Genomic DNA, 144,179 nt, shown 5'->3' with positions numbered 1-144,179 from the left:
TCACTAACCGAACTACAACGCTAATACTCCCGTGCTTGAACTCAGAGGCCCGGGCAGGTCACACAGCCAGAGGCAGAGAGGCCACGTGCACTGCTCATGGATAACCGGTGGCCCTAACATCACCCTATGCTCTATTCTGAAAAGGTTTGTGTGCAAAGGAAAAGTTATTTTCTGTTACGTACTTTATATAGAAAACTTGAATCCTGAATATTCATTTTTTTGCAAAGACTGAGCAAAAGCTATAGGAGTCTCTCTCACTGAGTTAGCTTTTATTTAAGTTTTACAAATCAATATCACTCCCACCATGATATATGTATATACCCCCTTGGTGTATACAATTAAGAAGAGAACACTTGGGACACACTTGCTAATATCTCTTTTCTCTGGGAAGGGTTTCAACACTGTTTAAACATCCAAAGTCATCAAACGGTGAACCGATCACAGCCTTCCCACTGAGCCTGTACAGTACGCACTTTACAAACAGCAACCCTACATCGAAGGCAGGGACTGAGACACTGAAACAGCCGGCGATGAGGACACTCACCTCCTCCTTGTCACTCTGACGGAGATGGTTGCAGCGATCCAGGAAGCAGTGCCCGCCCATGACCCACTCCTTTTGGACGAGGCTCTGGAAACCAGTGCTGGTCCGACAGTGGGGGTCCATCATCACTTGCACCAGGGAGGAGATGAGGCAGCAGAGGTCGGAAGCGTTCTCTTCTGGGAGGGCCCGTGAGCAGTGCCAAGGGGAAGGAGGATATGAGTGTTAAAAACCTACGAAGCACTCACAACTCACAGCTAACAGCAGGGTCACCAGCAGCAAGGGCTGCTATTGACAGTCAGGCTCTAAGCCCCTAGAAACAAGGGCCAACAATAAAAAGGTCACGTTTTCAGACAGAGAGACAAACTCCTTCTAGCCTGCCTGGCAGGGTTCCAGCACACACCGGCACTAAGTACGGATTTGCTCACTGAAGGAATAAATGCAGCACTGAAAACCCACTGTCAGCACGTGGGCGTCCAGACATACCACACAGTGAGGGTGGATCACTGCATAATGGTGACCTGCTGGGCACCGCAGACCAAGGTCAAAACCCTTCGGGCTAGTGTGTCGAAGTCTCCATCCCTGAACTCACTGTTACGAGGCTCAGCTGCCTTGCGGACTCCTCTCAGAACTCTCCCTCCACTCCCTCTGCTCTGGAGAAAGTTAAGTATTTCTGGACTGCACCTAAATGCACCTATTCTCAGCTCCATGACTCTTTCTGTTTCCGTCTAAGGAGCAGAAGGGCCTGCTGCTCGTTGCCTGGCTGAGAGGAAAAGCCCGCTGAGGCCTATTTCCACGTGCCCACCCCGGAGTGCACTGCACACTCCCATCCGCTGACAGCTCCACTGCCATCCTCGTTTCACATTCGTGACTCATAGCAAATGAAAGCATACATCTCCATCCACGCATTTGGCTTGAGAGTTTGTTTTTGTTTTTGTTTAAATATTTTTTAAATTTATTTTTAGAGAGAGGGGAAGGGAGGAAGAAAGAGAGGGAAAGAAACATCAGTCAGTTGTCTCTCACACGCCCCCAACTGGGGACCTGGCCTGCAACCCAGGCATGTGCCCTGACTGGGAATCAAACCAGCGACCTTTTGGTTCGCAGACCGGTGCCCAATCCACTGAGCCACAGCAGCCAGGGCTGACTTTAGAGTTTTAAGATCCTAAAAGTCAGGGTCTAACATCCCCAGAGTTTCCTCTTTACAAAAGGAAGACGTGCGGTTCGAGTTGCTACTTTCAAACGTCCATGAGGATGATGGTGCTGGTACTATTGGGTCAGAGAAACTGAGACTGGCTTGTAAGCAGGGAGGTGTCTACACCGTTCAAACTCTCACTCTGGCCTCAGACCATGAAGCGCTACAGGGCCAGGCTTTTGCTTGTGCTTCTTTTTCTCCTCCGGGAAGCAAGCCTGAACTACCGAGCTTTCATTTTTGACGTTCTAGTGCTATCAGTTTTCAAAATAAGTTTCACCTTTTAAGGGACTCTGCTTTCTTGCCTGTAAAGGATGTTGATAGCACACCCATGGAAATGAGGAAGAGGGGCTAGAAAATGAGATTTCAGACCAGAGACAACTCAGTAGTCCATCTCAGGGCACGTGACATCTCAGCCACATCGGCCAAAGATTTGCACTTCATTTCATGCAACTGTGCGTGTGAGATCAGTGCAGTCTGGGCCGGGGCCCGCCGCCTCTCAGACCCCAATCTTCATCTCTCCTCCTTTTCACCAGTTAGTTCCCTCTCTGTTGTTGCTGATTAGGCCTTTTTCCGTAACATGTTTAGGCCAGCTCTCACATCAGGCTATAAGCCTCTACAAGGCAGAAGTACAGAGCTCTGCACATGGTAGGTGCTCAATAAATGTACTAAAAGCTAAGCCACAGAGGCCACAGGCAGACAGTTTTTCCAGTCTGCCCATAAAGGCAAAACCTCAGCAGCCACAGAGCGTGTCAGAGAAATGAGAAAAGCTCAAGGGCACGAAGGCATGAGACGCTCTACTAAACCTGAAATGCGGGGCTCTCGGAAACCTGAAATGTCCTGGATGGCAGACCTTAGCTCAGACCTGACCAGTTCCGCGATATCTCCGCTGTGTGGCAGCTACACCTGCTTCCACACACTGTGAATGTCTGTGTCCTGGCTTCATATACAGCAGGTTAGGCCCACTGAGGAACAGGAAGTCACGGACCACAGAGTTTCTATGGCAACTGCCCGAGGTTGTTGAACACAACATATAAAAATAACAATTAAACCACACATTGGTCTCTTTCCATAAAAGGGATTAGCAAAGATTGTAACTTTAACCAAGCTGAGTTAATATAAAACCAAATCCAAAACATTAGGAAATGTGAGCTTTGGTAAAGACACCAAACAGTTCCTTCTTGGGCTGCGAACAGATCTGCCACGTTCCAAGTGAAAGTACTTTAAATCTGTAACACTGAAATCCAACACAAAGGGCTCCGAGGTCAGAGCAAGAGAGACGGGGAAGGATGTCTACACTAGTTCACCCCCAGTTCAAGACAATTCCAATCACACAGAGCTGTATCTGCAGAACTCAGTCTCCAACAAAGGACAACGGAAACCACACTTTGTCCTTATATATTACCTAAAAGAAGAACGTTCATATTTTGTGCTTCTAGACATTCTATAATCTCGATTGCTTTTTTCAGGCAACGTCTATAAATGGAAAAGAGACAAGAAAAAAGGGCATCAGTTCTTGAGCTTGGTATTGAAACAATAAGAAATTCAGAAGATAGTCTGACTTGATCTTCAGTTTTCTACTTTATTTTTGCTAAAAGCCTCCAAAAGAAACAAATTACCATTTATACTATTCAGATACTGCACGACACTCATTTGTCTATTAGAAACTTAAAGTTTTCAGAAAGGAATCCCAAAAATGATGTAAAAATGCTCCTAGATGATTCCCAAACTGGAAATTCTTAGTGAGAACTCAGACCTGAGTCTAGTGGTACGTCCTAGTGAGACCCATAAAGGCCCACACCTGGCGAGTGTGCTGCATGTCCATATTGCTTAACTCAAGGTCACCTTGAATTTGGTCAGTGTGGCCGAAAAGGCCCAATGTGCCCAGAAACCCTTTGCGTGTCTAGAAGCACTGTTCCTTCTGAGCTGCAGCCACTGCTGGCAGCTTTGCCTTACACGAGGGCCTCACACGTGCTGCTCCCTGCCTACGCTGCCGCCTCCCCAGCCCCCAACTCTTCACCTGGTGAAGGGCCTTCAGCCTTCTCTCTGCCTCACAAAAGAAAGGTTCTTCTATGACACTTATCACTGTGTGCAATAATATATCCAGACTATGAGCCCTGCAGCAAGCTCTTTAAAACACATTTATTAGTAAGTGTGGAGGGCTGAGGCTTTTCCCCAACATACGGATGGTATAGCAGAGGAAATGCCAGGCTAGGTACAAGGTAGAATTCCGCACTTTCCTCAAATTTACCCCCAGATCGAAGCTATTCTCTCACCCCAATCATCATTTTGTTCTGTGCCTCCCATCTTTGCCCTCTCCGCTATTTACTGGCAACAGAGAGGAGCTATCCAAAATATGAAGTATGAAAGCGAATATAACTCTGTTCTCTGGGAAACTCAACCTAATTCTAAAACCCTAAATAACAAAATGACATTAATCACGATTTTTAAAAAATTTTAATAGGTAATATACGTAAAAGACACCGAATTCTTCTAAAAAGGTATTGAGTACAAAATCCGTATCCCGCCGCAACGCCGCCCTGATTCCTCCCTGGAGGCCAGCACGGCTGCCTCCTCCGGCAGAGTCCCGGGTTGCCTCGCCCCTTTCCCGTTCCTCTCAATGCCTGATCTAGTCTAGAATAGATCTCCTGGTGCGCAGGTGACTTGTCTGTAAACTCTGAACAAATGTACATACACATAGTAAATAACTAACGTAAAATCATGAGCCTTGAATAGAACATGTGATCTAAGAATGTTTAACTTTGAAATATAAAACACTTAGATTATCTGTCAATTTGCTTTGCCAGTTTGAATTAGAGGAGTATAACATTCACGAGAAAACAATGGCTGGAAATACCTGATTATGTCAAGCCAGCTGCTACTTTCCAACACAGAAAACCATTTTATATCTGTGTCCCAAAATTCGGTACTGTTATCTGAAAAGAAAAAGAAAAAAAGAGTAAAGAAGTCAGGTGGATCGCTCACATGCCTGCTACAAAAGTCCTGTTACTCAATCAGGCTGTCCAAGTGCGAATCCAGACACAAGTCTCCATTTTAAGTAAAGGGTACTTCAAAACATCAGCTGAAATGGTGCTTGAACTGTGAATCCCTGAAAGGCTGTGCAGTTAATAACAGGTTTTTTATTGCTCAAATAAAAAGTGCCTCCAATATGGACAAAGAGCCACAGTCCACCTGGTACAGAGAGCCCTGCATGTTACAGAAGCCTACGACTTCCACATTGCAAATTCAAATCAAAAGCAGATACCCCTGCAGGTCCTGAATGATGAAAGCAAAAGTGGGGAATCACAGCTCTATCTCAACTACTGATATTTCTCACTGACTTTGCCAGGTCCCTACTTTTTACAAATCTATTTTATAACACGCATCACAACGTCTTTTAGTTAGCGGTGCCCACGTCTGTTTCCCTTGGAGTCATATTCATTTTTATTTCCAGTGCCTCACCTAGTTAGTACACATGATGGAACTTCAGCAAATGTCAGCTGAATAAATGAATGAATCCTAAATTAGTTAGGCTTTGCTAGGCCAAAAGGTCCAAGTTTGGAAAAGTTACCTGTAAGTGTGACAAATCTCAGAGGGCAAAGACTCATTCAAGAATGAAAAGAATTAATAGCCAACTGAGCTTGGCAGCTTAGGCAGGGAAGTAGGGGTGGCTGGGATGGACATATTTCATTTCCTACTTTGTACATTTCTGATTAATTGAAAATTTTTACATTGATATAGATATATTACACACACACACACACACACAGAGATACATAAGTGTGTGTATTCAATCAGGAAAAAAAGTAAAATATTTCCACTTGGGTGGGGGCAGCCCATTCAATAAGGCACTAAAGAAGACAAGCAGATGACTCCCTTGGGACATCACTGCAGGCAGGCACTGCACAGGTCCGCAATGTTCACCATGGGCAACGGGTGTGCTAAGGGAAGGAGAGGAGAGGACTGGTGGCTCTGTGTTCACTGCCATGAGAAGGAGCGGAGGGGAAAGCCTGAAGGGCAGTGGAGGGGGAGCCGGCAATGGGCCGGCCCTCGGCTGCCAGCCCTGTACTCCATGACATAGGCCCTCGTGGCCATGAACCTCTACACTCTGCCATAAGGAACCCAGGGAAGGGCACCAGCTTCCACCTGACCCACACGGTACATCCTTCCCCACGTAACAGCAGGTTTTGCTCAGCCTTCTTCTCACCTATCAGAAACAGCTGCTTAAATTTAGAGTATGCCGTCTGGATGTCCTGCAGGGACACGAAGTTGCTTGACAGGTCTTCAGTTCTGACGATTTCATAGGGTGGCCTGTGGATGATCCTGTAAATTCTAGGTATCAAAAAGTAACGAGAGATTAAAGGGCTGGCATGAACGAGAAACAGCTTATTCCTCCTGAGCACTTACTGCACGGCAAGGTCTGTGTGACGGGCTTTGGCAGTGTCCCCCCACTTAGCCCTCACCAACGGGGTAAGCACCACAGGACGGCCAGTGCCAGTCAGCGCGGTGGGAATGGAGGTGTGCTGAGCGCACTTCCTGGCCCACGCTCATGCAAGTTACCCACTGATCGAGCCATGATTTCAACTAAGGCCATGGAACTCCAAAGCCTGTACCTTTTCTGTTTTTAATTCATGTATTTTGAGGCTTTTTAAACTTTTTATTTTGAAAATTTTCAAAAATGCGGAAAAATAGAAAAGAAAGGCACAGTGACATGTACCATGGCCTAGATTTGACAACTGTTAACATTAGAGACACGATGCCACTTCCCCCTCAATGCTTCAGCGTGCATCTCTAAAAACAGTGCAGCAGACATTCTTAGTGACGGTGTCATATTCCTTTTGAAGTAACTGGAAACAATCACTCGAAGTTGCATCCCAAGCACTAAGCTACTAGAGGTGAATAGAAATGGACATACTACCAAGAACTATTCCCTGCTTCTTGAAAATTAAGAACAAGCTGAACAATAACAAAATGTCAACAGTACTGACCCATCCAAGAAGCTCTTTTGGATTTGTAAAACGTTATCATCTTGTTCTTTGGGTAGGGCTGACATTTTCAAAAGGGCACATCCATTGTGGTAGGACCAACACCATATCTGCAGAGAGAAATAAAGGTTTTCCAAATATAACATACACAAGCCAATAGGGAATAGGTAAGTTTAGCATTTAAATTCATACAGGAAAATTTTTTAAGTTCAATATGAAATGGCTAGATATGTTCAACTTCGCTAAGCTGAGGAATAGTTACAATGAAATTAATTTAGTCTTAAAAAACAAAACAGGTCTAGGTAGACACACTCAGACTTGCTTATGGCCCAACATACACCTTTTGGCGCGGCTTTGGTGTCAGAACCCAGATGAAGATAATATTGTCACTGTTATTGGAATAGTGGCTATCACTGGAGTACAGCTTACCATGTCATTTTACACAGATTAACTCATTTAATTCTCACTCTGTGGGAGGCATGATTATCCCCATTAACAACAAGAAACTGAGGCTTAGAGAGACCAAGTAGCTTCCCAAAGTTGCAAAGAGAGCCACAGCAGCCTGACTGTAAAGGGCGCGTTCAACCTGGATGGCAAAAATGGGGTAGCTCCTGTCACTAGAGAAAGTTCACTCTAGAAAGAGTGGGAAGTTGGCCATTCAACATACACTGACAGGAGACTCGTATGTGCAAGGCACTGAATTAGGTTGTGAGAGGCAGTAAAGAGGACTAAGGTCCTGGATCTACCTTCAAGGAGCTTACACTCTAAAAAGGAAAAGAAGTTTGCCAATCAAATGAAGTAGAATTTCAAGGAACAGAGAGAGGTGCAAAAGAGGAAGAAATCATATGAATAGTCATAAGTGACAGTGGGCATTTTCATGTTTGTTTGCTCTGTTTTGCAGACAAAAAGATCAGAACAGACCTTGGGGCAAAGTAACCTGCCCAGGAGAGCCTGGAATGGAGGAGAGGGCGAGGCTGGTTGGGGCAGGTGAGTCCATTTACGGACTTTGTGCCCGGTATACAGGCCTGGCTAAGGGTTTGAGAGTGGCTGAGGTCCAGCCCCCACCCTGCTGACCAAGCCATCGGGGCCCTGGTTCAAAGGTAAACGTACAGGACTTCAGCAGCCCAGAGGGGGCACCTTGTTGCCATTCTGCAATGTATAAACCATACCTTGGACATGTTAGCAGCAGCCGAGGCCGAGAGACTAGAGGTCAGCATGATCCAGGAGATACTGCACTATACTCAGAAAGTCTAATAGAGGAACCAGTCTGGGTTCCAGAGGGAAGTGATATAATCAGCGTTGGGTATGTAGGGTGTCTAGTGCCAGTAGGACATTATGTGACATTATTAAGGAGGCACCTAAGATGAAGGTTCTGAGCCCAGGAATGGAAGGCAGGACTGGAGCTCTGGACACGGGAACTGACTTCCAGCTGACGTGGAAGAGCCGTGAGCCCACCCAGGAAGCAAGGGCAAAGGGACACAAAACTGCGAAAAAGCACTGGGTCCCCTGAGGGGCGAGCAGTACTTTGACTCCTTAAGACTCACAATGAGGCGGAAGTGGTAGAACACTGAGACAATTCAAAGGGCCCTGTGCTCTCCTCCCGCTCCCTTTCCCAGTGCTATGTGAAGCACTGTGCAGAGGCTGCCAGTTTTTAGTTCCCTGCCAAAGGCGGCAATACCCTGAATGCCCAAGCAGTCCTGCACCCCTAATTGGCACAGCTCGTTCTGAAAAAGGGGGAGACACTCCACCATGACTGGATGACAGGTTCTAGGCAACTGAGCAATTTTAATCCTTTTTATCTCCTTTCCTGGAGCAGAAAGGGTGGCCCTTGGTGGTATTCAGCCGTAACTCATTTTTTATTTGAGGCACAACCGTAACTCTCTCAGCTCAGCTGAGGAGCTAAGGGGCAATTCCCTGACTATCCTCCATTTAAAACAAGTAGAAAACATCGAAGTTCTTGGTCAGAGAGAGGTTTCTCACAGGAATTTGGCAAAAAGCACGCGTTCTCTCCTATTGCAATAGGGACTATTTCTGTCTGGGAGAGGGCCACAGGGTTCTTAGTATGAATGACTTGACGAAGGGTAAGAATCATAGTTTGCTAATCCCGTTTATCTAAAACAGGAAGAGGGAAATTATTCATTATTTCATGTATCTTACAGTGTCCCTCCTCTCTTAAAAGAGCCAAAGACAGAGTTTTAGAGGAACATGCACAACTGGGGGCCAGAAAGCAGCGTAAGTAAGGAAAGGAACCATTACGGAGGTAAGAGGACCAAGACAGTGCCGGGCTTCTAAGGCCCAGACAGGACTTCAAAAGGCAAAAGGGGTGTGTCGGTGTCAAAACTGGAGGGCCCTGGCTGCTGTGGCTCAGTGGATTGAGCACTGGCCTGAGAGCCAAGTGTCGCTGGTTCAATTCCCAGTCAGGGCACATGACTAGGTTGCACGTCAGGTCCCCAGTTGGGGGCGCGAGTGAGAGGCAACCACACAGTGATGAAAAAAAAACAAAACTGGAGGGACGGCACAGGGCACCGGGGCCGCGCAGGCTCAGTGCCTCCTGGAGCGCCAGTCGGCAGAATGAGGGCAGCGGGGAGGCAAGGAGAGAAAATGAGTTCAGACTCTTTACATAGGTTTGGCAGCACAAGGAAGGAGAACGAGACAGTAGCTTGACTCCTGAGGAAGGGCTTCTTCGGGTTAGGGGGCAGCTGAGGACGCCTTTAAGGAGGGAGGACTGCGGAAAGGTACACCTATGACAGGAAGACTGCGGAAGCAGGTTCCAGACAGAGCAAGGGCCCTCGCAAGGCATTTGGATTCCAGATGCAGGAAAAAGGAGCACAGAGAAGACCAGGAGGTGGAAAAGGAGGAAGTTGAGGGGCATCCTGTAATTGCTAAAATCCCACTAAAGGAATGGGAAGGATAGTCTCTGAGAGTGAAGAGTTCAGAATAGCATCACAAACTTAAAGAGAATGAGAAATGCTTACAGCAGCCCCAGGGAAGAATGATGCAGGCACCAGGAGTTCCACAACTGGCTAGACAGCTGGGAAGAGCAAGGACCCAGCCAAGGCCAGGCAGCAGTTTCCATAGATTCCATTACGTACGCTGTGCTGTTTGGTGTAAATAATCTACAGCCATGTTAAGAAAGGAAGGAAGGGAGGGAGGGAGGGAGGAAAAAAAGTAAATACTCTGGGTTGGAAAGCCGAAGATTCCAGAAAAGCAGCAAAAGTATGACTGGAATTACAAATGATGGAGGCTTCCCTGAAGAGGAAGCGAAGGCAGAAAAGAAGACGAGGTGAAAAAGCATGGAGATAAGGAATGTTCTGGAACTACTAGTTGCACAAGATTGTGAATATACTAAACCTCACTAGTGGTAAATTTTATGCTATTTGTATTGGAAATTCTGTGTTCCCTGAATAAATGTATAAAGTCTATCTTGTATAATATTTTTCTGCTGTTTATTCACGTAAACTCCACTAATGACTTTCAGGACACAGAGTTAAGGCCAGCGACCTGACACAGTGAGAACACCTTCCTAGTTTCTATCAGTTACGCTGCCTGCCAGCTCCTCACTCAGGGCTGAGAACGTTTTCTGCTTCTCAGCCCAAGGCCTGGTTAGAACACAGAACACCAAGATTCCAGACAATGCCGGACAGAGCAGCAGCCTAGTCCCACGTGCATAGACAACTCATCTTTGTCTCTTCCCACAGAGCACACCCTCTTTTCCTAGATGCACCTACGAAAGGCTGAAGGATGAAGACCCCCAGTTTCATTCTTCTACTACAGTGATTCTCAAAATGCAGTCTGCTGACCCAAGATCCTTTCAGGTGTCCTGAGGAGATTACTGAGATGCAACCTGCCCTTTCCGCTGCGTTGGCATTTGCCCTGCCGGTGGTGGCACGGCCGGCGGTTCAGCACCAGCAAGGCACTGCCACCAAGCGGCACTGCGCACCTGGAGTTCTCCCCCACCACCCACTCACAGAAAACGCACTCGGCTTCACTGGACGATGTCCTTGATGAGGGACTAAGAATTATTAATTTTATTAACCTTGACAATTACATGTATTTTATATTCTGTGTGATGAAATGGAAGGAAAGCACGAAGTACATACAACGTTTGTCTAAAGGAAAAAGAGCTTATGGAACTGAGGTGAGAACTGAGCTCATTGTTTTTCTTCATGGAATTGACAGAATGAGTGATTGATAGACAAATTATGGGTGTTCAGACTTTGGTAACTGGCAGCCATTCTTTAAAAAATAAAAAAGAATGAGTGAACCTATCACTTCAAGAAAAACAACTGACAAATTGTCACCAATGATAAAAATTTAATTTCCAAGTAAAAATTAGAATTTTGGAAAACTAGTCTCTGCCTTTTTGGCTGGATAGCTTTCCAATATTTAAAGATTTTGCTGATGAGACAGTGATATAAATGAATGTGATTTTCACATTACATAAGGAAATGTCAATATCTGGACAATCTGTATTACCTAGTGAACCGGTATTTTCCAGATGATCAATGTATTATGTTATAAAATCATGCATGTTTTAAGATCCAGATAAAGTACAAGATGGATTTTAACTTAGCAGAGAATGAAGTTTGTTGATTGTTTTCAGGTTCCTAACTGCAATTAACCTTTATGAAACTACTACTGATCAATTTTTTGGTGTACCATTAAAGAATAATATTCTCAATTATTGGGAAAGGCTATTATATTAAATAGTCCTTCTTTTCCCAAGTACATAGCTGTTAGGCTGGACTTTTCGCTATGTACTTCGTCCAAAGCCTACCATACCATAGCAGACTAGTGGAAAGAAGCATATAAAAGAATCCAGCTGTCTTCTATTTTCAAAAATGTAAAACAGGGCTAGTCTTCTCTTATTTAAAACTTTGGACAACATAGTTAGTTTTCATAGAAATATGTTATTTACATTATCAGGTTATGAGTTTATCACTAAAATAATTTTTTAATGTTTCAGTTTTAATTTTTAATATGGCAAATATCAATAGATACAACCACATAAACAAAAACTCTTTGGGATCCTCAATCATTTTTAAGAGTGTTCAACGTCCTGAGACCGGGAAGTTTGAGAACTACTACTCTAAATTAAAGGTTACAAACCGGTGGGACATGAGCCAACTTGTGCCCAAAGACATGTTTTTTAAACCTTTGAATCCAATGTACATATTTAGAAATCAAAAAAGCTCACATAAAAGTCTGTATCTGAGGTTGCCCCTGAGAAGCCCGGGCACCTGGCAGGACCAGGCCCATATTCCCACACAGCACACCTGCTGGCCCACAGGAGCAGCCGCCAGGGTTCACTGCCAGGGCCCCGCTCACTACTCACCCAGCCCGCACATGCTCCTGGGCTGGTGACCCCTGTGTTCACATCTCACCTCCTGTACAGGGGTGACCTTCCTGGTGAAACAGTCATGTGCACAGCGTAGCATTTATTTGTAATTCTCATTCCTCACTAAGTTCTTGCAGGCTTGGCAACTCCCAACCACCCATTAGAAACTAGAGTAACTGCCAGAGTCTGGCTTTCTTTGATCAGTGACACACTGAATATGGCTCCCATCCCAGTCTATTCTGTGCAACTAAGTAAGCTCTTTCTGTTGTCTCTGGGGAAAACCATGGCCACACCCGTCGTTTTAATTGTGCAGGCCAAAAAGAATCTTAACCCCTACTAAACTCTCAGAGGGGTCGGCTCAGCCTCAACGTCATTTAAGTGTGAAATCAGGCTGGCTCTCAACACCAGACAGATCTGTAATCTTCTTACAGTTTTTAAAGATGTCTCTGCTGAGAACTCCATTGCATCTGTGAAGTTTAGAACCCTATCCCTGGGAGCCTCGTGTTTAAGAGACTCCTCTAGGGAGTCCCTAAGATATTTTTGGCTCACTCTTGGACTAAGGACAAACTCTTTAGTACCAAAGCCAAGGGCTTAAGTAGAACAATTTGCCAAGATAGGCCGATGAGCAGCTCATGGCTGTTAGGGTTTCCAGATGCACTTACTGGTATGCCATGTCCCTGAAAGCGTGACACGGTCTCTTCAGGAAGAGGGGTGGGGACAACAAAGTATGCTGGCAACCTAGAAAAAAGAGATGTCATCAGTTTTAGTACTAGAGCTAATTCACTAAATATGAAAGCTCAACTTTTATGAACACAGGAAGCTAAGCAGATGGTAGGAAATTGACCACATTTTCCTGTTAAGAACCAGCACAGATGAACTTTCTCCAGCCAAATCAGTTGAGAATCTGAGTTCAAATTCTAGCTCTGCCTCTGATTCTGGTAAGTACAGATAAATTTCTCCACCTCTCTGGGTCAGTTCTCTCATCCATAGAATGAGGGTATTGGAATATGTGATATCTAAAAGTACATGAATTCCAAAACTGGGAGTGATCTTTCTCATCATATATAGTGACAATACAAGCACTTGTGTTGCTGTCAGACTAATATGACTACTGCCCATTTAATCAAGTGTTCTAACAGCACGTGTTTCTATTGAATATATGTCAGATTCTGTTCTCATTACTTAACAAGAACTATTCATTTAATCTTCCCAACATCACTATGCAGCATGTACTATTATAATTTCCATTTGACAGATAAGAAACTGAGACACAGCGTTACTAAGGCCTTTCCCATGTTACGTAACTAGTAGGCATTAGTGAGGCTGGGACCTAATGCCAAGCAGTATGACTTCAGTCTCTACATGAGAAAATTTAGGTTCTAAAAATAAGAAACCTGTTAAGAAGGGACGTGGGAAAGATGGATTTTCAGAGCTGCAGAGATCAGAGGTACACGAGGACACTACCTCCTCCTCTAGTTAGCAGATGCAGGTTTCTTTTAATAAGAAGGTCGCCTAAGTTTTATCGCTGTAGAGCTGGGAAGATGTGTCACTCAAAGAGCCTGAAATAAAGCCTCAGGAGAGATAAGAAGGTTCCTATGGTGTAAAAACTACAATGAAACTAATCAGATGGTGTTTGTATGCTGCATGTGTGAAGTAACCTTCTTAAGTTTAATATTAGGTCATGGGAAAGATTAATTTTCCAAGTTTAAAAGATCCGAATTTGAATGTGATCACGCCACTGGATCAAATCAATTCACAGAAGATGCAGCAACACTTTAAACATCACCATGGGGGTGTGCTCATCAAAATCCAGACTGTGGGAAACTCTCAGACAAATGGCCTGGTTTCTTCAAACAAATTATAAGAAAATGATGGTGAATGAACCTATAGATTGAGACATCAAAAACCTACCAATTGCAAAACAGCAATCTCACTGAATCCTGATTAATGATAAAACAAATAAAAAGATGAAAGATAAACTTTTAAAATTTATAAAACAATGGGGAAAATTTGAATACTGCGTATGAATGATATTAAGGAGCTAATATTAAATTTGAAAGTTTTGATAATGGTTTTATGGTTGTGCTTATAAAAGAGTCCTTGCCCCAACCAGTGTGGCTCAGTTGGTTGGATATTGTCCCGCAAAGCAAAAGGTCACCAGCTCAATTCCAGGTCAGGGCACATGCCTGGATTGCGGGTTAGGTCCCCTGTTGGGATGCATATGAGAGGCAGCAGATCAATGTTTCTCTCTCACATTGATGCTTCTCTTGCTCTCTTTCTCCCTCCATTCCCCTCTCGCTAAAAACTAAATAAAATCTTAAAAATAAATAAGTAAAGTCATTAATTCTCAGAGATGTATAATGAAATATTTATGAATGAAATGTGATGAGTTCTGGGTTTTATTGAAAAGCAATCCAGGGAGGCATATAGCAAACAGAATGAGCCATCAGTTAGTAACTGTTGAAGCTAAGAGATGGAGAAAAGGGAATTCATCATATTCACTTTTCTTTTACGCTGCTTGCAATTTTCCATGAGAAATACCTTAAAGGTAATTAAAAAGAAAAAAGCTCCCATTATATTGTGATGTAAAACTAGGTTTGGGAACCACTGGTCAAGGCTAAGATACCTCAGACCTTCAAAACGCAGAAGTAGTATTTGGCGTTTAGGTTTTGAAGTGCTTAGGGTATTTCCTCCTGAGTGCGTGGGCGGTAAGACATCCCTCAGATGTCGCTATCACTGAAGTAAGAACTTCTTCACACATCAATGGCTGTCAAACTCAGGCTGCCCAATATCACAGCGTAAGATGAAAAATCCTTCATGTCCAGGCTCCATCCCAGAACTATTATCTATCAGAAGCTTCAAAGTTCTCCAGATATGCAATCAAGATGAAAGCTGTCATTCTAGAAGATCCTGCCACTCAAAGTATGCAACGGCATTACCTTGATGCTTATAAGGAAAGCAATTCTCAAGCTCAAGCCCAGACCTACAGAATCAGGGTCTGCATTTTAATAGGCTCGCAGGAGACTTAGCTGGACAAGACACTGTGAGAAGAAGCAGTGCTCTAGATGGCCGCCTACAGACAGATCACTGTCTCTCCACTTTACAGGAGAGGCGCCCATGGGGTTTGTTTAAACCAGATTTCTAGCTCCTTCAGAGGCTCGTTCAACCAAACCAGGGTGGGGCCTTATTGCTTTAAAGTATCCTCATGTCTTATAGTGTGGGTTAACTAGTTAATTTATATCTTTCACTGAAGGGAGGAAGAAACTGTCAGGATCAAGTAGATTAGCATATATACCAGTCACTCAAGAAAGAAGGTTGGGAGCATTTTTTCAATCCGTTGATATTTTGCTTTCCGGCGATTGTTGTCAGTTTGGCTCAAATAAACTCATACAAATTTTTTTAAAGAAAGGAAGGAAGGAAGGAAGGAAGGAAGGAAGGAAGGAAGGATGGAAGGAAGGAAGGAACGAATGAACGAACGAAGGAAGGAAGGCAGGCATGCAGCCCAGAGATGGACAGCTCTGCACCAGTGAAGGGGCTGGAGATGTCCTGTCCTATCCCACTGAACTACAGGAGCCTCTATGGAGTCTCTGCGATGAGACTCCCAATGCCAACAAGCAAGTAACCCTCCCTCCTGGGACAGCAGTCCTTTTAGTTATTAGGGTGAGTTTAGAATAGAAATTAAACAGCTCCTTCAAATACAGGATGACTTGATTCAAGGGAAGTGGTATGATCTGCTCAGGCACAGCCTTAGTTAGGGTGAGGGAACCCCCAGAGCAACAAGAGCAGAGTAGCAACGCCTTCCTATGACAGCATCAGTCTACTGATAGGTTCCTCTGTTATACATATCCTACAGAGTTAAGGCCTGCTGATACCTTCCTAGGGAGGTAGGACAAGTGAAAAGTGTTCCAGGAGAAGGAATAGACTGTGGGACTGGAATAGCCAGCTCTCACCTTAGAGGAAGGTGACATAGACACTCTTATCCAAACTGATTGGAGTCCCCTCTAACTATGGATGGGCTTTCATTAATTTATTCATTCTGTCTCCTATTTCTTGAGTCCCTCATAAATCAGGCACTACACTTGGTTCTGAGGATAGAGGGTGGTGCAAAAATAGGTTTACAATTGTGAGTATACAAAATAAGTTATTCTTGTATTAATATTTATTATTATATTATTTTTCATACAAATAACTGTAAACCTACTTTTAGCACACCCTGTAATGATGAAAAAAAACCATGTCCTTGATTCCCCAGAGCTACCTTCTCTACCAAGTATATTTCTGATGTGTGACATCTATGCAAATACCAGTGAATTTAACAGTAACAGGCAGGGTTTTTCCTGAACGGTTCTGGGAATGGGAGTGCCTTCTCTCAGTTCCAGCATCACATTACCAACAATCACCTCCTAGAGGCAGGGGTTTCCAACCTCCTTCTGAGTAAGAGATAGCTTTCCCTTTTCAAGCTTTGTGACTGTAAATGGGAGAAGGAGCTGGATAGAAGCTGGGGTGGGGGGTGGCAGGCATGAGATACAACACTCACCCTGCAGGCCCCTCCCACTGTCACCCCAGTTCCCACTGTGACAGGTAGGATAATTTTATTGGATGCCTGAAACCATGGGTAGTACTGGATACTATGTACGCTATGTTTTTTCCTATACGTACATATCTATGACAAAGTTTCATTTATAAATTAGGCGCAGTAAGAGATTAGCAACAATAACTAGTAATAAAATAGAACAGTTATAACAAAATATTATAATAAAAGTTATGTGAATGTGGTTTTTCTCTCTCTCTCTCAAAATATCTTATTGTGTGATACTCACTTTTTCTCTTAAAGGAAGCCCTTCCCAGCTTCTCTCTGGCATATCTGAATGCCGCGTCACTACTCCTGCACTTGAAGGCCATTTCTGAGTAAAAGAAGAGCTCCTCGAACACAGCACTGGGAACCATGACAGCCAATGTGATAACCCAGATGGCTGCCTAGTGGGTGGGTAGCGTCTGCAGCAGGGACACGCTGGACAGAGGGTGGGATGATCCCCATCCCAGGTGGGATGCAGTGAAACAGCGTAAGATTTCATCACGCTACTCAAACAGCACCCAATTTACGAACTGTTTATTTCTGGAATTTTCCATTTAATATCTTAGGACCACAGTTGGCCACAGGTAACTAAAACCACGGAAAGTAAAACCATGGATAAGGGAAGACTCCTGTACAAATTTTATGAAACTGTTAGCAGAGTGCTGGGGCGTTATGTTCCAAAATGGTAAGGTTCAAGTTTCTAAAGGAGAATTATGCAGAGTCAACTTTTAAAATGTAGGTCAGAACACATCACACTTCTGTTCAGACTCCTTATCACTGAACTATAAATGCTTCTGAAAGCCTCCCAACCGGTCACCATCCAGCCCGCACTCCTCTCCCTGACCTTACCCGCTCTGTCCCTTGCTCGCTCCTCTCCAGCCCCGGGGCTCCTCGTTGTCCTTCACAAAGCCAGACAAGAGTCCACCTCAGGCCCCTTGCTCCTACGGTCCCTCTGCCTGGCCAGCCCTCCCCGCCAGCAGCTCTGGCATTCCCTAACGCCCCCTGCCGATCTATTTTACGCAGCACTTACAACCTCTCAATATACTATAAATGTTTATCTCTTCTATCACCGTTCCCCTCCATTGGAATGACAGCTCAGGAGGGCAGGGGTTTTTAAGACACTGTTTACTGCTGTATCTTTAGTAGCTAGAACACTGTCTAGCACATAGTAGGCCCTCAAATGTTTACTGAATGAATAAATGAAGTGTTTAATAAGAGGAAAGCAAATACACAATATAAATTCTGCTGTGGAAAAGTTTGGCAGTTCCTCAAAAACTTAAATGCATAGTTACTGTATGGCCTAGCAATTCCACTCCTAGGTAGTTAGCCAAGAGAAATGAAAATACATGTCCACACAAAACCCTGCACTCAAATGTTCAGTGCAGCATTAGCCGTAATAGCCAAAAAGTGAAAGCAACCCAAACATCCAGCAACTGATGGATGGATAAATAAAACACGGTGTATACATATATCCATGCCATGGAATGTTATTCAGTGATAGAAAAGAATGACATTCTGATACAGGCTACAACATGGATGAACCTTAATACTGTAACATCATGCTGAGTGAAAGAAGCCAGGCATAAAGACCACATGTTATATGATTCCATTTATATGAAATGTCGAGCACAGGCACATCTACAGAGCTAGAAAGTAGGTAAGTGGTTGCCTAGCACTGGGGTGTTGTGAGAACATGGGAAGAGACTACTAATGAGTATGAAGTTTCTTTTGGGGATGATGAAAATGTTCTAAAATTGACTATAGTAAGAGTTGTGCGACTATGTGAATATATTTTAAAACACAGTATATTTCAAATGGGTGAAATGTATGGCATGCGAACTGCATCTCAATAAAGCTATTTTACAAAGCACCGCACCGAAAGCTCACCTCTCACAGACTCTGTAGCCTTCGTTGACACTCACTGCCTTGTACTTCATGTTGCCTTTGGTCCGCTCCAGTTCCCAGCACCAGTCCTCGAGGGTGTCAAACATTACAGTATGGTTCTTGGGGTTGGTGGCTAGCAAAATAAATTTAAAAAGACAATAAAATTTTGTCACAAAGTGCTGGTATGTGATGATGTGAAAGTGACTCCGCAGGCCCCAATTTCCTTTACTACACTTCTCTCTCTCTCTCAAAATATCTTGTTGTGCGATACTCACTTTTTCTCTTAAAGGAAGCACTTCCCAGCTTCTCTCTGGCATATCTGAATGCCGCGTCACCACTCCTGCACTTGAAGGCCATTTTTGAGTAAAAGAAGGGCTCTTTGAACACAGCACTGGGAACCACGACAGCCAATGTGATAACCCAGATGGCTGCCAAGTGGGTGGGTAGTGTCTGCAGCAGGGACACGCTGGACAGAGGGTGGGATGATCCCCATCCCAGGTGGGATGCAGTGAAACAGCGTAAGATTTCATCACGCTACTCAAACAGCACCCAATTTACGAACTGTTTATTTCTGGAATTTTCCATTTAATATCTTAGGACCAGAGAATGAATTCACCACTTAATCCTAATCTTGTTACTCTTTTTTGTCATTAATCCAAAATTATGACTGAGGCTTTGTTGGTTTATACTAGAGGAAAGGGGCTGTTCTACTTCCATTCCTTGCAAAAGTAATTATAGCTTCATTTTCAGTCATCTGACCATGAGATAATTTATATAACATAAAAAGATCCTGAGAGGCACTAAAAGACAGGCTTAGTACAAATGCTAAAATAATATTTATAGCCCTACCAGTATGTGCACAGGATGGCAAACTCATCTGAGTGTAAATCCTCCTTCAATCTGAAGATACACGGCCAACAAGAGGATTTCCCAGTGTGCCACCTGGCTCCTGAAGGCCACAAGCAAGTCAGAGCCATGGGGAGGGTCAGGGCCTGCTAGCCAACAGCTGCATCACAGTGACAATACCTTTGCCCCTATCCCTGTCCTGCCACTAACTGCTGGAAGGAAATGCCCAGGAGCACTGCTCTGCCCCACTGGCATGTCCCTGGCCTTCTCCCAAGAAGCAGCACTGCTTGCTAGGGGGGGTGACAGGCCCCACAACAGTTTTGGGCATTTACACAGGTTAGTTAGTTGAAGCCTTTGCACATCTAAAAAAACAAGCATTCTGGGAAAAATAAAGTGTTTGATAGAACTCCCACCTGCTCTTTTTAATAAAATCAGATCACTGTACAAAGGATGATAAGAATAATGATTTTTTAAGAAAGTAGGTAAGCTTATATACGCTTATAGCACTTAATATGTGCTAGGCACTGTTCTGAGCATATTCCACTATGAACTTCATCCTTATAACCCTACAGGTTAGGTGATATTATTTCCTCAATTTTACAGATGTTGCACAGAAATGTCAAATAATTTGCCTGAGACCAGAGCTAGGCAATGGCAGAACTGGAATGCAAACCTAGGCAGCTATAAAGAAGATTTCCATAAAGTAATAAATGCAGGCATAAGCATTTAGGATCTTTCAGCCAAAGCACATTTATGAATTATTAAGCCTGAGAATAATTAAAGATGTTCACATTGCAAAGCAACCACCCCCACAAACCCCTTCTCAGTGAAAAAGCTAATTGGTCAATTCAGATTTGTCTATTATAACCTTTACTTATCAAAAATCGGGGATTAAAGAGAAAAGAAGGGTGGAATTAAAACAGAACAAAAGAGGCTTCGTGTCCTGGGTATTGTGGCACAAAAAGCCACCACAAGGTAATGAAATTGCCAGGTCAGCCAAGGCAAGGGTTTCAGCACACAGCTGATATGTTAGGCAGCTGAGAAACTGTCCTGTGCTGGGTCTGGATCAAGAATCAGAATACAAGGAAGAAGCAGAACTCCTGAAAAAAAAAAAAAAGGATGGCTTTTCAAATGTAATCCCAATACCTGTTTATATAAATTGTAGTAGTCAGCCCTGGATGGTGTGGCTCAGTGGATTCAGTGAATTGTGTGCCAACCTGTGAACCCACCGGTCGCCAGTTCGATTCCCAGTAAGGGCACATGCCTGGGTTTCCGACCAGGTCCCCAGGTGGGGGTGTGCGAGAGGCAACCGATTGATGTATTTCTGGCACACTGATATTTCTCACCCTTCCTTTCTCCCTCCCTTCCCCTCTCTTTAAAAATAAACACAAATTTTAAAAAAAGAAAGAAAGCCTTCTCAAAGGAGACATTTTTTTTTTTAAATAGTAGTCAACAAAAGCTCTTATTGCAATAAGCTGCTGTAAGCCAGCACCGTTAATCGGCACTTATACATTTACCTACAGTGAAAAGATCTGTCATTCACAAAAAGGAACTTACGGAATTAAGAAACAATTTTATGTGCAGCCTAATAGTAGCGCTAACTATACCTTACGTCTGCATAATTCTCTGAACATAACACATCCTGAATGATATGCATTTACTCTCAATTAACCTTCATTTAATGACTGCATCCCTCTGTGTCATACATTTAATAATTTATAATCTTCAAAACACTTCAAAGGAAGTATTAACACTATTGTTTTTTAAAACAAGAAAACAAAGGCCCCAAGATCACACAGTTACTAAGCAGCTGAGCAAGGATCTGAACTCAAGCAGGACAGACCTCGAAATTCATACCTTTCTCTACTAAATCACCATAGTGCCAAAACTGCAACCTGCTGTCTCAGCTGTCTTCATCTCTGCCTAAAGTACACGCCCTGTGCCTGCCACACATTCCACGGCCTCCAGACCTGTTCGTGCCAGCCTTCGCCCTCTGACAGCCCTCCCGCCCTCCCCCAGGAGGGTCAGGTGCTTCCTCCTCCTGCTCCTGCGGCCCCTTTCAACAGAGGACACGTCACTCAGCTGCTGCTGGTATGATGATCATAGAGGGCAGGGACTTAGTCCTGTTCACATCCATACCCCCAGTGCCTGGCCCACAGCAAGCATTCGACAAGTGTTCGCTGAACGAGCAGCAAGTGACAAAGAACTCCGCACTCCAGGAAACCTGGTATGTGCCATTGAACTAACATGCCACTTCCCAGACGGAGAGCATAGAGCACACAGCGTCACCAAACATTGATTTCCTGTTAAAAGTAATGGGCAGAGCCAGGGAACAGACCAAGGGGAGAGCTCTAGCGAAGGAAGAGGACAGATCTCCGTGGACACACTGCACAATGCTAGGCATTATTAGCAGCTAATTCAGATGACTGAAGTGTCTTAGCTATAACACTGCTCTCTTTTTCAGTGAACTGAATGGAAAATATTTGGAATCGTAAGTTTTCTAACCAAGCTAGTTTTCTGATGTGCTAACTGTAAACCCTTAGGGTTTACTATGGGCCATGTAGTCTTCGAAGTATTTTACATATATTCCCCAATTTAATCTTCCCAATATCCCAGTGAGGTAGATACCATTAATATCTCCATTTTACAGATGAAGAAACTGGGACACAGAAAATTTAAGTAATTTGCTCAATGCCACACAGCTAATAACTGGTAGGCTTGGGATTCAAACCCAGGCATTCTGGCTCCTATGTAGATTCTGCCTCTCAAGCTCCTCCGTAAAACATCTGGTTCTCACCTGATGTGCTCTTTTATGTACAACTATTCCACTTCCACCAAAATATTTGCTATGAAGAATGTTCTGGTTGTTTAAGAACTTTCTAGAATGTTAAAGTGAAAAAAAGAACCTGGGGACAAACAAGGCTATTTTAAACTTGTCTCAATTTTGTTTCTCTATAGTCTCACATTCCTAGTTATAATATATTGCTTTTATCTTTCATAAGAAACGATCTAACCAATAATTTCTCACAATAAGATAAGTAAAAAGCAATAAAGATCTCCGGAAAAAAAATAGAAACCTTTTTTTTAAAGAAACCTGTATGTGTCACCCAAGCAAAGGTGACCAATTGCTAGAGAAGAGGACAAAACACCTCAATGACTGTGTTTTCTCCCACTAGTTTCAGGTCGAAACTGGAAGGTCTGCCTACTTCCACATTAAAACTCAGAAGACACGTACCTGTACTGTTTTGTAAAGCAGCTGCATAGGAAAAGAGAAACAGTCGCTTGAGCCGTTTAGAAGCCAGGGTATGATGGATTATGCCGCTGACAATCTAGGGAAGAGGCAAGCAGTGGATCAGTCACGTCCTGGGCAGTAAGCACTGAGCTGCGCTGTCAGTCACGCTAACAGGCTCCTGGGGCAGCACACAGAAGTGCTCGCTGAGACCTGCGCCTGTGACGGCATCTCTTAGAAAAATGCCCGATACACAACGCTAACCATTTGTCAGGTTTTCTAAGACCTTTGAACTTCTAGGAAAATTTGTAAAGCATAGTCAAATTTCTCAAAAACTAAGTGTTAAAAAACCTCAAGTTTCATATTCAGACACTAAAAATCCGACATTAAACACACACAGCTGATATCAGATAATAACCAAAACACTTAGTTATTCTGATCCATTTGTGGCCTTTAGGACTTTATTCTAGAAAATGAGAAAAAGAAATCAAGCCATTGTGCTTTTTGTTTGAGGTTCCAAACAAAAGTGTGTTTGGATTGATGACTAAAATCATCATTCAAAATGAAGTTTCTGGCTTCTCGGGGAATTTTCCATATCTACATCACTCTTCTGCTCAGAATAGACAGTGAAGTCATGTTTATTATTCTAACTGAACTCCCACCTACCTGACAGAAAATCAAGGACCTGCCTGTCAGTGCGCATAATACACCGTAGCCAAAGACAACAGATGAGCTGGCCTCCCGCCCGGTTTCCCCTGATGTGCTTTATCATGACAGTGGCAAGTCTGAGACCTTCAATACCTCAATAAGAGAGACCTCAGAAGTCACAATGACCACTGTAACCAGTTCACCCAGTTACACATCTTAATTTGCTGTGGCTACCAGAGTAAGTTGTCTAAAGTATCCGAAAGGCTCATTTGGTGACCGGCTTTGCCCGCCTGACCTGGGTACCTCCTCCTCCTCCCACTACTTCTCAAGTATAAGCCCCTTCACCCAGGAGCTGGGGGTCACTGCTACCGCCTTGTGTGGAGAGGCCATCAGGGCCAGGCTAAGAGGGTTACTTCTAGCTGCTCCCTCCTTCCGCCTCCCCGACTACCTCCTGACCCTGGCTTTCTATCTGCCACCCTTTAGTCTCCAGGAATAGAAACTTTCTGGATTGAAGACTTAAAGGTAGCATGAGCCAAGATAACACACAGGCATGCTTTACCAAATTCTCTCCATTCTAATCGAAGTATACGGGATTATAACCAATTTCAACTTTACAGAGTAAAAGGCTCCCCTCAAACCATATGCAATGTAGGCAAAAGTCAGTGGGGAAAACCGGATGGGAAATAAAACCTAAAAACACATGCAACTAGTTACCCTTTTGACTTCCTCTTCTTTTGTGTACCTCAGACAGAAGTGGAACACCCGGAGGTCTTTGCAGTGGATGATGAGCTTCTCAGGGTACTTCTTCAGTTGTCCGAAGAGAGTTTTTTTTTTCTCATCAAACACTGCACACAGGATAAACGATAAAATCAGGACGGGAAATTATGTTATAAGGTAACAAGTTAAGGCTAAAGAAACGGCGTACTATTAACTTCTAAGGAGACTCCCAGAAGTGTGAGGAAAGGTGCTGCCTGCTAAGTAAACCGCCTGCAGGGCCCCGGCTCTCCGCGAACACGCGAGCTCTTCATTCCTCTGGAGGAAGCCAACACTGAAAAAGACTGGCCACTGTTGGAAGAACTGACTCCACTCACCTGCAGAAAACCCAGCTTCAAGAGCCGAGGTTCTAAAAGATGGCCAGGAGACAACTAGGGACAGTCAACTCCTGGGTTTATGGCTGGGGGCCCCTCCTGCCACCTTCCTCCCTGTCCCAGAGGTTAGACCATGCAGCACCTACTGGCATTAGAAACATTATAAACGACTACTGCATGACTTCTGAAAAAGTCCCGTTTGCAAAAATAGAGGCTTGGAGCAGGGAGAGGCTTTGAAAGCAGAAGATACCAAATGCAGTACAACTGACTTTTATCAGATTAGCCTTTAAAGTAAAACTTACACAGCTGACACTAACAGCAAAAAGTATGATCAAAATCTAATCTAAAATGGCACTGTGGAGTATTAGAAAGAACAGGTTCTAAGTTCAAGTCCAAGCCCCTCCAGCAAAGTGACCGCAAACAAGCCACTTCATGTATCAATTTTATCATCCATAAAACTGATGTAAACAAGATAAATATAGGAAGAAATTTTAGTACACATATTTATAAAAGACCATAAATAAATTATCAGCTACACCCTCAAAAGCTGTCAACATCCCAGGGGAAAACAGATACTTACCTCCATAAATCTGATCAACACAGTGGAGGGTAATGTCATTTTCTCCTATAACCTTATTCTTAAATTGGGTTTCCTAAAAGATTCAAAAAAGAACAATTGTGACTCCTTTCTGTGCACTGTCAGACATTTATAGACAGAGCAAATCACCATTCCCCACTTGCACAGTAAGACAAACAGAAATGCAGCCACATGCCTGGGAAAGGGACGGTGAAGGGCTCGAGGAGAGCTGTGACCACTGGTTTGTCTAACCCTGCAGAACATGCCATTCCTGGGCTGCTCCTAGGCAAACATGCCATGCCCCACATGAGCACCTTGAGAGGTGCTGGGAAGTGGCACGCAGGTTATGATTTCTCCACACAAAGGCATGTGGGTGAGTGACAGCCGTGCAGGGAAAAAAACACCAGGAGACTCAAGTTTCTGTAAACGCTGTCTTTCACAGGACTGGGAACCAAGCCACCACGGCAGGCAGCGGCCAGAGGACCCCACTCCGAGGCAGACAGCAAGGGTGCCGCTGTTTCGGAAGCACAGGTGGGCTGCTGGGATGGCGGTGTTTCTGGTAACGGACGGTGCTCTCCGAGCGGTGTGGCCAGGTCTGTCCTCACTGCGCTGCTCACTCTTCATGAGCAGGACAAGTCTTACAAGGGCACCACCACTAGGTGCAGAGTAAACCCAAATTCAAGGACTGCCTTCAGCATCAGTTTCATAACTGAACCTAGCTCCCAAAAGCACGAAAAAGTTTAGTATGGAAAAAACAGAGGGAATCAGTATATTCGGGAAGAGGACTCCATGAGTGAGACACACCGCCATGAAACACAGGAGAAAATAAGAACTGTCAACCTAGGAAGTCAGATGCAAGCCAGAGTTACATGAGGCCTGGACGGGGATTTCTAAAATGGTCCTACACTGGAAGGGACAGAGAGCAGACTAGTCCTTTGTGCTCATGTGTGTTGGGGATGGAGTAACTGGGATGCTGCGGCCTCAACTGCACTGCTCCCCCAAACTCAGCCGAACGCACTCGGACATACATCATTATCCAACGCAGACTCATCACTGCCCAAGAACGCAATCTTGAAGTCTGTGCAGACGAGTTTCCCACAGATGCCACGCTGACAGGAATCTTCCTGGACATACTTCAGAACCGTGCTGGCTTCACAAAGCAGCTGCTCACCTGCGGGAAACCAGAACAAGTGCCCCTTAGAGTCCTCAGGGAGCATAAGCATGCGACCGGCTGGATCCACGTAAAGACCAACGCAAACCAACGCAGCACTCCGTTTGCACTTTCCAACAGAGTGGGGGCCGCGGGCCAGTGAGACAAATGAGTCAGGCACGCCCTCATAAGGAGCATCTCTATCTTCTCACTGAATAACGGAAGTTTCCAGAGGGGCACATGATCTCCGCTACGCGTGCACACATAAGATCCTCGTGCTTTTTTTACTGGGACCCCAGCAGATTTCCCTAGAAGCGATACCCTAAATGGGCAAAGGCAGAAGCCTCGCCAACGAGCTCCGGAACGCAGACCTCAAGCCCACCGCGCGGGGAGAGCAGGTGACCCTCTCGCTCTGGAGCTGCTGAGAGGGCAGAGGGCGCCTCCCCAGCCATGCGGCTTTCAAGCTGCTTCCCCGGATGCAGAGGTTGCCACGTGGTCACACTAATCCTGGCTCCACAGAGAAGGATGGGAGGAAAAGGGAGGTCAGAGGTTTGTGGAGGGGAAAAAACTGCTTCCTCCCTTTCTTAGCTGAGATTATTTCCTCTCGGTGTGTCACCTTTCCTGCTCCATCTGCAGGCACCCAGCCCGTGAAAAGCTGTGCTTCCTGCAGACAGAGCAAGTCTCTCTGCAGACAAAAAGAGCAGGGTTTCGGGAGAGATAAGCATTCTCTGCTCCCGCAGAGAAGCTGCCCCAGGCTGCGTGCCTGGGTAAGGGTCGGGAAAAGGAAGGTTTATGGGAGAAAGGAAACACTAGGTGTAAATACTTGGCAACAACAGAAAAAGCAATTTCTTCTCCAATGGACACCCACTTTCCCCTCAGAAGGATGTCTCCGCCAATGTCTCCCAATTTACTGTTTGACTCAAAATTCAGTCTAAACTTCAGTATGGGAAGAGAAAAGTCACAGACACTAAGACTATCAGGGACACACATTATGGCATATTTTTCACCTCCCAAGGGGTTAGTTACTAAGGAAATACTGAAGGACGGCTCAGTCACTAGGTCAGCCTCTAAAGAGACCACAGAGCCTGCAGAAAACAATGAAGTCGGGGCCGCCTCATGAAGGTTTAAAATAGTCCCAGGAAAAGTGCCTCAGCTAAGTCCAAGGTGGAAGACACGTGGGCAAGGCTTCCTGTGCTTTCAGCTCGTACAGTGAAACAGCTTTTATCAGGGACGCTCTCCGCAAGGCCAGGCAAGCCGTTCCCAGTCTGCGGTCACACAATGGAGATGAGAAGCTGCCATGCGGGGGCCAGTACAGCACCCAGGGGAGGTGGGGCACATGTGCGTGCTGCGCAGGCTTCCATCTGTGTGTGCAGGGTCCTGGCAGCTGGGAAACATCGTAATCTAGTCCAGGAAACCGGGGCCCAGAGCAGTTAGCTGTGAGCTCTCAGCTGCACACCCAGAAGAAGCCATCGGGTCGCCCAAAAGAGGGAGAATGTATGTAACACTAAACTAAAAATAAAGCTATTCTCAGCATCTACAATCCAAGAAAAGGAAAGACAATAGGGTCTATGAATTAAGGTTTAGGCCATTATTAAAGGAAAAAAGCCTTTGAAACTTAAAAAACATTTTAGAAAAGTCAAAACCTTATAGGCCCTGGCCAGTGTGGCTCCGTTGGTTGAAGCATCATCTCATGGACAGAAGGGTCACGGATTCGATTCCCATGCCTGGGCTGTGGGTTCAGCATTTCTCACATCAATGTTTCTCTTCCTCTCTCTCTCTCCCTCCTTCCCCATCTAAGACCAATGAGTGTGTCCTCAGGTGAAGATAAATAAGTAAATAAATACTTACAGGATTCCAATATATTTACCAAATAAGATGGACCAGCCAGAAACTTGTGCATATTCATATCCTCCCAACAAAATGGAATAAAATAAAAGGTACCAGAACAAGCCCCTACTGTTTTGGGAAAATGTACCTTTAAAAACTTATTTTAAAAACTATTTGGGATTGGAAAAAGAAGATGGAAGAAGAATTGAACGCACAGCTCACAGGCTAGCCCCACACGTGAAGAGGACACACCACCGAGCAGTTTGTTTCTGAATTCAGACATGATCCCAGGTTGACTCAAGCTACAGAGTCACTCTCCCTGACCTCAGAAGTGCCAGCCAGTCCAGGCTCCCTGGTGGCCCCGGTAAGGGGCTGGTAAACCCAGCACACCTGGCGCTGGTGCCCAGAGGCACAAGCAGAGGCAAGGGGCAGGAAGCCCAGGGAGCTGTGCTGCTCAGGGCAGCGACACCCAGGCAACAGGAAGGGGGGGGGGGCGGGACTTGGTGGGGGGGCCAGGATTGTCCCAGCTGAGGACCAGAATGCTGGGTGGGGCAAAGTAAGGTAACCTGGAAAGGGTCTGTTTGCTTGTGAAAGAGGTGAGCATTTCCCAGGTTTACTTTCATCTGCTTGGGGAGGGGAAAAGAAGAAAATTCTTTGCAGGTGTTGTAATACTCAGACCCAGGGGTGTAACTGCTGAACGAAAGACCTTGATGTTGGTCCCGCTCATTCCTGTTACATGTTTTCTGGATGAAAACAGAGGCATAAATAGTGACAGTAGGAAGGACATAATTGACACTGGCTTTGAGGTGCACATGATGCTAACATGACTGTTACCTGGCAACAAGTGAAGAGTTACTTCCTTCTCTGTTACTTCCTTTTCCTTTGTGTGAATTTCCTAAAAGAGAAGAGCAAATGGTAATATTTTTCTTTGTTTTAAGGGCTCAAAATGAGTAACTTTAAGCCATGCTTTCGGAATACACACACACAAAAACATAAACCCTCGGGAGTTTTCTATTTGACAAGCTAGTTACTTTTTTTTTTAAGTATTTTTTAACTAAAGGGAGACAGAAAATTCCAAAAAATTAGTTCAATATATTAAAACTAGTTATTTAGGACTGACACTACTCGTTGTCCCAGGCAGAGAAAGGGATTGGCATTCCCTGTCTAAAAGACCAATGTCACACGGCAAAGTAAGGCAGCTCAAGCAGTCAGAAAGAGAAGGGAAGAGTCCACGGAATGGCCCCCCTCTCCCTCCAGTGAGAAGCAAGGGTTAAAAGCAAAAGGCCGTGGGTTGTAGGGAGAAAACAGTCTCATGTAAAGGGCTTACAGGTAAGAACAGGAAAATATGAAAGCATCAAGTCAATACTCTGTAAAAAAAAAAAAAAAAAGTAATAATAAAAAAAATTAAAAAGTCAGTACTGACCCATCTCCTCCATAGCACACCAGGACTCAAAAGCGACAGCCGGGACCACCCTTTGCCCAGGCTGAGTTACCTAAGACCCCATGACACTGCCACGGGATACAATCATTTCTAATAAGGAACTAAGGCCAGGTTCTGTGTCACTGTTTCTCAATGAAAACACCTTCAAATGCCTCCCTGTTAGGTTCAGTGTTTACTGAATATCCAAAGATAATCAGCAACCCTTAACGAACGAATTGGCTGTTAACCTAACAGGGAGAGAGGCATGGTGGGCTTCCAAATGCAATCTAACACTCCTCCCACGAAGTATTCTTGCCAAAATAGCTAACCTCTAGCTGCCCGAGTGTCTATGCCCACCTACCAACTTATGAGAAACCCTGGGACAGAGAAACATGTTAAAGGACACCATGGGGGTGCAACAGGCAAATCTTGACTCTGGGAAGTTCTACAAGACTCAACCAGTTTTGGCAACAAATAAAATTGGGTTTTGTTTGTTTTTTTTTTTTTTTGCAGAAGGCTCTATCTAGGTGGTATGAGTTTTCTGAAGTTGCTGATTCAATCTGAAATACAGCATTAGAGGAAACCTGGGTACAGCTGAGGCAGGGAGAGGCTAGACAGCCCATCTTGAGGCTGAAGAACAAAATCATGGCTGTTTCAGAGAACCCAATTAGAGCAAGGTCTATTTTAGAGATGGCTAGGATTCCATCCCAAGATGGAATCAAGTTGGTCTTGAGAGGCAGTGCTTCTCAAACTTGACATGAGGGTGGTGTCAGATTATCTGGGGAGCTTGTTATCTCTGTAGATACTCAGGTCTTACCACAGGCCTAAGGAATCAGAGTGTTTTGGTAATTTAGAAACTCACTGAGAGCTTTCATCATCTGTCATTGGCTAAGAACTATATTAAAGCACAATTATTTTTGACAGGCCTATCATCTTTCTCTGAGGAGAGAGCAAAGCTGGTCATTAAATTCAATCAGCTGTTAGAAAACTCCAGCAATCATCTTGACAACTGCTTGGAATTCAGTTCAGACACTAAGGCCAGCATGGAGAGGGCTACTCTACTATTACGTCCACAGGGCGACCCTACTGTTGTATCCACAATAGTATATATCACCTTTTTTTCCCCCAAGATTTTATTTATTTTTAGAAAGGAAAAGGGAGGAAGAGAAACATGGATGTGTGAGGGAAACATTGATCTGTTGCCTCTCACACGCCCCCAACTGGGGACCTGGCCCACAACCCAGGCATGTGCCCTGACCAGGAATCAAACAGACAACCTTTAGGTTCGCAAGCCAGCAACTCAGTCCACTGAGCCACACCAGCCAGGGCTCTATCATCTTCTGATGATAAAGAATTTACACTACTCTTTTCTTTCCCCCTAATATGGGACATTGAAAAATTAATCCCTGCCTTTTGTCACCAAGTGATTATGGATTGAATGATACCTTTTAATCCTGTTGCCAAATCTGTTGCCCCCAGAATACAAGGAGGCCAGCCTGTTAAACCAAGCACGCCATGGTCCGGGGACAGCCAACTGACCTGGCGTCTGCAAGATCCTTCCCCATGTGGGAAGGCCACCCTCCCCTCCACACCCCCACTCTTATTAGGGATTTCTGGACCCAAGGGCAGGTAGGACGACAACCATGTCCAGCTTGAAGCAGCTAGAGGAGCACAAGACCTTCGCCCATTGTCCTTTATAAGATTCTAAAGGGTCTTACGTCTGAGAGGGGGAAATTGTTGTTTTTTATTGTTATAAAAAATTAATTATTTTTTAAAAAAGAAGAATATAGGAAAGGGTGAAGCCAAAGAACTTGTATGCATGACCCATGGACATGAACAAAGGGGGGTGGGATTGCTGGGGGAAGGGGGGTACTGGGCGGAGGGGAACAAATGGGGAAAAAAATTGAACTATTGTAACAACATAATCAATAAAATATACCAAAAAATTTTAAATAAATAATTCATTCATTCATTCATTTAAAAGAAAAAAAAAGAATTTATACTACCCAAAACCACTTATATCAATTCTTGAAATGGTTAATGGAATTCTTTCTTTGGCAGTCAGAAAACACCTTTTAGGATTCTGTCCTACCCAGCCAGGGAGATAAACTTTTCTTGAGCCTTACTGCCAAGCATTGTTTAAAGGGCTTTAGACTTACTAATTCATTTAATCCTGACAGCAAGTCTTTGAAGTAGGGTTGTTATACCCACTGTTATCTCATTTTGCAGATGATGAAACCCAGCTAGTATGTGGTGGACGTGGAAGCTGAACCTGGCAGTTGGCTCAGTCCGTGTTCTTACATGACACCATACTACCTCTATATGAATGAACATACATACTATCTCTTATTACCATGAAAATAATGAAGGAAAAAAGGAAAACCAGGACAGAAAGATCGGTGAATATATTAGCTAAACCCTCCAGAAACCGGGTCAAAGCAAACATCACTCCAAGTGCCCAGAGAAAGCTAAAAGAGTGATGTGGAGAGGCGAAAGGAGGCTGAAGGGAAAAGTCAAAAACAAGAAGCACCTGTTCCCCAGGTGTAATGGCTGGCTGTGTGGGGAAGAACTGGAGGGCTCCTTCAACACCAGAGGAAAGAGTTACCTCTTAGGGCCTACTCCACTGGGCCCTCTAAGGCATAAATCTGACACCCCAACCGACTCTCAGGAGTGCAAGGGGAATTCCTGATTCACCACACTACAGGGAAGGCTCCAGCCGGGACCATCCTGTGCGTGCAGTCTGAGGTTCTCTGAAGAGTTCCCCTTTAACATCCCCTCCTCCACCCTCAACATCCAATCTTTCACCAGATTCTACCAATATTGTCTATTAAACATATCTGGAATCCACGGTCCTCTCTTATCTTCTCCAGCAGCACCCTAGATCAAGCGATCATCATCTCCCACCTGGACCACTGCAATAGCTTTCCAACCAGTCCACCTATATCTGTCGTCTTCCTGTTCCCTACCCTAAAGCAGCTGTGATCTTTTCAGGTCACAGGGTGCTTTGGATTACTGACAGGAGAAAGACGATGATTTAACCAGGCCTACGGGGCCCTTCCCAGCCTGCCCCTGCCTATGTCCAATCTGCACGTTGGCCACACCAGCCTCCTTTCACCCTCCCCTCCCTGCCGTGCTCCCTCCCACCCTGAGTTGTTCCCACAGGAAGTTCCTTCTGCTCGGAATGCTTCTCCTTTCTCTTTTAAGAGCTCTTATAACCCCTCCAAAAATAAACAAATAAGATCTTTAAAATAAAATAGATAAATAAATAAATAATACTCCAGCAGGGCCCAGAGAAGCATACGGGAGATCAGGGTACACTAGCAGGGCTTGGCATCGACGTGGATGATGTCACCAAACGCTCATATCATGCCACTGGAGCAAGACTGCATTCCACTAGGGCCTGTCACAAATGTGGTGTCAATCCAGAAAGACGAGCGGTTGTCAAGCCTGTCCAGTAAAAACTGCAGAAGCGCAACAGCCATGGGTGGGCCTGGCACCATCCCAGGTTCTTGCAACCAATTCAGCCAGTGTCCAGGGACAGCTGCCTCTGCTCTCGCCCTGCTCTCTGGGGTGCTGGGAACGTCTCAAACTGGCACCTGGTTTCAGTGAAGGGTCCAGAGTCCCCCTTAACCTTTTGTTCCTTCTATCCCACTGTCCTTCAACTCTGACACTCCTGACCCAGCTGCCTAATCAGCAAATGATGACAATCTTATTTCTAGAAACTATGGATGTGCATAAAGTCCTTACTGACCCAAATTAACTATCATATTCAACGTGCAGGGTAAAAAAGGCAGAAAAGTAGGGTTCCTTAATAATCAAGCAGAACTCGTTATGCTAGTTCCACAGACTTTTTTCTTAAGATGCCTGAAAACTAACTCATTTGAAAGTGATGTAAATTTTCAGCAAATGTGGCCATTAAACATGGCCCATGTGCTTTGTGTGACACCTCTTGCTACTTCACCTGAGTTTGGGCAAAGCTTGCTATTATGGCACAAAATAATAGCATAAACTACAGACACTGGCCAGAGAATGTCCAAGTTTTCAAAACCAGGATGTCCCAGTGGCCTGAGTTCAGTTAAAACAGCAGCATAAACATAAATGGAAAGTTCTGCCAGAGTGGTAGGATCAGGGCTGAGGGTTTTTTATTAGTTCCCTATTTCCATGTTTACCCCAAATGTTATGGATACTCTGTTTGTTTGTTTTAATTTAAAAAGAGGCTAAGGGCACGAATAACAAGTCTTCCAGTTTCCACACATTTTACCCCACAGATAAAAAAGAAGCTAGCTACATCTGTCTGTGCTCCTCCTTCAAATATCAACAGTTCCCAGGGCCCCGCACCTGCCACTGCCCCGACATTACCTTAGAGCCTCACCCAGTGCTGAGCCAAAGCCTGTGCATGCCAAACCAGATGTGAGGACATCACCCCCTCTTCAGCAAGCTTATGGCCAAAGGAGACCCGCCTGCTGGAACCCACTGCATATAGCTGCCCCAATGTTACAAAGGTGTCAACCTGATCTCTCCTCGGGAATATGTTTCAGAGAAGGAGTGGCCCAAAGCACAGGGTCCCAGCAGACCTGAGGAGTGAAACCAGTGCGCAGTGCTCAAGCTGTATGTTCGGTTACTCAAAGCTGCAAGATGACCGATCTCTAATATAAACCAATCATTTCAACAAACTGCTCCCAGCGATCCTAAATACCAAATGCTGAGGACAAAAAGATGAATAAGAATTGACTTCTGCAATCAAAAAGCTCAGACAGACAAATAAAAAATAATAACTGGAACACGGGGTAATCGGGGCAGTAACTACTAGAGCCTGCAAAAGTTTATACCTCTCCCCATCTCACTTACTCCTCGAGACGTTGTTAACTGCCATCCCTGTCCTCGTTTTAGAGATGAGGACAATGAAGCAGACCAACGTTAGGTGAAGTGGGACTTGAGTCCCAGTTTAGCTGACCAGTCATGCTCTTCGGCACAATACAACCTGCTTGTCCCGCTGACCACATCCTCCCTCGGGGGCGCTGTCCCCTGCCCCTTGCCTTCCTCACACTTTCCTGGACTGTTATTTCTTATGCACCTGCTCTAACCCAGCACTGCAAACCCAGGAGTGAACACAACAGAGCCCCACCTTCCCAGAGTGCCGGAAGCAAGCACAGTCCAAGGAACAACAAAGTCACGTGCAAAGTGCTTCACTTGGGAAAGGAGAGGCTATGATGGGAACAGAGCAGAAAAACACCTAACTGCATTCAAAGAGGGACAGAGACCACTGCTGCCCTCAGGAAGTGTCATTTACACTGAGACCTGAAAGTCAGCAGAGATGAGTTCCAGGCCGGAGACCAGCACTCTCTCCAGCTGCTCTTCCTCATGTCTCCAGGGTCCTCCTCCTTCCTCATAAGGCCTGTGCCCCCAGGATGAGCTCTCCCACTTATACCATTGCCAACCATATGTGCTGATGAAAATGGCTCTTCCCTCCAGATCTCTCAGAGTTCTAGACCTGTACTCCCAAACAGCCACCAGGCCACCTGCCCTGGAAAGTCCCTCAGATCCTCCAAATTTGCATTTCAAAATCAGCTCTCATCACTTCCCCCCTGCATCTCACCAAACCAGAATGCCTGCCTCTGGACTCTCACTCAGCAGATGGCCCCACCATCTACCCAGGCCAAACACTCAGGAGTCAGCAGAACTACTCCCTGCCTTTCACATTCTGTCTGCTCTGCTTTCTTAACATCTCCAGAACCCATCCATGTCTGTCCATCCCTGCTGCTGCTCTCTTACTTGTGACGACTGTCATCTCTCAGCTTGCATGCTCTATGATGACAGTTGTACCGCATCTGTCTAACCCCCAGGGCTCCCACCAAGCCCACCCACCCCACCCCCATCCAATTCACCATCTAATCGACAGCCTACTGAGTTCAAGTCCTCTGCAAAGCTTTCTTTGATCCAACTCCCCTCCTGTATTGCAATAATCTCTTATCTCTCCAACCAACGATTCCAACTGGGGGCTCGAGTTGTCTTTATGTATTTTTAGCCTCAACTCTTAATACATAAGTCTTGACAGACAGTAAATTGTCATTAACAGTCTACTGAAAGAATGTATAAATCAAAACATACAAAAAGAAAAATAACTTTTGGTCCTCGTAATAGTCTTCAATCCTTAACAGTTCTTCAGAGATAAAGAAACAACTCTATTAAAAATTACTACCTGAGTCCATGATGAGCTGGCTTCTGAAACACACTCCAGCCTGAGAGGCACACTCAGCACGACTCTAAATCACTGAGGATACAAACTAGAGACTCAATGACCCTGTCACCATCCAGTTCAAGGGAGCTAGAAATCACAACAGAATTTGTTTCCTGGAGCTGATTCCAGGGCTGCTGCTTCCCCACTCCTAACCAGAGGGCTTGCGCCCCTCCCTGCCAGCCTGGGTGGCAGGCTCACTCCCCTCTGAGAGCATGACCACCTCAACTCTGCTAACTCCACAGGGTCCTTGGCAATTACAAGCAACAACTACTCTGACAATAAGAAAACAGTATCTGAAGCCAGGGAAGCAGTCATGCAATAGGAGACAAACTGACCCCCTCCGTCTGAACCCAAGGACCAGACCACAGACAGAGCTATGTGGTTACCTGGTCTTTAAGGACTGTTGTTTATTCAGCATGCAAATCAGCTCCCAGCCCCAGACGTGTTCATTTCACAGGGCTAGTCGGGAGCTCTCAGGAGCATTTCAGACTAAGCATTATCCACAAAAATATATGTCTAACTTAAACACATAAATATATAATTTGCTGGAGGTTTTATTATGTCCACTTTCACATGTTCTATGTCATTTATCTTCACAACAATCCTGTAAGGCATTTCCATCCCCACTTCACAGGTAAGGCCAATGATGCTCCAAGAGATTAAATAATGTGCCTGGGCACCAGAACTCATTCCCAGGCTCAAGTTTAGTATTTGTGAGTCTAACTCTGTTTTTTTTGTTTGTTTGTTTTTTGTTTTTATAATTACACTCTTTTAATGAAGACTAAAAAAATCAAGGAAATATTATAAACAAAAATAAGAACAGATTTAGTTTTGATACTTTATGAGACATAATTAGTTTTTTAAAATTTAGCTGAACTATACAGTAATATTTAAATAAATCCATTTGATTTATACAAAAGAAACACCCTAACATAGTAGTCTCATAATGCCTTGGCAAACACCAGTTTGATGTTTTAGGATTTTAATGTTAAATTTTCAAACTCAAGCAAGTTTGGAAATGTTTTCATATTGAATTCCTTCAACTCTGCGTCCTTTTAAAGGGCCAGTTTCAATGACGATAGTAGCTGAAAAAGTCTTCTCATTGATGGATTCTAAGGTACCTTCATTTCCTCTGTAGCCTCCATTTAAAACGAGAATTCTTTTTCCTGGTGCTGGAATTACTGTTTCTAAATGAGTCTGGTCAAGTTTCAGCTTGTCTCCAGAGTCAATCATCTTTACAACAGCTGTGTATTTGTCAATTACTTCCTTCACAATGCCCTTTCTCTTATGATATTTCTCTCCAACTTTTTTGGTTATAATTTTCACAATAATTTCAGGCTCCATGATTTCATCGAATGCAGATTTCTTTTTCTTTTCTTTTGGCTGAGCTGAGCTCCAGATTCTTTCCGTTTCACTGATGCTGTGGTCTCTATCACCTTCAATGCACTTGGTCCCAAAGAACTTGACTTGGAAGATGTTGCTATTGAACTACATGCGCCTTTATTCAAATTAAATGTCACTTTCTCTTCATCATTTTCTCTGCTTAATTCTGTAAAAACAGGAGTCTCCTGTGCTTTCCCTTCCAGATTTCTCACTTGTTCTTCAATAAATTTGGCAGTTTTTTCTTCATCATCAAGATCCTGCTTCTTCTTTTTCTCTAGTTCCAATTGCCAGCGGATAGTTTCTGGGTCTCTGTCTATATACTGAATATACCAGCCTTTTGATGTCTCATCCACTTTACACAAGCCTTCTCTGCCCAGCCACTTGGTAAAATCAGTCAGAGTCTCCACTGCGTGGCATTCATATGGATGTGCTCTCGGTGGCTGATATACTCATTATAAACAATGTTGTTGTGAACTCTCTTGGTGCCAAAGCGTCTCCTGAGGAGTTCCAGAAAGTCATTTCGGAATTCCTCTGAAAAATAATCCATAAACTGCTGAGGATTTTCTGAAGCCAGCAACAGTTGTCTCTGATGAGACTCGGACATACAATGACACTTAAAGCCATTCTCGTCCCGGCACTGCTTCTGGCACATCTGGCAATACCAAAGCCCCTTTGATTTGATCCTGTTGGCGATGACCTTAGGGGTAAGAAAATCTGACTTCCCCATCACGACCACCGGAGCGAAAACTCTTGGGGTACCCGCACCCTGCCTGCTGGAAACAGAATTGGGTTGGCCAAACACCAGCTACGAGCCAGAAAAGGGTGGGGCCTCGGTAGGCTGGGCCACCTACACTCCAGAGGTTTCCATTCCTTTGGAGTCAGGAAGCGAGACTGAAGAAGAAAGAGGGATTGGGGGGGGGGGGGGGGGGCGGTGAGGAATCTCCTGCACATGCGCCGTGAGGCCGGTCTGACCGACCTTCGGCAGGGGCATTACCACCATGTTTTCTCGGGCGGACGTCGTTAGGGTCTCTGCCTGGGCCGTGCAGCTGCAATGGTATGGCAGCTTGCGGTAGGAACGGGAGGGCTGCAAGGGATGAAAGAGCTCGATTAGAGGCAAGGGGAAGCGGGTGGGAGCTAGTGAGCCAGAACTGGGGTCGCAGGGCAAGCCGGGCCCCAGGTCCTATGGAGGCCCTGGGAGGCCCGGGCTGCAGGAAGCTCCTCTAACTCTGCTTTTGTACATGCTTTACTAAGACATAATTCACCTATGTAAAGTGTACAATTCAACGGTGCTTAGTATATTCCCGGAGTTGTAAAACCATTACCACAATCCGTTTGAGACCATTTCATCATGCCTAAAAGAAACCCTGTACTCATTAGCATTCACCCCTTCATTCTCCCTATCCACCCCATCCCTTCACCCAGCCCTAAGCAACTACCCATCTTAAACTTCTTTCCTATTACAATGCAATACCATCCAATGTCCTTTCAACTGTAGCAAGTCTCCGGAACAGAGAAATAGGCCACACCCTTTGACAGCGCACTACCCAACAGCTGAGCAATACTTACAGGTCCACTCTAAATCCTTTCTTTCACATTCAGATTGCGTGTATCCCCGTATCTCAGACTTTTTTTGTTAAGAAAAGGAAGTTACTGCTAAGACCCAAGCTATAAAACCTTCACTGGTTGGCTTTTTTAAATTTTTTATTTATTTTTAGAGTGAGGGGAAGGGAGGAGGAGAGAGAGGGAGAGAAACATCCATATGAGAGAGAAACATCGATGGGTTGCCTCTGGTACATGCCCTGACTGGGGACCAAACCCGCAACCCAGGCATGAGCCCTGACCAGGAATCAAACTGGCGACCTTTTGCTTCGCGAGACAATACCCAACCAACTGAGCCACACTGGTCAGGGTGACAGCTCAGCTTTTATTAAAGGGCAGTGAAAGTATTACTCAAGCTTCTTAGCAAGAATCACTCTTACCAAGCATTCCAGGGCCTTTAAATAATCCAAACACTTTATCAGACTCTCCCTAGTAAGACACTCAAGCTAAAAAATAACTAAGACCCAAATACCAGTGTAAGCCTCCAAACCCATAAATCTGACCTCACCAAATAGCTGGCTGAATTCCAATAAAAAAGGTTGCTCGCTTGATGGACTATGAAGCTGCCTGAGGAAGCAAAGGAAAGCCAGGGACATGGTTTCAGGCATCCATGCCACGTCACTGGTTTAACAAACTGCAGGAAGGAATATTTTAGGGCAAAGCACCTCATGCCAAAGCTGAGTCTTGGGGTATAAAGATGGAGAGTAGCAGAAGCATGGCAGTGGAGAGCAACAGGGGAAAAACTGGGACAACTGTAATAGAACAATAATAAAAAAAGAAATTAAAAATAAGAGATGGAGCCCTGGCTGGTGTGGCTCAGTCAATTGAGCACTGGCCTGAGAACCAAACGGTTGCCAGTTGGATTCCCAGCAGGGCACATGCCTGGGTTGTGGGCCAAGTCCCAATTTGGGGGCATACACGAGATGCAACCGCACATTGATGTTCCTCTCCCTCTCTTTCCCTCTCTCTAAAAGTAAATAAATAAAATTTTTAAAATAAAAAAGAATGGAAAGTAGAGTCAGCAATCAAACTGAAGGCCTAATACAGTTCTGCACCTCAACTACCCAAATCATTCTGTAAGAGCTGGTTGGGCATCACCCCACAAAGCAAAAAGGTCGCCGGTTTAATTCCTGGTCAGGGCCCATGCCTGGGTTGCAGGTTCAATGCCCAGTCAGGGTACATATAAGAGGCAATCAATTATGTTTCTTTCTCATATCAATGTTTCTCTCCCTCTCTCCCTCCCTCCCCCTCCCTCTAAAAATAAATAACTGAAATCTAAAAACAAAAAACAGACCTCTGAATGATGCTCTTACCAGCTACCTTCCTGAGGTCCCCTCCTGGCATGGTGCGGGATCCACAGTCCTCTCTGAAGCCATCTTGAGCTGCACAAAGCCACCCTGAATGGCACTACAGCCCTACCCCCAAGGAGCCCACAGACATGGGGCAATTATACACCACGGAGTACAGACTGCTCAGCTGCATCACCAAGAACCCAGAGCGACACACAGCCTGTGCGCGGGCAAACACAAAGGGAGAATGTCAGTGAAGGCAGCCTCTTCTGACTGGGGAAGCGGGGCAATGTTGATTAGTAAGGTTTGTTCCTGTACAAGCTATGTTTCTATAAGATATGGTGCCCCACGGATCCTGGAGAGCTAGGAAACTCTGTCCTTTGCCCCTATTTGTGGTTTCTGTTTTTATGGGGTTTTTTTTGTTTTTTTTTTTTTTCAGAAAACGCATACAGTAAAATATTCCTTGCTTGTTGAAAAATAAAAAAGACTTAAGAATGCAAAGAGGCTATGTGACAAGGGCCTTCGAGATTGCCTGGCCAGGTGCTTTTCAAACTATACTCGCATCCTTTCTCTTTTTTCGTTTCTCTCCAGATTTGGGTTTCCTTTATGATATCATACGAAACAGGAGTTCTCAACGGGATGAGAGGATGGGGGAGAGATCATAGTAACTGACAGAAATGCAGAGTCCTACTGCAGGTGTCCTCCCCTACACACACACACACACACACACACACACACACTGACACATACGCTCACACACGCACACACACTCACACATACTCTCACACCCTCACACTCACTCACACACACTCACACTCTCACACACACACCCTTCCCCACCCCTAAGGCATATGCGCCTCTCTAAAGCAGGACTTGGGACAGTGTGCTCTGAAAAAGTTCCTCAAAGAACCTTTTTTTTAAAAAAATAAAAGTTCCTTACACATTTGCCCTGAGTAGTGTGGCTCAGTGGGTTTGATTTCTGGTCAGGGCACATGCCCAGACTGGAACCGATCAATGTTTCTTTCCCTCTCTTTCTCCCTCCCTTCTCTCTCTAAAAATAAATTTTAAAATCTTTTTTTAAAAAAGGTCCCTGAACAAAACAGTTTTACAAACACTCCCCTAATCCAACTCTAGAAATCAGGAAATGAGAGCCACACAGAAAAGAAGTGGCCACAGCCCAGGCCTCCCAAAGCCAAGCTAACACTCTTCGGCCAACCAGCCTGACAGCCTGGCAGATTCAGACCAGTGGAAGCAGCGTGGGGAGTGAAGAAGTCAAAGTAGGAAAGGGGCCCATGGAGGCTGTATCGGGGGCCTGGTCATGGTGTACAGGTGACTCGGGGTGCTGCAGAAGGGGACAGCGGTCAGGGGAGAGACCAGCTCAGCAGCTGTGGTCTACGGTCCCAGGCACAGGATGCTAGCAGAGGGGATGCGAGGGACATGAAGACAGACCACCACAGAGGTCCTCCCTAAGGGCATCCTGGGGACCATGCCTGGTTTGGAGCACAGTGACTGGGGAAGAAGGGGCTGCTGACAGGCCCTCCTGGAAGCCCAGGACAAGGGAAGACACTGTCCCAGGAGGACAGAGAAGGAATCCAGGAAACAGGTCACTGGAAAGAAAACTGTGCAGGAAGGGAGATCCTCCAGGTAGACGGGAAAGGTGCCCGCTGTGAGATGGAATAGTCTCCAAGATGGACCGCACCTTGGCCCCGGAGAGATCCTGAGCGCGCAAGGGAAGAACGATGTTGGAAGGGAATGTAGGTCAAGTCTTGCCACTGTCTGTCCTGCAATGGTAGTCCACAGAACATATGAAAACACCCACACACACCAAGCTACAGCTTCGGGAAGGAGAGTAACAGCCCCCACAATGAACATTTAGTAAGTGTTTACTGTATGCCAGGTACTGTGTTAACAACTTTCCATGGGCTGCCTCACTGAAGACTAACAACAATCTTATGGACCAGATATGGTTATTTTAAATTTCATTTCACCGATCAGGAAACTGATGCTAAGACAGTTAAATAGGCAGCCACATCCCACACAGTGAACAAGTAGCAGAGCTCTAATTCCACCGCATTACACTTAAAGAGGCAGCACTGGAATGTGTTCAAATGCTCGGTGGCATTTATGGGGCTGTCAGAGTCTTATAATTTAAGCTAAGTGATGTGATGAACAGCAGCTGCAGAAACACATGGCGCTGCCTTCGGTGCCTCCCCCACGCCTCCCCCACCAGGACTACTGAATAAACATAAATAATAGGTCAGCTGAATAGCTGGTGAGGAGCTAAAAGCCTTGGAGCAGAAGCTTTTCCAAAGCCTTGGAGCAAGAGAAACCAGGGGAAATGAGAAGCTGCCCACAGGCTCAAGAAGGCCAGAGAAACCGAACGGTGAAGCAGCATCCAGAGAGGAAGAAACGATCCTGGCCACCCTCGTGGCGCCCCAGGGTGGGGGGTGGACTCCTCTCACTTCATCCCCACGCACGTGTCCGGCCACCTGGTCCCAATGTGCCCATCAGTCTTTCAGGCTGCCCCTTTGGCCTGCCAGCTACAGCATCCTGCCCGTCCCCACAGCAGAGCCCACTTTAACGCTGCCCTTTCCGAGGCCTGCAGTCTCTGTGAGAGGCTGGGTGCTGCCGCAGACTCCGCAGCAGCCCTCCTCCGAGCTCGGCGAGAGCCTGCTGGGCCGTCCCCTGGCAAGTGGGCAGTGCCCGCCTCCGTGTGTTCACGCCATCTGTTGACTTGCCATCTCGTCATCAGAATGAGAACAACCTGAGTGCACAGACTGGTTTTTTTGCATTCCTAATTCTAACACGGTGCTTAGCAAATGGTAGGTATACAATCAATAATTCTTCCAATTCAAGTTATTGTTGATAACAGCATCTAGCATTTGCTGAGTATCCGCCTATGTCAGGTCCTGAACTGGGTACACTGAGTACTTCGTCTCATGCTCAAGAAAAGCCTGCGGCCGAGATGGCCATCCAAGGTTACAGGTGAGGAAAGGAAGTCAAAGGGAGCTGAAGTCAAAATAGAAAATGAATCTCAAGGGATTAAAGCAAAACAGGAATTCAGTTTTAAGTCTGGAAAAAAGGAGGAACAATGAGACTTTTCATCCAAAAAACTGGGCTCATTCTCTTCGGTGTTTTCTCAGGAATTTTAAAACCCTCCTAGCAAAAACAAAAGCAAAAACCCATTGTCTGAAACAGGGGTTGTCAATCTGTCACCATTGTGACCAAGCTTTTCTTGTGGCTGAAGCCTCTCCCTTTCCCAAGAGCAAACAACTGAGGACTTAGATGCCACCTCTGAAAGGCTGCCCACCAGCCAGGTCTACAAGGAACAATGAAGGACAGGGGCAGAGAAGGGAAAAGTGATGATGTTATTTTTAGGAAAAGCATTTATATATGAAATCAAAACAGCATGGTCTTGCAACTGCCTGTGAAATGGCTATTACTCCCAGAGGTAATTTGATTTTTCATACTCATATCTTTAGTAAACCATGGAACAGATGTGATAAATGGACAAAATTTGCCCCAGGACAGACAGATCTGTTAGAAATGAGGGAAAAGGGAGCAAAACAAGTACACAGAATGAAACCAGCAAAATGTCAAAGGCCGAATGTGAACAATGAAAAGTCAACTACTAAGTGTTCGCTTTAGTTGGAATTTTAAATATAATCTAATTGTTCTCAAATGTATAAAGGAACAAAGAAAAGAGGAAAAGAAACTTTTAGAGATAGTGAAAACTATTCTGAGAAAGAGTTACCACACAGTGAACTTCCCTGGCATACCATGGCAACCACCACCACAACTAAAAACTCCACCTTCCTGATACATGAGATGGGGAAGATTCCTGTATTCTAAGATTAATGATCAAGCCCTTCCCAGAAGCATCCCAGTGGCTCTGAGCAGCAGCTTCTGAAGAGCAATGATGACAGCCCACATCGACTGATGGCTGCCCGTGTGCCAAGTACTCTGCTCAGGGGTTGGCCTGCATAATCACACTTAACATTCATAAAATATTCACATATACCTTTCAGATGAGAGGTATTATTCTTAGTCCCATTTCTCCCCTAGAAATATAACTGAGACTCACTCACAGCTAGCAAGGGAGAGTGATTGACAAGTGTTTGCTTCCCTGAGAGTCACGGCACTGCAGGTATGCAGAGGGCACTCCAGGAAGGAGGAGGCCCTGCATCCTTCCCTTGGCTTCGCTCTCTCTGGGGACCCCACTCCATTTTTACCTCCCCTCTTCTTCCTCCCAAAGCAACAGAAGATTAGAGGTTATAAGAATTATTCCAGTTCAATCCTACTTCCCATCCTATCTTAAGAAGTTTATTTTAAATGATTCATTAAACTGCAAATCCAGTGTTCTTACATTCTTAAAAAAAGAGCAATCAGAAGTCACAAACATAACGTGATGAGAAACTAAGAGTGTTTCCTCGCTGGAAAAACAACTCAAAGTATAAGTTCTACTGACACAGATCTGTCAAACCTGACAACCACATGTAGGTCATAAAGTTTTACACATATTATGATTGCCCCCATGTAAGATACACACACATGAACAAAGCCTGGACATGCTAAAATATATATATAGAAATAACTGCTTTGGTTAGGGTAGCATAACTAAGGGTGACTTTATTTTTCTAACTTCCGAAGTCTGAAACTTTATTACAATGTCTTTATAGTGGTAAAAAAATTGCGGCTCCTAAAAATAGTTTCCTCTAAAGTACATTGTATAGGATGGTTTAACATGGAAGTAGTCCAAGAACATCAAACATCCTGTTGACGATATTCATAGAAAAATCTAAAACTTTAAATTTTTTCTTTAAGATTTTATTTATTTTTAGAGAAAGGGGAAAGGAGGGAGAAAGAGAGGGAAAGAAACATCCCATCCATGTATGGTTGCCTCTCGCACACCCCCAACTGGGGGCCTAGCCTACAACCCAGGCATGTGCCCTGACTGGGAATCGAACTGGCAACCCTCTGGTTCGCAGGTCGGCACTCAATCCACTGAACCACACCAGCCAGGGCTAAAACTTTAAATTTCTAAGTATTCTGATAACAGTCAGAGATGGAAGTAGGGTACTTAATGTCTGGCCCTAATGTGTTGGCTGTCCATGAGGCAGCTGTTTGATCAGGAAGTGTTGCCTGACATAGATTCATGACATCTTCTGATGCTCCATCTGCAGAGGTTGTGTGGTGCTGGATACAACCCAGGGAGATGCCGCAGGAAGCACATGCAGGAGCGGAAAAGCGGAAGTTTTGGACAGATCATCAGGCTAAAGCCACAGCTAAGAAAGTGATCATTTTAGGAAGAACTTTTAATGTCCTTTAATGACCTGTTAAACCATTACTAATGACCTCGATAAGCACAAGGAAAAAATTCTGCCACTAAAAAATTAGTCTGAAATAGAGAAAAAGTTATAGTCTTACACAGAAAAAACGTAATGGATCTAGATTTTGCTCTTAAAGGTAATTTTTATTGCTAGGACTGGGGAAGTAGGCCCATTTTAGGATAAGCCAATCTCTTCTTGTCACTAATCTATCAAAGTCATTAAAATTAGTGGTCCAATACAGTGGTATTCCACCACAAAATAATCTCAATCATTTCATCTGTTTGTATCCTCAATACCTAGAATAATGCCTGGTACTAGAAGGTGCTGAGTAAACACCTGTGGAATGAATTAACTGTATCTCCATGGGACCCATATCCACTCACAGTTACCTGGTAGATAAACAAAAGCCGAGACAGTGCTATTGAAGAACGCAAGTGAGAAAACACTCTAGTGTGCAAACACCAACCATGACTCTAAGCATGTTTCACTAATAATATGCCCTGTGACCATAAACATAAGGGATAAAAGAACGGCCTTGGAGTAGGACTGCCCTAGTTTAGGTCCTGGCACCACCCTCTGCCAGCTGTGACCCTGAGTACTTAACTCTTTGGGTCTCATTCTCCACATCCAAACACAGAAAAGGGAGGCAACAGTAGTTGGTATCCACTGCCTGAGGCAGTTGAAAGGATAAAATGAGCTAAGTAGAGCTCTAGGACACAGAACTACCTAATAAATATTAGCAATTTTTTAAAAAATTTTATATATACCCACAGTCGTATCACTGGGAAGAATACAGGATCATAGGTTCACCTCTCCCCACCAAAAGAAACAGCCTAAATGAGGACCAGGCAATCGAATGGATTCTTTTTCTTGAGGGATAAATGGGGGAAAAAATCAACTCTTAAATCTGGATTGTTTTTTGGACCCTTCTCAATCTTAATCTCTCTTCTTGCCTTTTCTTCCCATGCCTTCATAAACCTCTCCTGAGCGCCCATAAACCTGGCTTAGCCCCGACCACTGCTGGCTCTCAGGCCACTGTTCCTAACTCTGTTCTGCAATATTGCTGTGGCTGGGGGAGGACATTTAACCCTGAAGGGCCCTGTCATCTAGATCACCTTTGAAGATTTTGTGTACTTTTTTAGAGAGAGGGAGAAGAAGGGAGAAAGAGAGGAAGAGAAAACATCTATGTGCAAGAGAAACATGAACAGGTTGCCTCTCACTGTGCGCCCCAACTGGGAACCGAACCAACAACCCAGGCATGTGCCCTGACCTGGAATGGAATAGGCTACCCTTCACTCACATTGGCACAACGCCCAATCAACTGAGTCAAACCAGTCAGGGTGCACCTAGATTACCTTTAAATTCTCTTCAAAATCTAAGACTCCACAAATAAGAAATTGATAACTATTATTAGTACATTCACGCCAAACACTGACCTAAAATCTAGAAAATACATTTTAACTGTATTTGGAATACCACACAAACAGGGGCACAAGTACAGCAGACTCTGAAAGCTGGACTTTTCCTGGTCTTGGTTTCAGGGAACAACACACAAGTACCCTAAAGTTTTTATTCAACTTCCTTATCACAATGTAACAGACTATTATTAAATCAGGGTTTTCTCTTAGGGCCACTTAATGGTCCTTTACTTACCAACTTCTGGGTACTGGCACTAAGCATTTCTAATCACTATAAATTACCAAACCAGTGCTTATAATTTCAAGGTTACTGAGTTTTGAAGAATCAGAATGGTCACTCAGCACCAGAGAAGGTGACTAACTAGAAAAACATTTAACAATCATACTACTTTCTTTGGTTCTTTCTGCTACCTAACATCTCCCCAAGACACGATATGTCTCTGTTGAGGAAAAGGGTCAAATTAAAATGACAGGTTAACAACTGACATGGAAAGACACTTATGATATACATTTCTGGTGAAAAAGGCAGATTACAAAATAATATAATCAGCAATATTAATCTTATTTTGGTAAAAAAAAAATGTATGTATAGACCTACACACATCCAATAGGTTATACTCCAACTTGTTAATAAGCTTATTAATTTTCTGTAAAATATTTGTTTGCATATCTATATTTTCTTATTTTTCTACAATGAATAATGACACCTCCTGAAATTCAAACAGCTGTTTTAAGTAACAAGAAAAATGGATCTGGCACCCAAACTCTCAACAGATGTCTCCCTGAAGCAGAGCTCCGCTCCAGGGGTCCCCAGACACAGAGGCCCTGGGGCTGAGCCGCAGTGGGGGTGCTGAGATGTTTTAGGTTCCAGCCATCAAGTACCACCAAGATAGGTCCAGACCTCTCCTTCCTCAACTTCCAGAGCCCTCGGCTCCCTGCTTACAAGCTTTACTGATTTATAACCCTCTGGGCAGAGCTTACAAAACTGACCAAAGGTCCTACATTACAGTTCAGGATTTGAACTTTCACATTCGTTGATTTAGGAGGATCAATAACAGAAGAGCCCAAGTTACTCTGGCATAGACCCAATTTTAAAAGTCAGAACTAACTACTATGCCTCATTTTTAGGCTGTCCAATGCCAATCTTTTCTGATCACAAGAATAAAAAATAAGCTATGATGTTTAAAAGCATCATCTTCAATTCAAACACATTTTCCAGTTAAACATTTCTGGTTTTAACACAAAGTGCTGACTCCTTACAGATTCCCTGGCATATCAAAGGCAGCCACCGTTGAACCTCCCAAGATCTGGTCAGCCAAGAACAAGTTCCTCACCAGGCACAGGTATCATTATATCATAAGGCGTAAAGGTTGTTCTGGCAGCTCAGTGACCTACTAGCAAAAAGGTGTGTCGAGAAACTGATTTCCCAGCTAACAAAAGCAAAGTGCTTACAAAGAAGTGATAGGACAACATGCATCAATGGGAATAGAGATGAAGACAATAACACAGGAAAAGAGGAGAAACAGCAGAATGAGAGTCTTCAGAAAAGTCTTCCGAGGAACTCCTCCTTCTGAGCGAGCAGAATGTCACCAGACCCAATGCTCGCAGGGACACAGAAGCTGAGCCTCAAAGCTGCTCTCATGCATTTCCAATAACGTGATATCTCGCAAAAGCTACATACATACTTAAACACCAACTGCCTCCTCACCCCCTATTCACTTATCCTTTAAACACCATCCACAATTCACGTCACAGCCTTGTCCTCGGATTACAACAAAGAAGCATACAGTCTACACGGCACTATTTTCTCGCAAGAAAACAAAACTGCCAACTCTAAGGATCTGAAAAATGTGACCACTTCAGGCCTACTGTGGTTCTAAACCACCCCCCTACCCTAATTATCCCTCAGAAGAGCTGTAACAGGCGCTCCGGGCAAAGAGGGAAAACAAGTCTAATTACAACATGTGTACTTGGTGGATGAAAAATATGAACATTCTTGAACTCTGGCCACATTTCAGAAGACTTTACACTTGCCGTTTACCTTCACTGAAGAGGAACGGTTTAAAGATCAGTTGTACTTCAACCAGGGGCTCTACCAAAAAAAGATACAGAGAGAAATGAACTGACCACAGCATTGCCCATGACACTAAAAGGGAAGCCAGCTGAAAATGCAAAAACGAGCCTGACTTCTTATCAAGCATTTGCAGAGGAAGAGGAAGTGGTTTTTATTTTATTTTAAAATTAGGACGAACAATAAGACCCATTTCAAGAGTACTCGCCACGGGAGGAAACACACATTTTGAATGTGACGATACATACACATAGTCTTACAGACACATTTCCGGATGCAAACCCCTGATCCACAGCCCGCCTGCCTTTTCTTTACAGAGATGGGTGGTTGATGCTTCTGCGCATTGCTGATAAAAGTGCTGGAGAGAGGAGCAGAGAACAACTTCAGGAACCCAACATGAGAATGTGTCTAGAGGCATCTGGATGGGGAACCAGTGCTCAGCAGGCCCTCAGCACGGCCTCCCAGCTGTTACCTCTCCAACCTCCTCTCCCATGACTGTGCCCCTCAGCCCCTGGGCTGGCTTCTCTGAGGCTCCCCCAACACTCCAGACTCTTTCCCCTACCAGTACCACTTGTTCCCTCAGCCCCCAAGCATCCTTCAAGTCTTTGCTCAAATGCCATCCTTGCAAGGAGAAAAAAGTGACACTTTTCCCCGTGAGACTTAGCACCTTCCAATAACACATATAATGCACTTATATCTATTTTATCTATTGTTTACGCCTCTCTCTCTCAAAGAAGCTGCAGGAGAGCAGAGATATTTGTTTTGTTCACTGATGTGTATCCCAAGCGTTTAGAACAGTGCCTGGCACAGAGAGGGAGATCAAAAAATAATCTCTGAATGAATGAATGAACTTGACAGTAAAAATCCAGGAGGAAACCAAGAGGCAGTGGAAAGGGTGGCGGTGAGTGGGTGAAATTAAAGGAGGGGAAAGTGACAAAGGGGAATTCACAAGGGAGAGGCCAAGGCTGGCTGAGGAGGGGCCGACCCAGAGTTTCTCCCCGCAGTGCTAACGGGGAGAGACCGCGCACAGTATCCCGCCGGCGGCATCAAACGGCGCTCTTAGGAACAGGCGGCTGGGACAGGAGCTCTGAAGATTCATGAAAAATTCCCAGGACAGGGCGTCAGACTCCGGGCAGGCCCCACTGGGGTCTGGACCACCCAGCCCCTCCCCTCCCGCACTGCCCAGAACCCCAACTCCTCTACAGTGTACCCAGGGGCGGCCCGGGGCGCCGCGCCTTCCGCGCTCGGGCCCTTTCACCTGGTCGACAGGAGCCGGGCCCTGCGCTCGGGCACCTGCCTGCCCGCGCCAGAGGTCCCCACCCCGACCCACCGGAGGCCCCAGCGCGCCCCTGCGGATCTCACCCTGCCCGGTTCCCCTCCTGCACACTCCCGCCGCCCTCTCCGCAGCAGGGAAAGGGATCCCGGCGCCCGGCGCCCCCCGCCCGGGTCGCTCCAGCCGGACGCCCTGCCCGCGCGGCGTCCCCTCACCTCGGGGCGCACGTACGACACGAAAGAGGGTTTCAGCGCCTTGGTGCCGCCGCCACCGCCGACTACCCCTTTCCCCAGCATGCCACCGTTCTGGGAAGCAGCGACGCGCCGGAATAGAGGTGGCCGTTCAGACTACAGCAGCAGCGGCGGCCACCGACACAGGCGGCTGGGGCTCCGCCCATCCCCAGGGCCGCGACGGCCGCGGCACCGCCCGCATCCGGCTCCGCCGCAGACACCGCTCGCCCCGCCCAGGTCCTCGGGCTCCGCTCACTCCTGAGCGCTGGGAGATCGCGGCCGAAGGCCACGCCCCCTCCACTCGCGACAGGCGAGTCTGACAGGCGGAAATTCTCTGTCTGAGATGGGCTCTATTTCACCCTCCTGCGGCAAAGCCCGCCCCCCTGCATTCTCTGATTGGCCAGAGGTGCTGCCGGGCCGAGCCCCACGCCATGCCCTGTCTTGAATGAACCTGGAAAGATGTTTCCTCTGACCAATCCAGAGAGCGTTTCCTCCGGACTCCTCGGCGATTGGATAGCAAGAATGTCGCCGTCGTCCAATGATCCTGCGGTAACTGGGTTGTGACCAGGGGTTCAAGGCGGTTGTTGTCTTCTTTCCTCGTCGTTTTGGAATAAAACTTCCCGAAAGTATATGTCGAATCTCCCCGTGAGTTCCAAATCCACATTAATGACATTCAGGTTTATTATTTTAAATGTAGAAAAAAATGAGATAAACCAAGAGTTATTATATAGGGCCTTGTCGATCTCATTGTCCAAATTTTTGTTTCTTTGTGTTTCTCTCAATATCAAAAGCCCTTAAGAGACTTCTCTTACCCACTCTCCTAAGTTACAGATAAAACCCTCGTTTTTAGTGAACATTGCAAAGAAAATTCATTTAAGTAACACATTTGGCCCAATCATTATTAGGCACAGATGAATAATACACAACACAGCTTTCAAGAAATTCAGTCTCATGGAAAACACTAATAAGTATTTGCAGTTAATTTATTCTGTGTCAGGAACTAATACTCTTACGCTCTTCATTACCACGTGCCCCCACCCCACTGCTCCTCCCAAGCAACTCCAAATAAACATAAAATCTAAGTGATGAATGATTTTAATTTTGCAAGCACGGTTTCAGGACGTCGTGTAGCCTTGTTACGGGACCTCAAATGCCAGGTTCTTGAGCCTCAATGTCATAGAAATGAGAACTGAACTCAGTACAAGATCAAGCAAACAGAATTTATTGTGGACGGCTTATATAGGGGACTTGAGATGGGTGTACGGCTTAGAAATGAGGATGAGATCAGTTGTCCCTCGATTGTCATCTGGAGGCAGTTGATCCTAAGGTAGTCACAAGCTGTTATCCACAGTCAGCGGACCACTCAAAGGGCCTATAAAAGAATGCTTGTGCAAATGTTCTAGTTACTATTTAATTGACAAAACAACTATGTGGCAGAACATAATGTTAAGAAAGGATGTTATCATCGTATATTCTTTCCTTTAAGGATGTGATTAGGTTCATCTTAACTACGGAATTTTATTGAAAGCAGGGAGTCATAGACCTCTAAGATGGAGTTCTTTGGGTCGAGATGGAGTACCCCTACACTGTCTCAGCTTCATTTCCAACTATTCTGAGCACATGTTTACTTCCTTTTCAAAGGACTCTGAGTTTCCATGATCTTCCACCGCAGTCAGTGTGTTAGTGTGCGTATCTGTGGTCAGGACTGGCTTCTTGGACATGAAAACTAGTTCTGTCACAAAGGGCCCGCACTTAGAAGGGCTTGGTGTTTAATGCTCCATGGTTGCTGCCTTGAAATTCTGAGTCATTTTGTCTCTGAATTCACGAGTTTTTTTCTTTGTTTGTTTGTTTGTTTCATGAATGGCTCTTTTATTTATTTTAATTTTTCTGCCTTTTTTATTGTTGTTCTTTTACAATTGGCCTCATTTTGCCCCATTGCTCTCCTCTGCCCCCTCTCCCACAGTCAATCCCCACCCTGTGGTCCTTGTCCATGGGTCATTTATACATGTTCCTTGACTAGACCCTTCCCCAGAATTTGTGGGTTTTGAGTGAAGTGTTACGGGACAATAGGGCAGACCTGGGGTCTTGGAGCCTCCGCTCCTGAGAAGTGCCACTTCCCGTCCTTTCCCCACCTCCTCGCAGGGGCCCACTACACCCTGGCACCCTGGTCCTCCCCAGCCAAACCAAGACTGCTGCCAGCCTCTGTGAGGGCAGCAGCCAGGCCTCATTGCCCGGGAGGGATGAGGGGGGAACCTCATGTTCTGCTATTGTCATCTGCCCCGCGCCCCGATGGGTGCCTGGATATCGACTAGGAGATGATCAGGGTTAGGTACAGTCCCCCCACTCATTCCTGTATCTCAGAGATAAGCAGCCATGCCTGCCCTAGGCTGGCAGAACCATGGCGACTGACCGGACCCCCTCTCACTCACCCCCACTCAAATACTTAGTGTGGCCAGGTACGAAGGCTCCACTCCCTTGGGTGTCACCCACACCCTGGGAATTGATTTCTCTGCCCTGGGACAGGACCCCACATTTTCATCTTGCACTGGGCCCTGCAAAACTCATAGCTGGCCTTGCCCCACCTTTTGTCTATATCGCTGGGCAAGTTACTTCACCTCTCTGCCCCTCTATATCTATCTGGGATGACAGAAACAGCAACAATAATAATTAGTTGTGGTCAGGGATTTTTTTTTTAATTATTTGTTTATTTTATTTTTAGAGAGAGGGGAAAGGAGAAGAGAGGGAGAGAGATATCACTGTGTGGTTGCCTCTCACTCACACCCCCAACTGGGGACCTGACGTGCAACCTAGTCATGTGCCCTGACTGGGAATTGAACCAGCGACACTTGGTTCTCAGGCAGACGCTCAATCCACTGAGCCACGGCAGCCGGGGATCTTGGAGATTGTTTTAAAGATTAAACGAGGTATCCAGGGGATGCCTGCTGGGCAGCAAGAGCTAGGTAGGTGCTGGCTTTCTTTAGTCCAGTCCCAAGACGCAGGACAGAATTGACTCCTTCTCTCAGACTGCAGAGAGAGAGGCAAAATGACTTCTCCCAATAATCGGCTTTGGGACTTCGTTAAAGAAAGAGGTTTTGTTTGTTTCCTTGTTTTGTTTTTAAATTCTGCCCCAATCCTTGGACTGGAAATAATGGCTTTTATTTCTAATCCATCATACCAAGTTTCCTTCCCTTCAAACCATCCTGCCTTATAATAATGACTTTATCCTGCTCTTCAGCATCCAGTTGTTTTGCAATGTGATGAATCTGGAAACTTGACACTACCACTGCATGTATACAAGCTCAGAAAATTATAGCCAACAAGTGAGGAAATATTTTTCTTTTTAATTTTTATTTATTGATTTGAGAGGGGGGTGGAGAGAAACAATGATTTGTTGTTCCACTTATTTGTGCATTCATTGGTTGATTCTTATATGTGCCCTGACTGGGGATCAAACCTTCAACCTTGGTGTATCAGGATGACGCTCTAACCAATTGAGCTACCTTGCCAGGACAGAGGAAAGTTTTTAAAGATTGAAAGGTCAGCTGCTCCCAGGGGCAGAGTTGACTCAGTCATGAAAACCCATACCTTCTTTAAGAAGCAAGAAGGGAATGAGGACAGAGAATAAGCTAACATTTGTCTCGATCTTGCTGTTAAGGTTCTCCAGCTACCAGCATATTTTTATTTAATATTTAGGGTGTGGGTCAGATCTCCTTGGGAGAGTCTCTTCTGACTGATTGAGGAATTCCTGTCATGCTGAGGTCAAATAATTCTCCATCTATTAATAAACACAGATGTTAGCCCTTAGACTTTGAAATGTTTTAATTTATGCACAATAGTTTAAGGTCACTCTTTTCTCCTAACACTGCCCTAAGCTTTCTTGGAGAACTATAAATAAGAACAAGTCGACTCTTAGCTCTGAGCTCACATAGAATGAGTGCCAGACCAGAGGCAGCGTGTTTCTTCCCACAGCATACTCCCAGATGGGGAGAAACATTCTTCTGACAGACAAGCCTAGCCATTCCCATTTTCTCCCATGTGGAGTCACGTGAATGAAGCAGCCTACTAGTATGTGTTAGTCATCTTTGTCTAACAGGTGCCAGGCACATAATACATAATAGAAATTCAATAAATATTTGCCCCTTGGTGAGCTAAATGGTATCAGATGAAAAGCAGCCTGGGAAGTGATTGATTAGTAAGCAGAGGAAGCAAGAGTTCAAACTCTAGCATCCAGGTTAGAGCCTGAACTTTTAAACCCCTTAAATACAAAGTAGGACCTGATTTTAAAATAAATAAGTAAACAAATAAATGAAATGATATATTATTACATATAACATATTATATACAATAGATTTATATGTGACATATATGACATATGATAGATTTTTATTTGTAATTATAAAGATATTATATAATATATAAATATAAACCTTATATATATTATTTATATATGATATATGTATATAAAATAGTCAAGGCCTAAAAGGCATGTGTTACTTAATGGCCACTTGCCAAACTTCAATTTTAGTCAGTGATCTGGATGTGAAGATTTGCACTCTTCTTTCACGGAAAACAGAAAGTTCCTTAGTCTCTTGCTGCAACCATGGGTCTTTCAACCCTCCTCTGAAGATGATGAGGAATAAACCTGAATTAAGAAGCATTTGGATTGGTGTCAGTCTTGTGGTACCATAATATGAAGACCTGCTGGGGAGATTCACCATTTACAAACAAGGACTTCCTGGTGATTTTCCCCCCACAAAACACAATCTGAGTTGGTCACATGGTACAGGGCTTAATGAGCCTACTCTATATAGTCTGTAGTCTGTCTTCTTCAAGACACAAGTTCGTGGCCTGATAGATTTATTTATTAATAAAGATTTACCGGTGGTCCGTTTGACTCATCTCTCAGCCTCTCTCGGTAAGACTGGAAGTTCTTGAGAGCCAGACGGTCTCCTCTGTGGGTAGGACCTCACCCTGCATTAGCGCTACAATATTAAGTGAGCCCTCAGGGAGGATGGGAGAAACCAGGATTCTTATCATTACCAGGGGAGGGGGGTAAAATAATGGGGCAGAAGGGTGGGCAAAATTATATGAGGAATTTCGCTTCTAAAAATGTATCCTGTAGGTCCATTCATACATGTGAAATGCCATATGTCCAAGCTTACTCACTGCCCAGAGCTTCTCACGGTCACAGGAGGCCCTTCTGTGCTTCTTGATATTCCCCGCAGTAGTGTCCTCGGTGCTTTGAAGAGATGATCAGATGGGTGGTTAAGTCTTCGAACTCGACTGAATCATTGACGCGCCTGAACCCTGGAAGCCTCTGGGATAAGGAAACTGCGCCCTCTGCAGGACTATTGAAGAAATGTTGAGCCAGGAAGGTATTCTCAAGCGCATTTTAGGGAATTCCCTCAACTGGGGTGCGGGACAGAGAAAAATAATGAAAGTGGAGGCTGGGACTGTTCCTTCCTGTCCTTCTTCGCCAGGCCTCTTCTGGGCACACGTTCTGGTCCAACAATGACAAGAAGCACGCCCTAGAAACTTGGCTGGAGTCAGAGGCTGGGCCACCCCTGGAGGCTGTAGAACTACTTCCAGAGCTGGACACAAATTCATTTTGAAGAGCCAGGGAGCAGGGATGTCACGAGGCCCAAGGAAGCAAGACAACTCGTCCAAGATCACACCGCTGGTCAGGTGCAGCCCTGGGACTTATTTCTATGACACAGCCTGATTTCTGAACGTGAATTCTAATGCACAGTGGTCTGACTCAGTGTAGTCATTTCTGAGCTTTGGCTTTGCAACTTCAAGTCTCCTAAGGCAGCCACAGTCCATTTCAGAACTCCCCTCCGTGTGTGTTCCCCTACTCTCTGGACTGGCACAAAGCCGCAGCGGGGCCTGGAGTGGGAGCAAGGTGCCCATGTCCCTGACTTGGTCGCACACCTTGTCCTGTGTGTTCCTGGGCAGGGAAGGGGCCACTTGGGACCTGCAGTCACTCTGTCCTGCCCCTGTGCAGCTGTCTGGTAGTGATTCCTCATCCCTGGACTGGGCTGGGCCGTTTCCTCTGCTGGGCAGCCTCCCAGCAGCACCTTGGCTCCCCCTTCTAATTACTTTCAGGGCTCACTCAGGGGCCGTGGAAAACTGTGGGTCATTTCCAAGCCTCTTGGGAGACACAGAGGCGTCAAGGACCATCTGCAAATCCTGGAAAGACCATGCTGCCGTTTCAAGTACTCTGTGCCTAAGAGTGGGGGCAGGGAGAGTATCGGCAGGGCTCCTGCCCTCCAAAAGTCCTGAAGAGGGTGTCCGACTCAGGCCCACTGGTGCCAGTTCCCACAAGTGACAGGGCAACTGTGAGGCAGGGGCTGATTACAGGGACAGTAGCCGCTTCTCACTTTCCCAGTTCAGCTCTATCCCTAGCTCAGAACCGTGTGTGTGTGTAGTGGGAGGGACAGTGGGAGGGAGCAACCATCGAGCAGAAAAACCTGTTATTTTAGTTAGCTTTCCATGTCAAATTCCTCCTGACTCATTCCAGGATAACAGTAGTCAAGACAGATCTGGCATCTGCTTCAGAGATGATCCCCAGGAGAGAGGATTGAAAAAAGCTGGTTGATGTCTCAAATTATTAAGAGTGACGTAACTTCATGCTTTACATGCCATTCAATCATCTGAAGGCAGAGCATCGCAAAATAAAAACAATGTGTTATTCCTTCTTGAACATTTACTGAGATCAAAGTGTTCAGTTTAAATCTTAGAATTTCTGGCACTGTGGAGCCGCGTGGGGAACAGTTAGGGACCTGGTACCCAGGCTGTTTATTCTCTGATTTGAATGGAAATGGCACTGAGAGAATCTTCTCTTCCTTCTAAGTTTTGCTTGCGGCTGAGTCTGGTTAGGAAATCCCACACAACCGTGGGAGGACGTGTCATTTCCACAGTGTTTGGAGCCGAATGATGATCTGAGGGAGGAAGAAGGAAGCTTTTGCTATCATAAAGGCGGGGAGAACCTTCTCAAATAGAAACAGGCCAAGCATGCCTCCCCACTGGGATATTTGATCTTTGCTCAAAGTGCAGCCAGGCCTGTTTAGAGCTTGGCTAACCCAGTCCCACTCACTGAAAACCTGAAAGGCTCATTGTTCAGGTGGCCGTAAAAGAACAAACACAGAAGTTGTGAAAGGCCCACTGTTTTACGTTTGAAATAGGGGTCTGTCTCAACGTTAAAATGTATTCAAAATTGTTTTTTAAAAATCCTTTCTGTGCAAAGGCAAAAAGAGAATGCAAGGAATGGAAACAGCTGAGTTGCACAGAAACATCTCAGTATTTCATACAGAGCAGCTTTCCCGGAGTGCTGTTAATGACGAGACATTGCTCCGTTTCCCCGTTTCCCTCCAGAACACTGGGGTCTATTCACCATTCATTCACCTGGTCTCCGAAACGGATTCTGAGGGCAGCCAAGTAAAGCACCAAGTCAGTTCATCTCAGACTTTGCAAATATCTTATGCAGGTTTAAGAAGTCTGAAAAGAAGTTTTATGACTCAGCTCAACTGGGGACCCAGAAAAGGGGGGTGGGTGGATCTATTCATTCTCTCACCATGTGTGAGAGAACATCAACTGAAGGGAAAATACTAAGAGAAACTTGTTTCAGAACCACAGCATAAGGTCAGAAAGGTAATGATTATTTTTTAGGAAAAAGTCTCTCTGATTTACTTTTTTCCTAGTCTCCTTGTATGCTACCAGCACTTTCCCCTTTCCCCAAGGAAAGGCTCTGTCTCTTGGTCAGTACAGGTGTATCCCACATAGGCCTATGAGACCGACCTCAGAGCGAGCAGGACATGCACTGGCTGGAGAAGTGAGAGCCAGTGCCTGCTCCCGGGCTTCCACTGCAGGCTCTCGACAGAGAGCGCAGGGTGAGAGGCTGGAAGAACAGGTTAGAACTGCAGTTTATGGGTCCCTGAGTTCCATGCTAAGGACTTTGGAATTTATTCTTAAGGCATGTGGAGATATTGGAAGGTTTCCTTGGCATTTTAAAAAAACTTTCATGTAGTAATTATTAAAGTTATTAGGTAGTTATACATTATTATATGGTGAAAGTTATTATAGAATCAGGATTAGCAAACCTCCTAATGCGGTAGGAATAAAAGCCCCAAACGGAACAAGCCATAATCATACTGCACAGAGGTGACCACTGGAAACATTTTAAAACAAAAAGGGACAATACTTCACACGTGGTTTTACAATCTGGGTTTTTCACCAAACATTTTAAATTTTCATCTATTATTCTACTATATAGTTCTTCTGCTTTTTAAAATTTATTATTAATTTTAGAGAGAGAGACAGAAACATCACTGTGTGGCTGCCTCTCATGTGCCCCCAACTGAGGACATGACGTGCAACCTAGTAATGTACCCTGACTGGGAATTGAACCAGCGACACTCGCAGGCCGACGCTCAATCCATTGAGCCACAGCAGCCAGGGCTTGTGTGTATTTGATTACTAGTAAGGTTGAAAATTTTTCATATGGCTATCGGCCACTTATATTTCTTATAAGAATATATATTTTTTGAGAATTGTCCACCCTTTGTACATTGCTCATTTACCCTTTTTTTTTAATATTTCATTTTATTTATTTTTAGAGAGAGGGGAAGAGAGGAAGAGAGGGAGATAAACATCAATGTGCGAGACACATCAACCAGTCGCCTCTCGTACACCCCCAACTGGGGACCTGGCCTGCAACCTAGGCTTGTGCTCTGACTGGCAACCTTTCGGTTCACAGGCTGGCACTCAATCCACTGAGCCACACCAGCCAGGGCGTCATTTACTCTTTTAAAGGAAGTTTTTCATGCTCTTCCTATATGCAGCTTGAAGTGACCTCTTAAAATGGTTCACTATTCACTTGATTCAGAGAAAACCCCACAAAATTATGTGAGTCAAGAGGTTCAAATCTTCATGTTCACTTTGAGAACACTTGTGAAACTGCCCAGGCCATCAAGGGTATGCATATCAAAATGCCACCAAATGTCTGAAGGATGTCATTTTATAGAAGTGAAGTGTGCCATTCCACTGTTACAATGGCCAGGTCTGCAGGTGTGTCCAGGCCAAACAGTGGGGTTGATGCAGGGTCAGTGGTGCCAAAAGAGAGCTGATTTTTTGCTGCCCAAGTTTAAAAATGCTGACAATAAAGCTGAAGTTACGAGTTTAGATGTGGGTGCTCTGGTCATTGAACACATTCAGGTGAACAAACCTCCCAAGATGCGGCACAGAGTTTAGAGCTCATGGGAGGCTAACCCACACAGGAACTCTCCCTGCCACATGGGTGATCATCCTACTGTAAAAGAGCAGATCGCTCCGAAATCAGGTTTGCACAGAAGAAAAAGATAACCCAGAAGAAGCCGACAAAACAAAAACTGATGGCCCAGGAGTAAATTCAGTATTAAAAAAATGCTAATAGAAGTACAAAAAAAAGGTTTAATCTTATTACCAAAGCATTCCATGTTCATTGTCAAAACATATGAATTAGTTAATAAAGTCATCCAGGATCTCATAACCCAGAGATAACCAATGTCAAGAGTTTTGAGTTAGGATTTTTTCTATGTATGTGTGTATATACGTAGGTGCATGTATTGCAAAAGTGGACTCTTACAGAGATGCTGGTTTTACACACAATGTTTGTGAACAGCTCAGCTTGCTGAAAATACATAGCTACATCAGTATTTGTAATGATCCACTATAAGGATGTCCTATTTTTCTAATTCTGGACCATTTAGATAGTAAATCTTTATGCCTGTGTCCAGTTATTTTCTTAGTAGAATCAGATTCAAATGATTTGAACATCTTTATCCATATCAACTCTGGTATATTATGTTGCAATGACTCCCCCAGTTATTTCTTTAAACTTTCTTTATTCTAGGATATAGTTTTGTATTTTTAGCAGTAAAATTCATATTTTGACTTATTTTCATATATTGAAGCAGTCTTGCATTCCAAAGGTAAAGTCCACTTGGTTGTGGTTTTTCAAAGATTTTTTTTTATTTTTAGAGAGAGGGGAAGGGAGGGAAAAAGAGAGGGAGAGAAACATCAATGTGTGAGAGAAACATCAATTTGTTGCCATTCACTTGCTCCCAACCAGGGACCTGGTTGGTTGTTACGTTTTTATGTAAATTTTTAAAAAATCTATTGATTTTGAGAGGGAGAGATCAATTTGTTGTTCCACTTATTTATGCATTCATTGGTTAATTCTTTTATGTGCCCTGACTGGGGATTGAACCCACAACCTTGGCATATCAGAATGACAATCCAACCGATCAAGTCCCCTTGCCAGGATGGTTGTGGTGTTTTTATCTGGTTTTCATATCAGCATAATGCCCTCATGAAGTAAGTTGGACTTGAGCCCTGGAAAAAATTATTAATTTAAAAACTATGAATAGATAACTTTATGAGGTCACTTACCCTAGCTCTTCCCTCTTCCCAATCTGCCCAGTATGTTCCAGTTCCCCAGGACTCTCCTCTTTCATCCTCTGACCAGGAATCTGGGGCTTTGGTTCCCACACCCTGCCATACTCTTTTATGGTGGTGCTCATGTCCAAGGCTAAGCAAAGTTTACTTCTGGAGGGATAAATATGGCAAACTGTCAAGTCAGTTTGATGATACTTCATTTGTGATCTCCCATCTGCCACTAATCATGTTTCAGAGTCCTCAAACTGGTGCTCTAAGCATTTTATCCAGATTTTAGAGTTGCATTCAGAGGCAGAGAAAGGGAAAAGCGTGCTTACTTCATCTCATCTGGAGCCGAAAATCATAAATTGGGCAATTAATAATTTAGTTGCAGCTCCCTTTCCACTTTACTAAATCCTCTCCTTTTCATCTCTTTTGAGGTACACTAAGATTTCATAAAAATTTTAAAAATCTAAAAAATTATGCAATTAAAAATTTTGCCATCTAGAAAGTCTTATTTTCCTTTTAGGCCATCTTTGTTCTTTTCAGCTCCCATAGCCTTTTCTTCACCTTTCTCTCAGCCCAAAGAGCAGACAGGAACACAAGCAGGCTGCTCCAATGTTACAATGGGATTTTCAGCAGATAGATTTGGGTCTCCACTCAGAAATACAGGATTCCCTTAAGACTGTAACTAGCTTAAATTTCAGGCCTCCGTTCTCTAGAAACAATCAATGAAGGAAGTGCAAGTGTTTCTTTATGACTGTCCTTTACATTCAATGTGGATAACATCAAGCGCGCTAGCGCAGGAAACGTGATCCCGGAACTGAAGAAGTTTGGAACTGAAATTTCAGAATCTCAGCGCCTCAGTTTAACAGACGCACCTGCTCACGAAAACTGGGAGTCCACGGGCAAAACGGCTGGCATCTGAGATGGAACAGAACTAAATGCCCACCGGGCCAGCCTGGTAGGCAAAGTAGGGGACAGAGAAGGCTGCGGTACTGTCCAGAAGACGCTTCGTCTCAAAGTTTATCGTCTACAGGAAGTGGCCACCACGCTTAGCTTTAGCTAATTACCACCACGTAGGAACAAACACATGCCCTGTCAGCAGACCTCCCCATTTTTCAAGAGAAATCAAATTAGGATCTGTGCGACATCTTTAATATTGGCTCAGGGTTTTCAAGTGTTTGGGCCAAATAACACTTAACTATATACCCTGGATATAGTCCATCAGGCATCCATTCTGACTTGTGGCTCCGGTAAAGGTTAACCTCCAAAGGAAATGGGAGTCCCTTTATTTTCCCATCCTTAGTTAACCATTGACCTTAGAAAAAGATATAGCTTTGTAAGTTCTTTATAAAAATAAAGAGCGGTGGAAAAGACTGATGGGTAAAAGCCTTTGGAGTGGGCCAAAACTGGGATACTTAAAATCTACTAACACACCATGTCTTCAGCATTTAAGTTCTATAGAAAGAGGGTTGGGTAAAAACCCATCTATAGGAGGTACATGGCATAAAGATTGAAAACTCAGTCTTTGAAGTCAACAGAACTTCCCAAGCAGGTTCTGATGATCTGATCCTGAACTGTATCATTCTAATGATCTTTTATGACATCAAGTTACTTAACTGCAAACCCTGGTTTGCTCATGTGTAATAAATACCTGCCATGTAGTAATGTTGTGAGGATAAAAAATATATATATAAAATAGTATTTTAGGTTGAGATAAAGGGAGAGAAACATCAATTTGTTGTTCCACTTCTTTATGCATTCATTGCTTGATTTTTGGATGTGCCTTGACTGGGGATTGAACCTGTATCCTTGGGGTATTAGGATGACGCTCTATCTGAACTACCCGGCCAGGGCTATATACTGTTTAACAGGGATGTGGATTTGCTTGAAGATCTTTTGAGTAGCAATAACATGATCAAACAGATGTAGAGGACTAATCTGACTGAATAAATAGTGTAGATACTAGAGGCAGAAAGAAAAAAAAGGAAGACGAGTTTGGATAGTCAGGATTTGGAATAATTTCGACAAAGGGAGTATCTAAAACTTGGAAGATGAATGAGATAATCAATAGTATGTACATATTCAGAAGATATTGATGACAAACCAGGAAAAGTGCTATTTAGAAGCAGCAGCAGCAGAAAAATGTTGCAAGGTAGGAGAAAAAGTCCTTAGTAACTTCAATACCATGGAAAACAAGGGAACAGTTAAAAAGGTATGGCAAAACCAGCACCTATTTTTCCAAAATCTTATTTTGGATGCCATGAAATAATTATCAACTTTGAGGCAATTGGCCATTTGAGTCCTGTTCAAATTACCTCTATTAGGTACATGGACTAATGGTATAATAGCATTTTAAACTTGGAAGATATTGATCATCTCATACACTTTTATACCAAATGCTAGGACCTTAACCAGAATCTTGCACAGGTGGTTATAATTATGAACATGAGCAACAACTTCTTTGCAAATGACCTCCATTTTATTGTTGCAGTTAACATTTTAAAAGCTGTTTCTTCAATTGATATTTTCCCATAAATATTCATATTAGAAGATACAATCTTTTCTCCCACATCATCTTGTCCCTCCTGCTCTGTAGTTCCTACTATACATGATAGGGTTTCAAACAAACTCACTACACTGGTCATGCTCTATTGAGTACCACTTAAAAACTAATGCCCAGAACTGAACACCATACTCCAGATATGGTGTGACCAACGCCAAGTGTAGAACTATATATAGTTCCCCCTTAATCGTGGGGAATATGTTCCACAAGCCCCAGCTGGATGCCCCAAACTGAGGATTTTACCAAACCCTGTACAAATATACCAATATTATAAACTAGGCACCATAAAAAATTAACAATAGAATTACACAGTAATATAGAAGTTATGGGAATGTGATCTCTCCCTGATAACCAATCTAACCTAAATAGCTAGGTGACTAACAAGTGAGTGGTGTATACAATGTGGATATGCTAGGCAAAGGGATGATTCATGCCCTTGGTAAAACAGTGGGATGGCTTGAGATTTCATCATGCTACTCAGAAGAGCACACAATTTAAAACTTACAAACTGTTTCTGGAATTTCCCATTATTTTTGGACTTTGGTCGACTGTGGATAACAAACTAGAAAGTGAAACCTCTGGTAAGGGGCAGTGGAGTCATTTTGGGTATTATTCAGAAAGGACACAAGCAAGCTCACGTTATGAGGGTTCCAGTGCTCTTACTAAAATTAGATGTGATTGCTAAGGTAGGTTTTAGCTTCTCTCCAACCCCCACACTATGCATTAAAAGGCAGGCCTTCTGTTTTTATCTGCATTATATTGCCCACTAAATTGCACTTAAGTACAGTTCACTCTACAGCTCATGGCAGAACTTGAGATAAATTTCCACACCCTTAACTTTTTCTCATCACAAACCTATCATACTGCATTATCACATGTATCTTTAAATATAGGGCCCACATTGATCCAAGCCATAAGTTCCCTATTTTCCCTACTTCTGAATTCTTAAATATTATTTTAAGAGTGATTATTCAATTGAGACCAACTTAATTATCTAGTCTTACTTGGCATTTTATTAAGGTGACTAGAAGGTGAATATAATATGAAACCAGTCTAAGTATTGTTGAAAAATATTATTCAGGCATTAAGTTACAGAATTGTTTCCTATTTTCAGATTTTATTTTACATCTAATAATACACTAAGCTTAATAAAGGAGACTAAAATTGCTCAGAGAATAGGGATTTTATGATTTGTTGAATATGCCAATTAACTTATTGCTACATATATTGTATGGCTGGTAATAAAAAATCTTTATATTAAAAATATTGGTTTGGACTCTACATTATGGTCACTGCTATAAAGTATGTTTATTAGAGCATGATCCAGAACCATCTAGAACTAAAGAAAAAATCTAGCTTGGAATGACCCTAGAGTGCTTGATAAAATCGCAGTTTCCCTATGTGTGCTGATATGGAACAACTGCCAAGATTCCGAGATACAGAAAGTGGAAAAAAGGCAGGGTGCAGAGCAATACGCACAGATCACGTACAGAAGAACACATAAACGGTAACACTGAAGCCTCTGTGAAGCAGCAAGGGGAGACAGGAGAGGTTTTATGCCATATACTCCTTTATACTTTTTGGCTTTTACATGTGTATGAACCATCTATTCCAATAAGTACCTAAGAGAAAGCCACCCTAAAATGAACATTCTCAGGCTTCTTCTGGCTCCCCTCCATCAGAATTTTTGGAAAGTTTTAGAATGTTCTCCAGAGACCCGTTATAAACAATCAAATTTGAGACCTCTGCTATGAACATTGTCTTCCTATAGCAGTATAAAGTTTTCCCTTTCTTGGGAACATTTTTAAAAAATCAGTGCTATCAAATTCAGTATAAAAATGGTGGCTCTGTTAAGTGAACTGTACATAACTTACATTCATTATATTGGGTTGGCCAAATAGTTTAGTTTTTTCCGTAAAATAAGACATTTTTCGTTTTCACCAATAGCTTTATTGATTTGGATATTTTGAATATGTCAGCTACCTGCCATGTCACATAACATTGTTGCTCTCAGTTAATGTCTTGATTTGATCACTTAAAACTTCAACTGGTCTACCCGACCATGAAGCATTGTCCAGCAAGAAATCTCCAGCATGAAACTTCCCAAACCACTTGGACATGTTAGTATTAGTCACAACACCTTCTCCGTACACTGCACAAATCTTTTTTTTTTTTTTTTTTTGCATTTCAGTTGCGTTTTTACCTTCCTTGAAATAATAAAGCACAGGTGCTGAAAATGTTGCACATTTTCTTCCATCTTCAATTATTAAAATGGCTATATAAAAATTTATCAATTTTGATAATTTTTCAAAAATGCACACTGATGACAGCTGTCATAAAATACAATCTAACAAAATTGTTTCTAATGAAGTTAAAAGGCACCTAAGCACTACTATAGCCATCTTACAAAAACAACCCCAAAAACCAGAATAAATTTTTTAGTTAAGCCAATATATATTGAGAATATATAGCATGACCATGCAAGACAAAGGTTTATGCGTTTTGTCAATAAGCAGAAAAATGATTTAAAATATTGTTGACTTAAAAAATCAGGTATGTTTTGCTATGCGTTAATTGAATTTTGCATTTTTAATTTTAGCTCAAAGAAACAGAAAAAACAAGTGGTGAAGACAAAATCCTAATTTGGAATGCATTATGTAATTGACGGTGGGTGAGAGAAATAAATTTGTTTTATTTGCAATCATTAAATTAACATAAGCATGAGCTAGTAACAGGAAAACCAGCCTGAGATGCAGAGAATAACAGGTAAGTAAATTAGTTGCCAAAATAATTGGTTCAAGAATGCATCAGCAGGGTGATAACCAATGCTGCTTTTGACTAAAGTTTAGTTTTCTTTTAAAAATTGTCAAAGCAGCCCTGGCCGGGTGACTCGGTTAGTTGGAGCATAGTCCCGTACATGTATGGGAGGCAACCAATCAGTTTCTCTTTTTCTCTCTCCTTTCCTCTCTAAAATAAATTATAACAGCCCTGCCTGCTGTGGCTCGGTGGACTGAGCACCAGCCTGAGAACCAAGGGGTCACTGATTTGATTCCCAATCCGGGCACATGCCTGGGTTGCAGGCCAGGTCCCAGGCTGGCGGCGTGCAAGAGGCGACCAGTCAATGTATATGTCTCTCACACACTGAAGTTGCCCTCCCTTTCTTCCTCCTTTCCAATCTTTCTAAAAATAAATAAGTAAAATCTTTAAAAAAAGAAAAGAAAAATCAATAAAAACATCCTTGGGTGAGGATTGAAAACATCCTTTTAATTGTAAAAGCAGAAGATACTAAAAAATGTTAATTCATGTTATTTCAGACAAGATGGTTAATGTGGGTCTAGCCATTGAAAGCAATTAAGTCGTTAAATACTAAAATAATTATTTTAGTAAAAATTTTAAGTGGTGCCAGTTGTATATATGGATGAAGACACCTAAACCAAATGCAAAATTCTGAAACACGAGATGAAAACATTTTTGAAACCTAACTGCAAGACGAAGGGAGCAGCTGGCAAAGTGCTGAGCTTAAACACTAAAACCCCAATTTCAACTATGTCACTTAAATTGAAGCGCAATCTTTAAGTTAGCCACACTGGACTTCAATTTCCTCATCTGAAAAATAAGAAATATTAACACCTTCACTTATTGTTATGATTGCTTTAAACGAGAAAATGTGTAAACAGACCAAGCATGGTGTCTGTCATTAGTGTGTGATAAATTTCAGTTCTTTTCTTCTCTGTTAAGTAGAACTGTGAAAAACAGATTTTCAAAATTTTACTGAGTAACTAATTACTCAAAAGAGTAAACCGAGACCCAGAAATACTTGGCAGGAAAGCCGAAGTTTCCTGTTATAAGTTTCCCAATGGTTGTCTCCCACGGTCTCCTTGTCCTCTAAGAGTCTAGGGGAAGATTCTAACCCAAGAAAGAAATTAAACCAATATGGTATTGAAAATTGTAACATTTTCTGTAAATTATATGCTCAGGCAACAAACATTTATCAGGAATAACAAGATGTAAGTACCCAATACTTTTGAATATGGTTTTACTATAGCGTCAGTCAGATCAAAGCAAAAGTAGTTTATGATTCATTTCTAGCATATAATACATTTAAGTCATTAAATGAATTTAAGTTTTTATTTGTGTATTTCACTGTAGTGCTGTGACAACAAAATGATATCTGTGTACCAGAGCATACACACATCAACAGTAAGATGTAACTTTTTTATTACACCACTGCTAGATAGAATATTTAGCTTTTTGTACACATAAAGCATGTAAGATGGCCACACCAAATAATTTTCTGTTTTTTTCCCCTTAGATAATCTTAATTTTTTATCATTAATACTTTATCAACCTCACAATTAATAGAACTGTAAATTATCTGGGTGATAGGGTATGGGACGGGGGGGGGGAGAAATCATTCAACTGTTATACTGTTAACAGTCGTTAAGAGTAATCTCACACACACCAATAAGGAACTGTCATCATAATTAAGGGCTAGTTACTGTTGTTAGTTGCACAATGATAAAGTTCTTTTCAAAATATTGGTTAGCCCACTTATAGTATGAAAAATGCCCTCTCCACATATGCAGAAGAAAAAATATTCAGAAAGTTATTTTTGGCCTTGCTATGTCAAAAAGTCAACTGTACAAAGATCTACGTGTCAAACCTAAAATTATAATTTTAAAAGTCTATTAAAAACAAAAATGTCATGCATTTTTATTAATTATGCAGAGGCTTTAAAACTGCTGTTGCAAGACCATATAGTATATATTAGCTTTTATACTGCTAATGCACAACTAACAGCAAACTTGATTAGATTAACAGAAATCTGTCTTAATTACACCTTTATATATCACACTAAAGAGACAAATGCCACAAGATCTGCAGAAATACTCAATTCTGAGCATTTAAATGGCAGGATAACTTTTTGTGTTATAATCCATCACATATAGAATAATAAAACAAAAGAAAAAATTCTGCAGTCTCACGTTACAAAAAAGAAAAAACTACTGCTGTAAAATATTAAAGGATATCATCTAAAACACAAAGAACTACTGTCAAAAAACAAAACCTCTAAATAAAAATCTCAAAATACACATAGCAACTGAAGCACAAATACTGCATTAAATACAGTAAAGATTTAATAAGACTAGTTAATAAAAGACAAAAATAGGGGGGACTACGGCAACTATTAAGTAAAACCAAAATAATGGGGGGGGGGATATGAACCACTGTTTGCCCCCCAGGTGGAGCACAATTTTGGGGGGGGGGGGTGTCTTTCCATTCATATAATACCTAACACTGCACATGAAGATTTTAGTGTCACAGAAAAACTTGGTTCTCCTATGAAATTCTTGATAAAATTCTTGACATAGACATTATTATGAATGAAAAACAGCCAACAGATGGGCACCTATAGTTTTAACACTGCAAAGTCACAGAAACTTTTTAAAAGTTATCATAATCCTTTTTGTCTTTTTTCCCCTCGGCCTCAAACCCATCCACCCCGTCGCTGTCCCTTCTTCGTTTCCTGTTGCTGTGGATGTTAAAGCGCTGGCTCATTTGGGGTAACGGGTCCATGCCTAGAACTTTGTGTATCTGGCGGAATGCAAGGAGTCTCAACGCAAACTGCAACAAAGAGAGTTAGAATTTAGAGTTAATTAAAAAAAAACAAAAAAAAAACGATTATTATTAGATTTGCAAAAAAGCCTCTGTTTAATGAAAGAAATACCTTGAACAACATTAGTTTCATAGCTGAAATACTCCATATATTCTGATGATTTTATTTTCAGGCTTTTCTATGTGCATGCTAATTTTTTTGTTTGTTTGTTTAAACCTAAGGTAAAAAATAGATCTTCAAACAATCTAGTACTATGTTCATTTAAAAAATCCAACCTGAACAATATATAGAGCAAAGACAAGGGCCTCACTCACTGGGTGAACCCCTCTCTGGGTCACAGTTACCTATCTTCCCGCTGTGATACCCATGTGCACGGGCTCAGCACCAGCAGCATATGCACATGCACACACATGTGTACATACACATACACACGCACTTCCCCAGGTTTACAAAGAGAGGATTACACTTTTTCAACTTGCTGCCTCACGAATGAAAAAGATTCCCACTACCTGGTTATGTATACACAGGACTACGTTAGGCGTCGATGGCACAAGATTCCATGGAATGTTCAAACTATAGAGACTTGAGACATAACTTAATCTATTCCTCAAATTGCTGAAAAATATATCCCTTAAACTAATTTAAGGAGATTTTATAGTCACTTGATTGAATGGCAACTTTAACTATATGGTTATGATCCTCAAAGTAATTGTTTATAGACTACTTTTTGAGATACAGGTTTTTCTGTCTCTGTAGACTTGCCTACTATGGACATTCACATAACAGGAGTTGCATGACTTTTTGTGTCTGGCTTCTTTCACTCAACATTAAGGTTTTCAATGTTCACCCATATTGTAGTTAAGTATTAGTACATTCCTTTCAACAGCTAAATAATATTCTAATGTGTGGATATAGCATATTTGTCCTGCTTGAGACACATACAGTAGTCCCTTCCCATATCATGGTTCACTCATCGCGGCCTCACTATATCATGGGATTTTTAAAAGTATTATATTTAATTATTTATCGCAGATTGTTGCAGTACTGTATACGTATGTTGTTAAAGTTACGTAGGTTTAAGAGTGTAGAATATGTTTAAGAACATAAGTAGTTGTTATAAAAGTGTGGAAAAGGTTAATAAGGGACTGGGAATGGTTTATAAGTGTGTGGGAAGGGTTTAGAAAGCCTTAAAATATATATAAATACTAAAATAAATGTAAGGTTCCTACTTCGCGGATTTTTACCTATCGCGGGGGTGGGGGGGGGGTGTCTAGAACGTAATACCCGTGATAACTGAGGGAATACTGTACTCCTTTTATCCCCATTTTACAGATGAGATGGCAGAGCTGGCAAAGCAAGGACTCTTAACTCCAGAGCGCACACTTTTAATTGCTACATTATACAGCCTTTCCGGGGGCAGGAGAGGCTCAATTATAACAATAATTACCATAAACTGCACAGCACATCACTTCTGTACAACCAGATGATACAGTTTCTCTACTGATCTTGATATAAAACTTAACTCAGATTTAATGCGACACTAAAAATAATGCTTTATTTTTATATTTATATAGTACACTTAATTAGACCCACACAGCTAAAATAAAATTTCAGATTGTATTAGTGAAATCTAGTTTAAATTACAATCTCCTTTAAGACTTACTTATTAAAGCAGAAGAATGAATATTATAGTATATTTCTTCCAAAGAACAACTATAAAAAAGAAAAACCTTATGCAGTGACCCAACAAGACTTTGGAATTAGGAACACACTTTTACCTGTGCACTGGATGTGATGTCCTCACGTTGCTGGTCAGTCATTGTGGCCAAGGTATCAAAGGGATCCTTCTCACAAGGATCCAGAAGTCCAGGACTACCTACAGCCATTACCACAGTGAGAAAAAAACATTAGCTTTTTGTAAAAGAAGAGTTCTTATTCAATTACCAAACACAAACATTAAAAACGCAGTAAAACTTACCTTTTAGAATAATTCCTGAAGAAATGCACTCAAAAACTCTTCTCAGTGCATCCCCAGGGCTCTGAGGGCTAGAAGCACTACTGATTGCTTTCTCTACTAGTAACTCCATAGCCTAAAAAACAAAAACATAAAAAATGTGTTTAACGGTTTCCAGACCAAACACCAGAATGACAAACTACATAATGAAAATTAAAAATTTTAAAGACTGAAAAAGTTACATGGAACCAGAAAATAAAATTGCATGTAATATAAAAACAAAGTTAAATGATAAAACAAGTAATGAAAACAAAACTCATAAAGGCAATATACAATTTAAAAAAGACTTTACAATTTATTCTTAATGAAGAAAAGCAAAATAGATTAAGAGGTTTTTTTGTTTAAATTATTGCTATCCTCTCCTACTAAAATAGGACAGTCATTAAAATTCTTTAGCTATTTAGAGCTCACATACATTTGTTCTGTAATAGCTACAGACTGATGACATATAATAGGGAGAGACAGGGGCCCTCTCTTTTAAGCACAGAAGACTTCCGTTTTGTCTTTACAATGTATATTATATAAGTTTTCATTTAATGCGTAACTGAATTTGTTATCCTGAAGGAAAATACAAATTTTGCTTTCACTGTAAATTATACTTGAGACTCAAAATCTAAACCAATAAATAAAAGACAAAAATAAAAGTACAGATTTGGAAAGTAGCCAATCCAAAGAAGTATTTTGACGGGCCTATTAGGAAATTTTTCATTTAGATTTCTAAAATTGAGATAAACTTTAAAATGAATGTTATCATGGGAATGAACAATTCAGTGGTTTTTAGTATACTTACAAAGTTATTCAACCATAACCACTGTAATTCCAGAACACATTCATCACCCCCAAAAGAAACGCCATACCCATTAGTAGTCATCCTCCATTCTCCCTTTCCTCCACTCCCCTGGCAACGACTAAATCACTTTCCATTTCTATAGATTTCCCTATTCTGGATATTTCATACAAATGAAACCATCTAAAATGTGGTTTTTTGTGTCTGGTTTCCTTCTGTGAGCATGTTTAAAGCACACCTGTGTTTTTACCTTAAATTTTAAACAAGACCACCAATAACATTTCAAAGAAAGTAAATAGACTAGAAATAGAACAAAACTCATAATATAATACTGAAGCTGAAATACCTTCGTGAGATCCCATTTTCAGTTGCTTGCTTAGAAAGCTCAGATTTAATCAGAGGTAAAAACTATCTCAAGCTATTCACTCCACAGCCATTACTCAGATTTTAAAAATAAGAATTCTAAGATGTTTGGACATGTGAAGACTGCTGTTCCAAACAAATTAGGAATCAGTTATAAGAGAGATGGGAATCTAAAAAAACAGTAACAGCAGCAAAAAAAAAAAAAAAAAAGACAGCTGGGGCCCTAGCCAGGTGGCTCAGTTGGTTGGAGCATTGTCCCCATACACCAAGGCTGTGGGTTGATCTCTGGTCACGGCACATACATGAATCAACCAAGAATGCATAAATGGGTAAAACAGCAAATTGATGTTTCTCTCTCTCAAATCATTTTTTAAAGAATATGATGGCAACATGAGATTGGGAAAAAGTTAAAATGTTTATAATGATAAATGTAAATCACAACTAAAAAAAAACAAAAAATCAAGCTGATTCAGTTTATCCAGTTTAAGAATCAAGATATTCAAGACATTTAAAAAGGATTTTCATTCAAAATTTTAGTATGTTAAGGAACTAGCTTCAGTTTTCCAAATCTATGAATGTATAAATATCTCCTTGTCAAACAAATCAAGTACTATTTTAAGATGTCCAACAGACTGTGAAATCCTGAAGGATAAGGTCAATGTCATATATTTTGAAAATTAGACCTAGCATAAATGTCCAGTATACAGAAAATACACAATAAATATTTTAGGAAAAGAATGTGAAAATAATCCTGTTGATAAAAGAAAACAAGGGCAATACACAAATTACTTACTGATGTGCTAAAAATATAAAATTGAAGTCATAAAATATGCAACCTTCCATCAATACCTCAAACTTTTACTAAGTACCTTTAGAGTATGCTAAAGAGAAAAATAAGTATTAAATAATCACCTATAATCTATATGTTAAGATAGAAAATGTGCCAAGTAATTCAAAGTTTTTTCAAAATCTGATTAGTGACCAACCTTAAGAAGTGGGAATTTGTGATTTACATTTGCATAGAAAGGTACATAGAAACTAATTAAGAACCAAGAAAGAAATGAATTATTTATGGAAAACAGTAAGTTAATATATTTAAACACAATGAAACTAAGTCAACTCTCTGAACTTTTGAGATCTTTTGCTGTAAAGCAAGCAATTTAAAAATATTAATTTTCTATAGAACGATTATTTTCTAAGCAGATTATCTACAGTTAGGAAAGCAACAAAAGTAGAATACATGTGGTTTATGAACTCTGAAATAAGTGTATATGCATTCAAAAGTAAAAGAACAATATCAAAGATGAAGAATCAAATTAGGGAAATAATATTTAGGCTGTAATGTAAAGGATTTTTGTGGCTTATGTTATTTAAGAAGAAAAGCTCTCCACATTAAATGATTTGAAAGAAATGACTGCAATATTTATTTTAAAAATGCCATGGAACATATTTTTCCTTCCAATCTCTAATAGTATTTATATTTTAAATTTTTTATTTTTACTTTTATTTTTAGAGAAAGAGGAAGGGAGGGAGAAAGAGAGGGAGAGAAACATCTATATGTGGTTGCCTCTCGCATGCCCCCAACCACGGATGTGGCCCACAACCAGGCATGTGCCCAGACTGGGAACTGAACCGGCAACCCTTTGCTTCACAGGGCGGCACTCAATCCACTGAGCCACACCAGCCAGGGCTCTAGTATTATATTTTTCAATAATTTTTTACTGATTGATCGGGGTGGGGGTGAGGGGTATGATTTGTTATCCCACTCTTGTTTGTGCCCTGATCCAGGATCAAACTCTCAACCTTGGTGTGTATCAAAATGACACATTAATCAACTGAAATACCCAGCCAAGCCCCCATCTCTAGTAGTATTAATAACAATAGCACTTACTAAGTGGCAAACACCATGCCAAGCACTTTAAATTTCATTTAATTACATGACCAGATGCTATTAGACCACTCTTTTAAAGATTAAAAAAAGAAAACTTAGGTTAAATAGCTTATCTAACATCATAAAATTACAAGGTAAAGAGACTAAGATTTTAACCTAGGTCCATCTGACTCAAATCCTGTTTTTCCTAAAGATTTAAATAGGGCTATTATACTTAAATGAAAGCACACACACACAAAATATTCAGCGTAACTGTTTATCTGTAATGACTAGAAACAATAAAAAAATCTAACACTAGAAATTCTGGTTAGGACTTACGGCCAAGATGGAGGCTTAGACGGACACGCTAGGTCTCCCTCTACAACTAGAGAGGAATACAACTACTTCAAAACAAAGGATAACTAGAAATTCCAGAAAATAAAGCTACACGGAAGCCCAACATATGAAGTTATAAACCAGCGGTGCCATTTGGGCAGGTAAGAGTTAAAGAGGGCAAAGCTGTTTGCGGAGCGGCAGGCGGCGAAAAATCCCGGCGGCAGTCAAGCCCCTGGCAGTGCGCCACCCCAGCGCTGGGGAGAGCGGCCGCCGCATCGCCTTGAACAGTGAGGCCCAGGGGGGCGGGAGGACGGATCCCGGTCTCCTAGCTGAATAACTGTGTGAATCCATCTTGGACCCCCGCCCCCAAAGAAAGAAAGCACCACAGGGCTGCGAAATAGGTCGCAGACAGGCGCCGGTCGCTGACTTGTGATGCGTACACAGGCACTGCCCCCGACAGTCGGCCCAAGAAAACAAAACGCATCTGTCAAAATGTGGCAGACAACTATAGAAATCCTGGTGACACAGCTCACCAGGCAGCAGATAGAGAACCTGACAGATGAACAGATAAGAAACCTGTCAGAGGCTCAGTTCTGGGCCATTGTTATCAGGTGGCTTACAGAATTCACAAAAGAGCAGGAAAAAGATAAGAAAGAAGCGAAAAACTTTTATAACGAAAGGAACAAAACCACATACGAGACAGATGGTGAGGAAAAAAAATCCAGAGTTCATTTCAACAAACTGGAATATGGAGAAGGAACAAGCAATCAACCAATGCAGCGAGAGGAAATGGGAAGCAACAATGAGAGGATCAGAAACCTCTGGGACAGCTATAAAAGGCCCAACATAAGAATCATTGGTTTGCCAGAGAATGAGGAAGATGAACTAGAACTTGAAAAATTGAGTGAAAATATAATAAAGGAGAACTTCCCAGACTTGGGGAAGGGAATAGACTTGCAGGTCCAGGAAGCAAGGAGAGTTCCCAAGAGACTGGACCCAGGGAGAACCACTCCAAGACACATTATAATCAAAATGTCAAAAATTAAAGATAAAGAGAGAATCTTAAAAGCAGCAAGAGAGAAGAAAAGAATTATGTACAAAGGGGTCCCAATTAGACTATCAGCTGACTTCTCAAGGGAAACCCTACAGGCAAGAAGGGACTGGCAAGAAATATTCAAAGTAATGAAAATCCAAAACCTAGAACCACGAATACTCTATCCAGCAAAATTGTCATTCAGAATAGAAGGACAGAGAAAGTGTTTCCAGGACAAAATAAAACTGAAAGAGTTCATTAGATCCAAACCACTGTTATATGAGATGTTAAAGGGACTGGTTTAAAAAATAGAAGCTAGGGAGATGAAACAAAGGCAAACAAAACAGGCAACAAGAGTGGAAAAGGAACTGTGGGTACGGGAAGCATATTGGGGGGAGGTCAACAGGGAGGGGGAGTGGGGAGAGGGAGGGAGATGATATAGGAATTGGGGATCATGGTAGGAGGGAATGGAATAGACGGAGAGAGGTTGGGAGGAACTGTATGCACAACTAATGGACATAATCTAAAAGGGGGGGACAACTGGAGGGAGGGGGGCCACCGGGTGGAGGGGAGCAGAGGGAAGGGAAATTGGCACAAATGTAATATTTTAATCAATAAAACACATTAAATCTGAAAAAAAAAAAAAAAAAGAGATTCTGGTTAAATAACAGTAACAGAAGCAGTTGTCCTCTTCATCATTGTAACTTATATACTAAGCACTGTTCTCAGCCTTTACGTACATTATTCAATTTTAATTATCACAATCACTGTTAAGAGACAGATATGACTATTATTCCCATTTTACAAAAAAAGTTTATGCTATTAAAATAGGATTTAATGAATACCACTACAAGCAATTGTATATACAAAAGCCCTTTCTATATTCCAGTTGACACAGGTATATTGACACATGCACGACAAACTCCCATTCCTAAATCTATTTGTAGGATGTTATATTTGTGTATTATGTTTATGCACAGACCTTATTTGATACTCAACAATTCTTATTAAAAACTGCCTAGTCTTGTGAAAAAGAAGTTTACTCACAGCTACTGATGACTTGCGAGTGCATGGGCATTTAAGTAGATGATTTTAATTAAGGAGTAGCTAAGTGTGGTGTTATTATTTTTAAGCTAAAGTGAATGAGATGATAAAGTCCAGATATAACTTGCTGGTTCTTTTGCAAGCTAAGAGAATGCTAGTTAGTTGTCCTATGATGTCAGTATGCTATCACTTAAAAACTCGTCATTGGTTCTAAAAGTGACAGAAACTCTCTTACTATAAGCCACCATCACTAAATTCTAAATTATTTGTGTCTACCTAAAATACTCTTGAGTGGAAGAGGATATACGGGGGGATAAATGGTGATGGAAAATAAAGAAATAAAAAATAATTTAAAAAATAAGATGAAATATTCTTGAAAAACCTATAAAATATGTGGAAATAAATGTTAAATCACATATTTCAACTGCTATTTGAGTAGAAAGTATAATTATATTTCTCTTAGCCCCTTCTCTGGGAACTGTTCATTTACATTTGACAGCTCATTAAAAAGAAGTGTGGTAAAAAAAAACAAAAAGACAAAAAGAAAAGTGAAGTAAAATTCACATAACATATAATTAACTATTTTAAAGTGAATAATTCAGTGGCGTTTAGTACATTCAGTATGTTTTACAACCACCACCTCTAACTAGTTCAAAACATTTCCATCACTTTAAAGTAAAGCTCCTCATCCATTAAGCAGTTTCTCCCCACTCCCTCCTTCCCCAAGTCCATGGCAATCACCAATCTGTATTCTGTCTCCACGGATTTGTCTATTCTAGATATTTCATACAAATGCAATCATATGTGTGATCTTTTTTGTCTAGCTTCATTTGCATTTTGGAGGTTAAGCCATGTTGTGACAGATCATTTTTTTTGTAAAATATTGTTCACCCTAATATATACTGTTTAGAAATATACAACGTTGAAAAATTAGCTATATGCCTTTTGCAAATTATAGCAGGTTTACCATCCTAAAGGATGTTAAGTACTACATAAGAATTCTGATGTCAGACCAACCTGACAACAGAACACTACCTCTTTTTTTTCCCACTTCATCACCATGGATTCAGGAAAAAAGAACTAATTTGAAGGCAAAATACCATTTTTAGTACTCATCATAGTGGTAAAAGAATAAACTAAAAGCAGGCATTTGTTACTTAGGATTTAATCAAATTAAGTAACCTGAGTACTAAAATAAAACTGAAAATAAAGTTCCTAAGAATTTAAAATTTCCTTTATGAAGATCAAGAAGAAAAGTCTCTCTCTGGTTAAGGCAACAGTAAAAAGCCACCCAAGCAAAACTGTTAACAGCTTTAACAAAACAAAAGGCCAGTACAAGAAAATTTCCAAGAAACTGAATAGCTTGGTCAACTCTCTACGTAGCCCCTAACGTGGCTTTCTAGAAAGAAGATGTGTTGTTGGCAGTGGACTGAAAAAAATCCAAAAATATTTTCAAAGAAGTTCCCAACTCAGAGAGGTAAAATAAGTCATGTTGCAGGTGGTCCCAAGAGAATAATTTCCTAAATGTAATCTAGCTCATCAGAAAAAGGGCAAGTAATAGAACTTATCATCCTAAAGAATGTTTGTGGAAGTGAGGAAGGGAAGAGTAGAAGAATCCTAATTATCCACATCTAATTATCTCTAACAATAAATAGACAATTGCCTAAGATGCAGATAAAATAAATAAATAAGGTAGTAGCTACCAAAGGCATAAGAGTTAGGAAAAAAGTTATATACCAAAGATAGCTGTGAACTCTCAACAAAAGTCTCCCAAAATGACTTCATATACCCTCAACCCCCTCTTGACTCAGGGAAGTATAAGTTGTTTCCAAGTTGAAAGCAAATACAAACATAGCAAATTATGCATAGGCAAAGGCTGGTGGAGCCCATGCCAGTTTGAAACCTGAAGCTTAAAGATGGGCCAGTGGAACCCACCTCATACGATAATACAGCGCATTTGATGAAACACAGGAGAAAGCACAACCCACATCTCCAACAAGGCTGCATGCAACCAAACCCTACTTCTTTCCAGGAGCAATCCTCAAAGCAGAACTCACAAGTGAGAAAAAGGAGAGGTATTTAAAAACATGTGCATAGATTCAAAGCAATTCTTGCTGGGATGTCTCAACACAAAAAGCTGACTTCGTAACGGAACTGACAATGCTGAACACTAATGAGATGAAAACAAAACAAGAGGCATTACATCTTTGTATTTGGGTGAAACATGGCATGAAAAATAGATGAAAAATCTACTTTCTATGGACTCTGAGGAATAATGATGTGTTACTATAAGGTCATCACTTGTAACAAATGTATTGCTCCATTGCAGAGTGCTAATGGGGGAGGCTGTATGTGGCAGACTATATGTGGACTCTTTGTACTGTACTTGTTCAATTTTGCTATTAACCAAAGCTGATCTAAAAAATAATGTCAATTAAAAAAAAAAAAAAAATCCACTTGGTCCTCGCTGGATAGGTCAGTTGATTAGAGCATCATCCTGATACGTCAAGGTTGCAGGTTCAATTGCTGGTCAGGGCACATACAAGCAGCAACCAAGGAATACATGAATGGGAGGAACAACAACAAATCAACGTCTGCCTCTCTCTCAAATCAATAAATTAAAAAAAAAAAAAAAAAAAAAAAAAAAAAAAAAAGCCCTCTGGAGAATCTTAATTTAAGGAATATAAAATCTACTAATGTTTTGAATTATAAAAAAACTTGATGAATACAAAAAGCCAATAAAATTAAGAGCACAAGTTGAGATGAAAAGACTACAGAGCTAGTAAAAAACCCTGAAATGCAAAATAGCATTATTACAGAACCAATAAATGAATTATAAATAGCACAGAAGATTAGGACACAGCCAAAAAGACAACCACAAGAGAAAAGAGAACAAAGATCAAAACAATCAAAGAGAAGACAATAGATATGCAGGACAAAGGCAATGCAACATAAGGATAATTGATGTCCCTAAAATAGAGACTCATATTGACAGGACATAATAAACCATTGTCCTCACCCCCATAACTGAAAGAAAAATCAAATCTGCAGGACAAAAAAAAAAAAAAAAAAAACATAGTAAACAACAGATTCCAAGACATAATTTGGCTAAATTACTGAAATTCAAGGATAAACAAGGAATTCTTTCAGAAGCCTGTCGAAAAAGGGCAAAATAATTAGGCTGAACTTGGACTTAGCAATACTCAATGCTGGAAGATAATAGAGCAACACTATAAATGGAGAAGGAAAAACTGATGTAACAAGGTAATGGCAATTGGCAGATTCTCAAACATGAAAGAAATTTAAAAAACAAAAATTTTTTAATAAAAACTATCTATTGATAAAATGTAATCAATCTAGAAGTGGAATGGAGAAACCCCAAGTAAAAAAACCTAGTGGTTGGCACTGGACCATTTAAATATAGAACATTAAATAATCATAGGGAATAAGACTACAGAAGGCAAATATAGTTGTTTCTATACTCTTAAGGTTTAAAAATAGTGCATGCAAATCTACTCCTTTTCTAAATAAAATCAGCATGTATTAGGATAAATTAAAAAATAAATTTAGATATGTTTATTAAAGAAATGAAACAAATGACAGAAGAAAATACAACACAAACCGAAAGGAGAAAAGAGGTAAAAAGAAGTAGTAGGTAATAATTTTGTTTTTATAGATGAGAGGTTGACAGACAACTAAAACTGTTAAATAGATGAATGAGAATACCAAACGAAATTAGAAGGGCAACAATTAGATGTCTAAATAATCAAAAGAAAACACATTCATAAAAAGAACAAGAAAAGGAAAAGATAAGAATTATGGCAAAGGACAGAAGAAAACAAAACAAAAACGAATGAACAAAATCATACCACACAAATGTTTTCCTTTGAAAGCTCGCGTTTTGATATCAACACGTGACTAATTCTTACTAATTCATGGCAGAAAGTGTTAAATGACAGGCCCTTTATAACAGCAAGGTGTTCAGATTCACAACATAATTATCCTAAGTGTTTATGTCCAAAATGATCACTACAACAAAGCAATGAAGCAGAAGCAGTAGGAAATACAATAGAAATAGAAACACAATACAAGTAGCAAATTTTAATTCACTTTATTCAGTCCATGAACAGATGAAGTTAAAAAAAAAAAAAAAAAAAAAAAAAAGAGCCAGGAAAGAATATAGAAGGTACAAACAAAATGACTGATGAAGTTAAACTAAGAGGTATATATTTATTCACTATAAGTTGTTGAGAATATATCTTTTAAGTGTCCAGTTTATAAAAACTGTACATATTAGATCACAAAGAAAAAATTTAAATAAAAAAACTACAAATAGAATACATTTATTAGATTATATTGCTATAAAAACCAGATGTTATTTACAAAAATGAAATCCACCCTCCTTCAATCATGTAGAATTAAAAAATTACCTCCAAACCATTCTTGGCTTAAAGACAATATTAAAACATTTCAGATGGCAAGAAAATAAAGAGAAAAATATTGCAGATATAGTAAAAAATCTGTGTTGGGCTTTGAATTACAGCTTTAAAAGCTCTACATAATTAAAGTATGAGTAAATAAAACAAGTATCCAACTCAAGAAGCTTGTAAAAGAATAACAACAATAAACTCAAGATAAACATAAATCAGAAATTAATGAATTATTCAAGAGGAAAATGGTAGATCTGGCAGGTAAATCCAGAGAACTGATTCTTTGGGGACAAGGGGAAAAAAAAAAAAAGATAAATCACTGCCTAAAAACACACACACACACACACACACACACACACACACACACACACACACACACGAAATAATTTTAAAATGTGCACCCCCTCTTTCCCAGCTCTGCACCTCCAAAGGAGAGAGTGTCCTAAAGTTGATGGCTATCTTTGATAAATAGGAAAAATATGGTGTAGGGCAGGGCAGCACTATCTGCACCTGTTGGACTTCCAGAATCCTCCACCAGTGGCTCAGAAAGAGTGGCCTTGAGACCATCCTTACAAGTACTGAAGCCTGGACTTACAACAACAGAAAAAGCCTCAAGGGCACCTGGAATGAGAGGACTGAAGTTGAAGGAAGCAGGAAGTAGAATGATAATGTATGATGCTTATATTTTAATAAAATTTTAACATTTAAAGTTACAATATTTGTAATTTTTGTATTTAAAATATATTAAGAATTTAGTGAATTCTGATCACAAATAAATACTGAAATACCCATTTGTCATTTTGCTCCTACAAAGCAACTTCCATTACTGGCTATTCTAATCAATCAAACAAGGAATAATTAAAAACAGAAGAAGTAATAATTAATATGCTGCAAGATATTTAAAAAACCGTAAGTTAGCAAAACTCTAATAGAGTTATCTGCCTAATTGACTAATTTTTCTAGGAAAATAAAAGTTAACCCCAGGAGAGAGGAAAATTTGGATTAATTAATCATAATAGAAGAAATTTTTAAAACACTACCCCTTAAAAACGATTGGGCAGTAACGATGTCACGTGAATCTTATAAACTGTAAAGGAACAGATGGTTTTGACACCACTAAAACAGTTTCAGTGTCCAAACTCTAAAGAAAGACCAAAGCTTCCAAATTGTGTTTATAGTTAGTTCATTACTGCTCAAATTCTGACCAAGAGGACAAATATAAAACTACAAGAAATTATTTTGTTACTGCAAAAGTCCTAAATAGGCTATCAGCAAATGGAACTTAACATTAAGATTGTTAAATACTATGAGACTCAACTCTGGAATGCAAATATAGCTAAATATGAAAACACCTATTTGTATAATATATAATATTAATAGATTAAAGGAAAAAAAACTATGCATTTATGTCAATAAACCTTGAATACTTATCTGATAAAGTTCAATTTCCATTCCTAATTCAAAATTACTAAGCAAACTAGATGATACTTCTAACGTGACAAAGCAAATATCTCAAATAAAAGGCCATGTATCGTGCTTAATACACAACACACCAGAAGCGCTTTCAATATAATTAGGAACATAACATGCACAGGAAAGTATTATTTCTTTTATTCCATATTTGTTGTAGAAGTATAACAACAATTAAATTAGAAAAGAAAAATATTGAGAAGGCAAAATACCGCTTATAGATATGATTCTAAGACTAGAAAATCCAAAAGAATCACATGAAAAAAATTATTACAAAGAAAGGAATGCAGTCAGGTGGTGGGATACAAAATTAATATCCAAAGCTAACAGCTTTTATATACATAAATGACCAGAAAATACAATGTGAGAAAAAAATTAGATAAAATACTCAGATACAAAACAAAACAAACAACATGCACACATCCTATTCAAATCGAAACAGGTACATAAAATAGGTATATTAAATTCATTTCAATAAATAGGACATCCCATACTCTTGGCTAAGAAGAGTTAATACTATAAAAGTGATGATATTCCAAATTAATCTATTAATTCAATGCAGTCTTACCTAGAAAATATTACTAAAACTTTGGAGAAAATGAACAAAATGGTTGTCAAGTTCATTTGGAAAAACAAACATATAAGAACAAAAAAAGTTCTTCTGTGCAAAATGGTGTTTATAATGGGAGGCAGAAACGGAGAGGGAGGAATGTGATGAAGAGGACATTCAGCACTTTAAAACACACTCTGAAGCTTTGAAAATTAAGAGTTTAGTACAAGAGAAGAAAATAGACTAAGGAACAAAGACAACTGCAAAAACAGGCCCACAAAAAAGGAACTTTGATTCATGATAGGTTTCTGAACCTCCGTGCTATTGATGACCATTTTTGACACCCAAAGATGTCTCCAGACATTGCCAATGTCCCCTAGAGAGCAAAACTGCTTGCCTCTGGCTGAGAACTACTGGTTTATAATAATGATGACAATTCAAAGTGGGAGTTGGGAGAACAGATAACCATTATCAAATAGTTTAATGGTGCTGGAACAATTGGCAAGTAGTCTGGTGAAACATAGCTGGATCCATCTTTAATTCATTTATAATTTTTAATCTTAAATTTTATAAGCAATAGATGTATATTTTATCCTAGTAAAAACCAAACATCCATTCCTCCCACTCCTCAGAGATGACCACTAGTGAGTTGGAATATATCCTTGTAGGAGCCTTAGCTAGGCATGAAAGTATGTCTATGCACTTGCAGAAAATAGAATCTGACGGGAAAAGATAGCTCTAGAAGAAAGCCTATGTGAACTAATTTATAACCTAAAATACACATGCTTTTGTAAGTAGAATACAAAACTTATAAGTCATAAAAGATTAGTGAGTTAGAATTTGTAAAAATTAAAAAACTTTTATATAGCAAAAATTGCATGAAGTTGAAAAGCAAATAAAAAATCAGAAAAAGTAATTTTCAATACAGATAAGAGCCAACTTCTTATAGAAAGAATATAAATTACGTATTAAGAAAATGATGATTAACAAAGGAAATAGCAGTTAAAGAAAGAAATAATTACAAACACCATCAATCACTCAAAGAAATGTGGATTACAAAACAAGCCCTGGCTGGGTAGCTCAGTTGGTTAGATCATTGTTCCAAGACACCACGGTTGTGGGTTTAATCCCTGGTCAGGGCACATGCAAGAAGCAACCAATGAATGCATAAGTAAGTGGAGCAACAACTCGATTTCTCTCACAAATCAATAAATAATTCTTTTTAAAAAACTCAAAACAAAAACAAGACACGTTTTTTACTTACAATATTGTTAAGAAGTATAAAAATAACCCACCGTTAGTGTGGGTATGAAGGATCACTAAAACAGTTTTTGGACGTTTCATTTAAATGATACTTTCTCTTTTTTTTAAGATTTTATTTTTATTTATTTTTAGAGAGAGGGGAAAGGAGGGAGAAAAAGAGGGAGAGAAACATAGATAAACCTGGCCTGTAGCCCAGGCATGTGCCCGGACTGGGAATCAGAATTGAACCGGTGCGGTGACCTCTCAGTTTTCAGGCTGGTGCTCAAGCCACTGAGCCACAACAGCCAGGGCTAAAGGATCCAACTTTCTGGTGAACAATTAGCACATGTTCTTTGACCTTGGAATTCCAGCCCTCGTAATTTATCACATGTATAATACTCACAAAAGTTGAACAACTATATGAAAATTTAATAGCAAAACACTACATACAACCCAAATGTCCATCAAATAGATAAGTTAAATAAAATATGGCATGTCCATACAAAGGGAATACCATGCAGTAAATGAGGCAGACCTGACTATGCCCCTCTCAAAGAGCTCCAAGACACATTTTGATAAGAATGATGCAAATAATGTAAATAGCATGATCACTCCTGGGCTGAAAGAGGAAAGGAGAGGAGGGGAGGGGAGGGGAGAAGGGGGAATGGGGGTAGAGAGGAAAGGAGGAAGACTTAAGGTAACCCTGACTATACAATACTTACTAACTCAACCCAATTCTGGAATCAAAAGGTTCAATTATAATCCCTTTCTATCTAATTTGCTCTATTCAGGAACCAAAAAGGTTCAAATATCAAAGAAACACGTGTGTGTGTGTTTGTGTGTGTGTGTGTGTGTGTATAAAATAGGAACATATGTGATGTATATGCAAGCCCCTTTCCCATGGAGGAAATCACGAATTGTTAAGATATAATCTGCCTTTGTTTAATTTTATTTTTAGAGAGATGGGAAGGGAGGGAGAAAGAGGGAAACACCGATGTGTGAAAGATGTATCAACTGGCTGCCTCTTGCACCCTCCCAACTGGGAAACCTGGCCAGCAACCCAGGCATGTGCCCTGACTGCGAATTGAACCGGTGCTCCTTTGGCTCTCAAGACTGGTGCTCAATCCACTGAGCCACACCAGCCATGGCTATACTCTGCCCATAAATGATAAAGTTTTTGCTTCTTATTTTGTACCTTTATGCATTATTTGAATCTACTCCTACTATACATTATTTCTGAATTTTTTAAATTCCTAACCTTATCCATCATTTAAAAAAAAAAAGTCAACAGAATCCTGAAATTAAGAGAGATTAATAGCTCTCACTTTTAGTCTTGGTGCCTGCTATGTATGTAAAAGCCAATTAATAACTGCTATTAATTTAAACAGTGAGACCAGCAAAAAAAAAAAAAAAAAGGGAAAATATAAAAAGAAACATCAAGTGCAGTTCTTTAAATACTAAGTTCTCAGAAAATTAAAGACCCTAAGACCCCCAGGATTTCTCACTAGAAGAGGAAAGAAACTATATTTAGGAAATGAAAATAAAGTACAATGTCAGACTATAAAAACTGCAGAAATATTTCCTAAATATTCATTTTTGACACCATCTAGTTACATACTACTTACCCAGCTTGGAAAATCAGACCAAGTTGGAACTCGCTGACAAAGGTCCCGGAGAATGCGTATGATAATCACACAGGACTGCAGACCATTAGCTCTAGCCTTGAGAGCAACACAAAAATCAACTGAATTAATCTTAGAAATATTGAAAATATCCCTTGATGAAAAAAAATTAAAATACCACTGTTCAATGGAAGCTCAGATAAAAATAAAACAAAAATAATCACACTTGAAATTGGATTCAATGAGCTGCCATTTACAGCAATATTTTATGCCAGGGTTAGTATTTAAAAGCTGGTATTTTAGGTCAAAGTAAACAGATTATACAAGAATAATATTTCTTGATACCCTGTGAACCTTGACCTGTAATCATTTAAATCAGTAAACTTTTTTAAAAAATCTGCCTACATTAGAAATAAAAGAAAAAGTAAAGAGCTAAAAAGTTTGTCTAGGGACTGAAAGGTTAAGGAAATCTGTTTGGTTTCCCTTCTGTGCCTTTGCATGACTGCAAAGTCACTAAACCAAACAGCTGCTTCCTCACCTTTCACTCCCTACACTTATTAACTTAGAGAAAGAGGGGGGGAAACCTTAAACTATACACAAAGCTTTAAACACATATTCCATTATTTAAAGCAAAATTAATCTGCAGCCTTATGGAATATAATATATATACACAAACATGTGATGTTCCTAAACAAGTCAACTTTAAATATAGCTACTAAAAATTAAAAAAACAAAACAAAACCCAAACTACAAAATACCCCTAAAACTTCTAAATTCATTGTCAAATTAAATAGTAACTGCAATATGCAGATCTTCAAACCCAGCTTTCTATGTTAACATAGTTTCTGAAATTTAATTTAAAAGTGTTGCTTGGGCAATCTTTTGAAATGTTTAAACACAGTTAAACATGTTGTACTGAACTACTCTCTCATAAGGCTACAATAAAAAAGTAAAATGATGTTCCGAACCTGGAACCACTTAGCGTGGCGTAGAGCAGCCAGAGCGTCAAGGCATTTTTGCCTGTCCAAGACGTCCGGTGGGTCTTTCACCATACCCGAGGTTACATCTAAAATGGATTGAATTGGCAAAATGCAGTGAGGAATGGGTGTTTGACCAGGTGAGCAAGACACTTCCTTAAAGTAGCACCAGTGTCACACGAGCCATTTGAGAGCTTATCAGTACTTTAATGTACCCAGAAAATTATTTTCAACAAATTTACATTATCCAACGGGATGAACAAAAGGAGAATTAAACTCTTAATTTAGAGATATAATAATTTCTGCAAATATAAACCCTACCCACCAAAATAAATTCAAAAGGAAGGATTACTGGACACAGTGCACCAGCACAAAGATGACAAGACAAGAGGGAACACAAAAATCCACCTTAATAAATGAGAATGTACAATAAACTACTGAATCTGTTCAGTATTTTAAGTGGTCATAGGTTATTCTGGGGCTAATATAGCAAAGAATTAATGATAAATATGGAATGACAACACAGTAATAATCATAGAAAAAATAAAAAAGCAAAAATTGGCATTTCTAAGAGTTGAACAAGTTGAACACTTTCTCTTCCACAAAGTTTTTAGCTGAAAGGGAATATGAAATGCCCTTTAGAATCCGAAGTTCCTGTAAAGTGTTCCAAAGAATGACTGGAGAGAAACAATGGGTAACACAGAAAAGGGCAAAAGGAACTAGCGCGGTTAAATAGAGTAAGTATAGAATAGAAATAGGGGAGATGAAGTAAGCGAATGCTTGATAATATGTAGGCTCTAAGGTTATTATAACAATTTTAAGCATATTATTATATTAAAACATAAATGAGCTACATAAAACTTAAGAAAATCTGAACCTAACCAGGACAAGAGGTTAACATATTCATCTAAACATACCTGTAAAACGTGTTTTAAATATAATAGTAAATTTGCTGATCAAACTATTCACAAGTAAATAGTAAGTTAAGTCCATCAAACTCACAACTCTTGGTGATTTTAACAGCATATTTTTCTACATATAAGGAAATTATTCAACGGGCAAGTAATCTATTGAATTTAACAGTCCTCTGGCTAAAGAGCAGCAAAATTATGGGGCATTTATGATTTAATTTAATAAATTATTGAGCGTACCAAATGGATGAGGGAAAAACTGTAAATATATGATGAAAGAAAAAGTTAAAGATGATTTTATTTTAAGAGTACTATTGTAACTCTGTGCAAGTTATTTGATTGTATTTTTTTTTTTATCTTCATCGGAGGACATGCTTATTGACTTTTAGAAAGCGGGGAAGTGGGGAGACAGAGAGAGAGAAACATTGATGCAAAAGGGAAATATTGATTGGTTGTCTCTCTTGGTTGCCTTTCCTATGCGCCAGGACTAGGACCAAACCTGCAACCCAGGCACTCACCCTGACCAGAAATCAAACCTGCAACCCTGAGGTTTACAGGATGACACTACAACCAATTGAGCCACCTGGCCAGAGAAATTGTTTATTTTATATGACCATATAGAAATCTTAAGAGATACATGTCCATATTTTGAGTAGGTAACATATAAAAAAGTGTATTTTAAAGTGATAAAGAATTCCTATCCTCTGTCTGGGACATTCTACTGTATTCTTCTTCCTCAAATAATCAGATGGCATAGATTTTCCAGAAGTTATCTCAGAAGAGAGATTTACAGATAATTAAAGAACACTATGCAGTATTCTGAGAATAAACACTAAGAGGAAAAAGTACTCAAAAGAAACTATCAGACAAAAATATTAGTTATTTTTAAAAAGGAATAAACAATCTTAAAACCTGCAAGACCAACTACTAAATCCAGAAACATACTGAACATAAGAAATGAACTACTCTGAGATTTAAAAAAAAAGAACACAGGAAAGCACAGCCAACTAAGGAAGTAAAAAAGAAAGAAAAAAACAACAACAACAGGAAAAAACCCACTCCCCAAAGCAGGTTTACAGAACATGCTGAAAGACGCTCTTTCCATGGCCCTAATTATTTCCATTTGCTAAAGCTAAGAGTGCAAATAGGTGACACTGTGCAATTTCTTTCTAAAAATGCCTCTCAGTTATTCAGAATGTTATAATTTCCTCCAATATGTAAAATTTTTTTTTGCAAAAAAGCATTCATAACTTTGAAAATTTTAAGTATTAATACAATTTCAAAGATGTCAAGACACCTATTGCAATTTAAAAACAAATTACGAGCTAGAAAATTTCTGTTAAATTTAGAGTGTGGATTTTTGCACCCACTTTATATTTCAAGTGGATTAACCCCTTAGATATACTGTACTAAAATCATACTTATTTCCTAATACCCAGTTAAAACAAAACAAAAATCAGTTAATTTATTTTTTAAGAAGAAAGCAAATTCTTACTCTATATGAATGTATTTCATAAACTTTAAGGGGTTAATCACCAGTTAGAAAACATGCTGTGTCCACACTATTTTATGATTAAACGTTAATGGGAATATATTAATTTAAATTAACATGGTTATGTAAAATATATAATCCACCCAACCATTTAAAAACTAGTGTGAACACTGCTCAATTCTAGAAGAGACAAAGACAAAACAAAACAGCCACACAAAGGACAAATAAATGCCAGGCTCTGCATCCAAAATCCCTTCTTAATCAAATGGCAGGTGTGACACTGAGCTTTTGAAAACCTTGGTCAAAAATCCTTCCGATGTCTTGGCAGCAACCCCTGACAGGAATCAATCCCTTCTGCTAGAAGGCTTTGGACCGGGCCTGATAAGCTACAGGTGGAAAAAAACACATACAATACTTGACTTGCTGCAGAAAACACTCTGTAGCAAGGGTTAGAGCATTTTGAACATTTCAAGCTTCAAGTCAATTAAACGTTTCCTTAATATTTAACTGTCAAACACAGTACCGTAAAATACATCTGTCATGCGTTTAACAGTTATTTGGACAATTTAATCATTTCCTGTAAATCATTTTTGGTATTAAATAGGACTGTTACGCATTAAAGAAGCTACCACACTATGCGCAAGTCTCAAGTCTCATGATTTACAATCACTCTTCCGGCAAAGCCTTCCTTACCCCCTGAACTAACTCCCCAAAGCAAGATATAGGCTTTAAATGATTTTAAGACACAGAGCATTGGGAGCTGCAGTGAGAGAGAATACATACCGTTATTCTGCAGCAAGAAAGAAGCAATCTTCATAATGAAGCTAAAGACATGGTTTACTGCAGTTATCTGCAGCAAGGAATATTCTATCAATGTTTCTATACTTTTTGCACACCCAACTTTCCAGCTCAGTGTCTTGAAGTAAAATCTTTCAAATTTGGACTGATCATTTCTCTCAACATAATATTTATGAAATTCAGAACAATAATTCTATATCAAATCTGGGTCAGACAAAAATATAATTTTGTTTCCTTCAGAAGGGATAGGTTATTAAAACTCTAATACAAATAAGGTACAACTGACTTTAGACTGTTCCAACATAAAAATGACACGACTTGATACTGCACAGATTAAACAGCCTAAATATAAGTGGACAAAATATGCTCTGAAATAAAGTTAACTGGTTATAGAAGTATAAGTTCATCTTAAATATGGCAACTTTTATTTATAATATATCACATTTGAAGGGGTTTTTTTCCCCCCCTGAATCCTAAGAGTCACGTGTTGCATATGAATTGATTCAGGAACTGTTTTTTTCCAGCAATATCCACAGCCAAACCCTGAGTGGAAATTCATGTTCATATAAAAGATCCTTTATACAGAACCCATTTATTTTTCAGACACAAAGCTTATAGAATATACAAGTCCTGATATGGTGTATATACAAAGTATACAAAATTAGACAAGTCTCCCAATGACGTTTTTAATAAAATGTTCTTTTCCTGGGTTGCAGAAAGCCCAGTACCTTAAAAAAATTGCTTTGCTGTAAGAAAACAAGTTTAAAGTGACAATAATTGAGAGCCTACTGATGCTATTTTAGACAAATTTTAACATTCAATATGTATGATTATTGTCTCCTGTATATCACAAACACGTATTAGTGTAGACTATAACTCCAAAATCATCAAGTTAAGATGTACAAAACAACATGAAAGGAAACAAAGTAAATTTTATCTGACCCGTAGAACAACAGAACCAACATATGGCAGACACTGACCATGCTTTCTGGCTTAAGCTTTTGAAGCTTTGAAAATGTTACAGGACAGTCCCTAAAGCAACATTGCTGGCACCAGCAGGATTTCATATTCTACAATTGTAAAGTAAATCCTGAATTGTACTATAACTACACCTACACTATTTATTTTTCAGTATCTCTAGTATAATAGTGGGGTCAAATGCCCAAATCTACGTGCATTAGAATAGTCTGCATTTATGAAAGCGCTCCAAACCAAAGAACCTCAGAGAACTAGAAATATTTTTACCACAGGACAAGCCAAATCCATGATTACATATATAACAATGCCTCTAAAAATATAACTTATGAGTAGTTAACCAATTTTACTTCTGAAACTCTCGTCTTTTTTGTAAGACAAGGCAAAAACAAGAACTTCTTAAAAGAAGTTCAATTTGTGGCCCCTTACTAGCAACATTTAATTTTATGTATCGTGACTATGCCGGTAAGAATGATTTTGAACTTATTTTTTTTTTCCAGAAATCTGAGGTTAGCAAGAAAAGAAAAAAAAATCAAGAAAATCAATAATACAATGAGTGTTTTATATAAAAGTACATTACTAAAAAGAGCATTTACTTTCTGGGAAATGATCTTACGTAAAACTGGTTGCTATGTAAGTCAAATCCATCAAATTCATATGTAATGCCAGCATGTTGCCTTCTAGGGCTTAATGCCATCTTAAAGAATAGGTAAACGAAAAAAAAGTTAATACAAAAGTAAAATGTTTAATGGCTTTCCAACCTCCTTCCCTCATGTTCTCTTCTCGAATAATTGGAGATGTTAGGGTGATAGTGACTTGCATTTTGGGTTCCACACATGAATTCAAAATTATTGCCGCTTCAGACACAGCACACTTTATGTCATACTTCTCAGGACTTATAACCTATGTAATGAAGAGTACAAGAGATTAGCTGGACCTTTCACATTATCAGATAAAGCAGTTTCATTATGGCTCTTTCCTTTACTCACTACCATAACCTTTTTATAAGGACTAGATCATACACTACTCCCTTTTAGAAGCCTTGCAATAAATGTAAATATCATTAAATTCCCTTATACCTGCTTCTGTAAAATGGGGACAATAATTCTATCTTTTAAGATTGTTGGAGGATTAAGTGAATTAACTATATAAAGCAGTTAAAACATAATAAGTGCTATATAAATGTTCATTATTACTGTAATGATGAAGAATTTTATTTATCTTGTTTTCCACTTGTACAGTAAGTACAAGCTAATTAGGAAAGAATATTCTGCTATTAGCTTGTTTAAATGTTAATTATTTAGTTAGGATATAACATTTCTTGTTTTGTGGTTTCATAAAGCACCACAGTTAGGAACAATATGTTTCTTGCAAATTTACATAATTCTTTCAAGGTCTTCAAGGTCCTCAAACCTCTTCTCTCTCCTCATTGCCCTAGCAGCCTCAACAGAGGGGTAAGAAGTAGACAATGCCAATTCTGCTGGCCCTTAATACTTAACTATTTAAGTATCATGCGTAATTGCTAAAATTCGTGTGAGAAATGCCGGCTATTTTGCTGAGAAAGGCAGTTTAAGAAAAATGTCTATAAAAACATTATTATTCATAATAATTTGCTGAAAATCTCACAACATACAGTAAATACACTCTCCCTTTGTAAGCAGTGTTCTTTGACACAATTTAGCAAAAAATTTATTGTATTAAACTTATTTTATTATAACAATTATTTTAGAAAAAATAAATTCTTTCCTTCAATATGGCTTTTGAAGTATATGGCATAATATAAAACATATGATTATACTTTGAAAAAACACATAGCAACATGGATAACAAGCAAGAAGTATGCCAAATATTGCATAAATTTTTGGAAAAAACTTCATAACATACAAAAAAAATGAACACAAACAGCATTCACACTAGAGACATATATTAATAGATATCAACAATGAAAAAGTTTATAAATAAAATGCTAACGCTATACTATGAAGCAATGAAAAAGTCCATTACCAAAAGCTTCCTTATCATGCACACTGCAGTTTTGATAATTATTGCAAATATAAATTAAATTAAAAGGACCATTTAAAATGTAAGTAAAAATTATAACAGAATATGTCAGTATTTGAACAAGTGTAAAAATTAGAAATTTGGATCAACATAAGAAAAAGTTTTATCAATATATAACCTGAGGTACAAAAGAAGAGAACCAAACATAAAATACGAACTATTCCATTGTTATTTACACTTATAGCCATTGAAAAAAGAGTTACTGAGAGCGATGCTGGCACTTTTGGGAAAATTTGACAGGGTCGCTAACAGCGACGACGTTGGCACTCAAAGGGTTAAAGACTCATCCACAATATGAAACTTCACACCTTGAACAATGGTAATACAAAGCAAACAACAGTAAGTGCAGAGCTGTCAGAGCTTCAGTTCAACAATGTACTTCTCGTTTCCTTTATTAGTTGCTCTGCTGTGGTCAGGTACTATTTATTCTGACTTATTACTATGCAATACACATTACCAATAACATGTCAGTCACTGTATTTAAAATTGCCTAATTAAACTGTGAAGTTGGAAGTTTTATACATTAAATTATTCAAGGAATCTTTATTTTAAATATCAGTCTGAGATTCCAACAGGCTAATGTGTAGTAAAACTTTAAAAATTTCAAACAAAAAAAATTGCTTTTGTAGGGCCAAATGGAGATATTGTATTAATTGTGCAATGCCACAATTTGCTAAATGGAGACCAAAGAAGTAATTCCTACCATTGTAACACATAGAAAACTGGGAAAATTTGAATCAGAAAGACTTTATTTTATTAAAAACATGTATTCAACTAAATAGGAAAAGGGTTCATGATTTTTAAAAATTTAAGCTTGCTATACATGGGCTTTGTTGTAAAAAATGTTACTTTCTATTCTGAACTGTCTTCTCTGGAAAAAGGAACAGAAAGAGGACATGTAATTTTACATTTTAAAATAAATTCGTAAGATGGCTTCATGCCAAATACACGCACTATAAAACCTAAAAAGACAAAGTAAAAATGGCCCTTTCAATTCACACAACCACGAATAAAAATAAAATTCGACATGGAAAGTCAAGCCAAAAATTTAAAGGCTGTTTTAAGTTTAAGCTGAAGCACAGGTAGTCCTGCCAAAAATTTCTGAGCCAAACAAGGGGTGAAAATGAACATTTCCATAATACTTACAGCAAGCTGTTTGGGTAGTTTTTCTGCAATACGACTTAATAATGTCTTTGAAGGTTTCTCTGAGCACAGCAAAACAAGGTTGACATTTCTATCTCCTCGGAGAAGTAATCCTTTTGCCAATACTCCCACTCGCAAAACGCCTTTTAAAGCTCTGCAGTAAAATCAAATTATTATATTTCTCTTCTCAACCAGAACCATGATAGTCTCTGAATACACAATAGTAAATTAATAACTCCTATAACTATCAAACTCTTCATCAATTACAGTAAAAAAAGATTCAATATTTTTAGAAGTATTTTTTACTTAGATAAGAAATATAGATAAATAAATAGTTAAGTTCTCATAGGGACAACTGAAAAGCAAAGAACATTAATACTTCTTTGTCACATTTATAAGTTATAAGAAGTCATTTCTAAAATATTTTTAAATAAAGGGAATATGAAAAGTTATAGACCACAATACAAAATGTGATACAAAAGATGCTGCTAAAGCTTGGGCTTATTCACGCTTTACGGTTAATGCATAAAAGAAAAAGATGCTAAAACAAAGACTGAATATAGGACAGATACAATAAATAAAAACAATGGAACAGCAGATGAATGCAATGAGAAAACAAAAATGGTGGCTTTGAAAACAGACTCAAAATAGTTTTATATAGTTAAATAAAATGCATAAATTTACAAGACTGCAGATTGTATGGAATTGTGTTTCACATTTTGCAAAAAGCAGCTGAATACATCAAATGTCTAACCCAAGCATGATGAGACAGACATGTAGACTCAAACCAAAGAATCTCAGTCTTTGTAACTTTTATTTCTATTAAGTTCAAGTAAGGAAAAACAAAACTATACAAAGTAGGTAACTTTAAAAACACACCTGTCTTTACCTCCCTCCTTCTTATCATCTCCCTCCTTGCTCTTGCTCTTCTCATGTTCAGACAAACTGTCTGAAACAAGTTTTAGAGCCCGTTCGGTGATAGAAACAATTTTCTGAACTGCCTGTAATTCCTCTTCAGTTGGGTATATGGTTGCATGCTTTGTCATTACGTAACGGTCATCAGATGAGTCAGGACGACGTAAAGGCTACAGAAAAAAAAAAGTTACTTCATTTAAAAAAATGTTTCCTGAGGAAAAAAGCACTATTATTTTTAATATATACATATTTTTGTCCTACCTTCTCAATAACAAAGTCAAGTATGCAAAATGTCCATTTTAAACTATCTTTTCCTTTTTTACATTTCAGTAAAAGCAAACTATGGAAAGTTAGTCTACCTAGAGTATGTACATATATACATGTTTTGCCTCAAAGTAAGAAAAATTATAAGACACACCATCTAAAGTTATCACATTTTTTTTACTCAACTTAAAAAACCAGTGATTCTGAAACTATTTTTTGTTTTTAATAAAATGTGTTTCAGATGCTTATTCTGTGTAAAGATGAATGAGAAAGAGAATAGGTTAAAAGGGAGGCATTTGCTGTTTTCTTCTAAGTGCTACCTAGAGAACAAACCAAACCAAAGACCCTCTTGTTTTCTGTAGTCTAAACTTCTATGAAATGTTCCTCACACCCAAGGTGTCTCTTCTTTTACCTACCCAGAACAGAAACTCTAAGATGCTGATTTTTCCTACAGTTTTCCTAAGACATCAATCGTGGTGTTAATCTTGAACTATTTATCTACTACCCCTTATCCTGCATTCAATTTAGAAGTAGTAGATTTTAGATGGCCAGGATTTGAAAAAAGATTCTAAATCACTGATAATGGAAAGATAAATCAATTCCTGCTGATCTAATCTAAAAAACAACAAAGGCAAGAAAATCTTTTAAAGTGGCAAAAGAAGCTCTATTCCCATTTAGCTTATAATGAAAGACTCATGGAAACTCTATGAAGTCTTACACATAAAGATAGGTGCTGAGAATCTGTAATAAAAAGAGGAAAAATTTTAAAACAGATGAAAAAATTACATCAAGATTAAAAGACTATTAAGTCTAAGAATTAGGCCCCAAATGTTATCTTCTAATGCTGGACAAGCTCTACACTTTCACCCCCACGTGAACAACATGGACTCACTGCAGGCCCCTGCGGCTGAGGAGGCATGCCTGGTCGGACTCCCAGAAGGCCTAATGGGCCAGGGGGACCATGAGGATAGCCGCCGTCAGGTATTCGGCGGCGATCATCCCAATGATGTTGCTCTTCCTCCATTCTTCTCCAGTACATATCCTCTTCATAACGTCTGAAACACAGAGGGTGACATTAAAAGCCTATAAAAAATACAACCCAAGAACTTACATCAAAAATGATATAAAAACAAAAACCCCAAATCTGCCTTGATATAACATCTTTCTTTTTTCCCTATTGTATCTGATTTCCCTTATTTGCTTTCATTCAAAAGTAAATGGAAGTGAATGCAGGTGAAAAGAGAAGGTAAGAATACAGAGAAAAGCAACACAAAATTTCAGTCTGAAGTCAAAGTTGAAAGAACAAGCATCAGAAACCTCAGTTCCTTCCGACCTCTCCCTCTTTAAGGGAGAGATTGCTAATTTAAATGCCTACCTAAAGTGACCAGATCAATAATGTGTGTGAGTGTAAGATCCAATGCAAACACTCAAGAATTTCTCCCTGCATCCAAAGGAGCTCTTTCCTATCTATTTTCTTAGAGAGAACCTCTTAAGACTACCCTTGATTTTCCCATTTGATGTAACCAGAGACAAAGACATTTCTCTGTGTAAAACAATGATAAGTGACAACTCACATTATGTCCCATTCTTAGGAATATTAAGAATGTGTTCTGGACATCCGGCCAAAATGGAGGCACAGACAGACACGCTGCATCTCCCTCCACAACTAAGAAGGAATATAACTACCTCAAAACTAGAGACAACCAGAAGTTCCAGAAAATCAAGCTGCATGGAAGTCCAACAAACAAAGATATAAAGAAGAAATACTCATCCAGACAGGGAGGAGGGGCAGAGCCGGGGCAGAGAGGATGCAGTGTGGTGGCAGCAATAGTGGCAGCAATAGTGGCAGCAGCAGGCCGGCAGAGAGTGCAACGTTTTAAAAAGTTGAGAGGGACACTGGGGAGCAGTCCCAGCACCAGACCAAACCGCATAGCTCACGGTCCCAGCATCGGGAAAATAAAGCCTCAATGTTTCTGACTACAAACCAGTGGGGATTGGGGCAGAGGCAAAAACTGCTGGTCTCTCAACAGAGTCCACTTGTTTAAAGGGCCCCCACGGTCCTAGAACATCTGCAGACCCACCCATTCTGGGAATGATGACCAGGGCAACAGCTAGAGAGGTGCCAGTCCCATACGGAAGTGGGAGAACTACCTGGAAAAGGGGCGAGTGCCAAGCAAGCAGCATTGTTTCCTCTCAGACCCCTCCCCCACATACAGCGCCACAACATGGTGAAACAGGTCACCCTGTACTGACGAATACCTAAGGCTCCGCCCCTTATAACGTAACAGAAGTGACAGCTGTACCTAAGACACAGAGGCAAACAAACACAGGAGCCTGTCAAGATGAAGAGACAGAGAAGTATGGCTGAAAAGAGGGAACGGATCAAGGTTCCAGTGGGAGAACTAAGCGATGAGAAAATAGCCAACCTAACAAAGGAGGAGATAGCCAACCTAACAGATGCAGAGTTCAAAACACTGGTGATAAAGATGCTCATAGACTTGACAGATATGCTTAAGTATGGCAAACGCGTAAGAAAAGAAGTGAAGGCTATGCTAAATGAAACAAATGAAAATCCACGTAAAACCAATGATGAAGAGAAAAAAACCGGGATTCAAATCAATGATTTGGAATATAAGGAAGAAAAAAACAGTCGACCAGTACAAAATGAGGAAATAAGAATTGAAAATAATGAGGAGAGGATTAGGAACCTCTCGGACAACTTTAAATGTGCCAACATCTGAATCATAGAGGTGCTAGAAGAAGAGGAAGAGCAAGAAATAGAAAGCTTATGTGAAAAAATAATGAAGGAAAACTTCCCAATTTGGCAAAGGAAATAGACATACAAGTCCAGGAAGCACAGAGTCTCAAACAAGCTAGACCCAAAGAGGACCACACCAAGACACATCATGATTAAAATGCCAAAGGTGAAAGATAAACAGATAACCTTAAAAGCAGCAAGAGAAAAGCAGAGAGTTACCTACAAAGCAGTTCCGTAAGACTGTCAGCTGATTTCTCAAAAGAAACTCTGCAGACAAGGGACTGGCAAGAGGTATTCAATGTGATGAAAAGCAAGAACCTTAAACCAAGATTACTCTATCCAGCAAAGCTATCATTTAGAATGGAAGGGCAGATAAAGTGCTTCCCAGATAAGGTAAAGCTAAAGGAGTTCATCATCACCAAGCCATTATTATATGAAATATTAAAGGGACTTATTTAAGAAAAAGAAGATCAACACTATGAACATTAAAATGACAACAAACTCACAACTATCAACAACTGAATCTAAAAAACCAAAACCAAAACAAAAACTAAGCAAACAACCAGAACAGAAACGGAATCATAGGTGTGGGGATCATTTGTAGGGTTATCAGCTCAGAGAGGGAATGGGGAGAAATGGGGAAATGGTGCAGGGATAAGAAGCATAATTGGTTGGTACAAAGTAGACATGGGGAAGTTAATAATAATATAGGAAAGGGTGAAGCTAAAGAACTTATATGCACAACCCATGGACATGAACTAAGGGGGTGGGATTGCTGGGGGGAAAGGGGTTACTGGGAAAAGGGGACCAAAGGAAAAGAAATTGGGACTACTGTAACAACATAATCAATAAAATGTACTTAAAAAAAAAAAAAAAGTGTGTGTTCTGCCTAGAGACAACAGCTATGACTCAGCTCCTATTATTTACTGCCATAAGGTAATACATGCTGTAATTCCAAGGTCACCAGGATTTTGTTTTTAAATGCCTTTGATGTTGGTCTTTAAGTATTGATTCAGATTTAAAAATACCATGTATTCCAAATGAAACACCCATAGGCTGAATTTGGACTGTGGATAGCTAACAGATAGCCTCTACTTTAATTGTCAGCATTTTCAGAATCTAACTTTTTAAATCATCTTGCTCCTCTCTCAGTTCTATCCTCACTGTCCGCTTCAAACTGGGATATCAATAACTCCTAAAGGAAATTATGTCACTAAAGCAAATTTTTGTAACCATAAGCTTTTACTTAGACAAATGTGTTTAAAACAAAACATAAGAAGCTTCTCAAGTAGCACTGCAGAAATGACCAGCTCTGTCAGGCTGAGAGTAAGTAGGACTGTGTAGGTCATCAAACGTAGGACCACACTTGCATGCTATTTACCTTAAGAGAAAATGAATAAAAACAGCTTGAAGACTCTGGGTAACCATGTTTGTGCCAGTTTCAAATAGTTTACTGTTATTACTAAAGATGTTTAAGTTAAATAAGGGCAAGGACCTTTATCCATTGTTTCCTTTTTAAAGAAAAAAATTGTTTTTTTATTTTGTCATTTTTAAAAAAGATTTTATTTATTTTTAGAGGGAGGGGAAGGGAAGAGGAAAAAGAGAGGGAAAGAAACATCGATGCCAGAGAGAAACATCGGGCTGGTTGTCTCCTATATGCACCCTGACCTAGGATCAAACCTGCAACCCAGGCATGTGCCCTTACTGGGAATCGAACCCTTTGCAGGATGACATCCAACCAACTGAGCTACACTGGTCAGGGTTATCCATTGTTTACCAATTCACACTTAATGATTCTGGCATGTGGTAAGTGCTTAATAAATATATATCAGTGAAGAGAAAAGAACTGCATAATCTAGGTATAGAGAAGAATTTCTAATGAAGTACAAAGGCAACAACTTCATAAAGAATGTGAACAGTAGACTTAAATACATTTAAAAAATCAATACATAAATAAGAGCAAAAACTATTTAAAAGATGTTAATGGCTTAATATCTACAACATAAGATGTGTCTATATGAATCAACATGTAAACAATGACAGAAAATTTACCACATAAGAAATATAAGTGGTCAAGCATGAAATAAAAATTCAATTTGCCAGTTTTAAACAATTCAAATTGAACAAAAATGGCTTCCACATTTCACTCTTTCACTGGCAGCAATTTTAGTAAATGATAGCAGCAGTTCTCAAAGTGAGATTCAGGAACCCCAGATGGTCCCTGGAGGTATCTTCAGGGGATCAATGACATCAAAATTACTTTCATAATAATATCAATACTTTATTTGCCTTTCCCATTCTTATTCTTTTGAGTACTCAATGGAGTTATCCAGAGGCAAAATGCTGTAGTATGACATATTGAACATAGAAGCATATATGAGAATTATGCTATTTTCTTTTAAGCTAGACATTAAAGAGATTTGCAAAAATGTAAAACAATGTCATTCTCATGATTCTGGGGAAGAAATACAGTTATTTTATAGTTAATTTTCACCATATTATATTTATTAAATATATTTAATCTAATACTACAAATATAATTGTTGAATATGTTATATTTAACTACATTTTTTAAAGTATAGTTAAAATGTCATTTTAAAATTAAATTAATAAATATTTAAACTTCTCGGTTTCAAACATTTCCATTTCTGAAACTTCATTATTAGCAACTAATCATAATTTATGCAATAGTATAGCCTCAAGGATTGTCAATGTAATTATAAGAGAGAAATACTAGAAACAATCTAAATAACTAGTAATATGGAACTGGTTATAAAGAATATTTTGCTTCTGTACAAGAGAATACTATGCTGCCAGGAGAAGGGGGTTATAGAATATGTGTAACTATGCTTCTGTTCATATTTTTTGAAATATTTTATAACTGGCACACAAATATTCATAGCAGTAGTATTCATGATAGCCCCAAAGTGGAAACAACACAAATGTCCACTAATTGATGAATAAAATGTGGTACAGCCATAAAAAGGAGTAAGAACTGACATAAACGATAACATGCGTGAATCCTGAAAACATTATGCTAAGTGAAAATAGCCAAACGAAAAGGACCACATATTGTATGATTTCGTTTATATGAAATCTCCAGAATAGGCAAATCTACAGAGAAAGAAGTATATTACTGGTTGTCTAGGGGTACAGCAAGGGTTTGGGGAAAAAAATCAAAACTGATTGCAAATAGGTTCTAGTTGGGGACGTGATGAAAATGTTCTAAAATTGATTGTGGGGATGGCTGCATGACTGTGAATGTATGTGAATTGCACCATTAGAGATATAGCAGTTAAATCAATAAAACTGAATATGTATTTAGAAAATGTTTCTAATTTTCCTTCCACACATATATATAATACACACACACACACATTCTAAAGTTTCCTTAATAAGCTTTCTTTTTAAAGAACAATAAGGTGTCTAGACTACCAAATCTTAAATGCAGTATTTTTAGCATGTAAGCAAATGTTCTATTTTGCTGGTTTAAAACTCAGGCATTTATTTCTACTATTAAACTATTTCTTCACATGTTTACTGTAATACATATAAGATACCACTCAACCACATAATTCCTAATACCAAGGCCTTAAGTCAAATATTAGAATAGCCAGTAAGTTAACTTAATGCATTTCTTTTCCAGACCTAGATCTTCCTGAAAAGTGATAATTAAAAGTACATTAAAAAAGTCTGGATTGCTTTGAATGGGAATCACATACTTAGAATAACTAAGGTGTTTTTTTGTTGTTGTTTAAGAAAGGCTGAACTACTTATCATGCTACGAAGTTAAAGATACTACCTCATTTCCATTCTCCAGCGTTCTTCTTCTTCTCGTCTTCGCCAATACTCCTCTTTCTGCATTTGCTTCCTCATTTTCTCTTCTTGAATCTTTCTTGCTCGAATACTGGGCTTTACTTCTACTTGCAAATCTGGATTGACTTTTTTCTGTTAATATAGACAGGATATTTAAAAAACAAGCACCCCTCCCCCAACAATCAACACATTTTAAATTCATACAATCCCACATATTCTTTCATCATAGAGGCTTTTAGTCACAAATATCCTGTTATATAAGGGTAAAATCAGTATATAAATTGAATCAGAAGATTCAGAATACATAAATAAAATCCCAATCCCCAAACTTCTTAATTGTCCATAACTTAGTGCTGACCGATAGAAGAGAGCCTTAGGAAACTAATGGTCTTTTAAGTTTCCTTAATTTTTTTGTAAAAAGGTGATTCTATATGTCTGAGTGTGGGGTTAAAAAGTTCCTTTACATAGAAAAGTAATGCCCTCTAACAGACTATTTTAATTTTTACCACCTATGTTTGTAAGAGAAAACATGGATCTAAGGCATTAGATTAGACCAGCCTAATTAAAAACTTTACATACAATATTTATATTTAATTACCACTTGAAGTGTTTTCAATGAAGAATTCCTCATCTCAAAATTCATTTTAATGGGAATTCTACCAAGATAAAGTAGGTGAATGGAGACCTAACACTTCTTTCAAAACACTTTATAATGTGAAAGAATTACCCTTACATTATTACTTGATCCAAGTAATGTTACAATTTAGCCAGTCACTAAAAATGATGAAATACGGTTATAATCTTCTTACCTAACAAACTAATCAGTAAAAACCAAACATCTGAATCTGAGATATAATATGCTAATCTTAGAGTGGGAGTTCATGGACTGAGTTATGATATTCAGATGCTCTGTTTTACATCTACAATATTCCAAGCTGTTTTAAAAGAGAAAGAAAATAAATAGTTGAGATTTTTACTCACTTTATATTGAAGTCTGTGTCTTCGCCCTTTTAAGTGCATTTCCTTAGCATTGGGATCATTAAAGCTGCACTCGCATAATTTACAATGGAATCGAATTACTTTTCCTTCATCATTTCGTACCTTAATGTGGGAAAAAAAAGATTGATGAATCATAATAGGAATGCTACAGTTGAGGATTTCATTCATATGACCTCCCAGATTCTCTGATAAAGAAATGCTGTGAAAAATTAGAGTTTAAAGTGAGGGAAAAAAGAGGTAATATCTATAACTTTTTAAAAGGATAATCTATAAAAACAAACTAAATATTATAATTTTTAAACTATAGCACTAGCATACAAGATGTTGGCTTTCCTAATTAACTTTTCTCTATATGTAAACATTTAAATGAAATTAGATACATTAAATTGTCTAATAAATAGTTACTGAATACCAGGTACTGTTGGAGATTAAGATAAACATGATTAAAGATATTGTTTTGGTTTACAATTGTCTACGAAGCTCAAGATTTTATAAATGTAACTTTATGAAAAAAAGTCAATGTCAATTTTTTCTAATTGCACAACCAGTTAGGAAGACAAGTAGACTAGAATGTTATTAAGAAGTTTATTATGGATACTACATTCAAATTGTTAGTGCAAACTTAAAAGACTGGCTTTGAATGCAATTATTTGAAGTTTAGGATTACCTAATTAACTATAATCATTGGAGATTATGGTGTTCTGGTGTTACACATTTTTTAAGACTCTTTTAAATTAAAATTATATGTGAACTACTTATAAACTACATAACCCAATTGTCCTTGTAAACAAAGAACCCAACATAACTTGATGGGTAACCTACTATATGCTAGGTACTTTATTTCATTTCATCTTTACAGCTTAGCTGGGGAACAGCCAAATTTTATAGATGTGGACACTGAAGGTCAGAGCACTTACATATGTTCTACAATAATGAGTTAAGAATAGTGCTACATCAATCTGTTAGTCTTTCTACTAACAGCAAATACTGTTATATCAAGGCTCTGATGTTCCCTACTCCTCCATCTACTGAGTTTACTTTCCTATAAAACAGGAATAGTTTTCTAATCAGCTTGAAAAAACAAACAGGATCTTTTTTATAAATGACCCCAATTTTATACATGAAACTGATTGTTCAGAAAAAATATAAATTGGCTCTCTTTGTCAAAATTATTGTTGCTCACATTTAAAAAAATTTTTATATTCAGGACAATTGAAAGATATAAGAATGGTGTTAGCAGGGAAAGAGATAATGAAAATACTGTGATGTCACTTAGGCAAGCTTAAAGAGCATGCTTTTTAAAAAATCCCCACCGCAGGATATATTTATTGATTTTAGAAAAAGAGGAACGGTGGGGGGGGGGAGGAAGGGGAGTAGGAGGGACGTTGAGAGAAGGGGGGGGGGGAGAGAGAGAGAGAGAGAGAGAGAGAGAGAGAGAGAGAGAGAGAGAGAGAGAGAGAGAGAGAGAGAGAGAGAGAGAGAGAGAGAGAGAAATATGAGAATGAGAATGAATCTTGCTTGGCTGCTTTCCATTCGCGCCCCAACTGGGGATTGAACCCACCACCAAGGTATGTCCTCTGACTGGGAATCAAACCCACAACCATTTGGTCCATGGGACCACACTCCAACCAACTGACCCACCTGGCCAGGTCAAGAGCATGCTTTTTAAAAACCCTTAAAAAGATTCGTTTGATACTCCTTCATAACCTAAATCTAAAATATAATTGAATATAATTTATTTTTCCATGTGAAGCATCCCTACAACAAACTGACACACTTTCCCCCTTTATCTAATCTCACAGCAATGGTATTCTCAAATCAATACCTCCTCCACATAATCATGGCCCACTGGCTGCACATCACTCTGCAAAGCAGCAAGAGATGCAGGCGTGACTGGTTCTGACACTGTGTCTGGCTTTACATCTGGAATCTGTACAGAAGTGACAGGAGTGCTTTTAACACATTCAGTTCCTTTCAGGTCTTCTGTTTTATTTCCTGTTGATTGCAGCTTATTACCACCTAGAAAAGCAGGAAAAAATTACAATAATTTAAACTTTTGTGTAAATATATATATAACCTGATACAACAAAAACAGATAAAATTATCTTTTCTACAAAAGTCAGACTCCTGCTCGACATATAGTTGACCAAAAATTTCAAGAACCACATAAACCACCTGGTTTTTTTATCCTATTAATGAAATACATGTCTAGATTTTTCCCTTCTCCACCATCTAACACCCAACAATCCTCTTGATCCCCATCACGGCTTTCATAACATCAAGTACCTAAAAGTGAACAGCAAGAACCTGAAAAGGTAGGGTCTAAGCCTTATTCATGTTTGTATCCCTAGTTCTTTGCCAAGGGAACGGGGCACTGTCCTAAGTTCTGGTAATATATTAAGACGGTGATGGTGTAGTTGCCTTTGAGATGTCAACATGGATGGAAGATACAAGTAGCTATCTTATTATACGATGTAATAAGAGCTGTAATAAGTATGAACAGAGCATTGTGGGAATGTAAAACAAAGGAGCCACTACCCTTTAACCTGGTCCAGTTAGAAAAGGCCTCACCAAGGGTATGACACTTAAGCTGGGCTTTGAAAGAAGAGCAACAAGTATGAACTGGTCAGGCAGAAAGAATGATGTCTAAACAGAAAAAATAGCATGTACAAAACAGCACAACAATACAGTTAAAAAGAAGACAGTAAATTTAAGGAAGACTCAGTAATTCACTATGAATTACTACCAAGGTAGAGATGATGACAAATGAGGCAGGAGCCAGAATCTGAAGGGCCTGGGATAACATAATTAAGGAATATAGTTTTCTCCTACATGCAAGGGGAATGACGCTGAAAACTTTTAATCAGGAATCTAACATAATCTGGCATGTATTTTCAGAAGATGATTTTGACAAGTATTAGAGAGACTGGATGCAACAAAACACAAAGCCCTGAGGAACAGACTTTGAAGGCCTAAAAACAAGGCGGGGGCTATGAAGACATTTTCTTGTGGGGAGGGGGGTAAAAATATTGTAGTTATAGAAACAAAAGGACTAGGTAAACAACTAGAGGCAGCATCAAAGAAGAGATAATGTCAGTTAAGTTTTCCAAGTGAAAAAGCAGCGATTTTATGAGATTACCCCATGGGACTCTTGTGATGAGACAACAGTCAGAACGAGACACTGCTGGCATCTATAAAGCTGCACACATTGTAACCAGGGAATAGCTAAAACATGGCTCTAGACTCAGATGGGGGTTTTAAGTTTGTCCAAAAGATTTTAAAGTCACTGCACACATTAGAATGGATGAGACCACTCATGAACACTGGGTGAGGAGAGTAAGATGAGAACAGAATCAGATTCTTAGGAACACCACCATTTAATGAATATGAAGGCAAGACAACCCATAAAGAGACCTGAGAAAGAGGTGTGGATAGACAGATAATAAAGAGAGAAAGACATATCTTAAGGTTTAAGGTTTAACAGTCAACTGTGTCAAATGTTAAGAGAGGTCAACAGGATGAAACTGAAAACTGGCCACTGAATGTGGCGATGAGGTCTTTGGTGACTCCTGCAAGCAGTTTTAGAAATAGGTCGAATGGAAGCACTGTAACAGATTGGGGACTGGATAGGAAGTACAGAAGTAAGGAAAGTAAGAATGAGGTTAGCAGCTTGAGAGGATAACAGGAATGGGAAAACATTTTAAAATTTAAGACTAGGGAAGACAAAGGTGTATACCTACATGGCTCAAGGGGAGAGGGAAGAAACCATTAGAGGACTGACTAAATATTCAAGGATAAAAATAGAGATATGTGATTCAACAAAGTCACAGAGAAGGGAGGAGATGGGTACAAGAGCTTAAGCAGAAGGGTTAGTCCTAGACTGGAAGAGAAATGTTACTCTGATAGTTAGAAAGAACATAAAGCATCTTTAAGCCCTGGCTGGCATGGTTCAGTGGATTGAGCATGTGGCCTGCAAACCAAAGGGTCACCAGTCCGATTCCCAGTCAGGACACATGCTTGGCTTGCAGGCCACGTCCCCAGTTGGGGGCATGCGAGAGGCAACCTGATATTTTTCTCTCTCTCTTCCCCACTCTCTTCCTCTCCCTCTCTCTCTATATAAATGAATGAATTAATTAATCTTTAGTACTTGCCAACAAAGTTTATTTTGGGTGTAGATGTCTTCTTGGCAGCCATATTTGTAGGCACTGCTGATACTTTAGTGTTTGGTGTGTTATTAAGAGACGAATTTCCTGTAGATGTAAGACCTTTCATTGAGGAAGTTGCAATTGATGAAGTATTCACAGTACAATTGTTTGCTGCGATGCTTGAAGGAGAGGCGGTCGGTTTTGAAACAGACACAGCTGTTGAAGAAGCAGCTTGGCTAACAACATTTGGTTCTGTTGAAGGAATGGGTTTACCAAGTTTTGTGTGTAATTTAACCACCTACAAAATAAAAGCACATTTATTTGTTAGGAAACTCAAAGTTTAGATTTTTTTTAGTCTAAAAACATTATAAAATTAAACAAACTATATTTTTTCTATGTTGTGTTTTTTGTTATATATTTTCATACACAAACTTATTACTTTGAACATAGTATTTGTAAAGTAGATATGGATACATAATATTCCCTCTACTACCAATGAGGAAATTAAGACAGAAAAGGATGAAATAACTTGGCCACATGCACACCAACCTAGACGTAAGCATGACAAAAAGAGGAAAATAAGCATATTCTCCAACCAGCAGAATGAATGATCTAGTTCAATTTAAAGAAAGGTCTCCAGTCTTTCCTTCTTTAAACAATGACTATTTAATGTTACCTTTATATTTATTAGCATGTTAAAAAGCCCTGGCTGGTGTGGCTCAGTGGACTGAGTGCCAGCCTGCGAACCAAGAGGTCACTGGTTCGATTCCTAATCAGGGCGCATGCCTGGGTTGTGGGCCAGGTCCCCAGTTGGGGGTATGTGAGAGAGAACCAAATTGATGTCTCTCTCACATATCGATGTTTCTCTTCCTTTCTCCCTCCCTTACCCTCTCTCTAAAAATAAAAAAAAGGAATACTTTTTTAAAAAGGGCTTAATACACTCAAAGTTTTGGAGCCACTTTTACTTTACCCCCTGCCCCCAACTGAAAAAGTAAAAGAAAACAAAGTAAGACATAAGGGTGTGTGGGAAATAAAAAAACACCTACTTTCTGATGCTTAGCACCACGAATGTGGGCAGCATATGCATCTGCTCCTGTACAAGACACATCGCAGAGCTCACAACGTAGCTGATTTTGAGTCCCACGAGTAGAGTTGTTGCTGCTGCTGGTGTTTTGTGAGGCTTTCAATGCAGCTTCTTTTTTTTTATGTTTCTGTCCTTCTAAATGTTCTTTGTAAGTCTGTTTCAAACAAAAAGGATAAATTTAGCTTAATTAACTTTCTAAATAGAAAATCATTTAAATTATTCAATTATCAAATCTCTAGAACTCATTTAAAAATGAGCCCTAAACAATTTTAGAAACAACTTTAACAAAACCTTATGGGACTCTTTACACATATTAATACATCTGTGGTTCTCTGTACCTTCTTTACCAAGAATACGTTTAATACTGATTTACAAAGGACTTTCACACATACCCATAATATCAACATAAGGTAACTGCTTTCAGTTTTAAGAATTTCTATCTTTTCCTGCTTACGTATAATTCTGAATAGATAATACCAGACAGTGATCATTGCACAGAGAAATTAATAATGGAATTAAGATGGGAGGTAATGCATGTACACAATGAGAAGGAAAGAAAGTTAATGTATGGGAACAAGACCCTCCACAAACATGTTTATCTACTAAATTGACTTCCTAACTCAGAATGCACTTTCACATAAAATTCCTGCCACCATGAACAAAAGCCTATTTCAAATACAACAGCAAGCCTGGCTGCTGTGGCTCAATGGACTGAGTACGAGCCTGTGAACCAAAGGGTCGCTGCTTCAATTCCTAGTCAGGGTACATGCCTGGGTTGTAGGTACAGTCCCAGTTGGGGGTGTGGAAGAGGCAGCCAATTGATGTTTCCCTAGCACATGGATGTTTCTCTCCCTCTCTCTCTTCCTTCCCCTCTCTCTAAAAATAAGTAAAGTATTTTTTAAAATTATGCATAAGTAAGGAAAACTGCTGTTTTTGAAACAAAAGAGGAAGACCTAAGACCCAGCGATTTGACTCTTCTCATCTGCGGCAGCCTGAAGTGGCTCCAGGAAGCGGGTAAAGTTTCAATTACTTAGGATAAGGTCCTATTATAGAAGTGAAGAAACAAAGCCCAAAAAACTTAAGGTCTCTGACTTGCTCAAGGCCAGTTAGTGACAGAGTCAGGGCTGAAACCATGGCCACTTAAATCTGAATCAACTACTCTCCCTCCTTACGCTCACATCTAGACCTGAACTCACAAAATCAATGATATTTTCCTCTAAGGCTCATTAATCCATGAAGGCACTGCATCTGACTTGCACAAGTTCCCTTTTCCTGTCCTTGTGTAACCATTTAGAAACCTTCAGACAATGGTCAGCCTTATATACACTCATTCTAAATGCTGCTTTTAAACTATCACCCTAGAGCCATGTTCTGTCCTTCTATAAAGGTGGCACATATTCGCTCTTAGGTCTATATTTGCCACTCACAGCATCATCCTCTCTAAACAGCCACCGTAGAGTAGGATACACTCCTCATACTAAGTCCAATATCCTTGTTTCCTTTCATGTTTAATCCTGGTCATAGTAAATATTCCTCATCTGTCCCCTCTCCTTCGACAATGCAATCACAATGAAACCATTTCCTATCACACTCAAAACAGGGAGAAAAAATGTTTCATGTAACTAGCCACACATTAAAATATTTCCTAATTTGTTGACAGTAATTCAGCAGAGGCTGATAACTAAAAATACCCAAAAAATTCAGTATTAAAAAGTAGAGAGAATTAATGTAGTAATTTAAAATGTACATACACACAGATGGGGCAGAGGTGGGAGACAGATATAACTGCAAGAAACTACCAGAGTCAAAATCTGGTCTCAATCAAATAACATGCCCATTACCTGCCAAACTGCTTATCAATTTTTAATATAAAAACTAGACATTTCTTAAGGAAAGTATAATATTAACAAATAAAGTTGGGAAGGGAGCTGAACACATTAGATTTTATAAAGAAACTCATATCTAAATAACATATTTTTGGGTGCAGCAACCAGAGAAAGAAGACCAAAAAAACGAAGAGAGGAATAAAAGTTCTGCAAGCTTTGTTAGTTGATATTTTGAAAAAGAAATTTCCCTACACCTTTTCTTTTCCCCTGAATTCCTATTTCCTTCTGGAGGAGATTATTCAGAAATAAGTAATTTTTATAAAGCATACATAAAAGTCTCATTAAAAACAGTATCCTGCCCTGGCTGCTGTGGCTCAGTGGACTGAGCATTGGCCTGCGAGCTAAGTGTCGCTGGTTCGGTTCCCAGTCAGGGCACATGACTAGGTTGCACGGCAGGTCCCCATGTTAGGGGCGCAAGTGAGAGGCAACCACACAGTGATGTTTCTCTCCCTCTCTTTCTCCTTTCCCCTCTCTCTACAAATAAATAAATAAATAAACAAACAAACAAAACAAAAAACATTGTGGTATGAATGCTGCTTTATATGATTTCCATTAAAAAAAAAAAATGGTATCCTGAAAATTGTAGATTAAAAGAATTTCTTTTAAGAACTTTAAAAATTCCAGAAAGACATTTTTTCCTGCTATTTATATTCTCCAAAAAATAATACATTTGACAAAGTCCTTTCATCCTTAATGCAAATGTGTAAACAATTATCTCTATGGTCATCCTTTTTCAGCTGTAAAATTTTATACATACACTCAAAATGGACCTTCACAAGCTAGGGAAATCAATTAACCAACTGTCTTAAGCTGAAGAACTCTGTCTCAAGGCTTTTTAAAAAATCAAGTTATAAATGCTAAAAAAGAAATAAAAATTCAATCTTTCCCCAAATCCTAATTAATCTGAATATAAAACTTTCCAGCTAAATTTAAATTTTACTCAGAAAGTATCCTTCTTGAAAAAAAGTCCAATTTGCCCATTTTTCACTTATATTCAGAATCATTTTTACAGTTTTTTCTTAGTAAGAGTTCTAAGTCTCACTATAAATATCTTTTTAAAATGGCCCTTAGTGAACTACATATGTGTTAACTAAAAGCTAACAGGAAAGAGAATGCAAATCTTCTCTGCAGGCGCAAAAGCAAGAATACCAACCATATTTAACTATTAAAAATAACCATTGAAGGTTTGTGGTAAAGTACACAACATAAGTACCTGTGGTCCAGCACAGCTGATCTTACAAACATCACAATAGTGAATCTGGGGTGGCTTGGGAGGCTGTTTTGGTTTCAGTTGCTTATTTTGGAATGGTGCTTTTTTAGTGAAAGTGGTCCCTGTCCAGGCAGCTGTGGCGGCAGCAGCAGCAGCCGCCGCCGCTGCCTGCTTCTGTTGCTGCTGCTGCTGTTGGTAGTACGAGGATGCAGCTGAATACACTGCTGCTTCATAACCTGAATAAGACGTACCTTACAAACAAAAATCAAACAAAGATTATGTTACATAATTATAAAAGGCCAAGTTAAATGTTATGAACTTAAATTCAATAAGTTCTGCTAATAAAGATAGGTTTACACATGCATATCTCACAAACCTAGAAAACATTTAACTTCCTTTTATGTAAGTCAATCAAGTATTTACTCAACACACACTAGGTGTTATGGAGGTATAAAGAAAGTATAAGGTATAAGATTTGGTCCTTGTCTTCAAGAAACTTAACAGTTCAGTTGGAGGAATGTGATGAAGAGTATCTGATAAACTTATGTGGTTACAGAACCCGTTATTAGTTCCCCAAACAGAATTCCCCTAAATATAATTAGGGAAGTTTTGGATTTGAGGAAGGGTCTAAGATACTAAACAGGAAAAAAAGAAACACATGAAAGTAAGATTTCACAGGCTTGGTAGTTAAGATGAAAGCTACGGCTGAAAAGGAAACACACACAAAGATTTCGAATCCCAGCAACTGATGTGTTGTGCATCTGATAAAAGCACGGTGCTGACAGAAGTTGGTTTGGACAGGCAAACTGAACAAAACTTAGCAGATAAAAGATTTTGGAATTAAGAACCACTGGATTTCATGTTCCAAAAGATGAAAAAGCACCATATTTTCTGGTTAAATGTATGAATTCAATCTCCATTTCTACTGTTCAAAGTCTTTCATGAATAAGTATATTAAGCTAGCTATTGAAATAATATGTACATGTTGTTTACATTGAATGATTTACAGATTTAAAGATGTGTAAGTTTTAAATTTGACAGAGTTGCTGACTTTATATACAGCTTACCTAAAATTGGAAAACTTACTCCTTCTAAACTAAGATCTTTGGCAACTTTGTGAACTCCCTAATTATCATATTTTCCAGTCAGATTTCTTTTCTCCCTTAAGTGGAAATGAGTGGGCAAAGAGCAACATAAGGAGAGAGAGAGGGAGAGAGGGAGGGGGGGTGGGGGGGAGAGAGAGAGAGAGAGAGAGAGAGAGAGATTGATTGAGATTCTAAGCTGTCTGGATAGCACAGAAGAACTATGTAAAAAAAAAAAAATCCCAAAGTTTTTGGTCTCTCGAATGCAGACTGATATAATGAAAAGTAAAGACTTATGACCCACTGACTCCAATATATCTACACACACAGGAAAGAAAACATAAATTGGAAAGGCAAGAGTTAAGATGCATCAGAAATCACAATCACAAGAATCCAAAACTGGACATATCCAGGACAGAGTAGTTGGGCAATTTCCATGAAAAGCCTTCCCAGACTTTTATATCAGGTTATTAAATTACATATATTCTTACAAAGATACATAGAAAGTGTGATTTAAAAAGCATCTAAAAAAAGAGAGTAGAAAGAAATAGGTAAACATACCAAAAATAAGCATGATCAGATTTAAAAAAAAACAATTAATGTAACCAGTTAAAAGAAAAACTCTATATAGATCAATAAACTGTTTACTAGGTTAGTCCTACCAATGTCCTCTATTACTGAAGAATGTGATAAAAGAACATAATTAAGCTCATAGCCAAATACTTTCAAATTTATAGGCAGAAACATGTACAGTTTAAATTTCGCTCTTAAAATACCACCATAAACTTGTCCAATTAAAAATAACAAAGCTACTTTTACATCATTACCGGTCAGGACCATGACTTTTATATGAAATCTTTAAAATAAACATTTTCCAAATGATTATAGTTGTTGTATATGGAAATTGTAAAAATGTCACTTTAAGCCCTGGCTGGTGTGGCCAAGTCATGGGTTTGTTTCTCGGTCAGGGCACATGCCCGGGTTGTGGGATTGGTTCCTGGTCAAAGCACGTACAGGAGGCAGCCAACTGATGTATTCTCTCACATCAAGGTTTCTTGTCCTCCCTTCCCCTCCCTCTCAAATCAATAAGACTGTCCTCAAGTGAAGATTTTTAAAAATGACACTTTAATATAATTTCATGAATTATGTATCAAGAAAATAAAAAGCAGAATAAGGCCACCAGCATCCTACAATGCTGGAGGACCAAGAAATTTAGCTGTGTTTTTAAAAACTGAGCATCCACAATGGGGGAGGCAGTTATCCCAGACAGAGTGAAGTCTTAGAACAGATCTTTACGGAGGGTGTTACTATCCTTACTTTACAGGTGAGAAACCTGAGGCTAAGAGACTGTGAGTTCCTTTAAACAATGAATTATTTAAACCACAAATCACCAGGTAAGCTTAATATTTACAAATAATGTCCTTCATCTGCACACATGCAGTCTAAAACTAGTAAAAGGCGACCTACTTATAGCTTACTAAGTAGTTTTTGAACTGTTAAACATGAGCTAAAGATTCTGGAATGCTATGGAATATCTTTAATTCTTCTATGACTACTAGCAAGCAAATGTACATTTCTTGTAAAAAGCATTGTGGAAAAACAAATATAAGGCTGTGTCTCTAATTTAAGTAAAAGCTTAATTTTGAATGCTAAAACAGTATCATTTAAATATAATTTTTAAATGTATAATACCATTTTAATAATAAATCTATCATGCTGTAAGTCACCATTTAGTATGTACCAACATTCTAGAACTCACTTTAATGAGATAAAAAGAATAGCTGATACACTTAGATACCCTAAAAATGATCTCTCTGGATGGCGAATGCACACTGTGTATCACTTATTCCTTAAAAAGTGCATACCCTCTGATATAACAGTTCTACATATAGGAATCTATCCTAGGGAAACAATTGGTAAGTACACAAATTTTGACATACAAAAATTATTTTACCAAGTATTATTTTTAATTTTTCCATAATATGAAACAAAATGTCCCAAAAGAGAAACTTTAAAATATAATCATCTATACAATAAAATATTATGCAGCCATTAAAATTACACTTTTCTGGGAGGGGAGAGGGAGAGAAGGGGGATAAGTAAGGGAAGGGATTAGTCAAAGAACCCATATAAAAGACTCATGGACATGGACAACGGGGAAGGATATGATTGTGGGAGAGGGGGTGGGTTGGGTGGGGGAGAGAAATTAGGGGAAAAGGGGACAATTGTAATTGAAAAACCAAAATAAAAATTAAAAAAAAAAAAATTACACTTTTCTAAGCGCAGATCTTCTTAATACTGCTACTGCCATGGCTCCTTTGTAAAATGGCTAATTGTGAGGAAGGCAGAAAAGTCTTGCGGTTTATTTGTAACACCTTATTGTGCCAGAAAGGAAAGAAGTGCTCAAAGACTAATGATGCCAAAGCCAAAAAACTGAGGAGCCTGTGTGAAAGGGATCCCATTGATCATAGTTGGGACAATGTGTCCCTCAAAAAACAAACAAACAAACAAAAACCTGAGAGTAATAGATTATACCAAATTGAATAAAAAAGAATGAGTCCTAAAGGGGGTGGGGGGTACTCTTTAGAGAAAAATGCCTAAGAATCAACATAAAAGGATTTTATAACCATCACTGTAAGATCTTGATTCAGTTAAGAAATTTTTTTCAAAGGATCTAACAACATAAGAGTGAAAGGTAGATGGGTAACAGGCCCACAGATTACCTGATTAATTATAAACAGAAAAAGGTATCTTTACAAGGGAGAGATTTGATAGCCACCACTCTAACCAGTGATTATACTTGATAACATCAATAAAGTATATACTAACATTATTTATTATGTGCTGATATGATGAAGTGGAAAGTTTTAGTTTTGACTAAAAGTTGCCAGGATCTAAGCATAAAGAAATCAGATAAATCCAGATTGTGGGATATTCTACAACTGGCCTAACTCTTAAAAAAAAAAAAAAAAGTCAAGGTCACGAGAGAGAAGATGAAAATACGGGATTAGTCTAGACTTAAAAAAAACACAAACAAGACATGACAACCAAATACAATCTATGATCCTTGACTGGGTCCTGAATTAAAAACAAGGCACAAACAGCCAGAAACCCCACACAACTTAAAAAGTCTCTACTGTCTGTCTTTATTTGAACACGTTTATCGGCCTCACCAGAATAAGTGACTGCCGTGGTACTGTAAGTAGCACTCTGGGTGTAGGATGGCACCACAGTAGCTGCAGCCGCTACTGGCTGTACGGTGGAAGATACAGGATAAATGGAGAAAGTAGTGGTAGCTGGACTTGGTGTCGCTGGTTTTATGGCTGTCACTTGTCGAGTTTGCTGAGCTTGTGTATACTGAGTTGCACCTTGGCTATAACCTGCTTTGGGAGCTAAATTGAGAAAGAGACATCAGAAAATTAGAAGGGTAAACCACTTGACCTTACTTTACTGCAGTGGTCTAAAACAAAAACAACAATATCTCCAAGGTATGCCTGTAGTTACTGTGCCAACATCTTGGAAAACTAGAAAAAAAGTAGGTTAAATGTTAATTGCAAATTAGATATCAGCAATTTCTTCTTGGCAAAAGGGGTAAAATTCTTATTACCAATTAAACATAACACATATATAAATTACTAGCCCATCCAGTATTTCCAAAATGTTATTTTATAAAACTTTACAACTGAGATACTAGTACTACTTGAAACATATTAATAAATAAAGTTTTTGGAAAAGGTGGTGTGTGTGTGTGTGTGTGTGTGTGTGTGTGTGTGTGTGTGTGTTATGTATTTAGGACAGTCAGTCTACTTCAGAGTTATGCTTAATGTTGGGAACAGAAGAGAGAGAGACTCAAAGTACATTATTTCAATTCGCAGTAAAAATTTCAATGTTTAAATTATATGGAACTTGTTGATATACCAGTTGTAACATTTTATTGATTTATCCATAATTCCAACTCACAAGGTGCTGACAATTTTTCAAATCCAGTAATACCTTGAGTCCAACTCTTCATGAATGGCTACCATTAATGTCTCTGCTAAACTTTCTGCTGCCTTTGACCATATTCAAAACAAATGTATACTTTAAGAATATTAACAGACTTATTATCAATGAACGAATTAAGTTAATCACCAATTAATGATCCTTAAAGCATACAAATGTAATTTCTAAGAAAGGCCCAAACACCAGGGAGCCAAACTCATTTTATGCTCAATTACTTAAAAGTAGCTTAAATAAGTTATAAAACTTTGTGCATAATTTTAGAAAAGAAAACTGAAGTTACATACTCAATGTCAGAAATTAAGACTAAATCAAGGTCTTCTGACTCTTAGATAATGCAGTACTTTTAAGCATAATCTAATCTTGATAATTAACCAGGAAGTCCAGTATAGGTTACTGTATACACAAATCATTTGAGATAAGACTGTAAGAAAAGTCAGAGCTATGTTAATTCAAAATATTTTTAAACTTGAGGTGGGCAGGGTGTGGGGAAGCAATGGGGAAAAAAGTGGGAAAAAAAGTATTTTTATACCACTTTCAAGAAACGCATAAAATCTTAAAACTAGGAGTATCCTAGAGAGATCTGGGTCAACTACCTCATTTACAAATAAGAGAATACAGATGAAAAGAGGTAAAAAATCACTTGCCCACATTAGTGATTAAGCCAGTACTAGAAGCCAATTCTACTCTTTCCTAACCCAAGGCTTTACCCATACTCTCATGCTCCTTCAAAAATAATTAAAATAAAGAAGTTGCCTACTTTTCAAATCCCAGAGAGCTTTGCTTTAAAAGTTGTCAAACCTCTACAAAAAATTCCATCTTTTAAAGATGACAAATATGTAGGATACATTTGAGCCAACTGTAATGTCAGTGGCTGGTTATAGAACCAACTGTCACCATAGATCAGAGACAGGTGATTTAAAAATGTGGATCCACAACGGGTCTCTACTAGTTACAAAGATAGTCAGCAGTATGCCCTGGGTTATTTCTAGCAAAGACGAGAAGGTGGCCAGAAGTTATCAACACAACTGCTTTTGTACTGCTTATTTCAGCAAGAAGTAAACTGTAAGCTGAAGACCAGAAATGAAATATATTTCCAGGAGAAAAGGGCATGATTATACATTGCTCCCAAGGTCTTCTCTTCGGGACTCAAAGGCATTCTAGCAGAGGAAGAGGAGGACATGGCTAGAACCTATCTTTCAAGATAATATAACACAATGAGTATAGATGGTCTGAAAAAAAAAAAGCATATCTTCATTTAAAAATACCCTGAATAATGTATTTCAATAGTTTACCATGAACCGTGTATGTTAATAAAAGCCACCTACCTGTCTGATAGTAGGTTTCAGCAACAGAAGGCTGAGGCTGGGCAGCAGCAGCTACAGCAGCAGCAGTTGCTGCTGGCTGTTGGTAGTACTGCTTACTATCATAAGCTACGGCAGGAGCTGTGGATCTTACGTATGAGTACGAGTCCTAAGGAAAGAGAATGAAAGGAAATTTTGCTATGAGTAAAGATGCAGTAAATGCCCCTCATCTTTGCTATGTGAAAGTGTAATAAAGGAAATAAAAAAACTAAATATATACCTAGACCCAGACATGAGTCAAATTCATTTTGGACTTCATTAAATAAAATCAAAACCATTTCAAGCAGTATGTTTAACTTTTGCAATCAGAAAAATTACCAAAACATTTAAAAATAATGTTTTTTAAAAACAATTTTATTTAAAAATTCATGGTTGATTTTCCTTAAAGATAGATCCTATAGTAAGACCACCTCTGTATTCTAAACCCTACGATTGCTCCAGTTTTCTTTTCATTCTTCCTTATTTACTACTACCATTAACATAGTGATGAATAGGAACTTCCAGATGAAGGGGAGGGGAATGGAGGTGCCAGGAAGAAGAAACATTAAATATAAATCTCCAAGGCAATGAAATCAAGGTGAACCTGGTGAATTCTGGTACAGCATAAAGTGAGGGATGGGAAGCTATGTAGGTAGAAAGGCTGAAAAATAGGCAGGGCGGAAAAAAAGATGGACCATTAAGAACAATGGAATTCATTATATTATGTCTCTGGACATAATGAAAAACAATCACAAAAGTCAAAAGGAATTTCAAGTTTGGTAACTTGACAAATATTAATACTAAATAATAATATTGTTGATTCATGTCATTTTGTAATCAAAATAAACTCCTATAAAGAATATAGAAAAACTAGGCAAAGTCCAGAAGGATCAAAATTTAAAAAACATCCTAAAAGCAAACAAATAGGTTAATTTACACAGCAAAGGGAACAATCAACAAAATGAAAAAACAACCCACTGAATGGGAGAACATATTCGCCAATGATATACCTGATAAGGGGATAATATCCAAAATTTATAAAGAACGTGTAAAATTCAACACCGAAATACCAATCCAATCACAAAACGGGCATAGGACCTAAAAAAACACTTCTCCAAAGAGGACACACAGAGGTCAACAAACATGAAAAGATGCTCAACGTCACTAATCATCAGAAAAATGCAAATCAAAACCACAATGAGATAACAACTCACACCTGTCAGAATGGCCCTCATGAAGAAATCAACAAACAAGTGTTGGAGAGGATGTGGAGAAAAGGGAAATCTTGTGCACTGTTGGGGGGAATACAGACTGGTGCAGCCACTGTGGAAAGCAGTATGGAGTTATCTCAAAAAATTAAAAATGGAACTGCCTTATGACCCAGTGATTCCACTTCTGGGAATATACCCAAAAAAAATCAAAACACTAATTCGAAAGAATATATGCACCCCTATGTTCATTGCAGCGTTTTTTACAATAGCCAAGATTTGGAAACAGCCCAAGTGCTCATCAACAGATGAGTGGATAAAAAAGCTGTGGTACACTTAACACAAAAGAATACTACTCAGCTGTAAAAAAAACTCTTTATCTTTTGTGACACAATAGATGGACCTGGAGAGTATTATGCTAACTGAAATAAGCCAGTCAGAAAAAGACAAATACCATATGATTCCACTCATGTGTGGAATCTAAGGAATAAGATAAAGTAACAAAATAGAAGCAGACTCATAGAACAGACTGAAAGCTGTCAGAGGGGAGGCAGGGTGAAAAAAGTGAGATTAATCAAAAACAAACAAAACCTCACAGACACTGACAACAGTATGGTAATTATCAGAAGAAAGAGGGGAAATGGGGCAGGGGAGGTAGAAGAGGGTTAAGGGAGGATAAATGATGATGGAAGGAGACTTGACTTGGGGTGGTGAACACACAATACAATAAACAAATTGATTATAGAAATGTACACCTGAAACCTATATTATGTTATTAACCAATGTCACCCCAATAACTTCAATAAAAATGAAGTAAAAATGGGTTATTGGAAATTAGGACTGAATTTAATTAAATAAGCATGTAGTAATTTAGTACCTTAATAAATATAATACTGTAAAGGTAATTAAATCTTTATATCCACACAGGCTGAACAAAATGAAAGAACAACCTGAGGGAAAAAATGTACAGGCACCAGAAATTCCACCCTTAGTAAGTTTCTGAGACACTCTAATTTGTCCTGTACAGCTTAGGCTTATGGTTCTCAAAATAGCAGACACAGCTGTGTTCCAAGTGGACAAATAATGCCACAGTACAAACAAGTGGTATTTTCCCTGTATCTTACTTTTTCTGAAAAACTTGGGGTAAAATTAAAATGTTTAAACAATGTAGATTTTTCAAAATTAAAGCAAACAGATGTAGTGAAATGGACTAGGGAAGATAATTAATATAAAACTCAAAGCAAGGAAACTTAATGCTTGGACTATGCCCACCCCCAATTATCTACGAATACGCATCTCCTTTTCTTTACCATTGCAGGTATACTTTGAAAGACCCAACTTTGACAAGCATTGGCTTGGACCTTATATCATACACTGAGGACACTGAAGCCTATTACGTTAAGGCTATTGAAACGAATAGTTTTCTTACCTGGTAGTTCTGCGTAGTAGCTGGGGGTGGTGGTGGTGGTGCTTCTTGCTGTCTCTGGGTATAACCATAATCCGTTGCTGTGTGTGCAGTGGGGTAGCCTCCATAAGCAGCAGCTGTTGCAGCAGCTGCAACAGCTACTGGAGCAGGCCTGGCAACTGCAACTGTGGCAGCTGCTGGTGCATAGGCAGCAGTAACTGTGTGAGCAGCTACTGGAGCCTGATGGACAGTGTAGCTAGCAACTGTAGTAGGATGAGAGTAGGCTACACCTGAAGCTGGCTGCTGGCTATATTGTGGAGTAGAAGAATAAACATAATACAATTTAATTTTAAAAGCTAGGAGTTCAATAAGCTTTAAAGTACATTTTCAAGTAATTTAATCATGGACTAAAAAAGACCAAGTATTTTATTTGAACTTAATAAACCTCCCAATCAATATTACACTTGTCATTGTTAAATAATTTTCATTTCTTAATCTCAATACATTAGATAGTCACACATTATGTTTCAGATCATAGATCATATCACAAAGCAGGGATGACAAACTGGAATAAGAACCATCATTAGGAAGGAAAAAAACTGATCAAAGTTGGAATTTAAAATAATATTTATTGTACATAAAATTTTTGATTACGCTCTACAATTTAAAAAAATCTCTACAAAGAGATGTTAAGAAAAATATTGTATTCTAACTCCAATTATGGGAAACATTTAAGGTAGAAACTATTACCCAGTTGACGTAAGAAATACATACTTCCCCTTGCTCTATCTAGAGCAGTGGTTCTCAACTGGGAACCAGTTGAGATTTTGCCCACCCCTAGTTCCCAGCCCCAGCCACATTTGGCCATGTCTAGAAACTGCAGAGAAGGTGGTGGTGATGATGTGTGCTACTGACATCTAGTGGGTACAGGCCAGTGATGCTGTTGCAGATCCTACAATGCAAAGGATAGCTACTCACAAGAAAGAATCGTGCAAAGAATATCAACAGTGCTGAGGTTGAGAAATCCTGCTCTAAGGTACAAAACTTAGAATGTAATCTCTATTATTTTAGATAAACTTTCCAGATTATAGGCAGAACTTCACTACACACACTTATTTTTCTCTTTAAAATGTAGCCAATGTTGCAAAAGCAGATCTAAGTCAAATGTTTTGCAGACATAACAATTTAAATCTCAGAGAGGCAAAAAAAGTTTCCAAAACGATAAATCAAAAAATTTGCAGCTGAGGTTCTTAGGAGTAATTTTTACTTTAACTTCTTAATTGAGAGCCTATGTCACACAAAACCAAGGCCTGAAGATGCTGGCATAGGAGTAAGTTTGTTGTTCTACAATCTCTGAGTAATACACTCACAATCATGTGCTAAAAGCTATATTACCAAGACAGAAATGCCTTCTAAAAAAAGGAGAGCTCCAACAGTTACTTAGCTGACAGGGTTTGCCTGATTATAAGTTTTAATAAGTCAACAGTTAAGAATAGCTAAGAAAAAAAAAAATACTGACATAAGCTGAAACTGTACTAATAAACTAGCCTGATTCATGGGCTACAGTAAAGGATATTCTTCACTGCTATGCACAGTACCACAGAAATATGGCATAGAATTAAACTGTGGGGCTTTTATTATTTTAACTATATTATGGAAATGACTGATAATTAGTAATTATTCAAAGGGAATCAATATGAAGCTTATACATATGGGTATTATTTCATATAAAAAGTGGACGACTTGGGGACATTCAGTCTAGAAAGGGTGACTGAGGAAGATATGACAGCTGCCTTCTACTAGAAGAGACTTACTCCATGCTGCTCCAGAGAACAGAACTAGAACCAATGGGTGGAAGGGTGGTAGAATTCAGCCCAATATGAAAAACACACACACACACACACACAAAAAACAACTTAGAACAGAGTCCAAAGAAACTCTTATAATTTCTATTTGGATGAAGTTTTCCATATTTTGATATTAAAACTGGCTAACATTTTTTATATTTATGCCAATTTCAAGACAGAAAAAGGGAAGTTTGAACTGTAATAAAGGGAAACTGGTTTAGGATTGACATTTCTAAGGATAACTCCACATCCTAAAGAAGAACTGCCAGTAATGTATTATACTTCTTCCAAGTTCCTAAAACTAAGAAAAATAATTAGATTTAAAATATAAATACATCAGTTCTGTGAAACTTGTATTTAACACTTATTGATAAGATTTCACACATCCAAACTACACCGCATAAACAGAAGGGGTTTTGGTTATGTAAAAATTCAGATAGTCTCTTGGATTCCTATACTCTTTCATTTCACCCACTGTTTTTTATCAACTATCTGTTCAAAATTTCTTCCTCCCCAAAATTTGTCCTATTGGATAAAAAGCAGGGTGAGAATGGAACAGGAATGTCAACTAGGCAGGCAATTTGATTTATAAACAAGTCCACGTGACTCAGGATGGGATGATCCATATGCTCCGGTTTATGACCACTGTACCAGCATAATAATAACTATTACTCTCTTTCACTCTCCTGTGTGTCTCAGTATGAACAATAAGTTTTATAGTCACCCTTCCAAGAAACCATAAAAAAGATGCCAGTGCATTCAGCAATTACTATAGACATGTCCAGGGCTGCTTAACCTAATTCTGGTCTGTACAGCCAGGTCCCTACCCATCTTCTGGGCTGACATAGCCTACACCAAAAGCACATAAACAATAGTGATCCAGGCCCAGTTCCCAGGGGGTCAAGGCTAGGGTAGCTGACTGCCTGCTGTTCAGAATACAGATTCTCTGGGTTGTTGTCTTAGACCCATTTGGGAATTTCTTTTTTAGTTTCAAATATCCTTAGAAAAGCTGTTCTTTGTGTGAGGTAGATGACCAAACTGGACAATATCAATTTAATTAAATATCCAGTGGTTAAATCTAAATTACTAAGTTAATTTTATAAAATTCAGGTCAAATCAAGTCCAAATTCATTTAAATAAAATTTGTCTAAGTGGGAATAGTTCAAAGTAAGGTTTTTGCCTAGCTTTCTGTGTTAGAACGAAAGGTATTAAATTATATCTCTTCATAAAATGTAAGACTTACTGTCTTTAAACTATTTTTTTTTTAAATTACTTATTTACTTTTAGAGAGAAGGAAAGGGAAAAAGATGGGGAGGAATCAAACTGGCAACCTTTAGGTTCACAGGCTGGCACTCAATCCACTGAGCCACACCAGTCACGGCTAAAATTTCCCCCTTAGAGGGAGGCATGTATTTTCAAATTCAAAGGGCCTACAGACTACAAAGCAGAATGAAAGAACCACACCTAGAGACATACATAGAGCATTTCACAACATGTCATGACAAAAAAAGAACTCCTTCAAGTCTCCAGAGAGAAGAAAAACAGGTCATCTACACACAAATAAATGTAAATCAGACTCTTACTGATAACACTAGTGGCTAGAAGACAATAAACTGTCTTGAAAATTCAAAGGAAAATGATTATTAATGTAGAATTTTGTACTGTACCCAGATAAACTATTAAGGAAGAATACAGATTTTTCTTGACTTTCAAGAAGTGAAGCAGTTTACCTCCTACATACCTTTTCTTAGGATGCTACATGATGATGTATTTCAACAACAACATCATCAACAACATCAATCAATCAATCAAGAAATTGTGGAATCCTGAAAACATGGATTCAAACCCAGAAGCAAGCTAAAGGCCCAGGCCAGTGGCTGTGTAGTGGGCCCAGGGAGGCAATGAGCCTAGACGGGAATCAAAGGAAGGACTGAAGGAACATGCTCAGGAAAAGAGGACTGGACAACAGACAACAGACTGGGAGCCTGGAAATGTCTTAAAATGTAATATAGGCACCAACAAGATTTGAAAGGAAAAAAAATAAAGGTAATGAAAGGCTTCAGGAAATATAAAACTGCTCAAGAAAGGCATTATTCTGCTAAGAGACATCATAATTGAGCAATTAGTAGGGTGTAAAAGGAAAAAAATCCATTTTAATTAGAGCCTAGGAAGAGTCTTCTATTAAGTGGCACAGGGTTGTAAAAATGAAACACATTAGGGATTACAATCGTAGGACAGTACTTGGCTCACAGTAACTACTACTTATACAGTCACAATAATGAAAAATTTTGCTTTTAAGTTTTAGAATCAACCTAAACCACAGAAGGTAAACTATGATTACAGAACATAATGTAAATGGTATCTCAAGTCGTCGTCGTCGTCGGCAGCCGTCCGTCTCGAGAGTTGGGGATGTGGTGGAGAAAGCTGTCAAGTAAAGCACAAGAGTTTTAAGATTCTATTCCTAAAATAGACAGTACTGAGATACTGCCTACCTTAGATGGAACTAGAAATGGACTGAATTGTTTATATTAACAGACATAACTGTTATCACTGACTTTGGGAGGAGAAATGAGAAGCAAGACAGGGTACGTACTAATTCCTAACTATGATTGTAGGAAATCAAAATGCATAATGTATAAAGTTGACAAATTGAGACACAGAAAAGTATATTATTCAGTGAAATAAAACCAGAACACATAAAAGGCGGAGTCTCTAGGAAGCAGAAGTGGAACACAGGGAGAAGAAAACTAAGAAAATGTTGTTCTCATTATAAGTCCTTCTGTACTACTTCATTTTTAATTTCATATTTTACTCTGGTGGGAAAAAGCATAAAGGTATTGGAATAGAGTTCTTAAACTGGTAACTTGAATGACTAACAAACTCCAAATTTAAATATTACTTACTAGTTATTCCACCTCTACTCTTAACTTCTACATTTCTGGCCTCAACCCTAACCTATCATCCAACTCTGGACCCACTTTTAATGCTTTCAAATTTCATTACCATGATCTGGCTTTACATTATATTAAATTTATAGTCACTACTGAAATTAAAATAACTTATGTGTACAAATAAATTATCCACATTAGTGGCATCTGGTAACAGGGAACACATTCCTATACTACAGTGGTTCTCAAAATGGAATCCAAAGTCTGCTAAGGTCCCTAAGACCCTTCCGGAAGTTCTGGAGGTTCTCTCTTTTTCAGTTACAGATTGCCTTCGTATATTTTATCCCAAATAATTTATTGTAACAGACTGAATTCATGAGATCTGAGAATCCAACCATCATAACTGAGTCATTAAACAGATTGGTAAAAATGTAAAACAATGCCCCTCATATCTCACTATTTTTGGGGAGTTGAGAATATGGGTATTTTTCATATTTTTGGTTAGCATATAGTGATTATTCTTATTTTAAATGATCTGATACATATATTGTAAATTTGTCACAGCATTATATAACCCACAATTATTTGTGGTTTTCAATAATTAGAAGTGTTAGAGAGGTCCCAAAACTAAAGTTTGAGAACTGCCATTTTATGATACAGAACATCCAGTTACCTTTCATTTTCTTACTTTTTAATAATTACCTTTAAGCAAAATGTTCCCTCCTATCCAACAGGGTAACAGTGTTAGATCTCAGGGAAAAGGAGCAATGCATGACCAAAGCCCCAAGCCTGTCACCTACAGCTGCAACATCCTTAGCCAGGGCTCCAAACCTCCCACTCTACCTAGTATGCTGCTGTACAAGTATCGTTTTCTGTGTTAGCAGACACATGAAAGGCACTGGGAAGCAATGCCTAGAATTTTGGAGCTCACACAAGAAACAGCACACAGGGGGAACTAGGAAACAGCCTACTTTCCCCCTTTAAGGAAGAACTGTAAGAAAACTTTGTCTCAGTCCTAGGTAAAGGGGAGAAAAGTCTCCCCTAACAATCCTTAACCACAGCCAGCCCTCCCCTAGTTTGGGCTCTGGAATTCACATTATCTGACCAGAAAAACTCTAAGCCAAGATGTTAGTTTAATATATCTCTGGATGGCAGTGTTTCCAAATGCTACAAAATGTATACTCCTCTCTATATGCTACAATGTTATAAGAAACAAGAGATCTAAATAAAAAAACACACAGCAAAACTCATGGTAAATTACTATGAGCAAGAATTTGCAGAAAACATTTTAGAATTATTAGATACAAAATATAAAATAAGTATACTTAAAAAAGTTAAAGAGGCTATCAAAACTAAGGCCAAGAACCAACAGATTGCTCAAAAACCACCAGATAAATTTTTAAAAGAACCAGAAAGTGTCCAAAATGACCTAGAATGCACAGAGAGAGACAAAGATGAAAAAGGAAAAAAGAAAAGGTTAAAAGACCAGGAGGACAGAATAAAAAGTGGTAACATATCTAATAAAGGAGCAAATGAAGAAGAATGGGAGAGAGGAAACATCTAAAAAGAATGTCTGAGATTTCCCAGAATTAATAAAAGATAAAAATCCTCTGATTCAGGAGTTCTAACAAACCCAAATAGTAACAAATTAAAAGGAATTCTCACCACGATGCAACTAAGGAAAAGAGAAGCACTTATAAGCAGCCCCAGGGGGCGGGGGTGGGGGAAGGACTTCCCACAGAAACTTAGTGATGACTTCTCAAGGACGAGGACAGTGAACTAAAGACATTTTAATGTATTTTTTAAGTGTTACTAGCAGACACACATAAAAGGACTTTCTCAAAGATTTACTTTAGGAAGAATGAAAATGACCTCAGAATGAATGAATATTAAGTAAAAAAAAAAGTGGTAAATGTAAAGGTAAACATAAATAATCACTGACTACATAAAACAACAATAGTGTTCAACAATGACTGGTCATGGGGTTAAAACATAAAATACTGAACAACAGTGCAAAAATCAGGAGGCAATTTATCAAAGCTAAAGTTTTAAGTCCTTCTGTTGTTTAGGATAATAAAGGTAACAATTAACTTGAGACTTAAGTGAAAGATCATGCTAAATTTCTAGAGGAACCACAAAGGACAGAAGCAGAATGTTTAATTTCTGACCTTGTAAAAGGAATGAGAGGAAAAATTTCAATCAAGAAAATGTAGGCAGGTTCTGTCACTTACTTTAGATGTACTTTTTGTCCCGTGGAAAATATACTGTGTATGTGCATTTGTTACAATGTTGGATAAAGGTAACTAATAGAGAAAACATTTTTTTCTTTTTCATGGTATACAAAACACAATTAACTTTTTCTTTAGTCCAAATTAATGCTCAACATTGTCAGACTTTTCTAGTTCAAATTACGCCACTTTATGTATCTACAAGATTACTAATAGGTTTACTTTTATAGGTTTAATATTTTATGTTAAAAAGATGTAAAATTAAGTTTCCTCAAAATCACCTCAAAGACAAACCACCTTTAATTATTCCTTATACCTGATTTTATGTCGTGCTACCCTTACCTTTACAATGCTATTAAAACAATAATTTTATTATTGTTCAATTTTAGAAATTTAAATTCAGGCTCCATTTCTTAAAGCTAAAAACTATAACTAATCTTTCAATTCCTTTAATTGATAGACTGGTAGATGGCAAGGGAGAGGGATTGTTAAACATCATATAAGAACTGTCTATATAGGCATACCTCATTTCATTGTGCTTTTACTTTACTGCATTCCACAGATGTTTTTATTTTTTATTTTTAACAAATCAAAGGCCCTTCAAGCAAAAAAAAATCATGATTCGCTTTATGGGATACTGACTTTATTGCTGCGGACTGGAACTAAACCCACAGTATCTCCAAGGTATACCTTAAGTTTTCTTTGGGTTTTTTAACTCGCTATATACCAGGGAAAACAGCCATTACCATGTACCGTCTAAGTCCACTACACTCTTTACATTTCTCCTTAAATGTATTTATTTATTTACTTTCAGAGAGGGTAAGGAGGGAGAAAGAGAGGGGGAGAAACATCAATGTGAGAGAAATACTAAGGAGTTGCCTGTCGTATGCGCCCACAGCCTAGGCATGTGCCCTGATTGGGAACCTAACCAGGCACCTTTTGTTTTGCTGTCGGACACCCAACCAACTGAGCCACACTGGTCAGGGAACCTTTTGTTTGTTTGTTTTATAAGTTTTAAAGTCATTTGACAAGAATGGGTGATAACGAAAAACTATTAGAAATTTTAAATAAGTAAACTGAGATTTTTATTTCATATTGTACTGTTTTTAAAGGCAGATACACAAAATGGACCATATTCTCTGAGCATAACTGCTCATCAAATTTAATGCACAAACCTGGAACACGTCCATTTCATAAATGCTAATTCCAGGTTTCAAATTTATCTCTAATGAGTTCTAACTCATCATTACTTCTGGTTTTTATTCCTGTACCTCAACTGTCAAAATGCAATGCTTAAAATTTTTTTTGAAATATTTGATGGCTCATATTGTATCTTCACTCCATAATCGTAAAATGTTTTGAGTTTTAGGTTTGAAATTAGTAATAAGTCTTGTCTTTTCTAAATCATCTATTTCCTTTGTATATATACCTGCCTTCAGATTTGTACACTAATCAATCATATCAAGTAAATTTTGGTGCACAAACATCACAAAAGATGAAAGAAAGAATTCTGTCACCAACACTTTTAGCAATATTCAATGTCTGAAGCTTGTTAAGACTATATTACACAATGAAGTCCTTCCTACTAAGTAGATGAGAATAGCATATTTACTTTTTTATCCTTAGAAACATGTTACTCATTCATTGATGAGTTTAAAAAAATTAATCTAGAACATTGCATATGAAGGTTCTTAGTATGAGACTTTGCTCTACCAATCAATTTCACCATCATTAGTCTAGTGTGGTGGTGTATTTTGCATCCATCCTATTGTCAAACATCTCCCTGTGGTATCTTTCTTCTTTCAGCTAGTAGAGAGAATGAACAATTCTGAGCACTTTACTGTGTTGAAGGAAAACTAAAAGCCAACTATACAGGTAGTGTCTACTTTCTTTCAAACGTCCTTGAAAGATGATTCAGGACTGGGCAATGTAATATCCTCTAGTGATTTCACTACTGTACCATCCTTCTAGGGTGATTCTAACATTCTTCCATTTTCCTATTGTATTCTTTTTTAGCATCCTTGGAAATAAATGATGAGTAAAAAGAAGTAACTCCTAGGACAATAAAATAGCAAAATGCTTCAAGATACAGAAAAGTAAGATCACTAATTCTAAGATCCCACACTGTAACATGGAGGATTTGGCAGCAGCATCCGCAGTCCAGTCAGGGTTAGGGGAAGGCAGTAGTGCTGGGGGAGGGGAGGGGGGCAAGGCCAAGGAGTGGATCCCATTATCAAGCTGGGCCATCTGGTCAAGGACATGAAAATCAAGTCTCTGGAGATCTCTCTTCTCTGCCCATCAAGGAATCTGACATCATTGACTTTTTCATGGGGGCATCCCTCAAGGACGAGGCTTTGAAGATCATGCCCTTGGAAAAGCAGACGCATGCAGACCAGAGGACCCAGTTCAAGGCATTTGTCGCCATTGGGGACTACAATGGACATGTTGGTCTGGGTGTTAAGTGCTCAAAAGAAGTAGCCACTACTATCTGTGGTGCCATCATCCTGGCCAAGCTCTCTGTTGTTCCTGTGCAGCGAGGCTACTGGGGGAACAAGACTGGCAAGCCCCACACCTTCCTTTGCAAGGCGACCAGGCACAGTGGCTCTGCGCCGGTGCGCCTCATCCCTGCCCCCAGGGGCATGGGCACTGTCTCCGTCCCTGTGCTGATGGCTGGTATCAATGACTACTACACCTCATCCAGGGACTGCCACCCTGGGAAACTTCGCCAAGGCCAACTTCGACGACACTCTAAGACCTACAGCTGTCTCACCCCAAAACCTCTGGAAAGAGATTGTGTTCATCAAGTCTCCTTATAAGGAATTCACTGACCATCTTGTAAAGACGCACACCAGAGTTTCTGTGTAGAGGACCCAGGCCACCACATACTTTTATACAAGAAAAATAAAGTGAATTAAGCCTGTTTAAAAAAAAAACAAAAAAAAACTATAATTTTTCCTATAAAAGTATCAGATTTCTTCAAATCTCTTTTCAAAAATGTTCTTTGCCCATTTAATGCTGACTCCATACCAATGTGATACATTTTATACAGAACACACAGTAGTCCCTGTTATCCTGTTTTACTTTTCGCAGTTTCAGTTACCACCAGAGAACTACAGACCGAAAACATTAAGTGAAAAATTCCAAAAATAAGCAATTCATGTTTTAAATTGAGCACCACTTTGAGCAGGGTAAAGAAACCTCAAGCAGTCCAGTTCTGTCCCACCCAGCGTGTGAATCATCCCTTCCTACAGCATTTCCACACTGTATATGATACTCACCCGTTAGTCACTTACTTGCTGTCAGATATCAGATCGACTGTTGGGGTATCACAGTGTGTGTTCAAGCAACCCTTATTTTACTTAATAAAAGTGCAAGAGCAGTGATGCTAGCAATTTGGATATGCCAAAGAGAAGCTGTAAACTGCTTTCTTTAAGTGAAAAGGTGAAAGTTCGTGACTTAATTAGAAAGAAAACTCATATGCTGAGGTTGCTAAGCTCTTGGGTAAGAATGAATCTATCTGTGAAGCTGTGAAGAAGGAAAAAGAAATTCAGCTAGTTTTGTTGTTGAACCTCAAACTGCAAAAGTTACAGCCACGGTGTGTCATAAGTGTTCAGTTGAGATGAAACAGGCATTTGTGGGTGAAAGACATGAACAGATAACATGTTCTGACTAACAGCAGTGTATTGTGCCAGAAACCTTTGAGTCTGTAAGTGTCCCTCCTTATCCACAGGGAATACATTCCAAGACCCCCAGTGGATGCCTGAAACCATGGAAAGTACTATATATATCATTTTTTTCCTCTACATACCTATGATAAAGCTTTATAAATCAAGCACAGTAAGAGATTATAATAAAGTAGAACTGTAACAACAACAACTAAAAAGGTTACCTGAACACAAGTACTGTACTACTGTACTAACAGACAGGTAGTGCATATGGTGTGCAAACACCGGACAAAGAGAGGATTCACATCCCAGGGGGAGAGAACAGGACGGTATGAGATAATATCGCATTAATCAAAATGGTGTGCAATTTAAAACTTATGAATTGTTCATTGCTGGAATTTCCCATTTAGTATTTCCAGACTGTAGCTGATCACAAAAAGCAAAACTGTGGGTTAATATAGAGGGAGACTTCAGCAAGAGTATGTATGTACAAGAAAAAACATAATGTATATAAAGTCTGGTACTATCCATAGTTTCAGGCATCCACTGGGGGTCCTGGAACATATGCCCCAAAGATAAGGAAGGACTACTGCATATATAATTTCCCAGAAATAAAAAGATAAATTTAAAAATTTCTTTAAAAATATTATTTATTTATTTACTTATTTTTAAAGGGAAGGGAGGGAGAAAGAGAGGGAGAAGCATCAATGTGTGGTTGGCTCTCAACACACCCCCAACTGGGCACCTCGCCCGCAACCCAGGCATGTGCCCTGACTTGGAATTGAACTGGCGACCCTCTGGGTTGCCAGCCAGTGCTCAATCCACTGAGCCATACCAGCTAGGGCTAAACACTTATTTTCATTTAATTGATCTTTCAAACAAGTGTTTCTCTTCCCAATACTTGAAGCTCATTTGACCTCTAGGACCCTCAAGAATTAATTTAAATACTAAATTAGACTAAAACATTTTTAAGCAAAAATTTAAAAAATTTTAAGCTAGTTTTCTTGTAGCTCCAAATTATCTAAGTCTAATTTTCCAATAAGTTACCCATTAATGTTATACCAATAACTTGATAACTACCAAATCCTTTCTCTAACCTCTCTAAAGCCCTAACCCTAACACTGATGATATTGCTGACTAGCTCTCTCCTTATGACTTTTATAATACATCCTCCCAGGTCTCTGCTCACCAGTATTCGTGTCTTTCTCTGGCCCTACCTTAAACACAGACATTACCCCCAGTTTGTAACCATGGTTCTATTTTATTTTCTATTTTTCATTCATTCAAAAAATGTTAAATGTTTGATATATCCAGGCACTGTACTTTATCATGTTTTAACCATACTTACAGCTATTAATGGTGGATCACCACCATAGAGATAATATCCAGATTTACACTACCAACTCTATCTCTGTTCTAAGCTCAATGTCCAACTGTCTACTGAATATAATACTAACATTGATGGTGATACTATACATGCCAACAACTGTTCTGAGCACATTATAAATTCTACCTCACTAGATTCTCAAACCACCACAATGAGGACTGTATAGGCCTCCCAAGAATGCTAGTAATGTTATAATTTTTGATCTGGGTGCTGGTTATACAGGAGTATTGAGTATACGACATTACATAAAACTATACTCTTATTACAGGTGCAGTTATATTACACTTCAACATTTTTAAAAAATTCAATCCCATGAGGTAAGAATTGATATTATATCCAGTTTATAGATAAAGAAACTGAATTACCAAATGACTGTTTGCCTAAGCTCATATGGCAGGTAGTATCAGGAACCAGGATTCAGCTCAGGAGGGCTGACTTCAGAGACCATCCACTCTCAATCATATCAACCAATTCTTACGTTCCTTCCCATCCTGGCTCAACATACTTCCTTTGTCTAAAATAACATACCCTGGATTTTTCAGAAAGACCATGAAGTCTGCCTCAAAATCCTAGTCAGAATCCTCCAATTCCCATTTTATTATTTCATTATAACTCAGTTTTGATCGTTACCATGGCATCATGTATTTGTGGGTATATCTGATCTGTCCCCACTCTCTTCCTCCAGTAGTGTAAACTCCCTGAGAGCAAGGACTGTGTATATCATAGACGTACATTAAATATCCTGTGTTACTCTCTACAAATGTATTTCAATCTACATATCATACAGGAAGACTAATAATAAAACAAAAGAGCCCAATGTTCATTATTTCATTAATTTGTGCTCTATAAGTATGAATTAAGAGCTACATTGCGAACAGCTTTCACAAAAACACTAAGAAATGCCATCTCAGAAAAATGACCCTAATTCTGATAGTGATACCAAAGACAATTTATGGACAAGCACAGTAGGTACAACTCCTCTTGTTTTATCATGTGTCTAAGTGATTCTAACATACTTTGTCAATTACTACATCTATAAGCCCAAAGACTGTCTTGATCAACCTGATGGCATATTTCTGAATAATAATTTGTTTGTTTTTTTACAAATACCTCATTTAAACAAACAGCTATACAGTCAAATCCAACTGCCCATAAACATAATTCTATCTCTGGGATCTCTATCTTAATCCAATGATCTGTCTATCCCTGCACTAAAACCACATTTTCCTGTTTTATAAAGTTTGGATACTAATAATACAAGACTTTCCTTATCATACCTTACAGATGATCATGACTGCTTTGGACCAATATTCTCTTCAAAATCAACATTAGAAGCCCTTCACCAAGTTACCCTAAAAGTCCTGTTGATATTTTTACTGGAAACACATTAAATATATGAATTACTTAGTGGAAAATTGGTAACTTGATGGTATTGACTTTTTTCACTCCATGAACACAGCTCATTTTCATTTATTTCATCTCATTAGTTTTATTTCTACTTACTTAATAGGTTTTGTGGCTATATATAAATAGGACTCTACCCTGGCTGGTTTGGCTCAGTGGATTGAGCGTCGGCCTGCAAGCTAAGTGTCGCTGGTTCGATCTTCCAGTCAGGGCACATCAGAGAAGGAAAACTCTGATTCCAAAAAACCTCCGCTGCCTTGCGGCATACCTCTTCAGGGGAAAGGCTAAGGGAGTAAACCCCGACAGAAAATCCGGAGCCGGAGTCCCTAAGGCGGTTTGACGTTGTAGTCAACACCGGCAACTCCTGCGGCGCACCTGAAGCCAAGCTGTATCGACTCCGTCTTTCCCTTGGACCCTTCAGCTGCGAAGAGAGGGGGGGTCTGCTGCATGGGCAACAGCAGACCCTCCATATCACCCTGCCCAGGCTCTGTAGCTTCATCGCAAGATGTCGATTCAACACGGGAGGAGACAGATACCGTGTCACACCCGAGTCGGACTGCACAACCATTCTCCGCGGTGCAGATAGACTCTTAAGAAGCTACACCATCGTCTCTCGAGACGGACGGCTGCCGACGACAATAAATAGGACTTACTTGACATTGAAACTAAGACCTACCAATACTCAAGTATCTACTTTTAAAACATTTCATTTTGAGATTCTGAAGCTCTATATATTGAGTATATGATAAATATCAACTAAGGAATTCTTTTAAAACTCATAGTAGTATTCAAATCTCTACCTTATAAAAAACTAGCAATAGTAAAATGCCTACTGAAAATTAGGCACTAGGCTAGGAAATTTTATACTTAATCTTCACCTTAAGGCCAGTTAGGTAAGGAAACTGAGTCTCAGAAAGATTAAGTGATTTGGCCAAGTGATGGACACAATAGAGCTGGGATTCAAATGCCAAGTCCAACTAACTCCAAATTCATGCCCTTTCCATTACAGTACATTTAAGATGGTTTAGAAAAGCCGTCAAGTACACACCATAAGCATTCCGTACAGGGATACTCTGGCTCACCCTACTCTTAAAGTTATTAATAACATTAAAAGGAAATAACATCAATGTTAACAGTGGTAATGCTTTCAGGGAAAAAATATTTTTGTTACTTCAAACTCATTCATGCAGTATGAATCCTAAGATTTCTGATTCAACAATGGAAGAGCTGATACAATTAGCAGTTGCAATAATTTTTTTTTTATAGAGCCAGTAAATTTCCATCACCATGGTTGGTTTCAAAAACCTGTTTGCCTGGTTTTTTCACTTTCTCAGTGCTTATTCCTTTTCTATCTTATTAGTGTTACTTTTATTCTTTCCTTCAAGATACAATGTTCTTAATACTACATTTATATATAAAGTTAAAAAAAGAGAAGGGGAAAAAGGGAAAATTCATCAGCGTACCCAATTACCCCATTCAAGTTATCTTAATTATCCTTAGGAACAGACTGTCCTAAAGACATCTCAAGAATCATTAGATGGGATGCCTTCTTTTGACTAGCAGGTACTTAACTAATGTCCAGAAAGTCAAAATCCACTTTAACATTCACCACTTAACATTTGCTAAGACTAAAGTAATTGTTTTGCAATCTCTAAAGTCTTCAAATTCAATAAACACTGGATATAAAAACTATAATGTTGTCAAATGATTATTTTAAATAGCTAACTATACTGATATCAGATATCAATAATACAGTTAGGAGTTATATAGAGGACAAAGAAAATTAGTTTAATTAAGCAAAAGACAAAGATTTAGAATACCCAGGTAAAAGGAAAGAAAACAAGTATCTTTTTAAAAAAATCCTCACCCAAGGATATGCTTTTATTCATTTTAGAGGAAGGGAGGGAGGTAGAGAGGAGAGAGGAGAGAGAAGAGGAACGGGGGAGAGGAGGGGAGGGAGAGGGGGGTGAAGAGAGAGGGAGAAAGGGAGAGCAACGAACCTAGGTAGGTGCCCTGACCTTGAATCAAACCCCCAACCTTTTGGTGTACAGGAGGACACTCCCAACAAACTAAGGCACCCAGCCAGGGCAAGATTAGTATCTGGACTAGATAGAGATGGCAAGGAACTGATATGTCCAAGGCTTTTCTAAAGAATAAGGGAAACTGTTTAAAACACTCAAAGAAACGGCTATGTTCTATTAACAGTGGAATTTAATGGGATTACTTTGTTTTATATCACATATACATATATTTGTATATGCCACAGATCCCCTCCCACAACTGAAGAACTATGACAACTTCTGTATCATTGCCAATGAAAGAGTGAAAATGATTTTGATACTATGGAACTATCAGAAAGTTTTCCTACTGAGAATTATCTTTCCTCACACTTTGGTGTCTTAAAACTATTAAAATATTTTTCAAGATTTATTATAAAATTAGATTTGTCTAAAAGGACTTCTACTCAAACAAAAGATACTCCACAAAAGTAGGTTACCTACCCAACCGAGCTCCCTTTCTGCCATAGAGCTGTCCCTATTTTTCACCATGCTTGAGATCTGCTTTGTCCTACGCACCCCAAATTAACATTCCATCAAGAACACATACAAATAAACACACAAATACTTTTTTAAATTTTTTTTTTGATTTCTGGATTTCCAAGAGGTGAAAAAAAAGCAAAGGAAAGGTCAGAAAATGAATGGATTCCATTTGCAAGAGTGGCAAATGGCGTAACAGGTTTATTCACTGGCCTTTAAAAATAACACAAAGCAGGGAGAAAAACACTCAGTAGCTGACGAAACATGTAGCACAAGGACTGAAAAAATGCTTACCACAAAAATGTTTAACATGGCATTATATAAATGAAAAACTTGGTTTATCTTGAAGTTATTAGTAGCAGTACTTATGAGATCCTTATAAAATCTCTTCAAAAAACCTTGGTTTTTAGTATACCGTTACAAATTTCCAATATTAACAAGCAGTAAAGTCTAAGCTCTAAATAAATTTTATCAAATACCTTACATAGCTGCAACCAAGAAAAGTTAGTACCAAAATTAAATCTACAGTTAGGAGTTACTTTCAGTTATTTTGTACTCAATGACAGATGAAGCAACTATTCACAGTATCCACATGTAAATGCCTAAGATTTCCCTGATCCTTCAAATGGGGAGGGGGGCAGATTGCAAAGTAGGCTTTAGCCTTCCATGTCTAAAAGTTACATTGTAGTGATTTATAGACAGGAAGAAAAATGAGCATCATCACTGCATTTTTTACATGTGCTTTATTATTAATGCTATCTGTTCATTTTTGTTGAGCCAAAGTATTAGCTTTATTGGACCTGATTTATTCTCATAAAAAGCAAACAATTTCCATGTACTATTTATATACAAGAACTGAGCATCTAAATTAGTTTTGCTGATATATGCATAAATAACTTTAAAAAAGTAGTCTTTTCTCACTAGGCATACATATAAGCAATAATTGGACTATTGTTAGTTTAGAAACTATGAGATTCAAAGCCAAAGGAAACTGGGTATAGAAATTCTTTAAAAATTCAATATATGCAACTATTTTGTGTAAAAAATGATTAGGAAGCTTTAAATTGACATTTCCTCTCATTTCTATCTGTAGGAGTGCATTAGAAAAATATTTCAAAACTGCCACAAAGAACAAACCCTCTACATTTTCAATAATAAACAGTTAATAATCCAAAAAGCTATCACTCAGCCCATAGCAGGAAAAAAAAAAAAAAAATTCCTGGGTAAAACAAGTAATGGTTAAATACAGCTTTGTCTAGAACACAGAGTACTTGGTAGCACTGAATTTATCGCACAGATGCTGAGCAGCTATTTCTTGTTTCCCTGAAAATGAAAATAGCTAATTTTTTTCTCTTGCCACAAAAAATATTAGCCCTAAAAGATTTTAACAAAGTAACTGAGAGTTTATTAGTTGGTTATAATCTTTCAATGTTTCAAAAGCCCCAATTATTTTGCCCCAATCATTTATCAACTCAGTCTTTTTTTTTTTTTTTTGGAATACAGGCCTCAAGATAAAGAAACTTGTAAAAAAAAAATTCCACGTGTTCAAGGCATTCAATAACTAGTAAAATCCCAATTTCATCAATAAAATGCAGATTTGTACATTTTAACATCTCTTAAAATCAATGGCCTTAAGCGTTGTCCTATTTTAACTGACAGCAACTTTTTGAGTAATAGATAAAATGATACCGCTTACAATAATAAATGGCACCTTCGAATTCCATGAAAAATAGCAACTTTCTCATTACAAATTTTAACCCCAAAACACGGCCGAGCACCTCGTTTTACAGATGAGGGAAAAGAAAAGCCCAAATGAGTGATGTCCCTGATGCCATAAAATCTAGAGCAAAGGAGACTGGAACCCAGAGCTCCTGGTTCCCTGTGATGCCCCTGGCGTTCCGCGACCTGCGTTCCTTTAACCCACATTGGTGGCTAAACTCGCGGGTATCCGATAGAGTCGCCCTCGCTACAGAAAGCTTGTCACGGAGGAGTCCTGTATGCTCACGGCCTAAGCTGATGATACTGCCCAGGCCCACTCAAAAGTAACAGCGACAACAGCAGAAAATAATCTTTGGGGGGGGGGGGTGAACTACGGACACTCGGTGCAATCACTCGCCAGGGGAAGTTACTGTCCCGCACGGAGCCTCAACTCAAAAGCCAGCACCAGGCTGGGGGCTCGCTGATCAGCACGCGGGACTTCGCACGGCTCTCGAGCCTGCCAACTCCACTATTCACAGGTGGTTGGTCTGCTCACGGCTCTCCTTGGAAGGAAAACGGAAGGAGCCCAGGGGCTGGAGTGACACCCGCGGCCCGTCTGCAGGGCTCGGGTGGCGGGCCAGGGGAAGCCGCAGGCCGCGGGAGAAGGGACCCGGGAAAACAACACGTTATGTGGGCGCGGGGGGCCAGAGCACCGGGAAGACTGGTGCACGGGAGACGTCGCGGGAGAGAGAGAAAGAGAGACACCGGGGGGTGGGGGGTGGACAGAGCGATCGGCACTCCCCGTCGCCCACCCTCTCCGAGACCCAGCGGGAGGGGGATGCGGGGTGGAGGCAGGGCAGGCGGGGAGGTCGGAGCCTCGGCCTCGGGCTCCCAGGCCGCGCGGGAAGCCATCTTAGCTGCGGGGCGGCCGAAAGCCCCAGCGGCCCTCCACGTCCGCTACCTCGGCCGTCTCTCGTCCCGCCCCCACAGGGGGCCGCTCCCCGCCGCGGCCCGGCCGGGCGGGGCGGGAGAGGCCGTAGGCAGGGCCCGCAGCCAGGGGAACTCGAGGCCGCGGGGCGGGGGCCGGCGCGCCGGCGTCGTGGCGGCGGGATCCGGGCGGAGGAGCGAGCTGGGTGAGAACAGGGAGAGGGCGGGAGCCGTTACCTATACTGGGCCGCAGCCGCCGCCGCCGCCGCCCCGCTGTGGGTGAATCCAAAGTAGTTGCCGGTCGCCATTTTGGCATCTTCCCCCAGCCGGCTGGGCACTGCGGCGGGCACGGAGAGTCGGGTCCCATGGCGGGAGGAGAGGAGCGGAGGCGCACAGACGCCGAGGGAGGGAGAGGGAGAGAGAGAGAGGCGCGTCAGAAGCCGCCCTCGCCGGGTCGGGGCCCCGGCCGCGGCCGCGCCACCTCCCCCTCCCGCCTCGCACTCCCTCACTCACTCGCACGCCCCGGTGGCGGCCGCCGCCTCCGCCCCGGAGCCAGCCCCAGTCCCCGCGCCTCCCCGCTGCCCCAGGCGGAGGAAGGAGCTGAGCAGGGACTCCGGCGGGGCACATTATACTCACCATAGGTGAAAGAAACTACAGGGCATATGGGAATCATGGGCTCGGGCTGCTGCTGCTGAACTCTGAACTCTCACCCGCTGCCTCCCTCCTCAGCCCTGCTCCTCCTCAGCCGAGAACAGACCACCGCCTCCCGCCGCAGTGCGCAGGCGCCGCCGCGCTTGGCACGCTGGGAGCTGTAGTCCCCGCCGCCTTCGCGGCTCCACCGGACGCGTGCTGGAGCCTCCACCCGGACGAATTGGGGGACGCCGGCGGTGGAGGGCAGGCCTCGTCATCTCCAAAGTGGTAGTGACAGCGAGCCGCAATCCGGGCGAAAGAGGAGCGCCTGGCCACGCCGTACGCGAATCGGGAAGAGTGACCCGAGGGAGAGACGTCTGTTAGCCTTTTCACTCTTCACTACTGCGTGTGCGTTTGTTCTCTACCTTTCAGCCCTTCTCGCCTGTGCACTCTTCATCCGAGACTTGAGTTGGACAAGTCTGGATTCTTCCTTATTTCCCGCATTCTCGCTTCTTGTCCCTAGCCTCTATATTAGGGAGGGAAAGACCGAGAAGAGAAAGAGAAAAAAGAATGGCAAGGGTTCAATTCCGTTGGATTGGAAGCACAGCCCCAGACACCCCTCCGGAACACACCTCTACTTGTACCCTCTCCCCGCGTTGCAGCCACTCCTTGGCAATGTAATTCGAACCCCCACCGCGCGCGCGCGCGCACACACACACACACACACACACACACACAGTCACACACAGTGTCAGGCTAAGTACTGGAGATAAAGCAGTGAATAAAACAAAGGACCTACCCACATGGAATTTAGCTACTGGGAAAGGGAAGAGGGTGTCAGACAATAGCCAAATAAAGTGTCGGGTGGTGATTGCAGCTTTAAGAATAAAGCAGGGTAAAGAAGATAGTGGAGGGAGTTGCTACTTTTATGTAGGGTGTGGATAGGGCGGCTGCTTGAGTAGAGAGAGCCCTGAAGGGAGTGAGGGACTCGCTCGTTAGGGACCTGCGGGAAGGACCGCAGGTGGGGATCCTGGAGCTGGAGTGCTCAGGAGCAGCAGGGAAGTTAGTCTCGCTGGAGTCGACTGATGGGAGAGCGGGTCAGAAGGGGCCTTGGTAAGGGTGCCAGCTCTTCCGTGGCGAGAACAGAACTATACTCTCCCCCATGCACGTGTTTCTTCTTCCTTCCCTCTGCTTTCTCGCGGGTGTCTCTTCCCCGGTCATTTCCAACCATTCTCTTTCCTCTTGCAGTCCCTGTTCTGATTAACTTTTCTCCCACCTTCCCTCTTTCCTGCCTTCCATCGTGCATAAGTGCTCCACTGCACCTCTGCCTCAGCTTCTCCATGGCCATTCCCCAGACCTTCTGCTACTGGTTTCTCCTCAATGTTGGATATGAACATTAAAAAAAGAAAAAAAAAGAAATGCAAAGAACTCACCGGTGAAGTGTAGGGCTTTATCCCACCTTCTTATGCCAGAGCAGAAATAATACCTTAATTCTTATTTGTGCATCCCTGCTCCCCCCACACTCCTACAAAGATGTTTGTCCTAAGAACCTGTCTGGTTTATCCTTTTATTCATTTCAGAGAGAGAGAGAGAGAGAGAGAGAAAATGTGCAACATTTGTGAAAAATCATCATTGTTTTAGAGAATACTGATGTTTCCCTAGACTAAAGTTACCTGTGCTCCAAATATGTCGCTAGGAAAAAATATGTTCAACATGGGATGTTGGAACTGCATTTTAAAGTTAATTTGCCTTGAACTTCATGGGGTAACCAAGCCTTCAAGGCACTGACTGTAAGTGCTTTGATGAATTTTGCACTATTAGTTACGAAGCTATATGGATAAAACTGGAGGCAAAAAGGCAGGTGTTAATCGCCTGCATAAAAAGATTAGGCCAATTTTATGCTTGGTTGCGTGGCAGGCCCTTGGAGGATGGAAGAGGGCTGCCGGCACACCCCACAAGCAAGCAGGTAATCAGAAAGGGACGCCTGCCTCTTCTCTTTGGTAACTGTTCTTGGAGGTCAGAGTAGGTGTGGCAGTACTTAAAATTGCTTACAACAGTGTTCTCCTCAAATAGGGAATCTATAGGAAGGTGCCCCAACTTACCCTTCACTTGGGCTTATATAAATAAGGAATTTCGGGATGAATTTGAAATCAAGAAGACTTGGGTTCTTTTCCTGAATATTTCATAGTGGAATGACGTTATTTAACCTTTTTTAAACCTGCATGGCAGGAATAACATCTCTCTCACAGGACTGCAGTTTGGATTAAGTAAGGTACCATTTCTGTAAAACAATACCAAGCAAAAGGCATTTATGTATAAAGAAGTAGGCTGGATGATTGCACATCTTTTTAAAATGTACCTTCTAGGAAGTGAATGCATGTCACCTAAAACCCAAAAGTAGGTGGCTCTGCCCTAGAAGGGTTTCTGTCCCAAAGTGTACCCAGTCTAGGCACCATAGCAGTATGTAATCCTCTGGACCAACAACAGAAGGTGGGAGACTTGACCAGTAGCAACCAGTTATATCTGTCCTCTTTCATGTCCAGAAATGGCTAGCATCAGAATACAAAAAAATAAAAATAAAAAATATTAACAATTAACAGTCATTCTCTACAATTCATCTAGAGTGATAGGTTCAAAACACAAATCTAATCAAACCTTGCTGTCCTTCCCCTCCCTCTTAGGACAAAGCAAACTCACTGGTGTGGCCTTCAGAGCCTTATGGGGTCTGGCCTCTCTGCCTTTTCAGCCTCTTCCTCCTTATTCTCTCTATTCCAGCTACCTTGGTTTGCTGTTCACCGTGCTCCCTCCCACCACAGGGCTTTGGATGTTCTCCCTGCCTAGAATATTTTTCTTCTCTTCCCCTAGGTGACCCTCATACTTCAAGATCTCCACTCTGTGGACCCGTTGCTGCATCAGACCTTCACTGTGCTCTCGGAGCACCAGGCATCAGTCATCTTTGTCACAGCTGCAATCTTTTACTTCTTCTGTGGTTATTTGATTAATGTGTATGTTGAATGAAACAACAGGCCAAAATGGAGTCACTCTTGCTAAGCCAATCACCAAAGCAAAACTTAATAACTAACCTGATTGCAGTTTCAGCCTCTCCCAGGAGTGAAATTTTAAACCAATCAGTCTGGAATTTCCTGATCAACACTAGTGAGGTAATTTACCCAAGACCGCTTGCTTTCTTCTAAGGCAGCAGATTTTCAACCTTTTTCATCTCATGGCACACATAAACTAGTTACTAAAATTCTATGGCACACCAAAAAATTCATTTTTTGCCGATCTGACAAAAAAAAAAATAGGTATAGTTTTGATTCGTTCACACTGGACGGCTCTTGTGTGGGCTGTTGTCGTTTTTTATTTGACAGTCTAAAGGAGAAGAGGTCAGGGCCCCAAACTAGTCAGGTATTGCGTGTTTTAAAAATTCTTGCAGCACACGGGTTGGAAATTGCTACTTGTCTGAAATAATTAACTTTTTTAACTTCTTAGCCGCACCGTCCTCCTACCTATAAAAACCCTTCCATTTTGTACAACTCCTGGGAGCATCCTTCTAGTTGCTGGACGGGCTGCTGCCTGATTCATGAATCACTTTAATAAAGCCAATTAGGTCTTCAAATTTACTCAATTAAATTTCGTTCTTCAACGTACGTTTCCCTCATCAGACTACAGCGTGATGAAGGAGGGGTGCCCAACGAGAACTTACTTAGGAAATGAACCAGGCTATGCACAGTGTCATCTCTCTTTAGTGATTCAGAAGGCAGTTCAGAAACACGCAGTGCCTCAGTCATTATTAGGAAACGCAACAGAATCCGAAGACAAATGAGGAAATGTTAATCCGCAGACCAATAACCACAAGGTGGAGCTAGCCGGAGAAAACCTAACCCTAAACACAGGCAAATGTATCTAGTCACCTTTAGTCACAACTTGGAGTCAAAGTCCGGCATCCCGAAAGGCCTTGTTAAAACACTAATATGTCTGCCCGATAGGATAACAGAAAGACTGCTCTATCCCAAGAGGAGTGTGCATGGTGAGGAAGAGCATGGACTCTAGCTGGACCCACCTGGCTTCCACTCTCAGCTGTCACTCACGCTGTGTCCCTCTCTGTGCTTCCCTTTTCTCCTCTGTAAATAGAGTTGATAAAAGTAGCATTTATAGCAGGGGGTTGTTGGCGGGACTTTAAAATCTCCTAGATGTAAAACTTCTAGATCGGTGCCGGGCTCTTTGCAAACACTTCTGTGAGTGTTGGTTGTTATTTCTGACCACCACCCATTCTTAACACAATCAGAAAATGAGCCAAAGGATGGGAATGTTTTTGTAGGGGAAAGGGAAGAGCAGGTCCATGAAAGAATAAAAAGGAGGTACCTAGATCGGGAGGGGCAGGATGGAGGACCATAGTGAGCATGTAAGGGGAGGCGAGGGGCACACAGCTGCTGCACTGTTTGCCGGGGATCCCAGGCAGGGAGCAAGAGGTTAGACAAGACCAAGGACAGGAGCTAGCCCTTACCAGTTGTTGACAACGAGCCCAGAGGATTTTTTAAAATTTTAATGTGCTGCTGTGAAAACACTTGTCTTTATTCTTCATCACTTAGAAACCCCACACTTCTACAAGGTAATATCACTTTATGATTTCTAAAGGACAGAATATGTAGATGCTCGAAAAGATTTAAGTGTTAAAGACTCTAACTCCAGTGTTTTCCCCAATGTTTTTATTTTATTTTATTTATTGTTTTTCTAGTACAGTTGTCCCAGTTTTTTCCACATTGCTCCATGTTCCCCAAATTTTTGATGATAAAAAAAAAATCACCTAGGGAGTCTTTCAATAACACAAATTCCTGGATCTTGTTACAGTCCCACTAAATTGAAATCCCAGGGCCTGTGGCCTGGGAAACCATACAGTGAACAAGTCCCCCACTCAAGTGATCTTTCAGTAAGGAAGTTTGGGGGACATTGGGCCCAGCCTCATCATTTTAAAGATGAGGCCGCTGAAGCCCAGAGGCGCTGCATAACC

General features: G+C 40.0%; 2 protein-coding genes, 1 long non-coding RNA gene and 2 pseudogenes across 4 annotated transcripts in view; 2 read left to right on the top strand and 3 right to left on the bottom strand.

Annotated features, from left to right (window-relative positions):
- Positions 1 to 50,371, bottom strand: part of MTMR12 (myotubularin related protein 12) — a 59,334-nt gene extending 8,963 nt beyond the window's left edge. The window contains exons 1-13 of the mRNA XM_090276195.1: positions 50,112 to 50,371; positions 28,710 to 28,770; positions 25,927 to 26,069; positions 24,902 to 24,974; positions 23,948 to 24,078; positions 22,592 to 22,685; positions 18,514 to 18,643; positions 12,713 to 12,788; positions 6,716 to 6,822; positions 5,935 to 6,059; positions 4,585 to 4,663; positions 3,133 to 3,203; positions 545 to 717 (exon numbers count right to left, since the gene is read on the bottom strand). Coding sequence (XP_090132321.1) covers positions 545 to 717; positions 3,133 to 3,203; positions 4,585 to 4,663; positions 5,935 to 6,059; positions 6,716 to 6,822; positions 12,713 to 12,788; positions 18,514 to 18,643; positions 22,592 to 22,685; positions 23,948 to 24,078; positions 24,902 to 24,974; positions 25,927 to 26,069; positions 28,710 to 28,770; positions 50,112 to 50,192 — 1,344 coding nt within the window. The 5' untranslated portion in view covers positions 50,193 to 50,371. The remainder of the gene's footprint in view (positions 1 to 544; positions 718 to 3,132; positions 3,204 to 4,584; positions 4,664 to 5,934; positions 6,060 to 6,715; positions 6,823 to 12,712; positions 12,789 to 18,513; positions 18,644 to 22,591; positions 22,686 to 23,947; positions 24,079 to 24,901; positions 24,975 to 25,926; positions 26,070 to 28,709; positions 28,771 to 50,111) is intronic.
- On the bottom strand, positions 36,514 to 37,643 carry LOC150008228 (DNA/RNA-binding protein KIN17 pseudogene; annotated as a pseudogene).
- A 16,851-nt stretch (positions 50,372 to 67,222) lies between the features above and the next one.
- Positions 67,223 to 139,289, bottom strand: ZFR (zinc finger RNA binding protein). Of its 2 annotated transcripts, XM_090276194.1 has the most exons (20): positions 139,175 to 139,289; positions 138,776 to 138,875; positions 119,982 to 120,264; positions 117,330 to 117,474; positions 115,176 to 115,394; positions 110,924 to 111,171; positions 107,787 to 107,978; positions 106,747 to 107,038; positions 104,421 to 104,614; positions 102,578 to 102,697; positions 101,583 to 101,728; positions 95,915 to 96,077; positions 94,723 to 94,928; positions 93,847 to 93,997; positions 91,401 to 91,542; positions 86,455 to 86,552; positions 85,490 to 85,585; positions 70,704 to 70,815; positions 70,504 to 70,601; positions 67,223 to 68,733 (listed from the first exon to the last, which is right to left on the bottom strand). In XM_090276194.1, exons 1-20 carry the CDS (start codon positions 139,209 to 139,211, stop codon positions 68,554 to 68,556), a joined length of 3,222 nt encoding a protein of 1,073 aa, XP_090132320.1. In that variant the 5' UTR covers positions 139,212 to 139,289; the 3' UTR covers positions 67,223 to 68,553. The 2 variants fall into 2 exon arrangements, with proteins under 2 accessions (XP_090132320.1, XP_090132319.1); XM_090276193.1 differs by lacking the exons at positions 67,223 to 68,733; positions 70,504 to 70,601; positions 70,704 to 70,815; positions 86,455 to 86,552 and having other exon boundaries at positions 85,523 to 85,585.
- LOC150008226 (small ribosomal subunit protein uS5 pseudogene) lies at positions 125,460 to 129,785 on the top strand (annotated as a pseudogene).
- Positions 138,517 to 142,462, top strand: LOC150008224 (uncharacterized). Its single transcript, XR_016511106.1, has 3 exons — positions 138,517 to 138,744; positions 139,268 to 139,576; positions 142,034 to 142,462. It is a non-coding gene; the product is annotated as an uncharacterized LOC150008224 (long non-coding RNA).
- The last annotated feature ends 1,717 nt before the right edge of the window (positions 142,463 to 144,179 follow it).

This window comes from Furipterus horrens, unplaced genomic scaffold (genome assembly GCF_987537825.1).
Source record: "Furipterus horrens unplaced genomic scaffold, mFurHor1.1.pri manual_scaffold_5, whole genome shotgun sequence".
NCBI classification, from domain to species: Eukaryota; Metazoa; Chordata; class Mammalia; order Chiroptera; family Furipteridae; genus Furipterus; species Furipterus horrens.
Note: the sequence above shows the minus strand (reverse complement) of the source record. Positions and strands in the feature narration are given on the sequence as shown.

Coding starts and splice junctions, on each gene's coding strand:
- ZFR (XM_090276194.1), bottom strand. CDS start 139,211: ATGATTCCCATATGCCCTGTAGTTTCTTTCACCTATG. Junction 115,395..117,329: donor TGAAACCTACTATCAGACAG/GTAGGTGGCTTT, acceptor TTCTCAATTTAG/CTCCCAAAGCAGGTTATAGC. Junction 107,039..107,786: donor GTGGTGCTAAGCATCAGAAA/GTAGGTGTTTTT, acceptor TTTATTTTGTAG/GTGGTTAAATTACACACAAA.